The 128,588-nt window shown below is 54.1% G+C and overlaps 2 protein-coding genes and 2 long non-coding RNA genes across 9 annotated transcripts; 1 reads left to right on the top strand and 3 right to left on the bottom strand.

The window, feature by feature from the left end:
* Positions 1–1,444: 1,444 nt before the first annotated feature.
* Positions 1,445–20,783, top strand: FIGNL2 (fidgetin like 2). The gene is made up of 2 exons (XM_074564963.1): positions 1,445–1,532; positions 17,177–20,783. Exon 2 carries the CDS (start codon positions 17,188–17,190, stop codon positions 19,372–19,374), a length of 2,187 nt encoding a protein of 728 aa, XP_074421064.1. The 5' UTR covers positions 1,445–1,532; positions 17,177–17,187; the 3' UTR covers positions 19,375–20,783.
* Positions 20,784–38,413: 17,630 nt separating this feature from the next.
* SCN8A (sodium voltage-gated channel alpha subunit 8) lies at positions 38,414–99,582 on the bottom strand. Of its 6 annotated transcripts, none has more exons than XM_074565161.1 (27): positions 99,454–99,582; positions 88,251–88,580; positions 77,366–77,485; positions 76,110–76,198; positions 75,765–75,893; positions 73,880–73,971; positions 69,798–70,019; positions 68,996–69,059; positions 68,200–68,341; positions 67,228–67,434; positions 66,393–66,680; positions 65,649–66,008; positions 63,702–63,837; positions 61,575–61,813; positions 60,972–61,145; positions 59,673–60,029; positions 58,071–58,541; positions 57,579–57,696; positions 56,003–56,157; positions 54,931–55,104; positions 50,391–50,513; positions 46,870–47,154; positions 46,384–46,437; positions 45,267–45,404; positions 44,476–44,580; positions 43,151–43,421; positions 38,414–42,261 (listed from the first exon to the last, which is right to left on the bottom strand). In XM_074565161.1, exons 2-27 carry the CDS (start codon positions 88,524–88,526, stop codon positions 41,114–41,116), a joined length of 5,937 nt encoding a protein of 1,978 aa, XP_074421262.1. In that variant the 5' UTR covers positions 88,527–88,580; positions 99,454–99,582; the 3' UTR covers positions 38,414–41,113. The 6 variants fall into 6 exon arrangements, with proteins under 6 accessions (XP_074421262.1, XP_074421263.1, XP_074421264.1 ...); XM_074565162.1 differs by lacking the exon at positions 73,880–73,971 and adding an exon at positions 74,107–74,198; XM_074565163.1 differs by lacking the exon at positions 50,391–50,513.
* Positions 99,583–101,756: 2,174 nt separating this feature from the next.
* LOC141733910 (uncharacterized) lies at positions 101,757–106,226 on the bottom strand. Its single transcript, XR_012584411.1, has 4 exons — positions 106,063–106,226; positions 104,587–104,739; positions 103,852–104,183; positions 101,757–103,800 (listed from the first exon to the last, which is right to left on the bottom strand). It is a non-coding gene; the product is annotated as an uncharacterized LOC141733910 (long non-coding RNA).
* A 2,675-nt stretch (positions 106,227–108,901) lies between these two features.
* On the bottom strand, positions 108,902–112,808 carry LOC141733909 (uncharacterized). Its single transcript, XR_012584410.1, has 4 exons — positions 112,694–112,808; positions 111,885–111,989; positions 111,157–111,320; positions 108,902–110,308 (listed from the first exon to the last, which is right to left on the bottom strand). It is a non-coding gene; the product is annotated as an uncharacterized LOC141733909 (long non-coding RNA).
* Positions 112,809–128,588: the final 15,780 nt, after the last annotated feature.

A 128,588-nucleotide genomic window follows, 5' to 3' on the forward strand; every position in this document is an offset into this window, starting at 1 on the left:
GAAGCAGGGGTTCGGAGAGCGCAGGCGAGGTGGCTGCGGGGCTTTCTTGGTGTAAACCCACCCCAAAAAAGTGAATTTTTGAGCCCGGAGAAGGGAGCATCCCACCTCCCACCCCAGCCCCGCTGATCCCAGGCTGAGCAAAGACTATACTGGTCCAGAGAGTTTTTGGTGGTGTGGATAATGCTTTAATAAACGGGTTGTCCTGTGGACACCTCCCATCGACACAGTATCCTTGGGGCAACTGTTTTATTTTTGCATGGTAAACTAATAGTAGGAAAGTATTCCAGGTATTCAGGATTCCTCTGAGCACGGCTCAGCAGCTGAGGACCCAGCCCGCGGCTCCCCGCAGGCCGCGGTGGGGTCCCTGGGGGGTACGGCAGGGCCGGAGCTGGGGTGCAGGGGTCAGGGGGCCGGGGACCAGGGTGGCGGGATATTGGAGGCTGGTGCAGAAGTGGGGCAGGGGGACGGGAGGCACAGGGCTGGGGTGCAAGGACGCTGGATGCCGAGCACATGGCACCGGGATGCCGGGGTGGGGGAGGTCGGGGTGCAAGGGGAATGGGATGCAGGGGTGCTAGAAGCGCGGGGTCCGTGGGGGCCGGGATGCTGAGGTGCAGGAGGATGAAATGCACGGGGGCTGGGGTGCACGGGGTCTGGGATGGTGGGGTGCAGGAAGGCCAGGTGTGCGGTCGCTGAGACGCTGGGATGCAGGGGGTCGGGGTGCACAGGCACTGGGATGCCGGGGTGTAGGGGGTCGGAGTGCACAGGTGCTGGGGTGCAGGGGGTCGGGGTGCAGGGGTCGGGGTGCGCGGGGCTGGGACGCTGGGGTTGTGCGGGGGTGCGGGGGTCAGGGTGCAGGGTGCCGGGATGCCGGGGTCGTGCGGGGGTGCAGGGGTACGGGGGTCGAGGTGAGGGGGTGCGGGGGTCGAGGTGAGGGGGTGCGGGGGTCGGGGTGCACGGTGCTGGGACGCTGGGGTTCTGCGGGGGTGTGGGGGCCGGGGTGCATGGTGCCGGGATGCCGGGGTCGTGCGGGGGTGCAGGGGTACGGGGGTCGAGGTGAGGGGGTGCGGGGGTCGGGGTACGCGGTGCGGGGATGCCGGGGTCGTGCGGGGGTGCCGGGGTGCCGCGATGCCGGACTCGGCCTCCCGCTCCTCCGCTCCGCCTTTGTGCGGGGCCGTTGCCGGCCGGGCAGCGCTGCCGGCGCGGGGCCTGTGCCGGCCCCATCCCCGCTCTCGCCGCGGGGCCGCCCCCCGCCTCCTCCCGCCCCCGCCGCGGCCCAGGGGCTGCTCCGCTCCGCCGCGCTCCGCTCCGCTCCGCCCCGCCGCGCCGCGGGGGCGGGCCGTGGGCGGCTGGCGGGGGGGGGGGCCGGCCCCGGCCCCGGCCCCGGCCCCGGCCCCAACCCCAGCGCCGGCCCCAGCCCCAGCCGCCCGCGGGCCGCCGCGCCGCCCCGCATTGTCCGGGCGGCAGCGGCAGGATGCGGCGCCCCGCACGGCCGCCCGCCGCCGGGCTGCGCTAGGGCCCGCCGGCATGAGGAGGTGAGTGGGGGACGGAGCGGGGGGTGGGACGGGGGACACCGGAGCGGGGGCGGGCAGGGACGGGGCCGCCTCCTGCGCCGCCGGCCGAGCATCCCCCGCGCCGCCCGGGCTGCCCCGCTGCCGGCGGAGGCGGCGGCCGCCCGCCCCGAGATCCGCCGAGTGGGGGTTTTGGGGAGAAAACAGCCGCGGGGGGGTGGGGGGGGTGGTGCTGCCGGTAACCCAACCCCTCCCGGGGGACCGGGCATCCCCCGCCGCCTCGGCCTTTGCCTTGCCCCGAAAAGGGTACGGGGAGCCCCGGGCAAACGTGCTCATGACATGAGCCCCCCGGCGGGGGCAGCGCAGCGGGCGGACCTGGGGGGCGACCGGCCCCGGTGGCTCCAGAGGCTCCCATGGCCAGAGGGGTGTGTGCAGCAGGGGGGACTGACCGTCCATCCAACCATCCAGCCAGCCATCCCTCCATCCAGTCATCCATCCAGCCATCCACCCACGCATCTGTCCAACCGTCCGTCCGTCCATCCATCCATCCTTCCATCCAATCATCCATCCAATCATCCATCCAGCCAACCATCCTTCCATCCAGTCATCCATCCATCTATCCAACCAGCCACCTATTCATCTGCCTGTCCATCCATCCATCCAGCCACCCACCCACCCATCCATCCAACCTTCCTTCCATCCCTCCATTCATCCATCCCTCCATCCACCCACAGCCCAGGAACAATGTGCACTCCCCTCGGCCGCTGTCACACGTCAAGCGCACGCTGGAGCACTCACCTTCAAAACAGTGGTGGTGTTGAGGAGCTGATGGCAATTTTTAATTGGGGGCTTTGCCTGAAAGATAAGATCCTTTCCTTTTGCTTTTTTCTTCTTTTTTTGAAGTGTTCTTTTTCCACTTGGGGGACAAAAGGCACTTGGCAAAAAAACCAGAAGGGTTTAAGAGTGGCCTTATCCCGTGTCTTCCAGCACCGGTTCTCCTGGGTTTGGGGACACCGTGTGCTGGTTTTCATCGTTCCTAGTTTCACTCTGCGATCACAGAAATGAACGTTATCTTTAATTGGACCTGGTTTTGCAACAAACAGATTTCAGGGGTGCGAATGTGCTGAATTGAGTTCCTAAGAAGAGAACTTGGGCGCGCGCGGTGTTTCGTTGGGATGCCTGCTCTCTGCGGACGGTGCGTGAATACAATAATAACGGCTCAGAATTGATTTACGGATCCCATGCATGGGAATTGCCGGGGTTTTTCCCTGCTTTCCTTCCCATGTGCTGGCTGGGTCCCGGCTCCGGCGATGACAGGGCGCTGGGTTTGCGGTCCCTGGGTGCCGGTGCGCGGCTCCAGAGCCTGTTTGCTCTCAGAGGTGGTTCTGAATTAAACATTTCTGCGGGGGCTGAGGCCCAGGAGTTGTTTATCACATTAAACATTTGTTTTAGCTCTCTTTAGGAGAAGTGTGTTGACATTTTCTCTTGGGGGACTGCCGGGGATAATGAATGGCACGTACTGTATTGTGTTCCTCGGAAAGCCGCGGGATCCTGCAATAACATAAACACCCCTGGCTGAATTCATCCCGGATCTGAGAGGAATGGGCTCGGTGTTTACATCAGTGCCGGTGCTGAGCCGCAGCTCGTGCTTCAAGTTTATTATTGATTATGAAAACCTCCCTGTTAATACTTGTCAGATATGTTTTTGGTTTTTTTTTTTATATTTTACTGCCGACAGCTGCAGTTTTGCTCCCTGCTCCATGCGGGTGAAGCTGTCGGGGGGGAGCGGGTCGCGCCGGCTGGGTCTGGGGGTGGCGGGGCCCGGAGGGGAGCAGCCCCGTCTCTCCCCGCTCACGGTTCCTCCTCGCTGGAGCGGGGAAGGGTTTCGCCGCCGCCTTTGTTCTCCCACCGAGCCCCCGCCGCATTCTTCCCCTTTTGCCATTATCATTTTGGTTAAACAGAAAGGCAAGTTGTGTACCATATGGATCATGTTAACAATTGCTTATCTGGAGCTGGTGTTTTCTCCTCCCTCCTTTTCCCCCGGCCCTTTTCTCCTCTCGGAGATCCGGCTTGGGGCTTTAACAGCATCTTGGGCTTGGTCCCGTAGCCCAAACCTCTCCTCTTGCGTCCCTCGGAGTTGATCCCCTAAGTTAAAACACGGAATAAACGCTGCTGAGAAATCTCCCAAAGCGGTTTTCCCCGGGTGCTCTGAAACACAACAAACTGGGGGTGAAGGAACCAGCGTGTTTTCCGTCGTAGGTTCTCGCCTCTTGCCGGCAACGGGTTTCTCCCCCCGCTGCAGCGGGGGCCGCGTTTGCCTTTATTTGCAGAAGGCCAGGAGATGATCCCGGAGCCGCTTTGCTTGTTTGTGCCGTGTTTTTCCCAAATCCCCACTCCAGGCTGCTCCCAGACCTGTATCGAGCTGCCTGAGGAAGGGGACTACGAGTTTTGAGCCCTCACCCCCTTGAGCATCCGTCCTCTGCTCGGGGCACTTCAGCAGCCACTGGGGGAAAAAAAGAGGAAAAAAAGGAAAAAAAAAAAAAAAAAAAAAAGGCTGTTATTTTGGGTGCCCAAATACAGATGTGAGGGCCTAACCTTAGGCCAAGGGAGTGGCCACCGGGTCACTTCATCCTCCTCCTCCTTCCCCCGCGGAAAAAGTAAACACAAAAGCCTCCCGGAGCATTCGCCTCCAAAGCCGGTATCGCATCCCGCAGCAGCGCCGGCGGATTAGAAGGAATAAACCGATTCTGCACAGCACATCGTCACCTCCGTGACGACAGCATCTCCAGCGTCCTTAAAAAAATAATTCCTGGAAGGAGCCTGGGAGCGTGTGCCGTGTCTCGCTGGGGCGTGAAGATGCTCTGGGCTTTATTCGTATTAATTATTTTCGCATCCTCCTAGTCGAGGAGATATTCCCGAGCGTAGAAATGCCACCTCCAGATTTTTCTGCAAATGGCCAAATGTTCCCATTTCTTCCCTTCTCTCCCTGCTTTTCTAAGGGTTTGGGGTTTCACCACCTCCCTGCTTTCGTTCCTGCCGCTGGGCGGAGGTGGGTCGTGCGTAGGGCAGGAGAAATCCCTCCATCCGCAGCGAATGGCAGCAGATGCGGGAGCGCCGGATTTGAGTGAGGATTCCTAAAGGGAATTTCCGGGCAGATGACATTAATGCATCTAGAGAAGCGATAGTGACCCTTGCGTGACGCTGACCCTTGCGTTTATGCCATTGTAAACACTTTTCAGTTATGTTTTTTGAGCTCCAGTGATGATGTGGCTGGGAGCAGAGCTTTGCTGTTGGACGGGGTGCTCGGGGCGGCACGTTTTGTCATCCTGGGGCAGATCCCGTCGCGTCTGGCCAAATCTCAGCCGGAATTTTGCAGCCTGCAAAGAAAGCTCCAGGCTCGCGGCTCGGAGAGTCTCGTTCGCTCGGTGCGCTCCCTTGCTCCGCTCCGGCCGGCTGGGGCGCCCGTGAGGCCGGTCCTTCTTTTCCTGCTTTTTTTTTTTAGTAAAATAAAGATGTTTTTCTGCCTTTTGGGGCGTGCTGGGTAATGCATGCGTTTAGCGACTCTGTGGTGCTCTGGCTCCAGAAGGCTCGTCCCTGGTGCTGGGTCACCGGCGTGTGTGGCCGAGCATCCGTCACTCTCGTCCCAGGGGACACACGTGCGAGCGGTGGCACCAGCTCCCGGTTGAAGGGAGCCCTTGGGACTCCGTCAGACTTTATTAGTATCAAGCAGGAGCATTCCCATTGCTGGCTCAGCAGCCAAGCAGGGAATAAACCAGTTCTTCCCAGTGCCAGCCCAGGCAATCCATAGAGTCATAGAATCATGGAATCGTTGAGGTTGGAAGGGACCCTTCAGATCATCGAGTCCAACCATCAACCCAACACTGCCCAAACCACCCACGTCCCTCAGCTCCACGTCTACCTGGCTTTTAAACGCCTCCAGGGATGGCGACTCCACCCCTTCCCTGGGCAGCCTGTTCCAACGCTTGATAACCCTTTCGGAGAAGAAATTTTTCCTAATATCCATCCTAAACCTCCCCTGGCACAACTTGAGGCCGTTGCCTCTTATCCTATCGCCTGTCACTGGGGAGAAGAGACTGACCCCCACCTTTCCCAGTGCTGAGGAGCAGTTTGTCCCCTTGCAAGGTCCTGCCGCCGCAAGTTCGTTGCTGCGATTACTTCTGGTATATTTTCCTGTTGGTTTTTCCTTTGGACTTGGCTTGGTCTCGTGCTCTGGGCTGGCGGGATGGGCTCTCCCCCTTTTTCTCTCTCATGCTCTGAGCCCTGGGCAGGATTGCGGTGCTTTTTCTGCTGCAGGAACCCCAGTCTGGGTTTGCAGAGGATGCTGGTGCCCAGCAGACCTGCCCGGGGCCGTCAGCCTGGGCTCAGCGATCCGCTGATGGGAGCAAGAGTTGGAAGTCAGCACCGGCTCTCCACAGCAAAGTTTATTTTGCTGTGTAACGAGGGTGTTGTAAAATCTCTCTCCTGGCCTTGTGGCCTGTCATCAGCTGAAGTTAATGTTGGTTAAATTGTACAGATCACTAGCACAATTTTTCCTCCGGTGGTGCATGCCTTGGGTCGCTTATCAGCAGCCCCTGATCTTTACTGGGGCCCTAATAAACCCTGCCAAGGCCTCGCAGATGCTGCTGGCTTGGAGCTGGGAGCAGGGGAGGGCGCAAATTAAAGGTTTTCTTCCTAGCACCTTTCTCCCGAGGACAGACAACTCAAGCATGTAAAAACCAGGCATTTTATTGAATTACAGTGATGTCATTGTGGCCTGTGATGTGGTGGTGCCTGGGGCCCCTCGCCCTGGGGCAGGGTGCTGGGATGCACTCCCTGGCGGGATGCTGGGGTGTGGTCCCCAGGGAGGGATGCTGGGATGCACTCCCTGGCGGGATCCTGGGGTGCATTTCCCAGGGAGGGATGCTGGGATACACTCCCCAGTGGGATGCTGGGGTGCGTTCCCCAGGGAGGGATGCTGGGATGCACTCCCCGGTGGGACGCTGGGGTGTGTTCCCCGGTGGCATCCTGGGGTGCATTCCCCAGGGAGGGATGCTGGGGTGTACTCCCCAGTGGGATGCTGGGATGCACTCCCTGGCGGGATGCTGGGGTGCGTTCCCCAGGGAGGGATGCTGCGGTGTGGTGCCTTGGACCGGGATGCCGTGGTGCGCTCCCTGGGGTGGGGTGCTGGGGTGCGCTCCCTGGGGTGGGGTGCTGGGGTGCATTTCCAGGGCGGGATGGTGGGATACATTCCGAGGGCGGGATGCTGGGGTGCGCTCCTGGGTGAGATGCTCGGCTGGGGGAGGTGTGGTACCCAGGCGAGTGTTTTCCCTCAAAAGATGAGCGCGCCACTTTTTTTTCTCCTTTTTCCCCCAAGAAAGTGAAAACTAATGTCAAGACAAATTGCACTTTAACCCACACTTGTCTTGCCTACAAAAAAAAAAGCTGAATAATAGCTGAATAAGTACCCCTTTCCCTGCCCCAGCCGCACTCGGAAGAGGAGCCTGCTCCTCACAAAGAATTTGCTGTGTAAATAGATGAGAGGTGCGGCGGCGGCACCAAGCTGGAGGGGACTCGTGGCATCAGGGGACGCTGGAGCCCGTGTCCTCTCCCTGTGATTAATCTTTCCCGGCATTGCTTTAGGGCTCTGAAGAGCAGCGGGACTGGCTGCCGGGCGGCTTTGTCTGCTGCCTCGGCTCTGCCGCCACGCGGGGACGGTCCCGTCAGAGGCTGTTTCTTTCCTTTGGAAAGAGTCTCCGAAGCACTTGACTCTGCTCCTCACGTCCTGCTGCCTCCCGGAGCGGGATAATGTGGGTGTAATTGATGGCGAGAGGACTAATGGCTGCAGAAATGTGTAATTAAAGGCCAGGGGTGACGTGCGGCGAGGCTGTGCTGTGTGCGGGAGGTTAGAGAGGTTGAGTGTGTTTTGAAGGGCTTGTCCTGCCCGTCCCGCCTCGGGAGGGCAGGTCACCCCGCTCGGGGTGTCCCATGTGCCCTACGCCGTGTGTCACGGGGGGGAACACCGTGGGGACACTGGGGACACACACCGGGCTCCCCTGTTGGCCCAGCAGAGAGCTGTGTGTGCCGCAGCCCCCCAGCTGTGGGTGTGAGGGTTCAGGGGTGGGGGTTTTTCTTGCCCATTTTGCCATCGCTGTGACTGGATCTGGAATTGCCGAATCCCTGGGACTGGCCCCGTCCTGCCGGGATGCTCCAGCCCCGTCCCGGCTGTTTCCGGAGCATTGCATCCTCCTCCCCACCACCAACGCCGAACCGGGCCATGTGTTGCAAAGATAAATCGGCTAAAATGCCGGCGTGCCGCGACTTTGCCAGACCCGGCTGTGCTGTCGGAATGAGGCAATGACTCGGAGCCCGCGCTCTCCCCCCGGGGAGCTGGTCCCGGCGATGGGTAGGACGCCGTGCCCGGGGCGGGTTATGGCAACCCGAGAGCACGCCGCGGTGCCGGCTCCGCGTGTGCCGCTGGTGGGGACACGGTGGCACTTCCTTGTGTTACACTTTGTGGCTTCACGCTCTTAGAAGAACGGGTTTTAGCAGCTGCGATGAAGCACCAACAACATAAAAATACACTGGGGGCAGGAGATTTGGAGATTTATTGGAGAGGCCACCAAATAATGATATTTAAGAGACACCTTTTGAAGAGTTGTCCCTATTTTCCGCCGGGTCAATGAGAGGAACCTCTGTGCAGCGCGAGCCGGGTGCTCGGCCACAGACGCTGTTGGGCAGCGCTCCCAGAACGAATATCTGCGGGTATAAAGATATTTCCATTTCCGTTTCCATCGCCCCCGGCTCAAGCAGCGGGGCAGGGCCGCAGCCTGGCCGCTGCTCGGTGCGCACCAGGTACGAGCTCCAGAAATAACGTCGTGATGGATCTGACCTTGGGCTGTTCGTATCCTCCTCCAACAAGGTGATTACTTTTTAATGAGTGGCTGCTGAAAAGGGAGGCAAATGAATTATTTCTGCTGTAGGATTAGCTCTAGGAGCCTGCAGCGACGCGGCCCCGATCGATAGGCTCTCGCACGGAGCCAGCCCGGCACCAGGCTTCTCCCTGATTTCCCGGCGATGCCTTCGCCCCGACGCTGCTCCCACCTTATTATTCTTTATTCTCTTTTTTTTTTTTTTTCCTTTGGAGCAGCGGCCCTGTAGTGGCGGGTTGAGGGGTTGGCACCCTGCGCTGCGTAATTATAGGTAATGATAATTGGCTTGTAATAGCCAGGTATCTGTGCGAACTCCCAGGGCGCAGAAGGCGGGAGCCGAGCTCCGAGTGTGGCACCCGGGTCCCCGAAGTCGGGGTCCGTCCATCCGTCCATGCGGACGGCAGAGGGGAGCCGCAGCCTCGGGCGGGGATGGGGGCAGCAGTGTCAGCAAAGAAAGAAGCCAAAAAAAGGGGACTTCTGGAAAATCCATTAGTGAATGGAGTGCAGGAGGGAGCTGGGCTTTTCAGGCTGCTGGGGCGGTGTTTAAAAAAGAATCCGTGAGTCAAAAGGCTTGTGAAAACAAAAGCCACCGAGAGAGGCCTCCCCCAGCCCAGCGCCGGGGCTGCGGGTGCCGAGGGCAGGGAAGGTGGTCCCCAGGGATGGGGACGGGGTCCGTCATCCCACAGGGTGTGCGGCGGGGACGCATGGGGACCGCCAGAACGGAGATGCAGAAATGATGGAAAAGAGAAGTTTTTTTTTTTTTTTTTTTTTTTTTGGCTTAATTCCCTGTGGAGTGCGCTGCCCGGCAGGGCACCGAGGCGGAAAATACAACCGCTCTGTGCAGCGCTGGGTAGGGCTGGGAGGCTCCCCAGAATTAGAGTTAATTAAGATTGATTCGTTCTGTGGAGGGGATGAGCTGGAGCGTTGCTGCTACCGCTGCGGACAGGCTCTAGCGCATGGGGCAAATTATCTCCTCGCCGCAGCCCATCTCCCGTGGCCACCGCAGCCGCCGACACCGACCCCGGCCCAAGGCCAGGTGTTGGAGAAGACAGACCAGGGGCAGGTAGCTCCTGCCTTGGCTTTTGCGCCAAGGTTAGAGTTCGTTATTGGAGCTTTATCAGGAAAACCAGCCGGAGAGGAGAGGGCTTGGGCAGGGGTGGGGGGGTGCCCGGTCCCTGGGCCCCTTCCCTGGCTGCAGAGCATCTCCTGTGCTTCATGACCTTCATCCAGGCGCTTGTGGGAAGACGAAATGTAATGGCAATGCTTTCTTCTTGGAAAAATAAGTAATTTAAAATTGTTTTCAGCCTTCCGGGGTTTATGTGTGTATCAGGGTTCATAGCCCCCGCCCACAGGGTCTGCCCCCGGCGTGCTCAGCGCTGGGTGGGCGTCAGGCCGTGTTTTCCCCGGGGTGCAGCAGCTGGGCTCAGCATCCATCCCTGTAACGTGGTGGCTTTGCTTCTTCTCATGCTGTTGTAGAGCAGATCCCAGAGGTTGCATCCCCCGGGCATCCCCCCCGCCCCCCCGCAACATCCTCCTGCACAGCATCACGGGGCGCTGGCTGGGGCGCCCCAGGTCCTCCTCCTGCGGGGCCAGGGGGGCTGGGGCAGTCCCTCTCAGGGGGGTGGGGTGAATCCTGATGGGTCTCAACAAGTGGTTTTGAGTGAAGATCAGGACAAGGAGTTTTTCAGAGCAGCTTCCGTCTGTCTGTTGACAGCCCCGGCTAAGCGGCTTCTGTAGGAGCAGAGGTGGAGATGGTATAAAGACCCCTTTCAAACTATTTCTCTACATCCTCCAGTAGACCACGTGGATATGCGTCTGCACAGCCAAAATCTCCACAGGTGGTTTCACGTGGCATGTTTCTAGATGGCTTTCAGGAGGAGATGGCCGTGGTCACGTCTGTGCCAAGCCCAAGTGGGAGAAGCAATGTCCTCGCCTTGCCGCATCCTCCATCTCCCCATGGGTCAGGGACAGAGGCAGGAGGCGAAGTCCTGATGCCCGCGTGGGACCGGGTGGTGGGACCGGGAGCTTCAGGGCGTGCTCACCACGCTTGCTGGCCTGGCCGTTGTTAGGCAGATCGCATGCAGATTGGGTCCATTCGACCTCCTGACCTTTTTATGGGGCCACCTCTGTTTGGGGAAATGGTTCTGCTGATTAGAAATGGATTTTCCCCTCTAATGTAATCCTCCAAAAATGGGCTGGGTCCAACCCAGGCCCCGGGGAGCTCATCCTGCGTCAAGGAATGAAATTTTGGTGGAGGTCTTTGGTCCTGACAGGGATCTGAGCAGCACCCAGGGGCCATGGCGCCCTTCTCCAGGGCAAGCTGAGGTTTCTCCTGCACCTTGAACACCTGCCCTAAGAAAACCTTGAGGGCTGGTGGACTTCAGTGACCTGAGTGCCCAGTGATGCTCTTGCTAAAAACCCCCTTCCTACTTAAGATCTGTCCTTCAAGCAGTGGTCTGGTGGAGATCACAGCTGGAACGTCGCCCCAAGGAACATCCTATGGCAGACGAGGCGGTTTGGGGCAGGAGAATATCTGCTGGAGGAGCAGCAAGAGCTTGGCCGAGAGTGGGAATCCTGTCGGAGGGAGCCAGGTTTTGCACGTGCTGAAGCACCCCCGTGGCAGGGAGCGGGCAAGATGGTGATGGATTAATGTGATAATTAACCTTTTGGGTTTAATGTTGGTCTTCAAAGCACTGGAGGGAGTACAGGTGGCAGGAGCAGGGAGGGTTGGAGCAGTCCCACCTTTCCGTGGTTTGTAGACCCAGGCAAATAGTTCAGCAGTTTTCTCCGTGTTTTGGGGGAGGGTGCGAGGCTGAAGCCCAGATCTCGGCCAGGCCTGAGCGGTCTATGAGACCAGGGACAAGTGATGTTAAGAAAAATATAAATAGCAACGAAGAGGCTGGGTTGTTGTTTATTTTTTTTTGGCATTCTTTTTAGGTCCCTTTTATTGCTACTTTTTCTCCCATCCATCTTATATTGAAAGGTGGAGCAAAATCCTCAAATCCACTAAGTGCATCAGCTCGTTATTAATAATATCCAGATTTTATCGCCGTATTCCCTCATTCTGGGGGTTCCCAGGGCCACACGCCGCGTACAGTTTCCTCCCGGTGACATTTAGCTGAGAGTTCCTCCTCCCGCGGTGACAGATGGGTGATGCTCAGCTGCTGCCAGGCTGAGCGGATCCATATTAATTTTTCATTTGCTGGCGGGGTCCTAGAGCAGGACAGATGGGCGATGGCCCGTTGGTCACTCCCGGTCCGGGCTGGTGTCCAGCTGCTCTGCACTTGATATATGAGTGGACAGAGCGGATGCTGGAGCCGTCGGCCGGGGCTGAGGCCGTTTCTCCTGGGGGTGGGGAGAGGGCACGGTGGGAGTTAGCCTAAATCCTTTTAACATATGTACATTGACCCTGCTCTGATTGCAATACCATCCTGCGCTTTGTCGGCACCGATTAGGAGGGGACGGGGAATGCGGCAGACAAAGAACTGCGGCTCCCCGATGGATTTGCCAAACCACCCAAATTCGCCTTAGGAAACTTGGTGTTTGCGCTCCGGCAGCGCGCCACGGGACGGGCCGCCCAGCGCCGGGTGGCAGGGGAGGGATGGAAACCTCTCACCCTTCGCAGATGCTGCCAGGTATCGCGCCTGGGTCGTACCACGTCTAAGTGTGGCTTTGGGCTCCCCTTGGCCTGGTCCTGGCTCCGGGACCAGCTCTGCCCCCGCTGTAAATCGCTGCCTTTAGGCTGTTTTGCCTATTCTGGCCCCGCCGCATAGGGATTCCCTAGGGATGAGCGGTATCTGGCTTAAATGTGTGTATCAACATGCAGAAATGTGGCTATAACCTATAGCATTAATGCTAAAACATTTCAGAAACATTGCCACAACCCTCAAGTCCACAGCGAGTGTGAATGGAGGATCTGCACGGGTTATAATTCTGATTTATAGCTGTGAATTGACTTGCGGTAATGCCGTTGCACTTTGCCTACGCTGCTCTTCGGAGGCAGGGATGAACCCCAGCCCAGGACAAGCTCCTGGCCGCAAAAGCTGAAAAGATTGTCAGGAAATGCCTCATTAAAAAAGAAAAAGCCATTCCCCTGCCTCCCATTCACTGGGCGGACTTGGGAGAGTCTCTTCTCTCCTCCGGCATTTTTTTCCTGGCTTGCCTTTAGCCTCGAAGATGTCGCTGCTGATGCAAGACCTGCAGCATCTCCGCGCGGACGCGGGCACCTCTCGCTGCCACGGATCCAGCTGCAAAGCTGTCGGTGCAGGAGTTGCGGTGACGGGAGGCTGCGTTCCTGCTGGGGGTGCTTGGTCCAGGTCCTGGCGGGACCCACCGTCAGATGCTGGTAACAAAGTCCAGCCCAGAAGATCCATCCCACGCAACATCCCCGACAGGGGAGGTCTCTGTTAGCAGGGCTTGTCAGGGCTCTAGGCAGCGCCTGGGGAAGGCTGGGCTGTGAAACGGGACTCTCAGTATCCAGCTTTGCTGTTTCTTGGCCCAAAGTTCGCACATCAGAGAATTAAAAAGCTGGGAATTTGGGCAGAGCCAGGAACTGGGACGGCTCTCCCTGCCCGGCAAGCCGATGGCATCGGGCTGTGCTGCTGCGGCTAATTTGCAGGGATAATGCAATGGCTCAATGTCTTTTGAAAAAGGTATAAGTCCTCCAAGCTGGCAGCTCTGCAGAAAAAGGAGCCGTCGGTGTTCAAACCAGCAAGACGGCGGCGGTGCAAGCGCAGCATGGTGGGGGCGGCTCATCAGCTCCTTCCTGCCCCGGGGAGCCCAAGGGCGGCAGCACCGGCTCCCTCCCAGGCGCTGGGACGCCGAGGGGTTGTCCCAGGGGACGCCGGGGCGCATCCAGCGCCACTCGCTGCCATGCTCCGCCGTGGGGACACCTCGTGCAGGGTCCCGGGGGCTCGGCTGGGTTTAAACCCTAGAGCATCCTCAGCTGGAGCACGTTTGCTTTGGCACACTCCCCTCTCCGCCCTCGCCCTCCAAATCTATTCAGGCCCTCTCCCGATCCCCCCGGGGATGCTGGATTGCTGCGGCCATCCCACGTGCTGCCTGCAGCTCATCTCCGCGTCCGCCCGCGGGGGTTTCGCTGTGCGTTTTGCCCTGCACCGGCGCGAGCGATGGGTGCGTGGACGTGGGGCCGGGACGTACAGGATGCGTGTACACGGGTGCTCTGCGGCCGAGGTTCTGGGGACGAGATATCTGTGCTCCAACAAAGGCGGCCGGCGCCGGGATGCTGCGGGGGCCAGAGCTTTTCCCGGGGAGGGCTGGGGGGCGGCGACGGGGTTGGGGGGGGGAGAACGCACCCCATCCCCAACCCCGAGCCGTTGGACACCCTCAGCGGTGCGCCCCGCTAAAAAGCTCCCGAACAAAAGCCCAGTTCAGAGTCGCTGCTGAATAGATTAACAAGATTTCCATAATTAGGGCGGGTGGGAACAATAGGATTCTCCCCTGCCCAGCCCCCCCTGCCCGCCTTTGTCTTGCGCTGGGGGATAATGGGCAGCAGCGAGGGTGGGAACTGGCCCGGCCATTTGGTCACTGGACAGTAATTTTCTCACACTGCCAAGGGGAGCATTGAAACATCTGTCCCACTCCGCCGCCTCATTCACGTCCCATTTCAAACCCCTGACAACTTCTCCCTGCCCGCCCGCCCTCCCCCTCCGCCTGGTTTTCCAGGGTGCGACGGGGCTTTCCGGGGGTTTTGGCTTTTCTTCTCCCAAATGCATCTCGTCTTTAAAGGGGGCGGATGGAGGCGGGTTCGCTTCTCCATCCTTTTGCGCTCAGGGTTGCTTTGGAGGAGCAAACCCGTGCCCAGGCATCCCCCCCCGCCCGTCTTCTCGCAGCGGCTTCGCCCTTTTGCCATCATGGTGGGCTTCCAGCCGCACGCCACGGCCTCGGCCGCCCTCTTAGAAGAGCAGTTCCCATCCCTGTTTTTAGCCGGTGTCAGAGCAGCAGGGTTCGGGATTTGGTGTCCATCCCTGCCATGGGGAAAAGCTGGGGGCTGCTCAGAGACATGAGCGTCAGCGTGTGGGGGTTGTGTCCAGGGGTGTGAAGCTCAGGCTGCCGCGTGCCGTGTTGCAGAAGATGGACGTAGGGTTGCTTGGGCGATGGGCTGCCAGGTCACCCCTTCCCCAGGAGGGACAGTGAAGGTGTCCGTGCCTCGTCAAGGGCAGCTTCAGAAGAAACAGCCTGGAGCGGGGCCAGAGGAGGCCCCGGAGACGCTGGGAGGGCTGGAGCCCCTCTGCTGTGGGGACAGGCTGAGAGAGCTGGGGGGGTTCAGCCTGGAGAAGAGAAGGCTCCGCGGAGACCTTCCAGCCCCTTCCAGTCCCTCAAGGGGCTCCAGGAAAGCTGGGGAGGGACTCTGGAGCAGGGAGGGGAGCCATGGGACGAGGGGGAAGGGTTTTACACTGCAAGAGGGAGATTTAGGTGAGATCTGGGTAAGAAATTCTTGGCTGTGAGGGGGGTGAGCCCCTGGCCCAGGTTGCCCAGAGAAGCTGTGGCTGCCCCATCCCTGGAGGGGTTCAAGGCCAGGTTGGACGGGGCTTGGAGCAACCTGGGCTGGGGGAGGTGTCCCTGCCCAGGGCAGGGCGGGGGATGAGATGATCTTTAAGGTCCCTTCCAACCCAAACCATTCTGAGATTCTCTGAAATGCTGCCGGGCTTTGCTGGTTGTGGTGGTGGCGTCTCTTTCCTGTCGCGCTGCTCCGCACCGAGCCCCGTGCCGTGGCAGAGGCTGGGGCAACGGGCCACCTCCCAGGCGCCTCCCAAACCCCTTCCTCCTCCCCGAGCCCCTGCTTTTGGAGTCTCGGAGTCTGCTTTTGCAGACTGTATTTTTGGAGGAGCGTAAGGAGTGCCCCTGCGGTGCACTGTGCGCTGCTGCAAGGATGGAAACTCCTGGTGCTATAGTCCCTTCCCAAAAAAAAAAAAAAAAAAAAAAAAAAAAGAATCTTATTCCTCCTGGAGTCATCCAAACCCTCATTTTCCCCCCTTTCATAGCTCCTCTGTGCCTTGTGCTCGCAGGCAAAAGGCTCCGTCCCTCTGCGCCCAGCCAGGCCCCCGTACGGCGTGGGGAAGAGCTGCTGCCGGAGCGCGGGTTTATTGGGCAGCGTTCGCCTTTGTGTTCGTTAAACTGGGCCCTTTCCCGCAGGCTGCGGTGGCTGTCTCCGTCTGAGCCCTTATCTACCGGGAGCACTTTAATAATGGCCAGTAAATGCAGGGAGGATGCCGGATAAAGCCGCGCAAAGCCGCCATTTAAATCCTCTTGTGTAAGTTTGATATCCAGAGTGGAAGTACAAATGCCATATAAGTCAATTAAAGCATTAAGTAATCTAATTGTGCCGTGGTCACAAAGTGGCTTAAAGGCTGAGAGAGGCGAGTGAATGGTGCACAAGGTCCCTGCTGCAGCCGTCCCCCGGGGCTTTGGGCATAAGGGCGGGGGGACGGGGGGGACCCGCGCTGGGGGGGGTGATGGGGGTCACTGCCACCACCCCCTGCAGGCACTCGGGGGCCACCCAGTTTTTGAGGGCTGGAGGAGGAGAGGGTGACGCTGACCTCGGCATCCCCATGCTGCGGAGCCGTGGGGTGACAAGGGATGGTGACGCAGGGTCTGTGGGGTGACAAGGCCATGGGGGCATGGTGTCACAGGGTCTGTGGGGTGACAAGGGATGGTGACGCAGGGTCTGTGGGGTGACAAGGGATGGTAAGGGATTGTGACGCAGGGTCTGTGGGGTGACAAGGCCATGGGGGGCATGGTGTCACAGGGTCTGTGGGGTGACAAGGGATGGTGACACAGGGTCTGTGGAGTGACAAGGCCATGGGGGGGATGGTGTGACAGGGTCCGTGGGGTGACAAGGGATGATGATGCAGGGTCCGTTGGGTGACAAGGGATGGTGACGCAGGGTCCGTGGGGTGACAAGGCCGTGGGGGGCACGGTGTCACAGGGTCCGTTGAGTGACAAGGGATGGTGTGGCAGTGTCCGTGGGGTGAGCAGGGACCCCCGGCAGGTCCTGCAGAGCCCCCCCGGGATGCGTTTCCCACCCGCCGCCATTGCAGCCCCGGTGCAGGGGTGGGTCCAGGCACGGCCGTGGCGTTTCTGCCTTCCCCTTCGCTGAGGAAGGTGTTTCAGCGGGGCCACGTGCAGCCCGGCCATACCGGTGCCGATGCCGGGGGGTGGGCAGAGGGATGCGGCAAAGGGCAGCTTCCCACCTGCAGGCGCGCGTGTGGGCAGTGCAGCCCCTATTTCTCCGTCCACCTGGCTACGCGCTATTAATACGCTATTAATATTATACGCAATGTATTTATAATATTATGGTTATACCCTGCTCCAGGTGGAGCGTCTCAGGGCAGGGTCGTTCTCTGGCTGTGCATGCCGATACTTGGCACCACGGCGCTGCTGATGGCACTGGGGGGGGGGGGGCTGCACCCTTTGTATCGCCTTGGCTTGCCGTGGTTTGGTGACCTGAAAATTCCGGTCTGCTGGACGACGCGACCATCAAAACCCGAGCTGGCTGGGTTCTCTGCGATGCTGCTGCTTGCTGTTCCTGGCGGGTATTTGCACCGGTGGTGGCCGAGGGGATTTTGGCATGAAAGGTGCGTGACTGAGAGCACGCGTTTGCAGTCAGGAGGTGCAGCGTGGTCCAGGAGGATTGGTGGGATTTGGAGATGCTCCGTGCAGAGAGGCGCTTGTCCCTGTTTCAGTGGCCTCACCCTGCCCCGTCCTGTCCCCCCCCAGGTCTGTCGAAGATGCACTGGTCACCAGAGCATGCCCAGTCCCTGAACCAGTGGCCGGAGCAGCACCTCGACGTCTCCTCCACCACCTCCTCGCCAGCCCACAAGTCCGACCTCTACCCCAGCACCCGCCAGCGCTTCAACTACGCCTGGGCCAACGACGACATCTCGGCGCTCACCGCCTCCAACCTCCTCAAGAGGTACGCCGAGAAGTACTCGGGGGTGCTGGACGCGCCCTACGAGCGCCCGGCGCTGAGTGGCTACGGGGATGGAGCCTTCGGGCCAGTTAACGGGCAGAAGGGGGATGGGGAGCCCTGGCCGGTGGCCCACGGCTCCGATGGCGCCTACCCCCTGACCCCCATCCACGATGGCCTCCCTGGCACCAAGGGGGTGGTGCCGCCCGCCATCCCGCCCAGCGGCAGCGCCATCGGGCTCGGCGGCTCCCCTGTGGTGTCCGCCAACCTCGCCGATCCCATGTACCCCGGCAACTCCTGCGGAGGAGCCACCGCCAGCTCCGGTGGGCTTGGGTCATCTCAGGAGTACCCCTCAGGCTACGGCGGCACGTACTTGCCCTCCAGCTACTGCACCCAGCCAGCAGCAGCGCTCCCCCCCACACACCCCTCGGGGCTCCTGCAGCCCCCACACCCCTCGCCCGCCCTGGTGCCGGGCTACGGCTCCTCCGGCCCCATGTACAACTACGCCGCCGGCAGTTACCCACCGCAACCGGGCTACGGGACCATCCACCCGCCCCATCCCTCCGCGTCCTACCTGCCCTCTGGCATCGCGGCACCCACCCCCATCCCAGCCCCACCACCTGCCGCCCGCCCCCCTGGGGTCCCCGGCTATGGCTACCAGGGTGCCGGCTTGGCCCCCCTGGCTGTGCCGCCCCTGGGCACCGAGGCGGCGGGTGCCCTGAAGAGGAAGGCTTTCGACATCTCCGGCGGGGAGGACGAGGGGGAGGGCAGGTATAGGAAATACAGCTACGAGCAGCCAAAGTCTCCCTACCCCATGTCAGACAACGGTGAGTGCCGGGGCAACGGGTTCAGCGGCAGCGCCGAGTCCCCCCAGGTGGCCTTCAAGCCCGGGAAGCGGCCAGCGGGAGCCGGGAACGCCGAGGAGCACGCCGGCAAGTATGGTGGGCAGCCGATGAAGAGTATGGTCTCACCGCCCTACAGCGCTGGGGATGCTCCGCTGCGGCCGGCAGAGCCCTTTGAGAAGTTCAGCCCCCCCCTCGCCAACGGGGAGCGGGTGGCCGAGCCAGGACCCCCCTTCCCGCTGCGGCTGCCCCAAAAAGCTCCAGTCTTTGGCAGCCCACCGGTGGAGGAGCAACCCAAGAATGTCGACCCCCTGGTCTTGGAGCTGGTGAACACCAAGATCGTGGAGCGGGGGCCGCCCGTGCAGTGGACGGACATTGCTGGGCAGGTCTCTGTGAAGGCCACCATCGAGGAGGAGCTGGTGTGGCCCATCCTGCGTCCCGGCGCCTACACTGGGGCGAGCCGGCCGCCCCGAACCATCCTGCTGTTCGGTCCCCGCGGCACGGGGAAGACCCTGCTGAGCCGGTGCATCTCCACCCAGCTGGGCTCCACCTTGCTGAAGCTCAGTGGGACAGCCCTGCTCTCCACCTGGAAAGCCGAAGCCGAGAAGATCCTGCAGACCGTCTTCTTCGTGGCCAGCTGCCGGCAGCCTGCGGTCGTGCTCATCACTGAGGCCGAGTCCTTGCTGGTGGCCCGGGCTGGCGAGGACGGCAGCCAGGTGAGCAACCTCAAGTCCCAGCTCCTCTCCTACCTGGACAACGTGGCTACCTCATCCGAGCAGAACGTGGTCATCATCGGGACCACCTCCCGGCCTGGCAGCATGGACGAAGCTTCCCACCGGCGCTTCGCCAAGCGGTTCTACATCTCCCCGCCGGACAGCATCGCCCGGCGGCAGATCCTCCATCACGCCCTGGCTCAGCAGAGCTCCTGCCTGAGCGAGCGGGAGATGGCCTCCCTGGTGCAGCACACGGAGAGCTTCTCGGGCAGCGAGCTGGTCCAGCTCTGCCAGCACGCCGGGGCCACCACGCTGCACGGTTTGCCGGGCCAGATCCAGCCCACCTCCTACCAGGACTTCGAGAAGGCCTTCTGCAAGGTCCGCCCCGCTGCCTCCCAGAAGGAGCTGGACTTGTTCCTGGAGTGGGATAAAATGTACGGCACCAGGCACTGATGGCGCGGCATCGGGGGGCTGGGGGCGCGGGGACGGACCCTTCGCCCCAGCCCGGGGCTCCGAGGCCGGTCTGGGGACTTGGCCGATGCCCACGGGGTTTGGGAGGGGCCGGGTTGGGGTCTCCGGTTCTCCCCGGGAACGCGCCGGGGCCAGACTCCCCCCTCCCCAAGCGCAGGAGACCCCCCGGGCAGCCCTGACGGCAGCTCCGATATCCCTCCTCTTTTCCATTTTTCGGACTCAGCCGGGCTTTTCCTCTCCTTGGATTTTCGGCAGCCGTCGCCCACGGAACTCAGGATAACCTATTTATTATTTTCCCGCTCATCCGTCCCTGGACCAGCGAGCAGTGCCGGAGGCGCCGCAGGGTCCGGCTTTCCGGCGTCGGATGCACGAGCTCCCTCCCCCGCACCCCCCCATCTACCCAGAGGCTCGATGATTATTTTTATTGATTGCTTTTATTGTTCCTAACAGAAATACCTCGGGCGTCTTTCGAGCAAAGCAGCCCCTCGCACAGGCACGAGCAGCCCGGCAGCAATGTCCTGCGTCGGGGAGGGGGGAGCGGGGAGGGGGGGGGACACAAAACGGGGCTCGGGGCGGGGAGGGGGGTGGGTGGTTTGGAGTAAAAAAAAAATGCTGTAGATTGTTTAATATACTAGACTTGGGTTTTTATTTTTGTAAGGTATGTAGTATTTTTTGGGTTTGTTTTTTTTTGTTTTCTTTTTAACTACTCAGGAAAAGAATTACCTCAGACAAAAAAAAAAAAAAAAAAAAAAAGAATGTGTTTTTAAAAACTCTTTTTATCTTCTCAGAAAAGGAAAAAGAGATTTTTAAGAGTTTTCAGACCTGGGACAAAGCTGCCTCGTGCGTTTCCTTCCAAAATAAGGGTGGAGGAAGAAAGAAAAGAAAAAAAAACAAAACTTGAAGCTGTTACAAAGATGAAAGTTGAATGTATTTTGGGTGCTTCTCACATATGCTATGCCATAATTTTATTTTAATTTTTTTTTTTTTTTTTTTTTTTTTAAACCATTGTTATTATAGCGTTTGGTGGAGTAATGTGTCTTCAACGGAAAGAGTGTTAGTGCCGTAGTTCGGAAGCTGTCGCCAGCGCCGCTTTTGGATCAGGCTGGGTCCGTCGCCCTCCGGCGTCTCCGGCCGCATCCCGGGGCTGGGGACCCGGGGGAGGGGGGCGGGGGGGGGGGACACCCACCCGGGGCCCCTCTCGCTGACCGCCCTCGGGTGCAAAGCTGCGTTGCACAGAGCGTGGACCCCCCCCGCACGCCCACCTCACACCCCCCCCTCCCCGCCTCGCATCGCTGGGTGGGGCCGTTTTTTTTTTTTTCCCCTAATTCCAAAAAAAAAAAACCTATTTTTTTTTTTTATTATTTTTTTTTTTTTTTAGACCTGTATATTGTGCCGGGGGGAGCTCGGAGCAGCCCCCCCCCCCCCCCCCCCGCCATAACCTCAGGGTCTGTACACACACGCCGAGGGGACGCACCCCCCCCCCCGACAGGGGTCTGTCCCCAGGCCCCATCGCATTTGGGGCGTTTTTCCCCCTTTTTTTTTTGCAGTTTCCCACTGAAGCGGGGGGGGCGGGGGAGGAGGGAACAGGGGCGGGGGGGAACACACACAGACGTGTGCAGGCAGCTGCCTGCAGGCAAAGGGCATTACCTGGGCAGAACCCCCCCCCCAAAAAAGTGGTACTGGGCTCCTGAAGACTTTTTATTATTATTATTATCATATTTGACTTTGTACACTCTCTGTAACCATTTCTACCTCATTTTGCAACGTATTGTACATGAAAGTATTTAATTCATGTCTTATTAATGTCTGAAAAAGAAATGCTTTTGAGCTGTAATGGTCTACCTCAAGAAATACTGTATTTTAAAAAGAAAAGTATTACACAGTATTAAAGAGATTACACGAACGCCCGGCTGAGAGCCTGCGCTGCCCCCTCCCAGCCCTCCCTCCCCCGGATTTTTCAGCCCTGGGAGGGGGGAGGATGCAGCAGGGGACAGGAGGGACATGGGAGGGATATTACAGGGGTGGGGGTGTGGGGAGGGGGCATTAAAGGTTGGGGGTGGGGGGGATGTTGCAGCCAGGGGAAGGACAGAGCCTCAGTCGTCCCCCCCCCCCCATTAGGGGTGAAGGGGGGAGCCCATTGTGCCCCCTCCCCTCGTTAGGGGTGATGGGGGGGGGTCCCAGATGTACCCCCTCCCCTCATTAGGGGAGAAGGGGGGCTCCAGGTGAGGCCCCCTCCCCTCATTAGGGGTGATGGGGGGGGTGTCCATTGTGCTCCCTCCCCTCATTAGGGCTGTTGGGGGGTCCAGGTGTGCCCCTTTCTTCAGTAAGGGTGATGGGGGGGGGTCCAGGTGTGCCCTCCCCCGTTGGTGGTGATGGGGGGTGTGTGTGTGTGGGGGGGGTGTGTGTGTGTGTGTGTGTGTCCATTTGTGCCCCTTCCCACCTTAGGGATGATGGGGAGATCCAGGTGTGCCCCCATCTTGTTGGGGTGATGGGGGGGGTCTGGCTGTGCCCCCCCCCCCCGCCCAGCAGGGGCCACGAGGGGGGTTTTGCCAGCGCTGCCAGGCTGGGGGCTCTGCGCTCCGGTGTCTGGCCGGGGTTTGGTGCTGGGTTCGTTCCCTCTTTGCCACTTGGGTTGAATTTTTAGCTTTTTGAAGCTGCACTGCTTGCACCCGTACTGCTGCCCCCGCCCCCCCCCCCGCCCCCCCTTCTCCAAGTTGCACATAATTCGTGAATTATGGAGTGTTTATCTGTTTATCAGGAGGTTTGTGACATCCTCGTCCCGGTTTCTTTTTTGTGTGTGCGGGTGTGTGTCGTGGTTTCACTCCGGCTGGCAGCCGAGCCCCCTGCAGCCGCCCGCTCACCCCCCGGTTTGGACGGGGGAGAGAATCGGAAGGGTGGAAGCGAGCGACTCTCGCCGACGAGACCAGCTCCAGGTAAGTCCATAACCGGGGAAGAGAATCGCGGCAAAAAAGGCCGGCTGGGGGCTCGTTTTTGGGGCTCTTCGAAGCTGGGAAAAGCGGCCAGCCTGAGATGGTCCCCGGCAGCTCCGTGGGGCAGAGCCAGCAGATCTAAACGAGGTGTAAATTCCCCTCCCTGCCTCCCCCCCACAGAAGACGCCTTTCGGGAGCACCCACAAGCGGTGAGCGCCATCGGCAGTCGTCCCGCTCTCCAAGGGGCTCAGGAGCTCAGCTGTGGCTCCCACCCGGGAGAAGAAGGCTGTCCGCTCGGCCTCAGCCAGAACGGTGTGGGAACCGGGACCGAGCGCCCGCAGACACGCAGCCACCCCGGTCACCGGCTGCAGGGAGCGCTGGAGCCTTTCACCGGCAACGGGACGCGGCTGTGGGAACTGCCCCGTACGTTGCGAACAGGTAAATGACGTGCTCAGGCTGGTGGCGGAGCTGCGAGAGGAAACTGGAAGGTTAAGAAGCTTCCGGGAGGCTGAGGAAGAAATAGACTGGTGGAGCCAGGCTCTGCCCTCCTTGGAACCGAGGGTTGAGTTGGAGGCCTGTAACCAGTGGTGTCCCCCAGGGGTCAACACTTGGGCCAGTATCGTTTAACGTATTCATCAACGACCTGGACGAGGGGACGGAGTGTATGCTCAGCAAGTTCGCTGGTGACACCAAACCGGGTGGGGTGGCTGACACCCCAGAGGGCCGTGCTGCCATCCAGCATGACCTGGACAGGCTGGAGAGTTGGGCAGAGAAGAACCTCATGAGGTTCAACAAGGACAAGCGTAGGGTCCTGCATCTGGGGAGGAAGAATGTCAGGCACCAGTATAGGTTAGGGGTGGACCTGCTGGAAAGCAGCTCTGAAGAAAAGGATCTGGGGGTCTTGGTAGACAGTAAATTATCCATGAGCAAGCAATGTGCCCTTGTCGCCAAGAAGGCCAACGGAATTCTGGGCTGCGTAGGGAAGAGTGTGGCCAGCAGGTCAAGGGAAGTCATTCTCCCCCTCTGCTCTGCACTGGTGAAGCCACAACTGGAATACTGTGTCCAGTTCTGGGCTCCCCAGTTCAAGAGAGACAGGGAACTACTGGGGAGAGTCCAGCGTAGGGTAACAAAGATGATGAAGGGGTTGGAGCATCTCCCTTATGAGGAAAGGTTGAGAGAGCTGGGACTCTTCAGCCTGGAGAAGAGAAAGCCAAAAGGAGACCTTATTAACGTTGACAAGTATCTAAAGGGTGGGTGTAAGGAGGATGGAGCCAGACTCTTTTCAGTGGTTCCCAGTGACAGGACGAGGGGTGACGGGCACGAATTGGAATGTGGGAAGTTCTGATCGAATATGAGAAAAAACTTCTTTACGGCGAGGGTGACGGAGCCCCGGAACAGGCTGCCCGGGGAGGGTGTGGAGTCCCCTTCTCTGGGGGCTTTCGAGACCCGCCTGGATGCAGCCCTGAGCGACGTGCTCTGGGCCACCCTGCTCCGGCAGGGGGGTGGGACTGGGTGATCTCTAGAGGTCCCTTCCAACTGGGAAAAAAAAACTCCGTAAATTCTGTAATTCCGAAACAGAAACAGGAGCACCCAGCAGAAAGCAACTGGGATCAAGAGGCCCCTGTACCCTGCTCCTGGCAGGCAGAAGGCAGAAGCCTAAATGAAGGGAGTGAATGGAGGTGAGTTCACAGTCGGGGCAGTGGGCAAACCCTCTCCTTGCCCCCCCAGCACCTCTGAACAACAGCTATGAGGTGCTGGACGAGGAAGGCCAGTCGAACGAGGGTGTGGATGGTGGGCAATCTACACTAGAGACATCTCCGCAGTCAGAAAGGCGTACTGCCCGTTTCATCACCACACCCACAAGGAAGAAAAGAAGGGTTGTAGTCATTGGTGACTCCATCCTGAGGGGAACTGAGGGTCCAACACGCTGGGTAGACCCTCCTCACAGGGAAGTCTGCTGTCTTCCTGGAGCCCGGGATAAGGACGTTAACTAGGAAAGTCCCTACTTTGATACAGTCCTTGGACTATTACCCGTTACTGATTTTCCACGGAGGTGGAGATGCAGCTACAACTCGCCGACCAAGAACAATCAAAGGGGACTAGAGGGCCTTGGGAAGGGTGATGAGGGAGTCTGGGGCACAAGTCATTTTCTCCTCACTCCTTCTGGTTGCGGGTAGTGACACTGGAAGGAACAGACGCATCCAATCCATTAATACATGGCTCCATGGCTGGTGTTGCCACCACAATTTCGGGTTTTTTGACAACGGGGTGGCCTACACAGCACCGGGCTTATTGGCATCTGATGGGAAACACCTTTCTCAAAGAGGGAAGAGGGTCTTTGCCCAAGAGATTGCAGGGCTGACTGACAGGGCTTTAAACTAGATGTGAAGCGGGAGGGGGATGATAATATTAGGCTTGTCTGTGACAAGCGGTGGGAAAACACATCAGGGTTGGAGGGACGGGGCGCTAGGAAGGGCCTTCGACCTGTTGCCCTGAGGCATGCTGGGGATGCTCCATCACAGCCAAAGTCTTACGGAGATGAGCCAGGGGCTCCTGAGGTAGTCCAAGTCATCAGGGAAACACCCGAGAAACACCCCAAGGGGTGCTCCTCTAAGAAGGTGTCAGCCAACAGCCCGGCTGAGGTGCCTCTACAGGAATGCACGCAGCATGGGCAACAAACGGGAGGAGTTGGAAGCTACCGTGCTGCTGGAAGGCTACAACAGAGTGGCCATTACTGAAACCTTGTGGGACGAATCCTTTGACTGGAACGTGGCTATCAATGGCTACAGGCTGTTCAGAAGGGACAGGTGAGGAAGGAGGGGCAGAGGCGTTGCCCTCTATGTTAAGGACCGGATAGAGTGTGAAGACATGTCCCTAAAGAACAGCCAAGAGGAAGTCGAAAGCTTATGGGTAGGAATTAGAGGCCGAGGCAACATGGGGAACCTTGTGGTTGGTGTCTACTCCAGGCTGCCTGATGAAGGGGAACCTGCTGATGAAGCCTTCTTCCTCCAGCTACAGGAGGCATCACGCTTGAAGGCTCTTGTCCTGCTGGGGGACTTCTGCCACCCCGACATCTGCTAGAAAAGTGACACGGCGAGCTGTAGACGATCCAGGAGGTTCCTGGACTGCCTGGATGATAATTTCCAAAGACAGGAAACAGACAGCCCTGTCCGAGGGGATGCCATACTGCACCTCATAGTCACCAATGCCCGTGAGCTCATCGGGGATGTCAGGATTGGAGGTAGCCTGGGCTGCAGTGACCACGCACTGGTGGAGTTCACAGTCCGGAGGGATACGTGCCAGACGAGGAGCCTAATCAGGACCCTGAATTTTAGGAAAGCAAACCTCTGGCTCTTCAAGGAGTTAGTCAATAGGACCCCTTGGGAAACGGCCCTCAGGGACAAGGGGGCAGAACAGAGCTGGCAGATCTTCAAGGATGCTTTCCATAGAGCACAAGAGCTCCCGATCCCCAGGTGTAAGAAGTCATGTAAGAAAGGCAAGAGACAGGCATGGCTGAGCTGGGACCCACTGGTCAAACTAAAAGGCAAGAAGGAAGTGTGCAGGCAGTTCAAGCAGCATCAGGTGTCCTGGGGAGAGTATTGGGACGCTGCCCGGGTATGTAGGGACGAGGTCAGGAAGGCCAAGCCTTGCTGAACTTGGCAAGGGATGCTAAGAATAACAAGAAGGGCTTCTATAGGTACATCAACCAGAAAAGGAAGGTCAAAGAAAGCGTGCCCTCCCTGGTGACTGAGAATGGCAAACTGGTAACAACAGACGAGGAGAAGGCTGAGGTTCTGAACAATATTTTTGCCTCAGTCTTTACTGCCAGCCTCTCTCCTCACACCTCCTGGATTGAAGGACCGCAAGACGGGGACCTGCGGGACAAAGTCCCTCCCACTATGAGTGAAGACAAGGTTCGTGACCACCTGAGGAACCTGAACATACACAAGTCTATGGGACCTGATGAGATGAACCCCAGAGTCCTGAGGGAACTGGCTGATGTAGTTGCCAAGCCTCTCTCCATGATATTTGAAAAGTCGTGGCAGTCAGGTGAAGCCCCTGGCGACGGGAAATAGGGAAACATCGCACCCATTTTCAAAAGGGTAGAAAGGAGGACCCCGGGAACTACCGCCCTGTCAGCCTCACCTCTGTGCCTGGGAAGGTCGTGGAGCAGACCCTCCTAGAAGCTGTGCTAAGGCACATGGAGGACAGGGAGGTGATTCGAGACAGCCAGCATGGCTTCACCAGGGGCAAGTCCTGCCTGACCAACCTGGTGGCTTTCTACATCAGAGTGACTGCATCAGTGGACAAGGGGAGAGCTACAGACATCATCTATCTGGAGATCTGCAAGGCCTTTGACATGGTCCCCCACAACATCCATCTCTCTACGTTGGAGAGATACGGATTTGATGGGTGGGCTGTTCGGTGGATAGGGAACTGGGTGGATGGTCGCATCCAGAGGGCAGTGGTCAATGGCTCGATGTCCAGGTGGAGAGGGGTGACAAGTGGTGTCCCTCAGGGATCTGTACTGGGACTGGTGCAGTTCAATGTCTTCACCAATGATTCAGACAGTGGGATCAAGTGCACCCTCAGCAAGTTTTCTGATGACATCAAGTTGAGTGGCGCGGTCGATGTGCCAGAGGGACGGGATGTCATCCAGAGGGACCTGGACGAGCTGGAGAGGTGGGCCTGAGCAAACCTCATGGAGTTCAACAAGGCCAAGTGCAAGGTCCTACCCTTGGGTCGGGACAACCCCCGTTATCAATACAGGCTGGGGGATGGTGTGATAGAGAGCAGCCCTGCGGAAAAGGACTTGGGGGTCCTGGTGGATGAGACGCTGGACATGAGCCACCAATGTGTCCTTGCAGCCCAGAAGGCCAATGGCATCCTGGGCTGCATCAGGAGAACCGTGGCCAGCAGATCCAGAGAGGGGATTCTGCCCCTCTGCTCTGCTCGGGGGAGACCCCACCTGGAGTCCTGTGTCCAGCTCTGGAGCCCTCAGCACAAGAAGGACAAGGACCTGTTGGAGCGGGGCCAGAGGAGGCCCCGGAGATGTTCCAAGGGCTGGAGCCCCTCTGCTGTGGGGACAGGCTGAGAGAGCTGGGGGGGTTCAGCCTGGAGAAGAGAAGGCTCCGGGGAGACCTTCCAGCCCCTTCCAGTCCCTAAAGGGGCTCCAGGAAAGCTGGGGAGGGGCTGTTTGGAAGGGCATGGAGCGATAGGATGAGGGGCGATGGTTTAAACTAGAGCAGGGCAGGTTTAGATTAGACATTGGGAAGAAGTTCTTTCCAGTGAGGGTGGTGAGACACTGGCCCAGGTTGCCCAGAGAGGGGGTGGAGGCCCCATCCCTGGAGACATCCAAGGCCAGGCTGGATGAGGCTCTGAGCGACCTGATCTAGCTGAAGATGTCCCTGCTGACTGCAGGGGGGTTGGACTAGATGGCCTTGAGAGGTCCCTTCCAACCCAACACAGTCCATGATTCTATGATGATTCTATGAAAAACTGGTGGGTTGAGATAAAGACGGTTTAATAAATAAAGCAAAAGCCGCACACAAGCAAAGCGAACCAAGGGATCCATTCCTGGCTCCCCATGGCAGGCAGGGGGTTCAGTTGTCCCCAGGAATGCCAGGCTCCATCCCGTGGAACGGCGCCTTGGGAAGACAAATGCCATTGCTCCTGATGTCCCCCCTTCCTTCGCCTTCCCCAGCTTTACACCCCGAGCATGCCGCCGTGTGCTCTGGAACATGCCCGTGGCCAGCTGCGGTCGGCTGTCCCGGCCGTGTCCCCCCTGGCCCTGTCCCCCCTGGCCCCTGCTGCCCCCCACCTATCGCTGGTGGGGGGTGAGGAGAAGGAAGAGCTCAGCAAAAGCCAGACCCACCAGCGCCGCTGGGACCCCAAAGGAGGGGACACTCATCCCTGGTGCTGCCTGCAGATCCTCCCGCCTCCATCCCTGCGGGACCTGGCCATGCCACAGGGATGGATTTTTCACCCTTTGCGTCTGTTATTCATGGAAATAAGGGGAAAAGCAGCTCCCAGACTGTGGCTGCTTGTTTGTTTGTTTGTTTGTTTGTTTTCCCAAGTGCCTTGGCCAGGCCAATAAAAGTGTCCCCCCAAGGGCTCGCCCCGGTTCTGTCTCCACACCCAGTGCAGGAGTTCGTTAAGCTCATTAGTGATAGCAGGCACACAGCCCGCTGCAGAGGGGCCCTGTGGCCCGGAGCAGAAATAATTATGGCAATTAGTGCAGCGGCTTCAGGGTGTTTCAGTGGGTGGGAGGGTGAGGCACTGGGTGCCGTACCCCCATGCTGGAGGGGACGCGGTGGCATCCCTGGCTGGTGGCCGGGAGGTGCCCAGAGTCTTTGTGCTGGCGCTGGCACATCCAGAACAATGCGGCAGCTCCGGCCTTTTATCGGGACCTCTGAGGTTACGGCTCTATGAATAAATTACTTGGTGGATGGGCTGCAGAGTCACCAGCCGGGAAAGCGGGATGAAGGCTCCCTCCTCCTCCTCCTCCTCCACCTCCTCCTCCTGCTGTGGCAGAAGGAGGCTCGGCCCCTCTCCCCTGCTGCGAGGGATGCTCTGTGCATCCCTGCTCCCAGATAGCGTGGATGCCTTCGCTTTGTCCAGCCCCACGGTGCCAGGGCAAGGTTTGGGATTGGCCTTGGCCAGCCATCGCGGCCAGCACTGGACCGTCTTGGCTTTCAGAGGGGCCTCCCGGTGTTTGTTGTTGTTGCAGTCACCGGCACAGGGTCTCTGTGAGCAAAGCCCCACGGCAGCAGGACGGGGACACCCTTGCCAGGGCTGCGCTGCACCATCCCAGCTGGTTTTCCTGCCTGGGATAACTGTGTCCGGCCACGGTCTGCCGCCCCAGCCGGGAAAACACCAGGCTTGGCCCCGGGCTGGCCCCAGCTGGGATGCGCCGGCACAGGGAGGCGAGGCGGACGCTTCCTGGTGTCTCAGGTTATTGAAACGAATTTGCAGCTGGACTCTGACCTTTTGGAGACTCGCTTCCACGAAACGCATGAAACCCGCACACTCTCCCCAAATCCAAGCCAAGTTCCATGTGGGAAGTCGGGCCAACGGCACCAGCATTCCTGGCATTCCTCCCCGTCCTGGCCACGTGTGCCACTCGCCGAGATGGTGGGATACACACACAAGCATGTCCCACTGCCCCGTCGGCCTGGGGCATCTGCCCTGGCCGCATCTCACACCTGGGGAGACCCGGGGGATCGGACCCTCCCGGCACTGCCAGTGCCTCCCCGAGAGATGCTCCCCAATCCTTCGGCAGCGAGGATGGGGAGGAGCATTTCCAGTTGTGGCAGCAGCGGTGTTAGTCCCAAAATCTGCCATCCTTAGGGAGAAAACTCCCTGTCATCGGTGCAAAATTGAATATTAGAGGGATGGGGTTGGCCAAAGCCACCCGTCACCGTGGGCCCGGGTCTGCCTCTCCTGTCAGGGCGGCGGGAGAAGGGGCCCACCCTCATGTGGGGGCAGGAGTGGGGCAGCAAGGGGGTTTGCTTGGCTTAGAGTTCCCTTCTGTAGCAAGGCTCTATAAGGGTATTGAGGAAAAAGTGCTCTTGTCGGAGAAGCCTGGTGTGATGGCTGCCGTCTACAACTGGGCTTGGTGTTTTCATGCAGAATTTGTTCATTTTTGGGTTGGGCTCTGGGCTCGTAGCCAGGGGGGTTATGTGGGAAACTGGGCAGCTCTGAGCCTGTTTGATGCCACAGTTCAGCTCTCAACAAGGCAGAGACTCCTGGAAAACCCTCCCCTCCCCTACCCGGGGAGCGGGGTAGGTATTTGCTGGGCGGTTTCCCATCCTCTCCTCATTTGCACTCCCGAAGGAGCTGCACAAGCCCCTTCCCTCCATCCCCGTTAGCTGTCCCGGGGCAGGGTGGGATGTTTCGGAGCTGCGGTGCTGTGGCTTCCCACCCCCGGAGTGGGGCTGCCCATTGCAGGCATCTGCAAATCCTCGCGGCAGGATGAGACCCTCGGCACGGGCAGCTCGGGCAGCTTGGGTGCTCAGAGGACGGAGGGTGCCTGGAGGAACCAAATGCCCCACGGAGCTGGGAGAGGCAGGAGGCGACGACAGGATGGAGCCCCAAAATGCGAGTCCATGCAAACCTCCTGGCCGGGGAATTGCTCCTTCTCCTGCTCTTTAGTGTGTTTCCTCCAGCCCCGGTGTGGTCCCGGACATGGACCACGGCCCTGGCACAGCCGTGCAGCCCAAACCGCCGTGCTGGGGTTCTTTGGGGAGACACGGGGAAACCGCCGGTTTATTGGCACCCTGATAAACCCAGGGTGCGCCGGTGGAGCGTGGCCGGGGCTGCATTGCCACCTCGTGGTTATGGGGTCCTCACCTGCTCCCCGAGCAGAACCGCTTGGGCCAAACCCGACTCTGCTCCGCCGATTTAGGGTGGGAGAGGGAAACGCCGGGTCCCAGCAGGGCGTGCGGAGGCTCCGTACCCCTCCGTGGGGAAGGAAAGGGGAGCTGTTGCCTTTGCCTCGGGGCCTTTGGGAGGTGGAAGAAGGTGGTGGAGACATCCCAGGGGCCATCCCCTGTCCCCCTCTTGCAAACGTGCTGTCAGGGACACAGGGACAGACCCAACTGAGCCGGGTGCCATGGCCGCAGGCAGGATGCCCTGGGCTGAGGAGGGCACGGGAAGCAAAAGCTGTTGTGCCTGGATGGACGACGGACGGACAGACATCGCTGCCAAGGGTGAAGGTGTCCCAAAGCTCCTCATAGACAGCACTAAATTTCCAGCCCTTTGGTTTGGCTCTGCTGGGAATTGAGAGACCATTTAGTCTGTCCCCATGTCCCCATGCTGCGAGCTTTTGGTGCCCAAACGGACTGTTTGGGAGGGATGAACTGGGGAGGGATGCCAGGAGGGATGTCGGGCTGGAGGCAAGGGGTTCAGCCATCACCATTGTCGCTGGCTGTGCTGGAGATGTCCCCAGTTGTCACTGGGTGCCCTATGACAGGGAGAGAGCCAGGCAGAGCTCCCTGGGCCACATCCTTGCTGCAGCCCCACGTGCCCCAGCATGGGGTCTTCCTACCTCCCGGTGTGTCCCCCCAGGCAGGGAGGGGACAAAAGCTCTCAAACATTTTTTGTTGCCCTTGACATCCCCAGCCAGATTTAATTCCATCAGGGCTTTGCCTTTCCTAACCTCATCCCTGGCTGCTCAGATAATTTCTCTGCATTCCTCCCAGGCTACCTGCCCTTGCTTCCACCCTCCATAGGCCTCCTTTTTCAGTTTGAGTTTCTCCAGGAGCTCCTTGGTCATCCATGCAGGCATCCTAATGTTTTTGCCTGGCTTCCTCTTTGTTGGGAGGCATTGCTCCTGAGCTTGGAGGAGGTGATCCTTGAATACTAACCAGCGTGCTTGGGCCTTTCTTCCTCCAGGGCTTTATCCCATGGGAGTCTACCGAGCAGATCCCTGAAGAAGCCACGGTCTGCTCTTCTGAAGCCCAGGACAGTGAGCTTATTTGTGTGCCCTCCTCACTGCCCTAAGGATCCTGAACGCCAACAGTTCATGGTCACTGCAGCCAGCGCTGCCCTTGAGCTTCACATTCCTCACCATCCCTCCTTGTTGGTGAGAACAAGGTGCAGCATGACATCTCTCCTCATTGGCTCCTCTGTCACTTGGAGAAGGAAGCTGTCATCAACACATTCCAGGAACCTCCTGGATTCCTTATGCCCTGCTGTGTTGCCCCTCCAACAGATATTGGGGTGGTTGAAGTCCCCCATGAGGACGGGGGCTTGTGAGCTTGAAGCTACTCCTATCTGTCTATAGACGTCCTCATCTGCTCAGTCTTCCTGGTCAGGTGGTCTGGAGCAGACCCCCACTCTAATGTCCCTGTCCTCTTTTTAATTCTGACCCGTAAGCTCTTGGTTGGCTCCTCATCCATCCCCAGACGGAGCTCCGCGTGCCCCAGCTGGTCATTGATGCAGAGGGCAGCACCCCCTCCTCATTCCCGCTCCCCGTCCTTCCTGAAGAGCCTGTATCCTTCCGTCCCGATGCTCCGGTCACAGCAGCCATCCCACCACGTCTCTGTGACGCCAATGAGATCACAGCCCTGCAGGTGTGTGCGCGTCTCCAACTCCTCCTGTTTATCTCCCATGCTCCGTGTGTTTGCATAGAGGCATTTAAGCTGGTTCCCGATGAAGCTGCCTTACTGGCTGCAGTGGCTGCAATCCCTTCCTGCTCTCCTGCTGACCTGAGATCCTTCTCCAGACTCTGGGCGTCCATTGCTGACGCTGGCATCAAACTGGTAGGAGTGGGATGGATTGAGGTTCCCCTGCCCAGGCGACTCTAAAGCCTCTTCCCCAGCTTGGCAAGCCCCTGACGGAAGATGCTCTTCCCCTTCTCTGATAGATGGACCCCATCAGCCCCCAGCAGACCTGGTTTCTCAAAGCGTGTGCCATGGTCTGGGCAGCCAAACACCTGGCTGTGGCACCGGTCCTGCAGCCATTTATTGCTCTGCCAGATCCACCCGGCCCAATAAACCCCCGTCCCTTTGACTGGGAGGATTGATGGAAAAACTATTGGCGCCCCCGAGTCCCTGTCTGTCGCTCCCAGGGCTCGGTACTCCTTCTTGGTACTTCTCAGGCCATTCCTTGGAGTGTTGTTGGTGCCCACGTGAAACAACAGCAGCAGATAATAGTCAGAGGATTGCACAAGGCTTGGGAGTCTCCCGGTGAGATCCCTGATGCCCCCTGGTAGGAGGCGTACCCTGCCGGGTGGCTGGGTGCCTCCAAACCGCTCAGCAGAGTCACCCACTGCTGGCACCAGCAGCAATTCCTGGAAAAAAATTTCAGGAATGACAACATGCAAATACAACAAAGAGTGCAAAAGAAGTGCTTAAGAACAAGACTAATTCCTAATGGCGGAATCACGGACTTTGCGAGCTGGAAGGGACCTCTAGAGATCACCCAGTCCCACCCCCCTGCCGGAGCAGGGTGGCCCAGAGCACGTCGCTCAGGGCTGCATCCAGGCGGGTCTCGAAAGCCCCCAGAGAAGGGGACTCCACACCCTCCCCGGGCAGCCTGTTCCGGGGCTCCGTCACCCTCGCCGTAAAGAAGTTTTTTCTCATATTCGATCAGAACTTCCCACATTCCAATTCGTGCCCGTCACCCCTCGTCCTGTCACTGGGAACCACTGAAAAGAGTCTGGCTCCATCCTCCTTACACCCACCCTTTAGATACTTGTCAACGTTAACAAGGTCTCCCCTCGGCCTTCTCCAGGCTGAAGAGTCCCAGCTCTCTCAGCCTTTTAATGATATTCAAGTTCTAAGAATAAGCTTCTAAAGACCAATCTGAAACAATCCCAGCTGTGTATTCATTCAAACTCGTATTTTCCAGCCACTACTAACAGCAAGGCTCAACTCGAGCTGCTGCCATGCATTAAGGGATCTGCAAGGAGACACCTCCTTTCGTTACTGGTTTTCAATCCATACGTACAGGATTGAGTTTAACGCCTTCTAAAGCATTAATGGTTTTATTGCTAAAATTTCTTGGGTTAACGTTAACAATAGGTTTTTCTACTAAAGAAAGCACGTCTTGAAAGAGCTCAGGGGACTTTCAAGAACTTTAATACCTAATTCATTTCATGATTTATTTAGTCAGTTTTACTAGAATCAGGCCACAGGTTACTCATTTTGGGGATGCCCCATCCCTGGAGGGGTTCAAGGCCAGGTTGGACGGGGTTTGGAGCCACCTGGGCTGGGGGAGGTGTCCCTGCCCAGGGCAGGGGGTGGAATGAGATGAGCTTTAATGTCCTTTCCCACCCAAACCGTTCTGTGATTCTGTGACTCGCATCCCCTCAGGCTGTGTTTATTTGTCCCCCTGGATCGAAGCATGCTGCCTGCCCGGGGTTCCAGTGCCAGAACCCTCCAAGCTGTCCCTTCAGAGTTTTTCCATCAGAGAAAACCAGGAGGAGGCTGGAAATAGACCACGTCTAGGTCTCACATCTTCACACGCTCATCATTGCCTTGGTGGACACACATGGACGCAAAACCCTGTAAGACTCCCAAGTTTTCCAGCCTTGATGGAGCCTGGGAACCAGAGAAGACACGCACATAGGTGACAGAACTGCATCAGCGATGATGCAACTTCGTAACTGATTTCTCCTGATATGAGAATGTCCTGATATGAATGTTAGCTAAACACTTTCATCATCAAGGAATAACAGCATTTTATTACCTGGCCCAGCCAAGCACAGACTGAGCGTACTCCAAGGTCAAATATTTTGTTTAGCTGGGCCTTCAAATATTCATGGATCCAAAGAAACGTAAGGAATTAGCTTACACCTGATTGCAATTAAAAAATACTGCACACCGTTTGTGCTGCTATGGGTCACACCCTTCCAACCCTACTGCTGAGGACAGATGAGTGCTGAGCACCACCAGCCATCACCAAAAGGGTGAACTATTTATCTAATAATTATTTTTTTTCTAAATGAAATGGTGCCCGCTTCCCTTAGTGGGATCTTTCCCGAAGTACTGGTGAAGCTGGTTTCTGGCGCAGTGATGCTCCTCGCGGGGCGGCTCCGGCCTGTCAGTGAAGGTCAGGGCTCAGCGGCCGCCCCGGCGCAGGAACCACAGCTCCTGGGGGGAAAAGCTGCTTCACCATCTGCCGCACCGTCCTCCGGCCCCGCGGCACGTCTGCCTCGGCCGCAGGGAGCCCACGAGCTGCTCGGTGCTGGCGGGATTGGCGCTTGGAGGATGCTGCATGTCTGATGGCATTAGAGCCAAGAGGGACAGCAGCGTTCACTCTGGAGCGGAAGGAGGGCTGGGGCCTGAGAGCTGAAGAGGCTGCTCAGGGGTTGCAGGTCCCCCTGGAGCGGTGTTTGCAGGGGTAGGTTAATGGAAGGGAGCGGTTGTGGCAGAACACATCCCCTCATGGAGCTGAGCACTTGGCCTCCCGAAAGCATGACCGGCCTGAACACACGCTGCTCAGGCTGGGGCGAGCTTGGCGTTGGGACCCTGCGGGTTTCACTGATGTGACTTTTCTCCCCTGGGATGGGGAGCCCGGCTGCTCCTCTGGGGCAGGGACTGGACCACATTTCAGGTCAGCCCGACTTTGCAAAGTCCTGTCCCCCGCTGCCAGTTTCTGCTCCAGCAGCGGTGACAATGGGCTGGGGATGATGGACCCTGGGAGACACAGTGCCGATGGGTGCTGCTGCGCAAGGGGGCCGGAATGACAGGGCAGGCAGGAGAAGCCATTCAAACAAGGTGGATGTACCCTGTGATTGCAAATTCCAAAGTAAGAAGACGTACAGTACGAAGGAACACCCTGTATGAAATTCCGCCATCAAAGCCCCAGCCCACTGTTCGACCGCGTTCCTCCTCCCTCCCTCTCCCTGTCAGCCTCGACCCCCTCCCGCCTTTGTGTGACACAGACCAGAGAATCACAGAATCACAGAATGGTTTGGGTGGGAAGGGACATTAAAGCCCACCCAGTGCCACCCCCTGCCCCGGGCAGGGACACCTCCCCCAGCCCAGGTTGCTCCAAGCCCCGTCCAACCTGGCCTTGAACCCCTCCAGGGATGGGGCAGCCACAGCTTCTCTGGGCAACCTGGGCCAGGGGCTCACCCCCCTCACAGCCAAGAATTTCTTCCCCAGATCTCACCTAAATCTCCCTCTTGCAGTGTAAAACCCTTCCCCCTCGTCCCATGGCTCCCCTCCCTGCTCCAGAGTCCCTCCCCAGCTTTCCTGGAGCCCCTTGAGGGACTGGAAGGGGCTGGAAGGTCTCCGCGGAGCCTTCTCTTCTCCAGGCTGAACCCCCCCAGCTCTCTCAGCCTGTCCCCACAGCAGAGGGGCTCCAGCCCTCCCAGCATCTCCAGGGCCTCCTCTGGCCCCGCTCCAACAGCTCCATGAATAAAAACTAAATAATAAATAAACAGTAATCAGTAAACAATAAAAGTGGGGAGCAAGGGCAGCACAGGGGAAAACCCAGCGTCATGAGGAGGTGATGCCAAGGCAAAAAACAGCTCAGCCCGCCGGTGGGGACGCGATCGGATGGAGCCGGGCCGGTTTGGGACATTTGTAGCAGCGTTTTTGTCACTCCCCCCCGCGGTGCCTGGGATTCTCGGTTGCTGATTCCGCCTCACAGACCCCTCTGCGGGAGGGAATGAGACGCCCAGTTTACCAGCGGGTACGACTGGGGCAGGAGCCGGGAGCAGGAGCCGAGCTGCGCTTGCTGCAGGAGACGCCCTCACGCGCGCCTCTGATGTTACAGCACACAGCAAACTGGCAACGGGGAAATGATGTTTTAATTTTACTTGTTTAAAAAAAGAATAAAATTAAATCACACCGGCGTTGCTGTCTCGGTGTGGCACATTGCCCCGGCGATGTGCAGGACGGCACAACCATACGCCGTGTCCCGCACTCCTCGGCTGTCTGGCCTTAACTGAGCGGCAAAATTCACATTTCTTGAATAATTGGACCAAAACTCTGACAGCAAAAATAACATCGAGGCGCAACCCTCAGCCATTTGACTGGCTTTGGGCTAAATCCTGCCCTCCAAGGAGGCAGAGCCGGTGCCAGAGCCCGGCCCTGCGGGTCCGAAGCTGGAGGGACGATGGGCCGAGAGTGGGGGGCAGGTGGAGGGGTCACTTGCTGCTGGCTGCACCCCACTATTAGACCCTCCAGCACCACTGAGCCCAGGACCCCAGGCACTGGGAGCACGTGGGCTCGTGCCCCGGCTGTGGGCAGGGTCCCCACCGACGGGTCCACGTCACTGCACGGGGACCCTGCTGGTCCTGAAGAAGAGGGAGGTGACATGGGGGTCCCGCAGCGACGTGCCCGACCCGGGGTTGCAGCGGGAGGTCCCCCAGCACTGTCCATGGCCAAGAGCTCGCTGGCCACTCTACACCCGCCTGGGCTCGTCCGTAAGTGACTGTTACTGCAGGTGAGGGGGCTGCAGGGTCAGACGCGGCACAGCCAGGCCCTCCCCTGCCGGGGCTGGTCCAAGGTGGGTGGCGGCGGCAGGGCTGTCCCCTACACGGAGGGCAAGGGACGTCAGGGTCATCTCTGGGCCAAGGGCACCCATCTCCGAGACGGAAACACGGAGCTGGTGCCAGGACAGGGAGACCGAGCCGTGTCCCCGGCACCCACCGAGACCCCGCACCGAGTCACCCCCCCAAACCCCTCCAACAGCAACTTGTCCGCTCCCTTCCGCAGGCTTTGGGTAAAAAAGCCTGGAGGACATATGGGGGGGTCTGGAGGGGAAGGAGGATGCAGACAAATAACCGGGACACCGAGACAACCTTACCTTGTTCAGTGAAAAGGGTAACATTTATTTTCAGTTCTTTTGGCTTATAGTAACGCAATTGTTAATCATGTTGGGTAAGATCGTTATGAGCCACCATGCAATTTCTAATACACTAATCTTCACTATTGATCTTTTACAGCTTTAACATTTTAATTATTTTTTTTTTTTGCGGCGTAAAATTAAATAATTCAAACTCAGGTGTGGCCTCTATGTAACATCATGGTTTTATTTTAATTTGTTTCGTTCAACATTGGCTTCTATATTTTAAGAAAAGGTGAACAGGAAAAGTGAGTAAAGCAGCTTGAATTGGTATTTCTTGATCGCCCTTCCCCTCTGCTCTTTGAAGAACAGCCACAAATTAACCCAAAAGGGAGGACTTTGTAAGTGGAGGAGGGAAGAGTTGTCGTCTTGATGTTTGGCTACGACTTTTTAATTGACACCACCCCCCCTTGCTTTATTTCCACCATCCTGAACATAAATCCCCTGTAGGCACCTGAATTCAGGGGTTGGCGAATGACGCCGACGACCCCAACGCTCTTTGGCCAACGTCTCCTCCCTGCTCTTGGCCTCCCCCGGCGCCGACGTGCAGGAACCTGGCGCTGGCAGCACCTGGAGCCACGGCCGGAGGAAACCTCTGCCCGAGGGAGGGAGCTCGGGGAGAAAAACCACCCCCAAAAAACCCCCCAGGAAGTTTTTCTTGAAGCGGAAGGACTGATGGCGGCCCACCAACAGCTGAAGAACCGCTCCGCTCCCGTTCAGTCTCAGCACCGCTGGCCTCTCGCATTTAATACAGATCTGATGGTAAAAAAATGAATACATAGACATAGTTTGAAGGGACTTTTTATTTTAAAGTAATTGAGTAGCTTAATGAAATGGCCAGCACGACCGCTAAACGTACCAAGCTTCACCTACGAGCCAATAGCCCAGCTTAAGAACAATTATGAAGTTTAGCCAAATCTTGCATAGAAGTGGTCAACTTATTGCACATTGGAACCCAAAGATAGATATACTTTTGCTGTGGCAAAGATCAATTGCAATAAAGCTTTTTTTTTTAAAATCTAGTTTTTTTTGGGGGGGAGGAGGGTAGGGGTTGGTTTGTCTTTTATTTTTTTTTTCTTTGGGGGACGTTTCCTGGCTATCTAAAGTCTAAGGAAAACAGAAGAATATTAAAAAAATAAAAATAAACATGGACAATGGCATAAGCCAGAAGCCATTCTATTATTTTTGTAGTTCTTTGTATTTACAAAAAGGCATGCCGATAAAATAAAATGATATATTACAGTATTTATAATATTCTCTTAAAAAGTTCAACCACACTTTTCAGCTATTTTTTTTTTCTCTTTTGTGCTGTTTACAACGTAGCCTGTACATATGTATGTAGTTTTTCTTTGTTATGATACATCACATCCTAGGAGCGACTGGGGCAAGAGCTGACAGGGTACAAAAGGTTCCTGGCCGCGTTGCTGGGTGCAGGACGGCTCCGCCGAGCTGGCGATGGCGAGGGCGCCGGCCCCGGCGGCTGCTGGGCGGCTTCCTGCTGGGTTTAGGGGTTTTTAAGTGACTCCTGTCATTTTCCGGCTTGTGAGATGATGCCAACTGAGGTCCCTCCTGCCATCCACTTCCGTCCTCTTGGGTTTTTGCCCCGCCATTCCGGGGAATCGGCTGACACCGACCCCTCACTCTCCATCCCCGGGCGAGCGCCCGCGCTGCGGCGCTGCCGCCCCCCGCGCAGACGCCCCTGGCCCCAACGGGAAAAAACCTGCCAGCCAGAGCGGCGGCCGAGGCCGGCTTGGTGACAAGGACAGCACGGAGCAGGACGTGGGGAGGGCCGGGCCTGGGCGCTGAGGAACAGCGAGGTTGGGCCCGGGCGCCATGTCAGCCACCGCCGCAGCGGGGCTGGGAAAGGGCAGCTCCGGCCCCCACCCGCCCCGGGGGGCCAGTGCGGCCCCCCCCATGGAGGTGCCTGGGGAGACGGAGAAGGCTCCGGAGCCCGGGATGGGGCCGCTCCTTGCTCAGAACCCTCCCGGCCACCAGTCCCCACACAGCGGCCACCCCCAGTGCTGCCGCAGGGCCCGGAGAGCCGGGGGTCCCGCAGCCACCCCCCGGGCCAGGGCACGGCCCCGGCCCCCAGCGTGACGGCCTCGGGGACGCTCCCCGTGTCTCCGGTAGAGATAACACACTGATTTTTCACAGCACTTATCTCTAACCGAAAAAAAAGAAAAAAAAGAAAAAGAAAAAGAGTGTCTACGCTGCAGGATGGAGGCTGAATAACGATTGGTATTAATGATAAATATTGCAGGATACAAATGAACTTACTGACTGGTATTTAAGCCCTAGATTTTGGTTTTACAGTGACAAGAGTATAACAAGCCATTCTCAGTTTTTATCACCTCCCCTCGGACGAGGTCCAGAGCAGCATTTAGTTTTGTCATATTTCAGTGTGCAAAAAGATGGCTGTACGGAAAAAAAAAGACAAGTCGTTAAACATACACACACAAGTATTTCCTCCGCTCGTTTCTTTTTGTTGGTTCCTTTTTGTTTGTTTTTTTTTTTTTTTTCCTCCTACTGGCGGGTCTAGGACCGATCGGGAAGGACGGGCAGAGGGGCCAGTTAGTGTGAAAGTTTATCTCCAAATACAGTGTACGGTAGTCAGTGGAGTGCCTGGAATTTATGGCTTAAACACACTGCTGTGGACAGATTACTGAGTGTCTTGTGGTCTAATGGTTCCTCATGCATGGTCCCTGGTCACGGCATGCCATCATGCAAGTCGCTTCTATGCATTGAACAAGCACTTTTTTTTTTTTTGGGGGGGAATCAGCCCGAGCTGCCTCCAGGCTGAAGGTACCCGATTACCCCATCTCCCAAACCAAGTAAAGCCCATGTAGAAAGTAGAATGCAGATAATAAATACCAAATAAACTATGACAATTAAATGGCATGGGCTAAATGGGTGGTTTGTTTCCTTTTCTCTTTTTTTTTTTTTTTTACTTATTTTAACTTTTTTCTGTTTTTTCTTTTTTTTTTTTTTTTTTTTGCTGCTTAACTAAATGCAAATCTAGTTTTGCATGAACAAACCCTTTAAGACTGTGACTTCTGGGTTTTCTTTCGATAATAATCAACAAAATGGGAAAATAAAATCCATTTTTGGCTGCTTTGGAAAATATATGAATCCCAGCAGCGGGTTTTGTTTCAGTGTGTGTGTGTGTGTGTGTGTGTGTTTTATTTCGCTTGTTTGTCCTAAGTTGCATTGACTGATGTGGAACATGCAGTATCCACCTGCCCAAACAATAGAAAATCCATTTTTTTTCCTTTTTTGTGTTTAAATGTTTGTTTACAAGGGTCCTTTAAACAGGTGGTAGGTCACTGCTTTAGATGCAACGCTGTCACACAGTAAGCAGACTATGTTTGGTATAAGATCTTCAGGTAAGTGTCTCCACAGCTGTTCTGTATTGATATATTTCAGGAAGTTTGTAAACAATCTTTTCGCTTGCAAATATTTTAATTTGTACAATTTATTATTTTGTCTCAACACTTGGATTCCCTGACGTCTTTTTGTCTTTTCGCTCTTTCTCGTCTTCCTTCCTCCGCCCGTTGCTGTTTCTCCTTCTCGGGCTTGGTGACGCTGTCGTACGAGGGGAGGGACGCGGTAGATGGGGTGCCTTCCTTTTTCTCCCTGTTCGTTCCTCCATTTTCCAGTTTTGTGGAGACAGGCCTTCGGCTAATAAAGCCCCGTCGTGCTAAACGAGCCCTGTAAGCCCTCTGGATGACCACCGCCGAAACTTCTTCCTGCTTACGCCGGAGCGTCGTTGTGATAGGCTCATAAGACACTTTGGAAGGGTTGGACGCCACGAATCTTTCCTCCATCTGCTGTCTCAGGATATCCAGCTCTCCACTGTCCCCCAGGACGCGTTTGGTGAAGGCAAACAGGATGTCTAAACAGTGGATCCTGTCTCCACTTACCATAGGCAGGTCCATGGCGATGAGTTCGATGGTGTTGGGTTTGGGGACGCGGAGAGGATGTTCCAGAGCATCAGCAAAGTCTGCGAGCTTGCTGTACTCTATGAACTGGGTGGCGTCAGGGTCGAACTTTTCCCAGATCTCGTAGAAGGTCTCAAAGTCGTCCTCACTTAGTGGATCTGCGCTCTCCTCTGTCGCCACGCTGAAGTTCTCCAGGATGATGGCAATGTACATGTTGACCACGATCAGGAAGGAGATGATGATATAACTCACAAAGAAAAATATCCCCACTGAGGGGTTCCCACAATCCCCCTTAAAACCACTCCCAGGATGCTCCTTGTCCAGGTCGCAGTCTGGAGGCCGGTTTAGGATTGGCAGCAGGAGCCCATCCCAGCCAGCTGATGTGGTGATCTGGAACAAGCAGATCATGCTGTTGCCAAAGGTCTCAAAGTTGAACATATCGTCTATGCCAGCCTCATGCTTGACGTAGGCAAAGTTTGACATGCCAAAGATGGAGAAGATGAACATGACCAAGAACAGCAAGAGGCCAATGTTGAACAAGGCAGGCAAGGACATCATTAAGGCAAAAAGCAAAGTGCGGATCCCTTTGGCTCCTTTGATCAAACGCAGGATACGTCCAATGCGAGCCAGTCGGATGACTCGGAATAGAGTGGGTGACACAAAATACTTCTCAATGATTTCAGCCAGGAACATTCCTAAAGAAGAAGAGAAGGGACAAGTGTGACAATGCAGATGAGCAGTCTGCTGCTGCTTCTCAACCTAGTCAAGGCATTGGGCACGCAGAACACCTTGGTCAGATTTTCAAAGGGGGTCTGCGATTAAGTGGCCTCACCTTCAGGCAGCTAAGTCTCGGCCAGCTGCTCTGGCTCCCTAAGCAGATCTCCGAAATGGAGAGATTCGTTCCACCTGGATAAGGATGGACGAGTTGTTTCTTGGAGGCATCTAGCTCTTGGTGCCTAACTCTGACACGGGAGTCAGGCCATGGACTCTACTTTGAAGGCGCTAAAAATATGCAAGATAAACCTTATGTCAAGCAGTAGACAAGCCTGGTTCTGAGTTTCAGACCGCAGGACACTAAATACTGGTGGTTTGTCAGTCCACCTGGGCAGAGCTGGGTGCAGCCAAGCTTTTTGAGTTACCCTGTTGTACTTGTGAGGTTATGCGTGTTTTACAGATCAGCCACTAAAAACCAAAACCCTGTTGGAGGAAACTGGTTGATTCAACATTCAACCAAACTGAAGAGTGCAAATCACATGCTGATGTAGGAAGCACTGCAATGCTATTTTCAGTGCTTAATAAGCATTATAACATTCGGATGAGGTGAGTAAAACTGTTTTTAAAGACAGGGAGAGTTAATTGTCAAGTGTTTTACTCCATACAACTGGAAATGAATGCCAGAACAGAGGGAGGAGGGCGCATTAGTCAGGACTTCAAGCTGCCAAATTCTGCCACAGTCTCTTCACAAGGCTAAAAAGAGAACCTCCAAGTGCTGGCACCTCTTCAAAGACAAGAACGTGCTCTACTCTGCAAACACCAAGACAGCCTAGCGCTCACAGACCTCTATCTAATTGGTGTTGCACTTACCCACGATGGACAGAATCACAACCACGAAGTCAAAAATGTTCCACCCGATGGTGAAATAATAGTGCCGCAAGGCGAACATCTTCAGCACACACTCACAGGTGAAGAAGATGACAAACACCAGGTTGATCCAGTAAAGGATGTCCTCCATCTGCTTGCTTTGTGTGTCCGTCTCCACCATCATGGTCACCATGTTGAGGCAAATGAGCATCATGATGACTATATCAAATGCTTGCTGAGTAACAAAGTCAAAGACAGCTCCTTGGATGCGGTTCTGTGCAACAGGAGAGAGACAATGAACCAATGAAGTCTGAACAAGAATCATAGAATCATAGAATCTTCATGGTTGGAAAGGACCTTTGAGATCATCGAGTCCAACCAAACAACCTACACTCTCTGCCACTAGAGCATGCCTTCAAGTGCCACATCTAGATGTTTCTTAAACACCTCGAGGGATGGTGACTCAAACCCCTCCCTGGGCAGGCTGTCCCAGTGCCTGACCACTCTTGCAGGAAAGTAATTCTTCCTAATATCTAATCTAAACCTCCCCTGCCGCAACTTCAGACCATTAGTCAACAAGAATCTACCACTAGTCAACAAATTATTTCACTGTTGGTGGAAACAGGCATGGGGACATTGTTTTTTCAGTATTTTATGAAGTTTTCAAGGCAAGCTCTAGCCACGATTCAATCTGTTTGTGGGAAAGACAGGAAAATGCTATTATTTACACCCCAAACATGCTACCGCAGCCCTGTTACCAGCATATCTTCCTCTTTGTTGAGACCAAAGGCAGGGTGATGCCCTTCCATTCACAACTGGAGAAGGCAGACAGGTCTACCTTGCAGTAGTACCTGCAGAGTACCTGAACTAGACTCCAACCACCTCCCTTGCGTCCCAGCAGCAGTCTAGTCCCAGCAGCAGGATGCCTTATCCACTGCAGCATCTAAGGGACTCGCCTAATGTCACGCACAAAGCCTTTCTGAAAGCAGGGAAACGTGCTTAGGTCTCGATGAACGTAACCCAAACGGCTGCCTGGGTGTCCAGGACCCCGCTCGCTAATGCCAGGAGCCCTCCTACTCTCCATCTAGAGCCTCTCAGCCAGAGAGGGCTTTCAGCTTGTTTTGTCGATTCAAGTGAGCCAACTGATTAACATCAACCGCAGCCGTAGCATTTTAACCTTTCTCAGGTCATACCTGAATTACAATGACAAAAACATGGGGATGTGGAGTCCGGCATGAAGTAGAACAAAGGATGCTTTTGGAGCTGAAGCTCCTTTGAAAGTCTACTCTGCAGGTTTTTCCCTTCAGTTCCCTTTATAACATACTCACCAGAGGTCGGGGAATAGGTTTCTGAGGTTTCTTTGAACCCAGTTTTTTCATGGCATTATAGTACTTCTTTTGTTCTTCTGTCATGAAAATATCTTGACCTCCAAAGTAAAGGGGCAAAAGGAAAACTGGTTACAATCAGCTCCTACCCCAGAAGGGAAAGGAATAACATCCTAGCTAAGTCATGAGGATACCTGCCATATGGGTAGTTGGTGGCAGCTATTTTAGACAGAAATAACTTACACTAATACCCAAGCCGTACTGATATTTCTTCAAAGAAAACAGTTTTTTTCCTATGAATAACCTGTTTTACCACGCTGCCTCCTTCCCCATCCCCTCTAGCTCATTAGTGACAAACAGGCAGCAGAGGTGCCGGGCCATTTAGCAGGAATACGTGCAAATCCTCGGCTTCACTTACAGAGAAGAAAAGCAGCGTATCAGAGGGGGGGGGTGGGCAAGGAAGACATCTTACTTCCAATCTGTACATTTTAGTCAAGGCAAAAAAAAACCCAACCAGAAATGCACGAAAATGTAGTCTAGGGAGAATGTCTCATCTGGCTAGAGCTTTACACAAAGCTTGGGGCTGCCTCTTGGACTCCCTGAGCCTCTCGCGCCCGGCGCAGTGGGGCTGGGCAGGGAGTCACAGTGGTCCCGCAGCCCACGGCTCCAAGGGGGAGGCTCCTGCCCCAGCCTGAAGGTCCTTGGCCTGTATTTTGCAGGAAAACCCCATCATCCTGAAGACTCAACGTTCCTCCGACAGCTCCCCGACTAATGAGCAAACACAGAGCACTTATCTTTTTCTTTTGTTGATTGAAGTTGTCAATGATGACACCAATGAACAAGTTCAGGGTGAAAAAGGAGCCGAAGATAATGAAGATAACAAAATATATGTACATGTAAATGTTGTCCTCGTACTTGGGTTGCTCTTCTTGCTGAATGGGAGATAAGAGACACAAATGGCATTTCAAAGACATCGTACAAATACAGCCAAAATGAGATTGGGCATGTTTCAAGTATTCCCATGTAAGCAGACAGTCATGCTTTATAGAGCTGGAGTTATACACGGAAAACTGTGTTCTCACACTGTTCAAAGCAAAGCAAACGTATATCGTACGTATATACCAGGAGGATGGTGATCTAATTTTCAGAAATAAAACGTGCTACAGTTTAAACTGACTTTCACTGTAACTAAATGAGGCTAGTGCCCATAAAATAAATAGGTAATTCGCAAATCACAAAGGAAACGATCATTTTAGTGGCAAGCACTGTCCAAATGAAGACATCAGTCTTTCTTCTGAAGAGGGACATGTAAGACCATCAGCTGATCACAAAGAGAAGATCATTTTTCACACTGTCCTGACACGGTCACGCTACTTGTTTCCAACCCTGCGCTAGGCATAGGACAAGAAAATTCATTTAAAAATCTTTGTTATAAAACCCGAGAGACGAGAAGGAAAAAAAAATTAGAAAGCAAAAAGGAAGTAATGGCATTTGCATGAGTCCAGCATGCGAGAACAGGAAGAGTGCCTGGAGAAAGAGCTCCAACCCAGACAACACCTCAACACTGGATTAAACCGACACCTGGGCTCCCGTGCAGACGCAGGGCTCATGGAGCACCTTCGAGCTAATTCCTCCCCATAATTTATTCTGCTGATGAAACACACTTCACTGTACTCCCTTCTTCCCTGTATTTCTACTCCAGCAGGAGCTTCCCTGCCCCTAAAGCAACCAGGAGAACCCTGGGAATTTTCTTGAGCGGCGTTTAATTTAACACACTAACAGAGCAACTGAAACAATCACAGCATTAAATACATAACGTAAGCTTAGTTCTACAACTTTCAATCTTGATTTCACCAAAGCGAAATAGCAGAGTGAAGTATTGGGGGGTGAGACTGTGGTCACGCACTTTACCTTTCTGGAGTCCACCGCGGCATACATGATGTCCATCCAGCCCTTGAAAGTGGCCTAGCAAAGAAAACACACCTTCTCTCAGAGAGAATTCACCCAAAGCAAAAGGCCAAGTCTGATTCGTGCCAGGTAGGTCAAGGGTTCCCTGCCACTCTTGATCGCCCCGTATGCTGAATGCCAATATTACTTAAATACTTCTCTTTTCATTTAATCCAAACAAAATGAATCAAGATGAATCTAACCAGGTTTGCTGTTGTCTCACCGAAGGTTTGGGAGACTCTTTGAAGAGCAAGAGTTGGGGCCACCCGCTCTGCTGGGAGGCCCACATTAGGCAATGGGCTAACAGAAAAAATGGCGATTTCATTCCAGACCCGAACCCCAGTGGGATGAACGGGATGCTGTATCTCATGGGGAGGGGGAAGCAGTCCACGCGCACGAGAAGCGGCTTGTATCTACCATTACCGGGGAGATGGTGAAAGCAAAACTTACAACTTGCAGAAGAGCCAGATATCCTGCCCCAACGTTGTCAAAGTTAATTTTCACGTTCTTCCATCGAATCTCAGTGGAGTTGGGTGGCATCAGCGCTTCGCAGTCTGTCTTGTTGTTAACAATATCTATTTCAAAGCGCTCCTCAGCTGTTTCATTAAAGCAGTAATGATATTTCCCGGCAAACAGGTTAACCCCCATAATGCTGAAAATCAGCCAGAAGATAAGGCAGACCAACAACACATTCATAATGGAAGGGATAGCGCCAACCAAGGCGTTGACAACCACCTGTGTTGGAAGGGGTGGGAAAAAGTTTCAGTATAAAACACGAGGCAGGAAACAGCAAGCATCAATACGGCTGGTGTTGAGGGGGGAATAGGAGGTAAGGCCACGGACACGTCTGTGGCGTTGACTCCACGCAGAAGTTGGCAGTGAACTTATTCCAAGCGGTAAAATAATTCTGCTCAAAAGCCACCCGCTGAAGCTCTGTTTTTGAAACAAAACAGGCCAGGCCGTTAGATTTGCTGGGTTCGATTTTGGATTGTTATGTCTTTAGTTAAACAACAATTATTTTAAATAATTTTATTCGCCAAAAGGGAGAGGGGGACGTCACTGAGTGAGGCTCAGACTCTCTTCTTAGTAACAAACCGGCTCCTAGCTACAATTTTCTCAGAGCCAAGTCCAAGGACACTTTTGCTGATGGATTTGAGGGGTCTCAGCAGCCAGTGGCCCTTCTGGCCATTCCCCACTTGCAAACAAGGCTGTTGTCACTTGGAAGCCGCCTCCTGCTCCCACCCAGCTCGCCAGCAAACCGGGGGACACCGACGCTGTAGGGGGGGGGACGGGACCGAGCCCGGCGTCGCTCTGTTACGACTAAGCAGCGAGTCGCTGGAAACATCGAGATCATGTCGGTGACCAAGCAAGGCCAATCATGTTGTCTCAGGCAGACAGCTGAGCATGCAGCTAGGCAGGCTCAAGAAGACAGAAAAGCCATGTTCCTTCCTCCAAACTGCAGCAAACACAGCAGGAAGCGATAATGAGTTTTGTCAGAGCTCGTATCTTCCACCATCTCCTAATTTTAGCCTTTCGGAGTGCGGGAGCACCATGTCCCTTAGCATCCCTGGCCAACACATGACAAGCTGTAAGCTCTCAGGCTTTTAATAGAGTTAGGTCAGCAGGATATTAAATCTTTTATTATGATCTCCTAATTTAGATTCCTTTAATAGATGAACAGGATCTAAACTGTTTTTACCCCTTTGCCTTAGTTTTGAAAGACTCCTCAATACACAGTGACTGGGGACTCCTCAACTGGTGCTGGCCACCGCCGAGCGTCCCCTCTCCTCCGACAACATCCGTCTGCCGGATGCAGCCACCACCCCCACGCCACTCAGCGAGCTCCTGCCCTCCGTTGCAGGAAGGAAATTGAAGAAAACGGTGATCTAGACAGTGAGGAGCATTACAACTCTAAAATGACGTCATGGATCCATCACCAGTGGGGGATAAAGACACAGATTAGAGACAGGTCCTCCAGATGGGCTCTGTGCCCCAGGTGGGATGCTCCGACACCAGCACGCCTTTTTGCTTTCAGATCCTTCGGTTATTAATACGCTGCTTTATTCCAGTTTATCACGGGCAGCGAAAAAAAGGCCTCACACCCTCTTCAGGCACGGTCACCAACGCTACGTTCGTTTTATACGGTATTCGAAAAGACGCGAGAGAAGGAACATGGCTTTTGTGTGCAGACTGACAAAAACGCATGCACGTTTCACAGCATCACTGTCAAACTTCCTGAATCATTTAAGAGCAGAGCAAGCTCTTGAAAATGCAGATTACTATGGAGTAGAGAAAAGCAAAGAACTGCATGTTATGTTTCCTTTGCAAAGGCATTTCAAATCTCTATTCTCTGGCTCAGCAGAATTGTTCTGGTTGTATGGGGCAGCAACACTTGTCTTCAAGTCAAAACAAAGGAAAAATAATTGGGTTTAGGTAACTAACAGGCTGCAGTCACAAATCCCTACCAATTTAGCTCTGGTGAAAATCCCCCGCTTTAAGCGTGAGAATTTCCTGATTGTGCATTAGAAATCACAGCTTCTCTCCAGCACGGCTTAAAAATAGCTGTTAATATCTACAGGGTTAGTGCTTTTTCCTTTGTGATTGTACCCTTAGGTGGGACCTGAACCCAGCCCCGCAAAAGCTCCAGCTTTGTGCCTGTTTTCATCCTTTGTGCCTGTATTATAGAATGAAGTTCGGAATTAGGCAAAGCGACACAAAGAAATAAGAGCAGGGTAACATATTAGGGAAGAAACAACCCTCTTTGGATTTGTTACGGTATCATTTCCTCCTATCACTTCCCCCCACGGAACTGAGGGTTCCTGATCCCTTCGTTCCCTCTCTCGCGCTGGGCTTTGTGCTCAGTTACTCCACAGCAAATTCCAGGGAGATCAGAAGGATCCAAGTGGAATCACTACAGTGAAGTAAAACTCTGCGACTGCTATTCCATTCCCTTTTTTTAAAAAATACCTAGTTTTATCTCCTATACTATCTCTAGTTGTGAGCTAACTGGGATTTAGCACGGAAGACCTACATTACTGTTCTCAGAGCAACTGGGAAAGCCATTAACCCAACATACCCTCTACTTAAGAGAAACACATAATTTTTTTGCGTGTTCTTCTAAGACTACTGCAATCCCAAATGGAAAAAAAAGCACCGGCATATAGAATATTAGTGGCCGAGTAACGAGACACTGCAGGAATTTCGAGTCCCCAAGCCAGGGGTGCCCTCTAACAATTTGAGGAAAGCTTGTTAAGTTCAATGCTTTGCTTGTGCTTCGTTGCTGGTTCCGCAGTGACAGGACAGGGGACCATAAAGCATGGTAAAAGGGAGGGAGTGGAAAGGAAAAGCTTCACTCTCAGACAAGGCTTCCAGTCGCCACCAGACTGGACCGAGAACAACAAGGTGCAACAAGAGGAATTAAACCAAAGCCTTTTTTTCAAACAGCTGAGCTCCCCGCCAGTCCCTTCCTGAAGGCCTGAGAGATCCCTTCACCCCCTCGCAGGCAGATTGCATTTTTAAAAACCCCTCCGAAAGAGACTTTCAGCCCAATTCCACCAGCGGCCAAACCCCTCGGGGGGCTGGAGACACTGCGGTGGTTCCAATTCTGCTTCTTTGCACCTGGTGATTCTCCCTAGATAAGAAGAGTCACAGCTGAGAAGCCCCCTCGGATGCTCGAGGTATAAAGCCAGGCTAAATGAGAACAGCCAAGTGTTAACATCGTCTACAAACGGCATGTGGTTTGGGCCAGTAATTAATGTAATGAGGCAGCTTAATGCGTCTCCCTTTCTTAAGAGGGGAGGGTGCGGCGGTGGGCAGGGTGCGGGGACATCCACGGTAGAGGTGATCGAGTCAGCGGCTGCGTCATGATTCTCTTTGGAATTCTCTTTCCACCAGTTTTGATCAGTTCTAGCATGCTTAAAAAAAACCGCTCCACAGGCATGCAGAAGGATCAGCTGCTAATGGCATCTTACCCTCATCCCCTCAAATCGGGACAACGCTCTTAAAGGCCTCAAAGCTCTTAGTGTCCTAAGGGACTTTATGGCACCTAGTTCCGAGTAGCCCAGGGCATTAGCTATAAGGCTGACTAAAGAGACCTACACAGAAAATAGAGAAAAAAAAAAAAAAAAAGAGAAAAAAAAAGAAAGAAAGAAAGAAAGAAAAAAAGAAAGAAAGAAAGGAAAAAAAAAAAAAAAGGAAAAAAAAGGTTCCAGACTGTTAGAGCGAATCCCCTAGCACTGATTGCCCAGCCCAGACGGCCAGCCTGGACCACCCCCGTAATAAATACCGAAGACATGACACCAGCTGCCTACTTCACTTGACTGAAACGACCTGGAAGGAAATAATGCGGTTGAGAAAGGCATAAGAAAAGGACATAGGGGAAAGATAAGTGAGAGAGAGGCAGAGACACACAGACGGAGAAGGGGGCTGTCGGAAGGAAGAGCCCAAACGATGACAAAAACCTTACCCTCGCCCTTTACTGTCTGCAGGATCCCAGCGGCGCCCATTAAATTTAAGCCAGACAAATGTTAAAGGTACCTATGAGAAAGAATACAGATAAATACACACACTGCACGAACTGCGCTCGACCTGCACAGCAGCTCACCCTGCTCCCGCCAGCGCCCGCGGCCTGCAGGGACTCTCCTGCCAAAATCCTGAAAAACGGGAGTGCTGACCCCCCCCCCAGCGCTGCCACGGCCGACCCCAACTTTTACTGCCTGAAAGCCCAGGGGCGGCCGTGTTTTCTCTGCCTGTGACACCCAGCGACGGCTGGGCACTTTTTTTTGCCTGCTTGAAGCTGCCGCCCCCTCGGCGAGCGTCCGTCCCGGGGAGGATGAGGATGGACGAGCCCAGGCGCACGGCGATGGTGAGGGTTCCTCAGGCTCGGGCACCAAACGACAACACAGCTGGGGACAGCTTTCCTACATCCCCTTTTCCTGACCGCTTTATCCCTTTCTTTCCTCCCTCTATCCCTTTTTTTTTCCTATATCCCCGTTTTCTTTTTCTATATCGCCATTTCTTTTTTCCTGTATCTCCCTTTTCTTCTCCTATATCCCTGTTTCTTTTCCTATATCCCTTTCCTTTTCCTGTATCTCCATTTTTTTCCTATATCTCCATTTTTTCCCTATTTCCCCTTTTTCTTTTCCTATATCCCTGTTTTTTTCCTATATCCCCCTTTTCTTTTCCTATATTCCTGTTTTTTTCTATATACCCTTTTTTCTTATATCCCCATTTTTTTCCTATATCCCTGTTATTTTCCCTATATCCCCGTTATTTTCCCTATATCCCCTTTTTCTTTTCCTACATCCCTGGTTCTTTTCCTATATCCCCTTTTTTTCCCTGGTATCCCTTTTTCAACACCGTAACCGCACACAAGCTATCTTCTCTAGCAGCCTGGAACCAGATTTAGGCTTGATGCTCTCGAATTATCGAATATCCTCCACCGGCCGGTTTGGGGGCAGTGCCGGGTCCCGCCGGATCGAGCCCCGACAGCGCGGGGCCATCGACCTTACACCCGGCACCTGCGTTCGGGGCCGGAGTCTGCTCCCCCCGCCGACCCCCCGAAAACTCTTTGGATTAGATCAGACACGACTTGGCCATGTGTAAATAGCATCTACAGACACCATTTCATCCGCGTCGCACTATGGTCTACTTTGGGCCGGTATCACATTACAGGCATGGATAAGAAACAGATACGTCTTTTTTAAGGAAAAAGAAAAAAAAGACATCAATATACAGTAACAAGTAATGGGAAAACATGAGACCTCCTCCGATAACAGGTGGGGGGGGTTTAGCTTAATTCTCAGAATAGGACACTTCCTATTTCTCATTCTGTTTTGAAAAAGGGATATTAAGATAATAGCGTGAAATTAATTATAAGAACAATTCTTATTGCACCCATATTCCAGGGAAATTTCAGGGAGACTTCGACGCATGAACATGTGGGAAAACTTAAGAGATTTCATCTTATTCTGCTGTTTGTGCACGTGCCCCACGCTTTTTCTGTCTTCGTATCCACCCCAAAATAAGCGGTCGCAATGTATCACAACACGGTTTTTCCATGTGGTTTTCTGCTTTTAAAAATACACCGATTCAAAACACGCCAGGGGCGTCCCAAAGATTTACAGTGAAGCCTTTGTGAAGCAAAATCAGCCTCCTCGGGACGGGACCAAGCCCAGGACGTTGATGTCCTGGTCCCAAATTTCAGAACACAGATAGGATTTGGAGGTGCGGGCTGTAAAGGTCCATATACAGAGAAATTGAGCATTTTACCCCGTAAACGTAACACAGGGTAGAGGCTTCACTGAATCCTCACTTTCAGAGCTTCCTCCCCTTGGGATAACGCCTGGCTCCCCAGCAGGGCACGAACACAACGCCGTGACACGGCCAACAGCGGGGTTGGCTCTCAGGGGGCTTCCAGCGTTATTCTCTGGGGACGCTCCGAGAGAAGACACAGCAGGTGCCGATGTCGGACAAAGGGAATTCCAGATTGACTGAAAAGCAGAAGCCTTCATTATTACCCAGGAAAAGACTTTGTCTTCACAAACGCACCCAGCAAGCTTTGGGAATCAGAGCGGGAGGGTTATCTGACAATGCTATCAAACCTGAAAAATAACATTCAAGAGTGTTGTTACGATGCAAAGGCTTATTCTCTATTAGTTGCGGCTGCCATCCTGGCTTCACTCGAACCCCATCTACGTCACATTAGAAAACTTGTTGGAAAAAAAGTGATTTAACAGATACAGGACACCACGCACAGCTGAGATTTTGCCGAGTAATACCTTGGCATCTTAAATCCACATTCCAGGTTCTGTGCAGAGAAAAATGTGCAACTCTCCTGTCTACCACCCCGAGTGAAAAGCGGAATTTCTGCGAAAGCACTGGGAATTCTGGCTCCTTGTACTTGCTCACTGCCTGTAACCACGTTACCTGCCCGGGAAGTTCCTCATCTTTACCCCAGCAGAGGCAGACACTGGGGAAGCAGATGAAGCCCGTGACACCTCTGCCAAGTAACCTGCACTTCGCTCGTTCCCAGCAGCTGGAATCTAACTCACAACACGAAGCACAAGGACCGCGAGTGCTATTTTTGCGCTCAGCCGCTGGTCGAGTTTTTAATTCGGTACCCCAAAGAATTTCGTTTGCTGAGACACCCTCCTGAAGGCGGAACGGAAGAAGAGATGGTATCTGGCATGAGCTCCCGCGTTAGCACTTGTGCTTCATCTTAAGGCAGTGAGAGAGATAGAGGGTTATTTTCAGAAAAGAAGAGTTATTTCTTCAAGATGTGTGTTAAAAAGAAAGGTGTTAAGGGGACCAGAGAGGACTTTTTAAAAAAAAAAATAAATTTAAAGATTCAGTTTTCCACAGGAAACGTAGACATCTTGAGTCACTTCTGCCCCTGAGCTCCAAGCATAGTTCCTCCACCTACTCAGAAATATTTCCAGAGTGATAATGTCACTGAACAGCAACTTGGCATAACTGAATCATATTCAAAACGTTCCAAATGAGAAGCTTGGAAAAATTTTAAATTGTTTTGGTTTTTTTGTTTTTTTTTTTTTTTTTTATACTTGCTCTTGGGGCATTCACTGAGAACACCGATTCACAACTGGATGTGATGAAACGTTTTAAAAGAATCCAAACACTTGGGAGCCTAAAGTTCCTTTTTTTGCAATTCTTTAGACTTCACATCCTATTGAATTCCGTAATTTTCTGCCACTTTTGACAACGTAAATTCCATTTATTTTAAATGCTCTTGTTGTGCTTCAGAGCCAAATTTATTGCTAAGACTTCTCTCTATTGCCTTTGTTCTTTTAATTCTGGAATTTATTCTGCCTGCCAAGATGTTCTGCAGGGGAATTCCAGGGCAATGATGTGCTGAAGTGTCAGATCGAATATTCCCCCTGTTCATGCTACGATCTCTTACCAGCAAAGCTGCCTTGGTTGTTTGATACCGTCCTGACCTTCCTCTCCTGCGCGTTACATCTTTTTACCAGAAGAAGGATGACGTTGAACTTCATTTCGCATAACAAGCAAACGCACGCGCCCAAGGCCCAGAACCACAGAGCTCATTAGGTTGGGGGGGCGGGGAGATTTTGCCACCCTCATCGTCCCCCGTTGTTAATAACGCAAGCAAGGGATTACAGAAAGAGGGTGTCACCAAGGAGCAGCACGGCTGCACAAGTTCTCCCACCGTTAGCACATTCCGGTAGCTCAACATGCAGGCAGGACTCTTAGAAACAGTATTTTTAGCGGAGCAAAAGAGCCAAGGGTTGGAAAACCCTCCTTTGTCTCCGCAGGCTCATTAGGACCCACAGGGCAGAAATTCCAGAGTTGCGTAGCAACACTCAACTGGCTCAAGGGTTTCATCCTGGGTCTGGAAACTTACAGATACCTGGGACTGAATCCTCATTAAGTATATGATTCAGTTAGGACACTTCTCAGGAGAAAACATTACCCCAGCAATCTTCTAACGGTTTTTTTTTTTCCAACCAGAAATAAGGAGGAGAGGATACCTACAGCCACAATGAGGAAATCCAGCCAGCACCAGGCATTCGTGAAGAACTTGACGAATCCGTAAGCACACCATTTCAGCAACATCTCCAGGATGAAAATGTAAGTGAAGACCTTGTCCGCGTACTCCAGGATGGTCCGGATGGTTTTCCTCTGTTCTATGTAAATATCCTCGAAAGCCTGGGAAATAACCAGGTGCTCGTGTCATTATATCAGATTTATTCCACAGATCAATGTCGTTATCCAGAAGCTTACTCAAACTGCGATGAGCGATGGAATCGCATTTCTTATACAGTGCACCTGATCTGCTCTAGCAACACTGCAACGCCAAACCAAAGAAATCAACCCCCCCCAAAAAAAGAAAGTGCTGAATAACTAACACAAGAACTTCTCTGCCTTTTAGGGATCTGAGTACCAGCCTTTACATCCAAACATTCAGCGACAGCTATCGCTACGGTCACACACGGGCAGGTTTTCTCCACAGCTCAGCACAGCCAGAAGGGCTGAGTCCGCTGGCCGTCAGACTGTTCATCGCTACAAAAGCCGGGCGCGTGAAGAAAACCAGGCTGCTGCTGGGGGATCCCAGTTGTTGTGGACTTCTGTCCTAAAACCCGTGAGCAACGCCTGCTTGAAGCTGTTTGCTGTATAACGCTGGCTACTAAACAGTGCGCTGTGTGAAAACACATACAGTGATTATTTGTGTCTATGGAACGCCAGGAGGTCAAGAAGCTCTGCAGACATGGGAAAGTGAAGAAAGGGAAATATAAATGTTCTTGCTCGATAATGTCAAAATGAGACATAGATACAGCCTGACTTTGTCCAAAATCCTCACGTTTCTAGTCAAGCTGTGAGCAGAACCCAGATTTGCAGGCTTTCAGTCTCCATTTTCCATTTAAACTAAACAGAAATCATCAATACAGGCTTTTGTATGGTACCTACCACAACGGAGCCGTGCTGTTTTCCAGGCAAGAACCGTCACAGCTTGCTTTTTCACCAAATCTCCCGTACACAGCATTCCCAATTAGCTGTCACCTTGCTTAGCACTGCGGGGCTACACGTATTGCTGTATTTTACTCACCAGAGCACCGCTGCTCAGCAGGATCATAAAGATGATGAAAGTCTCAAACCAGTTGTGCTCCACAATCAGAAAACAAGTCTTCCTCAAGGTCCACCAAGACTTCCCCAGCCCTTCCTCGATATTGACCTGGCAACATTTGCAGCGCTGCATGCAACCTGCAATGGGGACAGTGCACACAGGAGGATGAGCCCAAATTCTCTTTAGTAACAGGTGATTTAATGTAAGAACGTAAAATTGTCATTGTTTAGAAGCAGTTCTGATGCCAACAATACTAAACACACTGAGTTTCAGCTAAAACTCTTGCGCTCTTGAGGAATTTATGATTACTTTTGCCACTTCTGTACCTGGGCACCCGAATTAACATCAATTTGGGAACAGATTGTTCTATTTGGTGAGGTATCCATGCACTTGACAGAAGAGGAATGGAAAACTTGCTGATAAAATAACCTTGAACCATTTAAAATATCTTTGCCATGGGAATACCCGTACTGGAACAGCTGCTGAAAGACATTGAGGCCAGCGACAGAAGGGGAAAAGAAAACCCGACCAGAAGCCAGATTCTTCTGCTTCTATGTACTCAAGGCACCAGTTGTACGAAAGATGAACCTGCCCTACCGACAGGGCACCTACATCCCTGCGATGGCCACTGCATCTCCGAGGCCTTGACTTTGCAAAGTCTTCTGAACTAGTTCACCTCTGACGCGGGGTCCAAGGAGGGTCTCAAAATAAGCCGAGAGCCATCCCTGACCCAGACTGAGACCGAACTTTAAGGTAAGCTTAGAGCAGAGAGGTCCCCAGAACAGCTTGGTGGCTTCCCATCGGCTGGGATGTACCCTGCTGGGGAGCAGCTCTACGGAAAGGGACCCGGGGGTCCTGGTGGACAATAAGCTCAACACGGGTGAACAGTGTGCTGCTGCAGCAAAGAAACCCAACGGGACGCTGGGCTGCATCACCAAGGGCATCGCCAGCAGAGAGAAAGAAGCCATTATCCCACTCTATGCAGCGCTGGTCAGGCCACACCTGGAATATTGTGTGCAGTTTTGGTCCCTGCTATACAAGACAGATGTGGCCAGGCTGGAGAGGGTCCAGAGAAGGGCCACCAAGACAATCGAAGGACTGGGAAGCTGCCATATGAGGAAAGGCTGAGAAAACTGGGTCTCTTCAGCCTTGAGAAAAGGCGGCTTAGGGGAGACCTTATCACCACGTTCCAGTATTTAAAGCCTGGCTACAAAGAAGACGGAGACTCCCTTTTTACGAGGAGTCACGTGGAGAAGACAAGGGGTAATGGGTACAAGTCACTCCTGGGGAGATTCTGATTGGACACAAGAGGAAAATTTTTCACAGAGAACAATCAGCCACTGGAATAATCTCCCCAGGGAAGTGGTGGATTCCCTAACATTGGAGACTTTCAAGGTTCGGCTGGGCAGGGTGCTGGGCCACCTTGTCTAGACCGTGCTTTTGCCAAGAAAGGTTGGACCAGACGATCGTTGAGGTCCTTTCCAACCTGGGATTCTATGATTGATTCCTTCTACAACTTAGAGTTAGAGTTAGTTAGTAACTTAGAGAGTCAGCTTACCTTCTGTGAAGCACGCGTCAGGGTCCAGATACTCCTCCGGTGCCTCCACAGGGACTTCTTCCACTTCAGGCTTTATATCAATGGTGCTACCTTCAGAGGAGCTGGTCTCGTCGAGTTTCTTGAACACAAAATAAAACACAATCCAATCTAGAATTAGTTCCCAACAAATATCAATCATGATGACTCAGCAATCTGTTCACCAGATTTACTGTAACAAAAGTTGTTTCCTCACTTCACCTCATTAAGGTCCTGACATGGGTTACATCACATGTTAACAGGACAGACAGTATTAAGTATTTATATTATATGTAAGTATTTGTGGCTCTCCACAGAGCAACTAGCACAAGAAATTTCTGTCTTGAGTGCAAAGACAATGTTGCAATATGAACAGAAGTTTTGTGCTGGAACTATCTAGTTCTCCCTTCCAACAAGCTTCCGGGCACTTGCATGAGGGTCAAATGACTCAAATGAATTTTTAGCATTTCATCCTACCTCTTTGCTGCCATCGGGATCTGTATCGCTGCTGAAATCTTCTGTGTTGAGATTTTCAAAATCCGATTCCCCTACAGCAATAGGCACCCGGACAGTGAGGTTGGGGTTATTGATGAAGGACATGTGATCTTCATCTATGATATACTTCTCCACACTGCTCCCAATTCCACTCGTCGTGCCATTGCCATTCTTCTGATAATCAATGTCTCTGTTGATATCAGCCCCCGTATGGTTAGCAATGCAGTTCACCTTCTTGTCGTACAATTCATCCAAGGGTTTGACCTCATCTGCCTCTCTCTGCTTGAAATGAGCCTGCATGAACTCCCGCACTTTCGCCTTCGTCCAGGCAATGCCCTTCTTGATGCGAATAACAGAAATCTGCAGGTTGTTCATCTCCCCGTCGTCATCTGTTGCTGCCAAGTTGTCCGCACTGAAGGAGCTCAGTAGCAAAGCTAAGAACAGGTTCAGCACCTGAAGGAGAAGAGGTGACGCTTGGCAGAGCTGATACGTAAGGGTTACGTTTCCAAAGCTGAAGATGAGTATTTAACCACCCAAGTCCTGCTGCTGTTAACAGGGAGCTCAGTCTCTAAACACCACAGCGAGAACCAGCTCTGGTGTCCCACGGACCTACTGAGGTTCCCAGGAATCAAGGAACAAGACCCTGATCCTGCAACGCGTGCCGTGAGCGGGGCAGCCCTGCGTGGCACACAGCTCTGCTGGGTCAGAGGGGCTTGGAGCAGGTCCCTCCACAGAGCCCCTTGCAGGAGCCAGACTGCGGGTGTCAGAGAGGGATTTAGGCAGCAGCCACCCAAGGGACTGAAATTCAGTGTTACTGGTTTAGTCCCATCTCTGGCTCAAAGGAAACGGGCCAAATCTAGGCATTTTCAGTGATCACTCCCAGCTGTTTCCTTGCCCACACCTAGTGATTGCCCCCGAGACTTATTTTGTTGAAATCCCTTGGCGAGACGAGTCCTCTCAGAGAGAGCTCACAACACTACTTTGAAAGCATGCAACTGCTCACAGTACTTCATTCTTGCTTACGTTTTCCTCCATAGGCTTTTCTTCATAAAATTTAAGACCAGAAGGAAACATCATGATCTAGTCTAACCTCCCACTCAACAGGCCGTGCAGTTTCACCAGCTGCCTCTTGCACACCGCCACACCTCATGATTGAGCTAGTGGGCACATTTTAGAAGAAACTTCCAACCTAATTTTAACACCTCAGGACCTTCCCTTTCATACCAAATCATCACCTCTTCTGGCATTTGAAAAGACAGGTTTTCCTTCTTTTAAGCTTCTTTTACCCCCTCAGGCAAGGTGTGGGTCTGTCCCCTTTGACTGAGGGCTTCTACCTCCAGCTTTTATTGCAAAGTGCTCAGATGCTTTACTCCTGGGCAACTGTTTAAGGCCCTAATCAAGCAAAGCACACCCTTAATACGGTGCTACCGAAGTCAACAGGACTGTTCATCTGTCAAAGGCCATGAAGGACCCCACCAGAGCTGGAACAGGCTCATAAACCGTCACTCCCTAGTGCTGTGGCCTCCCCGTGTTTTACCCCACCCAGAGGCAACCAATAAAGACCATCAGTAACCATTTACTGACCACTAAGTTTCCGATGACCATGACCATCATGAAGACAATCAAGCACATGGCCTGTCCTGCTACTTCCATACAATCCCACATGGTCTCAATCCATTCCCCACACAACACACGGAAGACAATAAGGAAGGAGTGGAAGAAATCGTGCATGTGCCAGCGGGGTAGCTCACACTCCGGATTGATCTTGCAGACACACTCCTTGTAGCTTTTGCCGAAGAGCTGCATGCCCACCACAGCAAAGATGAACACGATGATGGCTAGCACCAAGGTCAAGTTCCCCAAAGCACCCACTGAGTTACCGATGATTTTTATCAGCATGTTCAGAGTGGGCCAGGACTTGGCCAGTTTGAAGACCCTCAGCTGCAGAAAACAAAAACCAAAAAACAGAACAGACAAATGAAAATTTAATTTCATCTTAAACAAAGAGGAAAATCAGGCAGAACTTTGTAAACGGCAACCATCTTGTATTTTACATCAACATAAGCCCCTGCTTCTGCTACTGAACTCAGCGGCAGCAGGGCATGCTGAACTTCTCCTTGAACGTGGCCTCCTGTACTTTGTACTTTGTTATCCCCCACGTGGGATCCCCCATCTCCCTTTACAAAGGAAAAGCATGAAGCTTCCAGCTCGCTTTCAAAACCTGCAACATTAAGGAACTCAGGAGACTTGTTTGTAGGGTGTATCACAAAAAATTACTTTTTTCTTTCCTGAATGCTTCACATCTTCCCCGGAAAAAAAGGCCATCTCCTGGCACATCCAGAACACACTATCGAGTTTAACTTCCAGAGAATCTCATTTGGAGACAGACTTTCTGAAGCTGGATATAAGCGGGAGCTCCCGAGTACTGTGCTCCTTAGAAAATCCGACCTCAGCTGTGGTTCTCTGTGTTCAAAAATCTAACCTTGAGGTTTTCATAATGTAATTTTCAAAAGCTTAACCAGTGACAGCACAAGTTAAAGCACGTGAGGGTTGTACACATTCAGCACTTTTATCAGACTGTAACATACAACCTACCAAATTCGACTGCATGAAATAGAGGTGCTTTCTAACGCGGTCCATGTCCAGCCACATTAAGTGCTCTACACCAAGACACCTCCCAAGTCACCCCTCACCGCCTCAATGCAACGAGCTGTTGCTCAGACCTCGCCAACAGCAGTTGCGAAGTAAGAAGAGACCACAAAAATGACACTACTCCATCTCTGTCCTCCCCCCCAAAAAAGCGGGTTTTGCCTTTTCTTATGTAAAAAGCTTTCTAGTAGCTCGAAGATAGTAATGTTCAAAAAGAACTGGAATATGGAATACCAATCGGAAAGATCGCAGCACAGAAAGTCCTTCCACATCTGCCAGACCCAGTTCCATTAAACTGAGGGAGACAATAAATCCATCAAAGATGTTCCAGCCTTCTTGGAAATAATAGTAGGGATCCATGGCGATGAGCTTCAGGAACATTTCTGCTGTGAAAATTCCAGTGAAAACCTGGAGTGGTGAGGAGAGAGACAGACAAACAAAGAACGGGCAAAGATTCGCTTTTGTTCATTTTCTGATCTTCAGGCTAAATATGAAACGATGCGATCCCTTACACCAATTCCAACGTGCAGCCTATGCAATGCCACCTGCTCGTCCACAACAGGCTTTTCCCCCCCCGGCCAGCACAAACGTCATTGACCTACTCAGGCATCCCAGGAATTAATAGATGGATTTTTAAGCAGTAACAAATTCTGACCAGGGAAGCGCACCCTCAGCAAACATCTCTGAGTAGCCACAGAGAGCAGCGAGGACAAGCTCTCGCCGCTCAGTGTCTTCTAGAGCCTGAAGCAGCAGTTCTTTCAGTCTAAGTCCACACCAACCAGCAATGTATCCCAGTAGGAGCAGATCCGTAAGGAATATTTACCAATAGTATCTTACCAGATTTCCTACGGAGAGCACGTGCTCAAACTCTGGGGTCATAGGATGGTGCTCCATTGCCATGAACAAAGTGTTCAGCACAATACAGATGGTGATGGCCAAGTCAACAAAAGGATCCATGACAATTAAGTTCACGATCTCCTTCAGCTTGATCCAGTACGGGTGGCATTCCCAGATCAAGAACGTGTTGGCAAATTTGTACCAGCAAGGGGGACACTTCCTCTGGGACTCCTCCAGCTCTGCAGCCCCAAAACAAAACAGCAACAAGAGTTCAGCCTCCACCTCTACGGCTGCGTGATCCGCCTGGCCCTCGGCACGGCTAAAATACCACCCGACCTCGGCTGTCAGGAACCCCTCTCGCGTCTCCCTGCTTCCACAACAATATTCTTGGGCCAAAGACACGTTTTGCCGTACGTACACACAGCACTCGAAACCAAAGACCCGCAGGATGCTCAGCAGTGGCTTCAGACAAAGAGTTACGAAGCCACGAACTTTATGGCCACAGCCCATTACGCGCCAGGAGAGGCCGGGCAAGTTTTTGGACTGAGTTTCTCCCCCGGCCCTCGGCGAGAGCTGCACCGTGTCTGCAGGAGGTCTCCAGGAGGGGCAGTTCTGAACCCCCCCGACAGTCCGCCTGGGTCTTAGGATTCTGTCCAAATTATTTGAAATGAAGGGATATATTTAACTCGGGACCCACCAAGGTAAAACGGCGTGAATCAAAGCTACAGATTCTAAACTGTCTTTGGTGCCAGTTTTTAAATAACTTAAATGAATTCTGCTCTGAATGCAGACGTGGTCTAAAAGAGGAAATATATGACATAATGCTGCAAAGGATTTTAAACAGGAATAACCCGATTAAGACTAACCACATCCATTTACAGAAACCTAACGTGATGTTGTGTCCGTTTCTGGTTTTTTTGTTTTTTTTTTACACTGGCTTCTTTAAGTGCTTAGGGGAAAAAAAATACAAATCAGGAGTTCCCCCCTCTATTCTTTGCCTTGCAATGGTTCCATTCAGGCTCTACAGCTGTTCATGCTGAAGTTTTATTTTTTTATGGGCAGGGAAAGGACCACCGCGCTCACTTTCTCATTGGTTCTCTGGTTGCTTAGTATTTAGTTGCCTTGGAATTTCTAAAGTTAAAAAGCAGGACCGTAGCACTGTAGCCTGTAGGCGTTTGCGCAGGAGGGAAGCAGCAGCAGAACCTTGCTCTGTTTCTAAGTATATTTAGTTTTCATACAATTTTATTACAGGAGGCAGCAGGAATTTGAGATCATCAACCTCATATGGCTGCTGTTCATAAATTCTTGCTGGCTCCTGCATAACGTATTTGGAAATCTCATCTCCGCGTGCTGTCCATTTCAGAATTTCCGTCATCCCGAAGTCCCTTTCTCTTCTGACAGCTGCCACATCTCGGCTCTCAGCGCAGCTCAAACCTCCTGCTCCCAAGGACTGTGAGCAAAGGAGGGTCTCCAGTCCTCGGGAGACGGCAGAAGACACACCACCCGTGTCCAACGCTAACTCTATAATCTCCACACTGAATATTCATCACTGTAAAATTACAACTCTTTGTTGTCTTTACCTCTGTATCTGTGTAATTCAGATGGAAAACCAAGTAAAATAAAGTCTAATAAATACTTCTGTACCAATGATGACTCAAAAGAAGCAGGTTTAGGCAAAACCAGTGCATGAATCCGTACTACTTGAAAGCAGGGATAGCCGAGTTCTGTGTGTCTGAGGGGCACGCGCGTCCCCTCTCCGGTACCCAAGGCTCAAACCTCATCTCTGGGGTGCAGCCGTGCCCAGACAGAGGGGGCCTGACCCGAGCCTGTGCTCCTCACCCCGCTCCTACAGACTGGCTATCGCTCTGCTCCCACGAACCCATCTCACCAAGCTGTTACCACCGGGCATCCTCTTGGACAGACTGACCAGACGCACGCGTTCATACCCGTGTTCTGCGCCATGCAGAGGGACAGCCCGCCCAGCTCCAGCACAGGGAACCCGGGGCAGATGTAGTGTGAGGAGCTACCCGTAATGGCCAGGCGGACGGGTCTGCCTTCCTACAGCACACCACGAGAGGGCAATGGATACGTACCTACTGGAAAGGCAAACCTCCAAGCCATACCTACCCTCAACAAGGGTATTTGTCAACCCCGTCATTACACTGTTGGTTCGATCCTTTCTTCCATAGGATGCGTTCACCTGATCCATCGAGACCAGGAGAGACCCGCCAGGCTTCTTTCTGATTTCGATTTCAGTAGTACCCTGCAAAATTCATACAATGATTAATACAAACTCTTAGCCTTCCCAGTATTTCACCAACTCTTAGCCTAGAAATATGGCACACACACCCAAGAGAGAAGAACACCTTTGATCCTGCGATCCTCCTCGCCTTCCTGCATTAGGTAAGTGGTCAAGCCAACGCTCGAGCCCTCGTTTCTGCTAGCACCAGCACTTTGCAGCCTCACACAAATCACGGACTACATTTTAAAGAAACTTTCTAACGAAGACTGCTGTAGGACAAAGTAATTTACTCTCTGTACTACTACCCAATGGCACAGACGGGCAGTGACTCTCTTACCCAGCCCACCTTACGAGCCCTCTGGTGAGAGTGGGAACTCCACCCCAGCCTCCTTGGAGCCACCCACATTAACCAGGTTTAGGAACCAAGCGTCTGACAGTATTAACGTTCATTTCAAAATCTGCATCTGAAAATTAGGATAAGAGAAGCTTGGCCACATTGCTCTCCGAGAACCAGTGGGGATTTCTCCCACTCCGGCCCATTATGAAGCTGATTTTCCGACACAGCGGGGAGATGAAACCACGTCTGGATCTTGCCCTGGTGAAGGATGACCTCGCTCTCCCCAAGCCAAAGAACTTCTAAAGACACCTCACAGTTTCCCTCCCAGCATCTCTCTGGAAACGTCAGTCTCTGTTAGGCACGGATGATCTTGTGCACTAACAGATAACTGGGGTTTTTTTCCTCATGACAGGAATTTGCTGCTGTCTGCTTGTGAACTGAGGTCTCTGCGCAGCCCACGCTCTCCTACCACGACGCTTAATTGCTTGTTGAACCCTCTCTACATAAAGAGTTCGCAAAATAACTGCTAAGTAATGGATCCTCTTTTACGCATGCAGCACGCGGGTTACAGTTCCTGCCACGTTCGTGCTGTGTTAGGAAGAGAATTAAATACTGAAGCAAACCCTGTATTAACATGCTAACTAGGGAAGGAAAAAACAGGGCGCGACTGATGCTTCACGTAACTAAGGTCAAACAGGTTGCAAGAATTGAAGTAACTAAAACAAGAAAACAGCTTGGAATTTATAGCCATGGTAACCAGACTTTTCTCAGAAAAAAATCGATTTAGGTCTCTCTCAAATGACGTCGTTTCAATCTTGTTCAGACTCTTTTATGCCCCACTAACTAATATTCTATTTTTTGAGCTTTGTTTCCCTCCCGCTTTCTGGAATGCCGATCCACTAAAAAGGTGACTCGATACCACTTCAGTCAACCAATTGCAAAAAGCCAGTCAAGGAAAATTCAAAAATTAAAAAATAGTATTTAAAAAAAAAATCCTTATTTTACTAACAGCTTCCCTTGCAAACTTGAGTGAGAGCTAAAAGATTGTTTGTATTTCTTTTTGAAGCCTTAAATATTTTATCTTATTGTGGAGAACATCTGCAGCAGACTTTGTGCGGTTTCCCCACTCCCATCCTTTAAATAGCTCCTTACGAATTGCCCCGACATACACCAAGGGCTCCTACTATTATTAGCCCTTTAATTAAGGGCTCAATTCCGAGCCTTTTTTTCCCAGGAAGCTGGGGGGGAGCGGGGGGAGGAGGAGGGGGGTCACTGAGTTTGAGAAGGAAAGAGGGGACGCTGAAGCGTAGGGCGCTTGATCCGGTACGGATTCACGGCCTGAGGTGGGACAGAGGGACGCTGGTCCTGCCGGGGAGCCCGGTGCGCTCGGAGGGCAGCGTCCGGCAGAGGAGAGAGGAGGGGCGGCCATGCCTACGCTATCTACTCTCGCTGCCTTCCTCACACTGTCATCGGCAGCTGCCTGAGCTATTTTCACCTCAGGCAGAAGGCGTCCCCCGGGCATGCTGGAAGGCGGGCCGCCGATGAGGGACACCACGCCGTTGCAGTCCACCGTGCTGTTCCTCTTCACGTTTCGGCGGAGGTTGGGGAAGATCCGCGAGGAGCGGCTGCCTTGGCTGTAGCCGCTGTAGCCACTGTAGCTGCTCCGGCGGTCGCGGCCGCGGATGGGGATGAAGAGGGAATCTCTCCTGCCTTCGCTTTCCTCCACGGTGCTGTGCTCGTCATCCGCAAACTCGTTCTCCGAACCCGGGTCACGAAACCGCCCCTTGTAGCTGAAGATGCTGCTCTTGCTGTTGTGTCGGGAGAGAAAAGGGGACCCTGGGATGCTGAGGAGAGACTGGGAGGGAGAAAAGAAAGAATGACAAAGCGTGAAGAGTACGGAAACAAAGTGCTGCAGTGCTGACAAGTGCTGCTAACATGGTTTCGCTCCCTCTCCAGGTCTACACAAACCATCGCCACTTCGGCGGCGGCTGTACTTGAAGAGTTGTTCACCCTTGGCAGTTGGTGAAGAAGTTTCCTGGTGAGATTCCCCCGTCTCAGGACAACATACGCCAGGGTAGGTGTGTGTGAGGGCTGTAAACTTGGCCCGTAAGTGTCCTCCCGATCGACTGCGAGTTTACGACAGTGGGCAGATTCCCTTGACATGCAAATCAGGATCTAAACTACAGTATTATCCTGACTACAAGCAAGCATAAACATTAGCGAAGGAAATGAAAACTACCTGGTTCATGATGGAAAACTTCCTTCCTAGCCTGTTATCTGGTAGCCTGAATGCTTTCCTCCTCATGCCATCCTCAGACTCCGACTTAAACACCTTCTCATTGTCACACTTCTCATCTCCTTCTGACAGTTCCTTGTCCTTTCGCTTTTTCCTTCGGTTTCGACGCTCCTTGGCGCTCTTGGAACTGAGTTTGGAAATCTCAGAAGAGCTCCGAGACATCCTCCCCCCACCGTCGTCTTCCACAGCATCCTCAGAGACGGTCCCTGCCGAAGTGACCATGGCGGCAGCCTGAGGGCGAAGGCAAAGGAAAGGGAAAATAAATCAGATCTTACTGTGATTAATACTCCATTTTCTGCTTTAAGAGTGTGGCTGAGTGCATACAAGCACAAGTCTTTGGGACAGGACCGGGAAGCTTATTCTTTCTCTTGCAAGAAACTTGTAGCCAGGACTCCTCTAAATTTTTACTGTCGACTTTTGCAGGTGGTAAAAGCTCTCTCAGTCCCTCAGCTTTGTTTACAAACATTTGGTAAAGGACCAACAAACACGTAGGTGTCTGTCTTGCAGTGATGTTCCCACACTTAACTAGAAACGCTGGGATTGTTTAAAAATTCCTTAACAGAAGGAAGTTTTCCCATACGAAATAAGCACAGCGAGCTTCAGGAAAAACCAGCAGCAGCCAGGAACTGAGAGCAAACAACGTCACCCCAGTCAGCAGAGGACACGATGCCAGGGCACTGCTGCATTTTTCGGTTATACACCACCGCTCTGTAATAACGGGCAAGGAAATCTTAAAATATGTAAATGCATCAAAAAAATACACCATCGGAACACTCACCTGTGCTTCTTCCTGCTGCTTTTTCAGTTGCTCCAACATGGCCTTAAATTCCGCCTCTTTCTGCTCCGCCTCCTCCAGCGTGGCCTGGTTCTGCTCTTCGTAAGCCATAGCCACCACAGCCAAAATGAGATTAACCAGGTAGAACGATCCCACAAAGATCACCAAGACAAAGAAGATCATGTAGGTTTTTCCTGCTGCTCGTAAGGTCTGGGAGAAGAGCAGCGCGGTAGAGGGAAGAGAAAAGGAAAGGGGAGAGCAATTTCAGCGTGACACCTGAGAGGGGAACTGATCCCAAGTTTCTTGACCTGAATGCTTCTAAGAAAATACAGCCGTGCTGAATATTTAACTTCTCAGCACTTCGCCTGCAAAGCACTAAGCTGCTGCACATCCATTAGCCATAAACACAGAAGGTGACATCCCTCCTCCTCTCCTAAGGGAACATCCAACAGATGCAAACTGAAAGGATTCACAAGTACGCTGTGAAACTCAATGCTTGGAGTCCTTTAAAACCAAACAAAAAAGAAGAAAAGCCATCTCAGCAAGGTCCCCAAACCGTCCTCGGGCTACAAGGAAACACTCTGCCCTCCAAAGTGCCCCAGCACCTTCTGAGAGCAGAGCTGAACCACTCACAACCCCAGGATGGTTTGGGTTGGAAGGGACCTTCAAAGGTCACCTAGTCCAGCCCCCTGCCAGGAGCCACCTCCTGCAGCAGGCAGCCAGGTCCTTCCAGAGGTAATTCCCAGCTCAGCTGCCGGCACCCTGGGGACCTGCCGTCCCTCCTGGGCTTAAGAGTCCAACACCCGCTCCCCGGTGACACCCCGTCCTCCTCACCACTCGCCACCTCCTTGCGCAGCTCTACTCGCCGTTACTCTTTCAGACAGCAGCAATGCAATAAAGCTTGACACGTTTTTCTTTCCTGTGCTGTCCCCACATTCTCGTCTTGGACAACACCGAAGCAAAGCGTTTACTTACTAATTGATACAAGTTTTCCCAAAAGTCCTGAGTCATAAGGCGAAATAAAGCCAGAAAAGCCCAGCTGAAAGTGTCAAAGCTTGTGTAACCGTAGTTGGGGTTCCGTCCTGCTTTCATGCACGTGTAGCCCTCCGGACATTGGCTGTGAAGAGGACAACAGCCATTTCAGGGCACGGAGGCAGTCAAAGGGATAGAGCAAGTTGACAACACGCACATTACCCGTGCCCATGGAGATTTTTCACAACCCTCCTAACAAACGGCATGAATTTTGCTCTCCATGTCAGGTAAGACCAGCAGACACAGAGACCGACAGAGAAGATCTCAGAAAAGCCCCGTTTTCTTTGTCCTACGTAAACAAGATGCGGCAACATGCAGCTTTTCACCCAACGTCGGGCAGAAGGACGAGCTTTTGCCCTAAGTGCCTTTAGAGCTGAAGGACTGGGTGAAAAACCAGTTGGAGCCAATTAACACATGGAAATTTTCCATTTCTGAACCTCCCTCCCCTGCTCCTCTGGTGATTCCTGTGATTGGATTCAGTGGGAAGTTAATGCCACCCGTGATCACCATCAGACACACCTGCCCCATGGGAGGACACGGAAAATGTCAGCTTACATTATATTAGTCAAACGGATAGTAACAATGGATTAATAATTAGATAAGAAACACGAAACCTTTTACGTGCAAAATAACACCAGAACCAACAAAGGAAGCAACAGGAAACATTCCAAAGGTTTTGCCATCACCAGCCGACACCGACGGTAATTCGTCTCTACTCTGAATAAAGCTCAGCACTCACCCCGCATCCGAGCTGTTACCACAGAGCAAAGGATCAGGGGCGCCAGGAATTATGTAAAAGTTTGCTGAAGAAGATAAAAAAGAAAAGATTACATGCGCACGCATCTGGAGTTAGAGGATTTAACATACCATAGCGCTATAAACACCTTCCCTGAGGATCCCTCTAGATCCCCTACTGATAAACGCACTGATAAACTAACTCAGCTTTAAATAACGTTAGCCCCACTAACCACGCCTGAGTTTAAACACCTTTCTGGAAGTCAGTACAGCATCACGAATAAAAATTTAAAAGGCGCTGACTGCAGAATACAGAAGCTCAAAGTGAGAAGGAAGGAAGAAATTAAGCTATAAAAACTTGGAGGGTGGTTCCTCGATCCTCCGCAGCATCATTTCCAGCTCTGAAATGATTCTCCAGCATCCTTTCCAGCCGGCGCGGGAGGATGCTGCAAAGCAGAGACAGGTACCAACAGCTTCGCGGGCGTTCTCCGGAGAACCAGCAAACTCAGCGAAGGACCTGACACTCAGCCCAGGGGTTTAAGTGGGCAGTTACTTCCCTTTTACTGTATTTAAACAGTTTTTAATTGGAAATAAAACAGAAAAAAAAAAAAGTATTTTTGACAAAGTATTTAGCTGAAAGAGTCCAGCTAGAAACACCTTAACAAAAAAACTGAGAAGTATCTGAGCAAGGGGTTTTTAGCGCGCAAAGCTGGACGCGCCATGTTATAAGCCATGTCAGAAATCCCGGTCAGCAGCGTTAAGTCAAATAAAGTGGTTTTAGGGAGTATCACTGCAGAAATACCTACACATATTGTTGGTGTATTCCTCCCAGTCAAAACCCTTTGAGCCGTTATCCAGGAAAGTCTCATTCACATTAATCGGCCATATCACACACTTGTTCCTTAAATTGCCCATAAAGAGCTGCAACCCGATGAGAGCAAAGACACTGAGGCAAAACACTGTCAAGATCATTACATCCGACAGCTTCTTCACGGACTGAATTAGGGCACCCACAATGGTCTTCAGGCCTGCAGAGAAGAAAACAAGACTAGAAATCACTCCTGGAGAACAAAAAGACACCGAAAATTCAAATACATACAGTACCTGGCAACCGCTACAGGGTGGCAAGAGATTGTTGCCATATAACGGGAAACCCGTTCTCCTGGGGACCGCCACCGGCACTCGGGTTTGCCCCCACGGGACAGGGAAGGTGCTGGATGACCCAAGCTCACCGGTTTCGATGGTGAACTAGCAGTAGTTAGAACAAGAGAAGGCACCAGGCTTCACCATGGAACAACGGGGCCTGGCGGGGAGTCTCTGCCATGGGAGGGTTTGTCCAGACAGAGACGCTGAATTACGGTGTTCTGCTACAAACCCCCCGCTGCGGTGAAACCTGGCTCATCGGCATGAACTACAACCACTTACAAAGACCAAATACCTTTCGACCTGCCTACGTCTGAAGTTCCCACTGCTGCACCGCACCGTTTCCGTGCTTCCCTGTTCCCTGCGGGAGCCGGACCCATCATTCAGAGGAGGGGTTTGTGACGGGCAGGGCTGCGCCCCCAGCGCCGGCTCTTCGGGCCATCGGGATGGGTAAAGGGCAGGGCTCAATACAACAAGGGAGCTCAGGCACAAGCCAAGCACCCCGCTGGTTCTCCAAACCGGTCTGGTCCGTTAAGAGGAACCTCCCAGGAGCCGGGGGAAGAACGCAGCGCTCCTGCTGTCGGGAGACAGATCTCAACAAGCAAGAGCCTGGGCTGCAGAAACCGTACAGAATTCAGGCTTTCATCAGCCTCTCTGAGGTCAAGTAGGATGATCCTGCATTTGTGAGTGAGCAGTGAAGGAGGCTGAAGGGAGGAAGGAGAGAAAAAAACCCCTAAAAATCACAGCTCCAGCTGAATTTGGGGCTAATCGGATCCAAGGCTGTGGTTTATTTCTGCAATAAACCTTTGTCAGGAAACCCTTCTATACCAACAGAGGGTTGAGCCATACCAGGAACATAAAGATTCAAAACCACATAAATAGGATGGAATTCTTAGGGAGGAATAATTTTTTAAAACATCTTTTCCTTTGATCTTCAACACTTTTAATCAACGCCAAAGCCCTACTCTCACATGAAGCGGTTCTTTGCTGTTCGTTCTGGCAGACAAATGGCCGTTCCAGCGCTCGCTCGCAGGCCCCCGCGCCCGGGTCCGCGTTGCTCCCCTGGGGGTGGCACCACGAGGAGGGACCGGCAGCACTGGCATTGCCAGCGCGGCGCAGGACAAGGGGGAGGGCCATTGCCCTTGTGCTCTGCAGACCCAGAGTCCCCCGGCCCCGCTTAACACAGGTGTCACAGGCCGCCAACGCACGGGACCAACGGCATCAGGCAATTAAAAAACACCAATCACTCAAGTGCCAATAAAAAAAAAAAAAAAAATATCTTCACCACAGAGTTCCACATGGTCTGCCAAGCCATACCACGAAAGCAGTATTTTGACATTTTAGCTCATAGGTGCCACAGTCTACTCCTGCCACACAAATCCACACAGACCCTCTACCTGCCTGGCGTTTTGTCATATTCTGGTAATATTTCCCATTTTTATGGGAAAAATTAACACCAGGATGAGTTTCTCATTAGCTCAGCGCAGTATTAAAATTCCCATTCCATTCCACGTGCTGGAGCAGAAAGGCAACCAACTTCGTATTTTAATATTAAGTGTATTCTAAAAATCGTTTCTTCCCCAAGACGTGATAGCACTAAAGCCCATAAAGAGCACTCTGTGCCCAAGGTCATACTCAATAATCCAAAAGGCTAATTACACAAAGGCTGTACGTTCCTCGCTTTGCCAGTCGGAACAGGGAGAGGGGAGCAAGGTTTGTGCTGGACCCACGTGCCACAGAAACCAGCCGGGGCAACCCAGCCCCAGCACAAAACCAGTGCAAATAACCACAGTTTTGCCATTTACGGTTCCAGTCACGGTGCGTTCAGCGTGCCGGCCTCTCGGGCAGGACCCCCTTTAATAAAAGCATGCAGCAAACCAGCCCGCTAATAAAAAGCAGGGCTGCACTGAATTTAGAAGGGCTCAGATCCCCCCGCCCTTTGCTGTCTTTTGGAACAAAAGGAAAAGTCCGTTAGTTTTGGGCAGGATGGAGAGAACGACAGAACGGAACCGTTCTGCTCCTTTCCCCGGGCAGGCAAGGCATGCTGTCACACGTTTCGTAACCAGCTCATTAAAGCTGCATCATCTTCACTTTGCTACGATTATGAAAGCAAAACACATACGAAACTGAATTTAACATCGACGCTTTCCTTCGAGCAAGGCAGTTAATACCTGTAGCAGCCTGACAGAATCGCAACTGCACTTCAGATCCGTCTAGCGCACTGCTAACAGCAATTACCAAACAGCCTTTGCTCTCTGAGTGCGCACAAACGTTAGGGAAGGCTAAGAACGAACACGACTCGAGCATTCTCTCATTCGGTGCAAGGGAAGCGGGTGCCATTAAGAACATCATGCACAACAGCCATGGACAGCTGATGGGTTTAGCAGTCTGGAACGGGGACAAAAGTGACGGCCCCTACAATTCCACAGGCTCTTTTCTGGCAAACGTATGTGCAAGTGTAGCCTGAGAAAGCAAAAGAACCATTATCAGTTAATACGTTAGGAAACAAAACACAAAGATATAGAAGACCAAAACTCTTCCAGTGATTATTTCGGGTGCCCACCTTGAGACAGGTCAAGCACCTGAAAAATGGAAAGCTACAGATGCTTCAGTGCCCACGAAAACCGAGCCTTGAAATTAGGGACACTTTTGAGAAACCATCTGCACAAGACTTTCCTATACAGGATCGGGATCAGAATTCATATTCATCATATTCTCCGTCCACAATGGCTCCATGGTCTCGTGCGATAAAGGAAGGGCTATTGCTCAGCCTCTGACTCCCACACTGAGCTAGAGCAGAAGTGGCTTCCTAAGTGATGGTCCTGCAAAGCCCAGGACAGGGGCAGGTCTACGAACCAGGACTTGTGGCTCACTGAAAGCACAGCTTTGGGCCACACACTATGGCACTGGCAGCTGGCAACCACTTCCACTACAACATACGAATGCAAAAGCTGGTAGTGCCAATGCTCCATTTAGCTTATTCTATCGCAAAATGAGCACCAGCCCTTCCTGAAGACGGGAGGCGAGCTTCTTGCCCTTACCTAGAAGACAACCTGCCTAGATCCCGTCTTGACTCCAAGGAACTGAAGTAGCTTCACGCAGAAAGGTTTTAATCTTGTTTGGGTTTTGCTCACTTGCTTTACAAACTTATTCCTAAACCAGCTCTAGAAACACCGATGATAACGGGATGACTCGCTGAGCCAGAAACTGCTCAGCCTGACCTGAGGAGCCTGATCCTCTATTCATGGAGTCATGAAATGCTTTGGGTGGGAAGGGACCTTAAAGCCCACTCAGGGCCACCCCCTGCCCTGGGCAGGGACACCTCCCCCAGCCCAGGTGGCTCCAAGCCCCGTCCAACCTGGCCTTGAACCCCTCCAGGGATGGGGCAGCCACAGCTTCTCTGGGCACCCTGGGCCAGGGGCTCACCCCCCTCACAGCCAAGAATCTCCTCCTGAGATCTCACCTAAATCTACCCTCTGGAACTAACCTTTAGGCCTGGCGCTCATTTCAGAGCTCGGGTGGCCACACGCATGCGCAGGGATAGAGAAGTACGGAACAGCAGGCTGTTTGTCTCGTAATTTGATGGCCCAGAAGCCTTAATTTCAAACTGCTCTGTTTATACAGACTGCAAAGCCCATCAAAAACATCCCAGTGCCATTTCGGAGAAATAAGCAGTGCAGGATGGCAGGGGAGATATGGAGAGAGATACACGCACGACGAGCCTTTAATGCGTAATGGTTCTCACCTGGAATAACAGAGATAGTTTTCAAAGCTCGGAGAACTCTGAAAGTTCTCAATGCTGAGACATTCCCAAGGTCCACAAACTCTGTGACATATCTGCAATGAGGGAGGTCACACACAAAAACACAATGACAATACACACACCAAAATAAAACACCAACTACAGACAAAGCAGTACATCACTCACAGGGCCTGCACCCGACAGCTAACACCAACCGGAGGCCGCCTTACCTGGAATTACAGAAATAGTTTTCAAAGCTCTCAGAACCCTGAAAGTGCGCAGAGCTGAAACATTGCCTAGGTTTACAAACTCTGTTATATACCTGCAGAATTAAACCAGAGTTAATGGCACCGTTGGGGTCACCTTCCTTTTCATACAGCTGTCCGCTTGTAGGAAACAGCTTGTAATTTAAAATGCTTTAGAACTGGCATTTAAAAGAGAGACAGACACAGAAAAACTCAGAGCCAAAGCACAGTTTAAGTCTCTCCACGCCGCAATCAGCTCGTCCAAGCGCACGGTCAGATACCTGCGTCCTCGTCTGTACAGGACTGGAAAATTTAACGCTAACTCTACATGAAACGGTAATTATAAAACTGCCAAATACGCAAGGGGATTGGTGACATCACCTCAGTTCAGTGGTTTCAGGTATATTCGCCTCCCTTCGTGTTTTTAATAAAGCATGATTGTCTTTTGCTTTGATTAGGGTCCTTCATTTTAATCCTTTACGCTTTGCTACCTGTCTGTGAGCCACAGGCGGGATGATTATCCCCACTGCGCAAGGGGATAAACCTGAGATACAGGGAGGATAAAAGGCTCAGCGTGAGGTTAACCGAGTTATATTTTACCCCAACTCAGACTATTTCCTCTGTGCTGTCTGGGGAGAAACAGAGTACGAAAAAGCAAAGAAATGCACAATATTCAAGATTCCTCCGGGTGCAGAAAGGCCACCACAAGCGCTTCATAAAACAAAAAAAAAAAGTGGAATTTCAGTAACGCAGAAGCCATTCCGGAGTCAAACTGGTCTGTCAGCGCCAGCGAGATACCCCTTATTTGCCTTTTGTGTGCAACGTTCAACTCTTTGCATATAACTTAAATACACAACTAAAGGGCAAGTAGGAAAAAGAGCTGAAACTCAGGAAAATCAACAACCTTGGGTGCAGAATTCAGCCAAAAAAAGGCATTTTATACAGTTAAAGCATTTCACTAGAATTAAATTGCTCTGCCCACTTGAAATTTAGGCTCCTGAGCCGTCCTACGTGATCCCTCAGTTTTCATCGACTGTCATTGACTACGGGAGCCCAAATGTGCACATGTGCAACAATCCAAAAACAAATGTAAAAGGGGGAAAAAAAAAATAAAAAAATCATCTCTTCCAGCGGCGACTCAAGACTGTGGGTGTCATACCCTGGTATTGCCCAGCCGCACCGAGCCCAAGCAACGGCCAGCGCGGGCCAAGAAGGAAAAACCCCAGAAATCCAGCGTGTATCTCCTGGCGCAGCTCCGAACTCAGACATCCCCAGGAATTCTCACCATCGGACCAGCGCAGGCTGATCCGGCACAAGGGAAAAGAATGAGGAAGGACAATAAAGAAGCTGCCACTCTGGCACGTGAGCAACCTACAGTGCCAGGCGTTACTATAAATTCTTCTATTAATAAAGGCAGTTTTCAGAAAATCATACTTTTTGCAGCAGCTCCACTAACTCCATCGAGTTGCGGTTTAGATCCATGACTCCGTGTCAGGCTAAAGCTTTCTTTAGGAAGAAATCTCTCGGGGATTCACTTAATTTTGCCTTGAGTTACTTTTCCCTTACACACCCACCCTCTTCCTAAGGTCTCGCCCCCTCCCGCACGCCACAAATACCCCAAATAATCTGAAAACACAACTTACGCCATCATGATCACACTGAAATCTAGCCAGTTCCACGGGTCGCGTAGGAAAGTAAAGCCATCTATACAGAAACCTCTGGCAATAATTTTCACAAGTGATTCGAACGTATAGATACCAGTGAATGTATACCTGTGACGAGGGAGAGAGAGAGCCGCACTGAGAAGTTTGTAGAAATGTCATCGTAGTCATGAAAAAAGATGAATTACAAACACTTTTGTCTAAACAGAGCGGATGTAGAAGACAACCCGTATTCACGCGAACTTATACGTGAGCGGGAAGAGATTTCTCAACAGAAGAGAAACAACATTCGGTAAGATTCTTAAAAACACAAGAAGCTTTACTTACTCCACATTCTTCGACCATTCGGGCGGGTTACTAAAAGTCATGAATACACAGTTGGTCAAAATAGTGCACATAATGATCATGCTAAATACTGTAGAACAAAGTCAAGGATCAACGGGACACGAGCATGGCTCCTCACATCCCCGGTGGCTCCCCACCCCGCGCCCTTCACTCTTCTGCAGTGAAATCCAACCATTTCCAGTCTGTTCTCCGGGGACTACAAATAGGAGCCAAGGTGCTTCCAGCAGCCATGGGGAATAGGAGCGGGGGCGGCTATATATAAATAGTATTTTTGCATCACCATTCAATTGATTCCATATTTTCGGGTATGTGTTAACAATTTAAAAAATCACATGCCTAAATGAAACGTCTTCCCAAATAATTCCATTTATTCAGTAAAATCAAAAAAATATTTTCTGCTAATATATCCAACAGGAAAGCAGCATCGCAATCCACGGGCACCTAGGATTTAACTTGGAGAAAACCCTCCGGACCTTCCCAAACACCCGGGCTCCCTCTGCACATGCAGGATATGAGACACAAGCCACAGAAAACGTTCCTGGACTCAAATACCAAATCCAGTTTGAAAAGATGGAAAAGCTTTTACTGCAGATGAGATGCAGGACATAAGGATATAGAAGCCTCTACACCAACAAAGGAACGGGTTTCCCTTTTACAGTCACTTTCTAAAAATAAATAAATAAACAGGGCAAAGCAGCCCATCCGATACGCTACTTTGCCCCCCCCTCTCCTAATAACACGCGCGGATGCTGCTCCCGAAGCTGCCGGAGCCGCCCGTGGGACAGCCTTGCCAGGAGAAGGGAGTTTGGGAGATGCCAAAAGAGCAAGAAATTAGTCAGGGTCTAATCACGTCTAAGGTACCTGTGGCTCCTTCTCCAGACACTAACTCTATTTAACCACTTTAGCAGCTGGTTAAAGCTCAACTCCCCTTCACGGGAAGCACAACCCTAAACCACATCCGTCCCAAAACTTATCCGTGTCTGTGCGCTGACGGAAGAGCAGACGCAGAAAGGTGCAACAGCAGGGAAAATAAACGTAATGTTTACTTGACTGGATGTGTCCAAAGGACCGTGATTTTTCTTTCAAAAACCCCACGTTTTTGTGTCTGCTCTGAGGCCAATCCAACTTCACCAGGTGCAGAATTCACAGACACTATTTGAATCGAGCAAAAAGACAACGGGCGAGAGAGTTTTCAATCAATATACAAAGGCAAAAATAACTCGGTAATAAAAAGGATATGAATGTATCAAAATTTTAATAGCTATTCTTCTAAACAGATTAAAAGGACTTAAAATGTACAAGGCAGGTGTGGCACTAAATCGGAAGAGTGTTTTCCCTCTGTTTAGTACTACAAAGGTCTGTGGAGAGACAAAGACAGAAACAAAAGAGAAAGAGAGAGAGTTAATGCATGAAAGTCAAGGCATGAATTGTACAAGAAAAGGTGAACAACCGCTATGGTAAAAAATAGCATTTTCTGCTCTTTTACAAGAATAATCACCTTTACGAAGTTCCCATTAGGGTAAAACATACGTACCAGTACATAATGAACAATTCTACTCCAAACCGTCCATCTCCCAGATGCCTCAGAGGCAGGATGTCCCGTCTGAGAGACACCCCTTCACCGCGCCGTTACCCCTCGCCCGCAGACAAGAACCGGGGCCCATGGCAGGAGAGGGACCGGCCGCGGAGCCCCGACTCCCGCCCGTCCCTCCGTGCCCCCTCCCTGGACCTGGTCCCGGCTCTGCCAGGTGGCCCCTGGCCCACACGGAGACATCGGTGGGTCGTCGGGGTGCAACCACCCCCCCGATTTTGGCCACTCGGTGCTTGGTGCGAGTCCCCGTCCCCGGGCCGCATCCCATCCTAGGGGACATCAGGGATGAATGGCGAAAGATGAGGGTGCTGAGGCACCCCCTGACCACGCCGGCTCCTGCTCCCCCATGGCTGGGGACTGTCACCCCCGAGAGCCCCGTACATCTGCACCCGGGCCGTGGCCCACAACGGACTGACACCAGAACTTGTAGATCTGGCGAGTTCCGGACTTTAACAACTGGTGAAAACTACCAGAATATCCCATTGTCCGTGTTGGGCTGGAGTGGAAAAATACCGGACAAAAGTCAATTTTCTCAGACCCTGTAAGGAGGAATTCCAGCGAGACCCTTTGAGCTGCCCCGGATCGCAGCGGGCTGTGGCCAGCACCTCCCCTGAGTCAGTAGCCACTCGGGCCAACACCTCAGGGACTGGACGGTCGGGGCGAGTCAACGCCATCGAGTCTCAGTTATCGCCCACTGAGGAATGCGGGCGCACTGGGAGTATTTGCTCCAAACTCGGAGGAAGGGAATTTTAATTCTAGGTCTCTCCTTCCTCCACCTCCCTACATGCACATGAGCAAGTGTGGACGCGCTTGTGTTTTACTGGATCCAAATACTTGTCCGTGCTCGTGTAAAAGGGGGAGCCGTTGGCTCGCTGGAGTCACCCACTGTGACCTTTAGTCCTGACAGTCAAAACCCGGGTGCAGGGGGGCGTGCAACCCCTCAAGTGTTTTGTGCTTGTACGTTTGTGCATACACATATATATGCGTTCATTTGGGATACCTTACGTTAGTGTGAGTCTTGCCACTTTCAAACCCGTAACTAAGTCGCCGTTCAATTATTTTGTTAAACCATCTTGTAAATCCTTAAATCGGTTAATGATTAAGTGCTGCTAAAACGTAACTCCTGATCTACCTCAAATCATTAATAAATTCTGAATTGCCACTAAACCGTAACCGTGTCAAATATTTCCATCCGCGACACAGGTCGGCGGAGAGGACACGTCCCGGCGGGGTCCCCCCGCAGACAGGGGCCGGACACCCGCTGTCCCCGCGCGGGGACGATTCTGAGCACATCCCACCGCGCTGCGCCAACCAACGCCTGCTCTCCTTGCCTTTAATTAGCGAGATATTAAGGTTTGCTACTTTACACAGAAGCTGCAGAATGAATCAGGTAAAGGTGAGGCAGAATCGATCTCCACTCTCCATCGCCAGCCCTAAAACACAGAAACCACCGGGACAAACACCCAGAAAGAAGGAATTAGAGCTGGAGCTGCCGAACACCCGCGCGCTCCACGCGCCAACTGCTCAGCTGGGAGGGAAAAAAAAGCAAATTTGTGCGCAGTGAGAAGCCAGAGGCCTTTCCCGCCTGCCATTCCCTGCGGGATGCGGCAAGGCCAGGGAGGCTGACGGATGGAGCGAGGCTCCAGCCCTCCGCCCGGCAGCAGGGAACCCACCAGGGCTTTCTGCCAGCGTCGCCACCGAGCTTCCCGGGGGACTCACTCACGAAATTTGTCATTTCCCTCCTAGTAAGTGAAACAGCAGATTTTAGCTCATTTGGCTAAATTAGACCATTGAGCAGTAAATTATTTGCAAAGGAAATCAACACGAGATTGCGGTCCAGCACTGAGTGAGAAAGATTAGTTACCAGAACCACTAATGCATCTCCCAACAAAAGCACTTTAAAGACAACCCCAGACAGCTCTTAAATTGCAGCATCAAGAATTAATGAGCAGATTACCTTGGCATGTAGCAAGATTCTAAAAGGCCTTAAGTTTTTCAAAACTGTGGGCTACAGACTGGTTCCAGTGACACCCAATTTTAAGAACCAGCTGTCCCTCTGTCGCGGTTTTGGCCAAATTGGCCAATGGCCGGCAACAGATGCTCCCCCCCAGCCTCTCGCGCACAGGGAGGAGGAGGAGAGATAAAGAGATTTATGAGTTTAGAAGAAACTAAACTACTTTAATGAAATACTAATAATAAAATATAAAGGAAAATAATGAAAATTTATTTCATTATCTCAGAGCTGGAGTCAGGAACACACGGATCGGGATCAAAGGCAGACGAACAGACAGGGTCCTCCTCGGACATCGGCCACTGAAGAGAGCAGACCCTTTGATCCCTCAGCTTTTATACTGAGCGTGATGCAGATGGGATGGAACACCCTGTTGGTCAGCTTGGGGTCACCTCTCCTGTCCCCTCCTGCCCGCAGGTGGGACCCCTCTGCGCTTTTCCGCTTCCCACCCTCCAACGGGGCAAATAATAAAATTAGCTGACCTTGGGTGTTTTGGCAATAAGTATAAGCAAGAGCCTCTCTGCGTACCATTCCTTGGCACAACCTGGAAACGTTGGTCTTATCACTCTGAGAACGAACCGTTCTGGGCACAACACGCTGTTAACTTCAGAGAGTGAGAAGAGGCCTAGCTAAGAAGTAAAATTACTGAACAGAAAGTTGGTTCTGTTTTACCTCATACCAGGACACCCTCCGTCCCCGACAGCACCAACTTTTCCAGGCTCACAGACCATTTACTTTTAAATTGTCCTTCACTGTCCCCTGCAGAGCCTTCAGACCAGGGCACCCACCACAGGGGGATGCTCACAGGCTCCCGCTGTGCGCCCAGCACAACACCGAGGTCTCAGCTCTACCACAGCTTTTAAGCAATGAAGTCTCTGATGCAACTGAGCTGGACAAAGACAGACATTCCCCCAAACCCCCATGCAGTGGTTCTGCAAGGTGGCTCGGTTTCATTATGGATAAGGAACTGGCTGGGTGGCCGCACTCAAAGAGTTGTGGTCAAGGGCTCCATGTCCATGTGCAAACCAGTGACGAGTGGCGTTCCTCAGGGGTCAGTGCTGGGACCAGCGCTGTTTAACATCTTTGCCAGTGACACGGACAGTGGGATTGAGGGCACCCTCAGCAACTTTGCCGACAACACCGAGCTGTGTGGAGCAGTTGACATGCTGGAGGGAAGGGATGCCATCCAGAGGGAGCTGGACAGGCTGGAGAGGTGGGACCCTGCCAACCTCCTGAAGTTCAACCAGGCCCAGTGCAAGGTCCTGCCCCTGGGTCAGGGCAACCCCAGGCACAAACCCCAGCTGGGCGGAGGATGGCTGGAGAGCAGCCCTGAGGAGAAGGACCTGGGGGGGCTGGCGGGTGAGAAGCTCAACACGAGCATGAAACGCACACTTGCAGCCCAGAAACCCCCCCACAGACTGGGCTGCATCCCCAGCAGCGTGGGCAGGGGGGCGAGGGGGGGATTCTGCCCCTCTGCTCTGCTCGGGGGAGACCCCCCTGCAGTGCTGCCTCCAGCGCTGGGGACAGCAGAAGGACACGGATCTGTTGGAGCGGGGCCGGAGGAGGCCCCGGAGATGCTGAGGGGGCTGGAGCCCCTCTGCTGTGGGGACAGGCTGAGAGAGCTGGGGGGGTTCAGCCTGGAGAAGAGAAGGCTCCGCGGAGACCTTCCAGCCCCTTCCAGTCCCTCAAGGGGCTCCAGGAAAGCTGGGGAGGGACTCTGGAGCAGGGAGGGGAGCCATGGGACGAGGGGGAAGGGTTTTACACTGCAAGAGGGAGATTTCGGTGAGATCTGGGGAAGAAATTCTTGGCTGTGAGGGGGGTGAGCCCCTGGCCCAGGTTGCCCAGAGAAGCTGGGGCTGCCCCATCCCTGGAGGGGTTCAAGGCCAGGTTGGACGGGGCTTGGAGCAACCTGGGCTGGGGGAGGTGTCCCTGCCCAGGGCAGGGGGTGGCACTGGGTGGGCTTTAAGGTCCCTTCCCACTCAAACCGTTCTGTGATTACACCTCCATTTCTACATGGGAGAAATCACCGTGCTGGAGCCCAATGTTTGCGCAGACAGAGCCCAGCAAGCCAGCGGTAACACCATTCTTCACACAGAGACATGGGGACGTGCATGCAAGATGGAAACCAACGCAAAGGCTCCAGACCTGCACTAGAAGAGCAAGTTGGATCCAGTCAGGGAAGGTGTATGGGGGGGTCAGAAACCGCCTGTGGGGTTACACAGAAACCCACATTTTCCATAGGGATCATCCCAGAAATGTGGCATTCCCAGTTGTAATATGGTCTGTCCCATCCGGTGATCGGGGCAATCACCTACCAAACACGAACTCCACGTTCTGCTTGCCAGCTTGGTCCGTCACAGGGCAGCTCCTTGTCTTCTCTGACCACCTCTGCTCAGCTTGCTCTTTTCAGACCACGACGCTTGCTGAACTCTCTCCTCTCCATGACGCCCACCGTAGGTGGGCCTCTCGGTACGACCCTACCCAAACCAGGTGCCGTTCACTCCAGCCTGCTCACTGATTCCAAGGGTTCCCAGATCCACTGCTCCACTTCCCCTGCGTGTCCCATAAAATCGTGGGTAAATCTCCGCTTGGCCTTGTCAGTAGCAAGAGGAGCACAGAAGCCAAGAAGTGTTTGGCAATTTAAAACCTTATCTTAGTTTTTCTTTATGCTGCTGACATATTAAAACTCAATTTCAAAATGGCTGCATGCTCTTAAAATGTTTGCTGGTTCAGCTCCAAGAACATCCTTAAGCCCTTTTACAATCTGCTGAGGCAAAGCTGAAAACTGGAAGAAAGGTGATACCTGGAGAACGGCATTTTGCAGTCGTCTTCTGAGAGAGGAAAGCTGGTTGAACTTCCAGAGGTCTCAGTTTGTTGTTAAAGCGTAGTGAAAAAGTCTCTGTCCACTTTAGTCTTCCTAAGGTTGGCCGGGACTCTACGCTTTACAGAAACCTTAGCAATAGTTCTCATTTAAAAAGAAGTAAGGTCACAAAAGAGAAGTCTTCTCTAAATCAGTTTGCAAAATAACGCATTAAAGAAGCTGTGCTGGAGAGCATGACAGAATTGACCACGCGATGGCAAAAAGCTTTCCAGTCCTATGAAGATTTAAAATGCTCTTGCTTCGTGCAGGTTTTACATTAAGCATTTCTGTAATGGCTGAAAAGCGAGGAGGAGTGGGCAGAAGATTTAAGGAGAAAACAGCTTTATGAACAGCCTAAGAACATATGGAACCATGTTCCTACCGTGGAAACTGATGACTGCCACACTCACAGAGCCGAGCAGGGAGAGCGACGACTTTCTGATGATGACACCCTGAGCAAGTTACTTTAACACAGCTATTTTCAAAATTAATTCACAGGGAACTGGCACCCTGTAGGCTGAAGAAGTACATACAGAATTAAACGTCAATGCAAAATATTTTTCAAGTCTGTTTTGGCTCATAGAGGTGTACTTTCTAATACAGAAACCATGTTATTCAATATTTATTTTTACATCCCACCTAAAAGGGGACAAATTTATTCTTTCTTAATAACTTATTCTTCACCACTGAAAAGCTTATATGGGAAAAAAAAAAGTATCTGCCACAGTTTGCTCATTCTTTAATCTCTTGTTTCAAGCTCAACGTAGGAAAAACTGTTGACATTTTCTGAAATGTATCAAATAAAAAATGACTGAAAGATATACTTTTAAAAATAAAGATTGTTCCATATGCAATATTGAGAATCTGATCTGGATTTAAGTTTTAGTGACATCACAGTCTGCCTATGTAAGGAAACCCACTCTGCCGCAGAAGCAGAAATGATTCTCCTCCCGTCTGCTCACCCCAGGGGGCCACAGCCACGCAGGGGATGGCAGCAGAGACTCTGCTGGCTCCTGGTCCACGCCACGCTTGGCGCATCCCGACCATAAACCAAAGCTCCGCGTGACACGGCAACGCTTGGGACTGGACACAAGAATGGCCACACAACAGCAAATGACTCCGTGACACTTCGTGGCCACCCGCCCCCCAGGAAGGACGGGGGGACAATGCTCCCCTCTCTTCATTCTGCCGCGACAGCAGGGAGGAGAACGAGGAGGGGCAGGATCCTCTCCTGCTCCTTTGGAGCCTACCGGAGAGATCGCAGACTCATAGAGTGGTTTGGGTTGGAAGGGACCTTAAAGCTCACCCAGTGCCACCCCCTGCCCTGGGCAGGGACATCCCCCACCAGCCCAGGTTGCTCCAAGCCCCGTCCAACCTGGCCTTGAACCCCTCCAGGGATGGGGCAGCCACAGCTTCTCTGGGCAACCTGGGCCAGGGGCTCACCCCCCTCACAGCCAAGAATTTCTTCCCCAGATCTCACCGAAATCTCCCTCTTCCAGTGTAAAACCCTTCCCCCTCGTCCCATGGCTCCCCTCCCTGCTCCAGAGTCCCTCCCCAGCTTTCCTGGAGCCCCTTGAGGGACTGGAAGGGGCTGGAAGGTCTCCGCGGAGCCTTCTCTTCTCCAGGCTGAACCCCCCCAGCTCTCTCAGCCTGTCCCCACAGCAGAGGGGCTCCAGCCCCCCCAGCGTCTCCGGGGCCTCCTCTGGCCCCGCTCCAACAGTTCCGTGTCTGCTATCCTATTCAGGGAAGGGAATATAAAAGGCAGGAGATATTAGATGGACAAGTCATCCCCGTCCCCCCCGAGATGGAGCGGAAGAAAAAATAAAATGAAACATGCAAGACCTGGAAAAGGTAATTAGCTTTTGGAAATAAGGATAAAAGGCTGACTTTTGAGATGGTCCCAATTCTTCCCTCTGTTTCAGTGACTTCACCGAGATGCAAACCCCATTAACAGCATCGTGACCTTGTAGGGCCACTGCCTCGCCCTACAGAAGCTGCCAGCGAAGGCTCCTGGAGGCACATGCTGGAGCCAGACGTGCCTCCCGCCAGCTGGGCTCTCACCCCCCTGCACCTTCCCCAGTTCCACGCAGCCAAGGTGACATTCCAGGCCGGAGGGCCCCTTTCCAAACTGCGCATGTGACCTGATGAAGCTGCGAGTCACTCCATTGGCACAACTGCACTGGGAAGATCCTCAGGTGCTCATCTGCAAGCTATAGGTGACCTCGGACAGTCCCGCTCTCGCCTCGGATGTTTGCAGACATACAGTCTTCTACAGCTGCGGGGCCGATTCTTCCTTTGAAATCAATCCACCTAAGCTTATAGATGGCCTCAATTCCCAGGATATTCAGGGACCTTCTACTGCCTCGTAAATGGGGTCACTGCAGGAGCGCTAACACCTTCACCTCCTTCTGTAGCATGTGTGAGATTCACAGGAATCAAGTGAAATGGAAGTTCCTTGAGGAAAATGACCACAACCAGGCAAAAGTCACGTTCAGTGGGAAAGAAGAGGGTGAGAAGTTGTTTAGCAGGAATGATAGCCTAGGCCATAAACGGAAGAGAAGGAAAGAGAGGTCTAAAAGATGAAAAAATATTAAAAAACCAGAAATACTAATAAGGTTGTGGAAATAAGAGGACGATGCTCCTCACCTCTTGCTTAAGCAAACACCGAGGGCAGACTAGACTATGGGCAATCGGCTGCTTTGCTTTCGTTGCCAGGGATGCTCATGCAGGCAGCTTCCCGGAATTTTGTTTGCACACATAAAGAAGGAAGATCATTACCTGCCTTTTGGGTTTTTAAATCGAAACGTTTCATGTTTCCACAACAAATACCATGGGCAAGTACTGCTTCCACGATGTGTTTGAGGCCAGGAATTGGACGGTGATTACCATCCGCAAAGCAAAGAATCATGAAAAATTCTTCTCTGGTACTTATGTAAAGAGAAAAAGGAGCTAAATCAGCTCCAAAATCTGCTACCTGTGATCAAAGGGACTTTCCTGATTCTCCCAAGAGTCATTACTCCCAGTTTGCAAAATGAAACCCAGTAGAGAACAGTGAAGTAGCTCGGACAAAACCATCGCTTGCCGGACTGGGCTCCGAACCCCAGAGTTTTGACTCCCTGTGCCACAGTTCTGTTTCTAGGTCACACTGTTTCTCCTTTAAATATCAGTTATCAGGCCACTGGAAAGTTCAGCTTCTCAGTGAAATGCAGTTTCAGTTTCCTTAGATAAACTAAGATCACCGTGTCCTACTGCAAGGAAAAGCAACCAGCTGATTTGCTCCCATGCACGCTGTACGTCTAGCTTTAACAGAGAAGATCTATGATGCAAAGCCTTCTGGCAAATGCTGGAGAGGAGGGGAAAAAAAATAATCTTGGAAAACTTCCCATGATTCAAGCAGATTCGCAATTCCTGATGATTCAGAGAAGGGCCTTTTTTAATGGCCTTAAAAAAAACCCTTTGTGGGAAGTCACTGACTATTTGAAGCAGCACAGAAGGAGCACACGCCAAAGCTATGGCCACGCTGAGGTGGATGCGAAAGGAACGGAGCCAGTAAAATGTTATTCCAGTGTTTATGGGGAGAGCAAGGCTCTGCTCACGGAGCAGCAATGGAGGCTGGCAGGGCTGTCTCAGCTTGTCTCCCATCTCCAGAACCTTCCCCTCCATCTGCAGCTGCTCCAGCTCTGCCAAGAGCTCGTGTCCCCGCACAGCGAGCCAGCAGAGACGGCTCTCTCCTGGAGACACGACAGATGCCTTCAAAGTTGGGAATGTGGCTTATTTTTCTCTAAAAAGGAAAGATTTATTGATAGAATCATAGAATGGTTTAGGTTGGAAGGGACCTTAAAGCCCACCCAGGGCCACCCCCTGCCCTGGGCAGGGACACCTCCCCCAGCCCAGGTTGCTCCAAGCCCCGTCCAACCTGGCCTTGAACCCCTCCAGGGATGGGGCAGCCCCAGCTTCTCTGGGCAACCTGGGCCAGGGGCTCACCCCCCTCACAGCCAAGAATTTCTGCCTCAGATCTCACCTAAATCTCCCTCTTCCAGTGTAAAACCCTTCCCCCTCGTCCCATGGCTCCCCTCCCTGCTCCAGAGTCCCTCCCCGTCTCACCTGTTGCCCCGCGTTGGGAGGCACATGCGGACACTGATAAAGCGTGAGGGCTGACGGGGAACTCTCCCTCCGGCTTCTGGTGGGACACCAAGACAACCACAAAGCCCTTGCACAGCGCTCCGGGACGTGGCAGTGCCCACTGCCCTTTGGCACCGCTCTCCTATTTTAGCCAGGAAGAGCATGGCCCAGTTCTCCCACATCTCTTCAACCACGTGAGCTCCAAGAGGGCACCGAGTGCTCCCGCTGGGGGCTGCAGTGACATTTCCCAACACCTCCTCTGGTCGGGTGCAAGCAGCCACGCAGCCAAAGAGACCCCGGGAACCGCTCTCCAGCTGCAGGTCTCCCTTCCACAGCCCGCCCACGCCAAAACCGGCCAGTTTTGTTTAACAAAGAGAAAACCTTTGTTCGGTAAAGAGAAAATATTTCTGAGGGATAAGGTCAGCTGCCTTCTCACCAGCAACAGCAGCTGCCCCCACATCTCCTTCAGCACATCGCCATCTCAACACCAGCCTGCTCGTACTCACCACGGGCACAAATCTCTGTCCTTCGAAGCCCTGTTCTGAGCTGGCACCTCCGCTCCTGGCACCACCGACACAACAAATGAGCATTAAACTCATCGGCTATACCCAATCTAAGCAACAAATTCAGTTGGTTTCATGGGAATAATGCCCTGCCAGCCACCGAATCACTTCTGAGCTTGGCAGGCAATGTCTGCCCCAACACAAAGTCATAAAACGTGACCATTTTCCACGACGGCCGTACTACCAGGCTTGGAACAGTCACATCAAACAACTGTCACATACGTGGTCAAACTCCAGCTTCTCGAGTGGCTCTGCCAAGCCAGAGTTACAGATGGTAATCATCTCAGCTTATTAAATTTCTATCAACGCAAGCAATGAAATTAAACAGTAGAAAAGAACCTCAGATTTAAGTCGTCTGGCCTTCTGAGGAAATCACTGATCGTGCTCTTCCCTATGTCACCAGCAGAAGATCCCTCCCCTCCACCTCCAGCAGAGTCTTTGCTTACTCACCACTCCCTCACGCCACCGCTTCGCTTCTTAATACATGGCGGCACCTTAGATGCCTCCTGCCGTTTCACCTTAATTCCACAGGCAAATATTTTAAAAATAAAAATTACAAAGATGAAAGTAAGTTAATTAGTTTATCTCAGGTCTGTTTTGTCATGATTCTCTATCCGACTGCTTCATAACGACCAAATTCAGTATTATTCCATGCAAGTAATGAAACACACACTTAAAACCGTTACCGTTACCCCTCAATTAAATTCTTCTTATTGCATTCACGGTTAAAATTGGCACATTAGCACAACTTTATCTATTTTTAGTTTCCAGACCTTGTTCTCGTAACTCCATCCAAGCAGGTGCTTAAAGATTGGTCATATCACCTCTGTTAAACCTCAAAGAAAAATATATAACAAGAAAAAAACAAACAAGCCCCATCCAAAGACTCCATTCTTTGTCTTCCACTCAAACCATACCCAAACCTGCAATTTCCTAAGAAAGAGGCGGTTTAGTGACTTCTTTCTTGCAGACTCACTTTCTGTGTCATATAATAAGGGTCAAAGTCCTCCAGCGGCACAGCAACCAGGCCTTTTGGGATGTCCCCGTAGATGAAAGGCAAATTCTTCCCTGCCTCAAGGTCACTGTTTGGTTTTGGTTTGCTGTCTTCATCATCGTCCCGGTGGCTGCTGTCTTGCTTTGGACGCTGCTTCTTCTTCAGTTCCGCAATGTGTTTCTCGATGTTCGCCAGAGACTCCGGAGTGAAGGGTTTAAAACTATCAGGGCCTGGTGGTGCGAGCAGCCGTGCTGCCATCTTTTCATCCTGCAGCAGCTTCTTTAGTTATGTCGCACCCCGGACCGGTCAGCTCTGCGGGGAGCAAAGAGCAGAGGCAGAACAAGGTCAGTGTCGGCTGACAGACAACAGACAGACAGACAGACAGCACTGCAGAGCCAGCGGCAACAGGCGGACGCGCAGCGAGTGCTGGGCTCTGGGTGAACCTGCCTGTCCCGTCCCACGGCTTCACCCAACAGCCCGGGCAGAACCGGCACACACAGAGCTGATCATGGAATGGTTTGGGTGGGAAGGGACATTAAAACCCACCCAGGGCCACCCCCTGCCCTGGGTAGGGACACCTCCCCCAGCCCAGGTTGCTCCAAGCCCCGTCCAACCTGGCCTTGAACCCCTCCAGGGATGGGGCAGCCCCAGCTTCTCTGGGCAACCTGGGCCAGGGGCTCACCCCCCTCACAGCCAAGAATTTCTTCCTCACATCTCACCGAAATCTCCCTCTTCCAGTGTAAAACCCTTCCCCCTCGTCCCATGGCTCCCCTCCCTGCTCCAGAGTCCCTCCCCAGCTTTCCTGGAGCCCCTTGAGGGACTGGAAGGGGCTGGAAGGTCTCCGCGGAGCCTTCTCTTCTCCAGGCTGAACCCCCCCAGCTCTCTCAGCCTGTCCCCACAGCAGAGGGGCTCCAGCCCCCCCAGCATCTCCGGGGCCTCCTCCGGCCCCGCTCCAACAGCTCCGTGTCCTTCTGCTGTTGGTGCCCCAGCGCTGGAGGCAGCGCTGCAGGGGGGTTTCACAGAGCGGAGCAGAGGGGCAGAATCCCCCCCTTGCCCCCCTGCCCACGCTGCTGGGGAAGAGCCCAGGCTGCGAGGGGTTTCTGGGCTGCCAGCGCACATCACTGGCACATGTTGAGCTTCTCACCCCCCAAGACCCCCAGGTCCTGATCTCCAGCCACCCCACTGACGGCTCTCCTCGTTCAGGCACCTCCTGAACACAATCTCTGCTCTAGACTACAGAAACTGTTCTGCAAAGCAACTCTCAAAAACAGTATTTTCCTACAAAAATGATTCTACCAGTCACTGCTCTCTAGCAAACTAGTTAGATAAAAACTGATTATTAGATAAAAATTCCAAGTCAGCTCTATTCCCAGGGTGGGGACGAAGTGTCGGGTGGTGTCTAAAGAGGGCTGGCCCTGAGCACAGCACTCCCTCAACACGGCACGAAGGAGGAGTAACCCGGGGCTAGGTTTAGGAGGGCGCAGCAGCCACGTGCTGAGCTCGTTTGAAAAAAACGCTCCTTCCTGTCCTTTCAGATATTATCACAGTTAAGGAGATGCTTCTGTAATGACTTCGGCACGCGTTGGCATGGCTGTGCCGGGGAGCACACTCAACACTTCCTCAGGTAGGACCAAGACCTCAGCGGGCTCATCTCCACTGCGGGAAGTCCAATCTCACCCTTTCGTTACACACACACACATATATATACACGCACGTGTAATTATGAGAGTTTCTATTCATTTGAGGCCCTAAGAATGAAATAATTAAAAAGACTTTCATCAAGTACAATAGTAATTTCTGAAAGTTAAAGTTCTGCAACAGGCGGGTTAGACACAGGGTCGTCTTTGCATCAGATGCTGCAAAATGAACAAGCGCTTCTCCATGACAAAGAGAAGAAAGGGGAAGGGGACAGGGACGGGGAGGGGAACCTCCCCGAGCTGCCGACCCATCGAGGAGCAGAGACCCCCGACAGGACTTTCCCCCATCTCTCCAACAGGCACCTCACTCGGTGCCGCTCCGATGACAGAGCGGAGCCGGGGGACACTCACTCCTTCGAACCCAACCACCTACGAACCCTCTGCAGCTCCGCACCTCTTGCCAAGCTCCAGCAACAAGGCTATATCGCGTTTCTGAGCCAGCGGTACCTCCTCAGGCTTTTCACACCCTGGGAAGAGGCCAGGAGAGTAGAGGAACCCCAGGCGCTGATGGAGGAGCACTGCAGAGCTGGGGGCTGGAAGAGGACCCAGCCCCACACAGCTCAGCGCAACGGGGAGGAACCGCACCACCAAAGCGGTGACAAATTGGAGAGGAAAGGCAAAACAACCACGAGTGTACGGCACAGAAAGAATCCAAAACCTACGCAGGATAAGGTCCCTTCAGTACAGAAAAAAAGATCATCAGTGAGGTTACATCTTTTAGACTAACACGTGCGCAGCAACAGAATTTGTATTTGAGATTTGGAATCTCTGAAAGAAGAATAACTTCTTACTCTGAGGGGGGTGAGCCCCTGGCCCAGGTTGCCCAGAGAAGCTGGGGCTGCCCCATCCCTGGAGGGGTTCAAGGCCAGGTTGGACGGGGCTTGGAGCAACCTGGGCTGGTGGGAGGTGTCCCTGCCCAGGGCAGGGCAGGGGAACGAGATGATCTTTAAGGTCCCTTCCAACCCAAAGCACTCTATGATTCTATGACTTTCAAATTCCTTGAAAACCACGCTATAGGACTGAATCGCTAAGTTTCAGGTATTTTGGCACAATGCTAGGCACCAATGGTCCGTACAGCCCTTGGCTCTGAAGAACTATTTCTGTGGGAAGAGCTGACAGAGGCAGAGCTGGAGGCGGCTCTGGCCCGAAGGATGAGCTGGGACATGTCTGCCCGGCCTCGACCACAGGCACACTCTGATCTTGGGAACCACAACCTTCTACGGATCGTAGCGGAATTCATGAATAAACACAGCCCAGAAATAACGGAGTCTTTTTTTTTTTTAAGAAAACCTGGAGATCCCAGCCCTCAGCGCAGTACCTGGGGCATTTCCAGCAGCCAGAACATCTGGTGCAAAGTGCCCTTCCATGGGATTTCAGGTTATTCCTTGCAACTGCTTCGCTCTATGCCAACCTAAAGCTGCACCACATGTGGAGAACTTAATCAAACGTTGTTTCCGTCTCTGGTTTTATTTGGAGATCCAAAAGCCTTAAGCATAGATCTCCCTCCTTCTGTAACCATGCAGCGCAGGCTGGGATTCTTCTCCCATCAACTTGACCAGGTATTTCTGGCGTAATAACAATAAAGACTCAAAAAAGATGGCAAAAGGGGGAGAGAAAAGCCGCCACCTTGGTCACATTATCTCCAGAAACATCACAGAACAGCCTGCTGATATTAAGGAAAAATTAATTTATTCTATTCTTGCAGCATTTGCATGCATTTAATTACCAAATTTCCCACATACTGTGAAACTATAGAGCAGCATTGGGGATGTGGTCTAATTGAATGGCACAGATAAATACACGAGGCCTGAATTTAGAAACCAAAGTAGCTCAGGGACACAGCACAAAAAAGGGGAAAAAAAAAAATGACGGCACAAACGAATGCCTGATTGGTATGCACAATTACACAGCCGGCAACTGGAAGCAACCGACCGATCTGCTAAGTGGCCAGCTAAAAAACAAAATAAAACAACGTCCCCCCCCAAATCTGGTACGCAGCAGCCCAGCGCAGGGGGCTGCAGGGGCCCTGGTCGTCGGTGAGCGCAGACATCGGATGCTCTACTGACACCGGCCCTTCACTCCCAACCCCTGCTCCGGCAACGGGTGCTCCCTCTCTGGGCTCCCACTTGTTCCATATAAATCCATAACTGCGATTTAATTTATTGGGAAGTTCTTGCCTGTCCTGACTTTGTTTTCCCAATAAATGATCCCTCATTATGATAATGGACAAAACTAGGATGTAAACTGAAAGGATGGGACTGGAATGTTTATTTAATTCCTTAAATCACACCTGTATAGCACTTTTTATATCTTTGATAGCTCAGCATTACATATCCTTAGGACGACGAGCCGTGCCGCGCGGCTCCAACCGCCAACCCTGATCTTTACGTTAACCCGGCGCACACAGACCGGATACTTCTGAGAGCTGTTTTACTTAAAAAACCAAACCCATACAGACAAAGGGTTTGGAACACCTCTGCTCCAGCAGCTCCCCGGGTCACTGCGCGGGGCCAACACACCTGCAGCCCCAGCAGTGGGTACAGCCGGGGGCGAGGAGCAATCTGAGTGTTATGGAAGGAGAAAAATAGCGAGAGCGTCAAGGATGTCCACCGTCAAGATCTAACGTTTTTCTCAGCAGGAAGAAAAGAAAATCGCAAAACAACAACAAATTTTCACGTGAGGATACAATAATATTTTTCAGTATACACGGGAAGAACAGAGTGAGTTTAGAGTGTACAAATATCTGCTAAAAAAACCCACAAAATCCCTCCCAAACCAGCCACACCGAAGGCAGGTGTCAGCACATCTGCTTCTTGGGTGAATTTTGCCTAATTTGGCAAAACATTCAGCTGTAGGGGCCTCTGCGGGAAGCAGAGTCAAGAGGGTGAGCTGGCGTTCACTCCTGCCCCTTTGCGTGTGTTTCAGTTCGTTACCAGAGGGTATTCAGAAAACATCAGGCATCATGCAATTATTTGATTTTTAAAAATAAAACTACTCCTTAAAGACCTTTACTAAAATTAGTCCTTATCCGCATGTTGACTGAATGAAAAAATCCCAAACCATCTTCATCCTGAAGGTGTCAGGATTTAAGTAGAAAAGTTTCTCTGCGGGAAGAGACACAGAAAGGGAAAATAATTTGTCCGCGGTCACCTGGTGGTAGACCTGGCAGCTGATCACAAGCACTGGGACTCCCCCAGGCTCCAATCCTTTTAATAACGGGCCATATCTAATGAACGCCCACCATCTCCTCTCGTTTCTGGTGGCCTCCAACCCCACTGAGGTTCCTCCTGCCTCCGAAGGTCCGTGGCCGCACTCCCGGGACTTTGGGGGAGTCAGGAATTCGTCCTGGAGTTGGGTGCTCAGAGCTCCCTGGGGCCAGATCGCATCTTTACACACACATTTCTCAAAGATTTTACACTAGAAGAAATGCTGTACTGAGCTGCCCATTTGCTAAGATTTAATTATTTTTTCTAAATGTTCCCAGCAGTCCATTTACTGGTACATTATGAAATATTCTAATAAATTATTCAAGCTGATTGTCAAAATAAATTAAAAACACACTTTTGAGGCAATATCTTTGCTTTAATACATTTCCTCATTTATTAATTTGCAAGATTCAGTCATTCACGTCTCTCAGTTCCTTCGAGAGAGAGCTCTTTGATGGGAGTTTTCATGTGACCCAGGCAGACACACGTGGCTTTTGGTTTGAATGCACAGGGTTGGGGCAGAAAGGCAACAGCCCCCCAAAATTCTACTGCCCCAGAGCCTAAAAAAAGCTTCAAGCCAAACCAAAATAGCCCTGCAGGAATGAGCAATCCCGTGCCTGGAAATGGCCTTTGGGAGAACTCACTGATCTTCTCCGTCTGCAGTAAATTCTGGGCCTAGAACAAGGCAATTTTATCAATGAGCAGGCACAGCAACACAACTGCTGGGGGGCATCAAGAAGAGTGTGGCCAGCAGGTGGAGGGAGGTCATCCTCCCCCTCTGCTCTGCCTTGGGGAGGCCACACCTGGAGCACTGGGTCCAGTTCTGGGTCCCCGGATCAAGAGGGACAGGGAACTGCTGGAGAGGGGACAGCAAAGGGCTGCCGAGATGACTGTGGGACTGGAACATCTCTTTTGTGAAGAAAGGCTGAGGGATTTGGGGCTCTTCAGTCTGGAAAAAAGTCGGCTGAGGGGGGACCTTATCAACGCTTCTAAATACTGAAAGGGGGGCTGTCAGGAGGATGGGGCCAGGCTCTTCTCAGTGGTGCCTGGGGACAGGACAAGGGACAACGGGCACAAACTTGAGCGTGGGAAGTTCCACCTCAACATGAGGAGGAACTTCTTTGCTGTGAGGGTGGCAGAGCCCTGGCACAGGCTGCCCAGAGAGGTGGGGGAGTCTCCGTCTCCGGAGACATCCCAAACCCGCCTGGACGCATTCCTGTGCCACCTGCTGTGGGTGACCCTGCTCTGGCCGGGGGTTGGAGGGGGTGATATCCAGAGGGCCCTTCCAAGCCTATGATTCTATGACATTTTCACTTTCAAGCAACAGCTATCCTTTTGTTGCTGGTTGTTTTCCCTACCCCAGGTAGAAGATTGCCGAAGTTCCCGGCAAAGCAAGTGGAGTTGAAGGGCAGAGCCCAGAGAGAGGAAGAACGTTCCTGCTCTGGGCTGAACGTGAGCACACCCCTCTACGGGTACGGGAATGAACAGCAGCGCCGGGAGGAGAGAGAACCGTGAAAGCAGAAATATTAGAAAACACATTAATATTGTGTTATCGTTTGAGAAACCCACGACAATTTATTGTCATTTAGACAATTATTCTCTCACCCAATGACCCCTCCCCACCTGGGAAGGGGAATCAGGAAAAATATAGAAACATGGGGGTTGAAATATAAACAGATTTAAAAGAGTAGGACTAAATAATTAACATTAATGACACTAAAGAACCAGTATTGATCCCGATACCAGTATAAGGATCGTACCCAGACCACTCCCTCAGCAGGAAGCCGTGCGCTGCCCACAGGGACAGACAATGCGGGACCCTGCGAGCGCTGTGGCTGCAGGAGGAAGGGAAGGGCTCAGGGCTCCGGCACCGGGGCGAGGAGTTCTCTGGACCACCACCATCAAGGAAGAGAGAGAACTTCGTGGCAAACTTTCTAATTTATATCGAATGTGATGTTCATGGTATGAAATAATCCTGGTAGCAGCTTGGGTCAAGGTCTCACTCCTCCTCGTCCCCGCACCTCAAAAACACTGAGACCTTGAAACCTGCACCCCAGAGCTGGTGATAAAGTAAATATTTTCACCGATTCAGACACTAGTCTTCTAAAAGTGCAGTTTTCCCGGGCACGAGAAGAGAAGTTAGTCCTGTATTGCTCAAACCAGGACGTACCGGAAGATGCTTTCATGAAAACTAGAGGAGCTGAAGACCCAGCACTGGGGGCTCTTCCAGTCCCCGCAGCAGCAGCAGGACAGCTGGAAAGTCACCCCGGCAGCCGCAAGCGCCCACCCTGGGCTCCCCCGTCGGCCCTCGCTCAGAGCTACTCGCGTTTGTCACCAATCCCACGGGGACCTGGGGATCCGCACAGACGGAGCCAGCCCAAGGGCAGCACTTCAGTTTCCCCTTTTTAAAGCCCAACTTCTGAACAAAGAATTGTTCAAAATTGTTATCGTGCAAAGACACTAACCCAAATTCAACTCCTTGTTGGGTTCACTCAGCCTACCAGTCACCATAAAATAGGAGCGAGGTAACGGTTATTCTATACAATAAATTTGGAAGAATTCATGTAATGTTGTGGAGCACTCGGATAGCGTGATCACAAGTGGGACAAATATGAGGGAGGGGAACAAACCACCCCCCTCCCTGTTCTCCGCTCCGGCACAGGGGATCTGGGAATCCCTGCAACATGCTGGAGCACAACTCACGCAGGCTGGAGCCACACCACCATCAACCCTCGTCTTCTCCCCATGCACCTCCCGTCAGGGGGGCCTACAGGAAAGCTGGGGAGGGACTTTTTACATGGGCTTGTAGCCATCGGACGAGAGGGAACAGTTTTAAACTGGAAGAGGGAGATTGAGATGAGATCTGAGGAAGAAATCCTTGGCTGTGAGGGGGGTGAGCCCCTGGCCCAGGTTGCCCAGAGAAGCTGTGGCTGCCCCATCCCTGGAGGGGTTCAAGGCCAGGTTGGACGGGGCTTGGAGCAACCTGGGCTGGTGGGAGGTGTCCCTGCCCGGGGCAGGGGGTGGCACTGGGTGAGCTTTAAGGTCCCTTCCAACCCAAACTGTTCTGTGATTCTATGATCTGCTCAGAGATGGCCCTGCCCTGGCATCAGCCGTTCCTGGCTGTCCTAACGTGACCATCCTGCCCACCAATGTCACCAGACACTCCATACAAGTCCATCTCCTGCTGCAACAGCATTGTTTGCTGCCCAGCCTGGAGAGCTCTTTCCCGCTCAGGTGGGACGGATCCCACACCGAAGGGCCTGTGCATCACACAGGTCACCTTAAACCACTGTGGAGGATTAAACCCACAAATGGCCACAGGACGCAGTACCCAGCTCTGCACCTTCCCAGTGACAGGCTCCTGAGAGGCGCTCTGATTTTTAACGATATTGAGCACTGACACCTCTTAGATTTCTGCAGAAGTGCTGGGAATTCAACTTGCCCGGAAACAAAGACAAGTTTTCATTATTCTTGTCTTCAGAACAACACTACTCTGGCCTAGCACTAGTTATAGAAACAATTTTGTCTGTGCCTGGGCATGCCCTCAGCCGGGAAAAGCAAGTTGAAGCACCGGGGACAGATCTGTAAGTGACTTGTGATGAGCTTCCACTGCTCTGGTTTTCACAGATCCTTCCTCTAAACCCAACGCCAGAAACATCCTCTCAATGGCCAAGGAGAGCCAGATATTGCAGAGTTTGCCCCAAGAAGCTGCAGCAGTTTCCACCCCCCTCCCAGGAGTCAGGCTGGTTCCCAAACACACAGAAACAGAGAACTGCGCCCGGGGGGTTTTATCTGGTTTTAAAATTTGTATGGTAAGTTCTAGTAAAAATAAGTAACAGCGTACACATATCAAGGGAAAAAAAAAAAAAAAAAAAAAAAAGAGAGAAATGGGGATGGCTTTTAGTTATTTTCAGTATTTTCTGCTCCCTACTTCTCCAGCAATGAAGGTTTTAGTTATGGAATTTTAAGACCACCACCTGTAAAGTTCACATTCAACAATGAAAAATATTACTGCTTTTTAAAAACGAACAAACAAACAAAAGAACTCTTGGAATTCACTGCTGAGAATATTTTATTTATAAATATAAACTCCTCACATCTTTCTGCTGGCACAGGAACAGCAGGAGTAACATAGAATGGGACTTTTTAGGTCTTAGATAGCAAGATTTTTGCATTTTGAAATGGCTGGTTTCAGAAAGCAGCAATTTCCCAGTTTTGCCCTGCGCCCACTGGCTGCTCTTCCTTCCCGGGAATATCCTGTGTGCTAGTGTGCTCCCCTGGGCAGGACCCGCGCTCTGCCACGGGGCAAGAGAGAGGGGGGAGAAGGCAGAAGTTACTCTGCCTTTGGGGCAGCGTTTAAAGAGTGGAAGATGGGGCAGAGTGTGACGAGCCAGCCTGGAGTCTCAGCTAAGGTCACGGCGGGTTTTTAACGCACCTCTGCACCCACCTCCTCTGGACTCGTGCTCTCCACGACTGCCCACCCCGCACAGAAGTGGAATAATGGGACATAAGGGGAAAAGTCTGAGCATTTCATTACTCCCGAACCCCCCCAGACTGAGCCAAAAGCCCAGCAGGGACGAGCCTCCTGCCCCGCTGCCACTGTCACACGTCCCCACGTGTGGCCTCCTCTCTAGGGTTGCTTAAATTATTTTCCCCGCGCTTGTTCTCAACTCCAGCGCTTCCGTTTTGTTCTTTTTCCACACCTTCTCTACCCCAAACCCTTTCTCTGAACACAACAATCAATTATTGATTCCAGCCCATCTGTTGATGCCGATGGCAGCTGTGGCGGTCGATGGTGGATGGAAATCCTGTGACCACACGGACACGGGAGTCGCATGCGGACGCTGCTGCCAACTGCCTCCCCGGTCATTGACAAATAGTGAGGATCAATTGGCATGTGAAGCCGTATCAGCTCATTTTAAGGAGAAAGTGTGCAAAACGTGCCAAGCAGAGCCCCAGCCGAAACCACTGCTGGGAGGGAGGGGATGCCGCGGTTTAGATTTTCGAGCCCCTTCGCTTTCACTCCGCGCTGACTTTGTGCCTGTCTTATTTCACCTCCTTCAGCCGAGGGTGAGAGCACACCCGCGCCTGGTGTCCTGCGACACGCCATCGCTCGCTCTTCTCTGTACTGCAAACCCAGCTCCCCCTCCACGCACAAATACCCACATCGTGGTACTCCCCCCCCCCCCCCCAGCACGGTATCTATACCATGATCTAGATCGGAGACATACGTGTCAGCTTATATAACCGGGGAAGGGTTTGTGATGGGGCCAGGCCCCTCTGCCTGGGGTGGGTGACAACCCTGAGAGGGGGCACACATCCCAAGGGTCGCTGTCCCCCCTCCCCCCCCCCGGCCTGTCCTGGGGTCAGAGGAGCCCAAAAAAGGACATTTCCAGGCCCCCTCCTTCTAGAGGGGGCTGCCAGGCACCCCCCGGAGGTAAACCAGCGCTGTCACCCGTTTTCCTCTCTTTTCCCCTAAAGATACTAATTGGGTGGCGCGGGGGGTCGGGCTCCTACAGCCCCCCCGCCCCATTACAGCCACCGGGGTGACAGGGTCCGGGTGGGCCACAGGGGCGATGCTGCAGCCGCAAAAGGGCCAGGTGACATTTCTGCACCCCACAGCCCCTCAGCCCCCCCACAGCCCCCCCCAAACCCACCTACAGCCCGTCCCCAGACCCCCAAATTCCTCCACTGTCCCCCCCCACGTCGGGCCCGCCGCCCCCCCCCAAGCCCAGCACCCCCCCAGGGGGACATCCCCAGCGGTGTCCCCCCCCCACAACCGCCCCCTCCCCTCCAGCCCTCGCCCAGCTCGCCCGCAGCTCCCGCCCGCTCCCCTCCCCCACACCGGGCACCATTTGCACCAGGCGCGGGGGGGTCGACTGGGGTGGGGGAGGGGGACACACAGATTTTTAATGGAAAAAGGCTCGTGAGCGCGCAGCGGCCTCTCCCCAGGGAGGAAAAACCCCCAGTGAAGCCGAAGCCGCCCCCGCCACCCCCGGGCCTGCGGGGGCGAGGGGAGCCCCAGAGCCGCCCCGCGCACCTCTCCTACGGCGCCCTGCCCCCCGCCTCCCCTGGCGGGACCGGGGAGGGCCGAGGGAGACCGGGGACGGACGGGCGGAGCGGGGACAGGCCGCCCCGGGACGCAGCGGCCTCCCGCGACCCGCTCTGCGGCAAAGCGGCGGCCGGCGGGGCGGGATGAGGAAAATAACGATAACCAGGCCCGGGAAGGAAGGGCGGGGGGAGCCCGGGCCCCCCCCCCCGCGGCCGCGGGGCTGGACTCACCGCGGCGGCGGCTCTAGCGCGTCTCCGGGCCGGACTGCGGCGGGGCGGGAGCTGCGGGGGGGACTGCGGGTGTCGCCATCTTGGTGCGCCGGCGCCACGCCCCCCGCGCGCTGCCCGCCCCGCCCAGCGCCGGCTGCCGGCAGGGGGCCGAGGGGCGGGGCCGAAGTGCCGGCTCCGCGCGCGGGGGGGCGGGGCCAAAGGCCCGGCACGGGGCTGAGGGGGCGGGGCCAAAGCGCCGGCTCAGTGCTGAGGAGGCGGGAGCAACCCCCGGCACGGAGCTAAGGGGGCGGGGCCAAACACCGCCCGGTGCGGGGGCGTGGCCAAACTCCCGGTAGGTTGAGGGGGCGGGGCCAATCCCCTGGCAGGTGACTGGGGGACGTGGTCAAATTTCCGGCGGAGGGCTGAGGGGCGAGGCCGAACTGCCAGCACCGCGCGGAGGGGGCGGGGCCAACACCCCATACGGGGTGAGGGGGCGGGGCCAACTCCCCATACGGCATTGAGGGGGCGGGGCCAAACCCGGGCGGGGCGGCGGGGGCGGGGCCGCCACCCTTTAGGCTCTAAGGCAGATTCCCTTTTTTTTTTCCTTTTAATTTTTTTCCTTTCTTATATTACAAATTAAAATTTAATTTTCGTTTACGATGAGACACTGGAACACCCGCGGTGGTATCTCCGACACGCCCATCCAGCCCAGGCCCCGCCACTGCCCCCGCTCACTCGCCGCGTCCTACCCACCCCCCGCTCCGGACCCTCCCCTGCGCCCCCGGGCCCGGCCCCGCGGCTGCCGGAACCTGCGCAACATCCCGCGCCCTTGGCCGGACCCGTGGGGCGTTTGCGGTGGTGGAAACATCAGCACCGACCCCGCCGCTTGACCCACGTGGAAGCGGCTCGGTAGCAAAGGCGCCGGGCGCTTTCGGCACCTCAGCGCCAGGAGACCAGAAGAATTAAGCCGAGAAGATGCCGAGCGGAGCCCAGCAGCAGGCGCGGTGCCAGAGGAGGACTCCCGGCAGTGTGGGGCTCTGGGCTCCCCGGGGCACCGCAGAGTTCCGCAGGGAGCACCCCAACCTCCGAGCACCCACCCGGGCAGGGTGCTCACTGCTGGGGCAGAGCCAGGCTCCGTCTCGCGGGCGGCTCGGGGGGCTCTGCCCTTCCCTGGGGATGGCTGGACTCCGGGCTGGAAGATGCTCCCGACTCCCAGGCAGTTCCCTTCAGGGTTCTGTCCGTGTTGGAGGCAGGGCCGAGGCCAGGAGCTCTCCAGGTCTCCTCCCAAGGCAGCTCCAGGGGTGTTTTGGCTCCTCTGGAGACGGTTGAATTCTCAGGTAGCAGCCCTGGACTCCTTGTACCTTGCTACCCAAGGCGTTTTGTCCGTGCTGGAGGCTGGTCCCTGCTCTGTACCCTGACAGGACTCCTCCAAGCGGCTTTGGAGTGTTTTGCCCTTCCCTGGAAATGGCTGAAGTCCTGGAGAGCGGACGCATGCGACTCCCAGGGGGGTACCTGAATGGTTATGTCCATGTTGGAGGCAGGTCCATGCCCGGCATCTCCCCAGGACCATGCCCGGCATCTCCCCAGGACCTCTCCCATGGATCCCCAGGGGGTGTTTTGGCTCCTCCAGAAATGGCTGGATTCTCAGGTAGCATTCCCCAACTCCTCCAAGGTTTCTCCCCAGGGTGTTTTCTCCATGCTGGAGGCAGGTCCATGCTCTGCACCCTGCTAGGCCTCCTCCAAGGCAGCTTTGGAGTGTTTTGTCGTTCCCTGGATACGGCTGAAGTCCTGGATATAAGATGCATGTGACTCCTAGATAGTTGCCTGAAGAATATTCTTCATGTGTGAGACAGGTCCATGCCGAGGAGCTCCCCAGGTCTCCTCCCAAGGCAGCTCCAGGGGCGTTGTGGCTCCTCCGGCGATGGATGAATTCTCAGGTAGCAGCCCCGGAGTGCTAAGGTGGCCCCCCAAGGTGTTTTGTCCATGTTGAGGAAGGTCCATGCTCCGTACCGTGCCATGCCATGCTGTGCGCCGCTCGCCCTGGTCCCGGGCTGGCTCCTGCATGGGCGGCTGTGCAAACAGCCGGGGGACAAAGGCGGCTCAAGGGCAAGAATTTCTAACTATTACAGCAAAACTTCATTTAGGCCAGCATTTCACCGCCGTTTAATTCACTGTCCCTGCAGATCGGACTGCAGAAATAAGGGCAAAAGTCCTGTAAGCAACGCCCAGAGTGGGGCTGGGACAGAGGGCAGCAACGGGGCCACAGGGAAACACCGTAACAGTCAAACACTTCTTCTTCTTCTTTTTTTTTTTTTTTTTTTTTACAGTTTCAGGATAATCTAAAAGTTCAAGCGGCCATACACGTCACAGATTGCATCACCAAGAAGAGTTCCACGCTCACCCCAGAACTATCTGGAAACAGTAAGATCTTACACAAGAAATAAAAAAGTGCCAAAATGACATTGCTGTCCTACGTGCCACAATGCTCTTCGTCCAGGTGCTGCATTGGCTTCTTCCTTCTCGTTGCCACTTGGGCTAACAGATCTCTTCCCGCAGGCCTTCCCCAGCAGCTGGCAGCTCACTGAAGAGCTGGAAGTCCACTACGGAATGCTGTCCTCAGCCACAACCCCATCAGATATGCAGATTTCTGGGTTTTTCCAGTAAAATAGCAAATGAGAGCACGATAATAATTGACCCAAGTTACCCTTCTTCAGTTAAGACAGACAACTCCTCCTCCTTCATACACAGAATTTATGCCTATAACATTATGCCGATAATTTATGACTGCAATTTTAGGATCAATTTTTATTGTTACATAGTTCTTGTTCTGTGTTGCTGAAAGAACAACCCAAAACACTGTATTAGGTTTCTGTTTTAGGAAAAAAATAATAAAATCCACCTTGCATAAATGTCTTCTTCAGCGAATTTTAAATCTCTGTCCTCCAAGCGGAGCTTTGGGAGCTGGGTGCTGAGCAAAGCTCGCAGGACACAGTGCTGGGATGGAGAACTCATTCATCTCACTTTACAAGTGACACGGGAGATAAATCTGCCCTCGCTTTACATTGCTGACTTTTACAGGGCTGCCCTACAGTAATGCAAGGGCAGATGCAGCCGAAAAAATGTAGCCATACAAGCCGTAACTAATCTCAAGCCATAACTAATCAAAAGGACTTACACACATTAAATAAGCTGCACAGAAAGCTACAGATTCTGAGAAATTTTCAGTCCAAATTGGACCTTCCATTGCTTGGTTCTCACTAAAGCAAATGTGAAATAAGTGGAAATAAAAGCATTGAAATATAGGAAAAATCCTCTGATCAGAAGGGGGTTCCCTGCAGGGCCGCACACCACAACCACCCCAGGAGACCTGGGCCCTGCGGGGGTTACTGCAGTTGGTACAAGGCATCTTTGGGCAAGGCGCTTAGAGAAATAAATAGGTCAAAACCCTCTGAGGTTGTAAAACGGTAACAAAACAGAACAAAACATTCCCAAATTGCTTTCAGTGATCTGGGCACAGCCCTGGGAAGACTCTGTCCCACGACGTTCTGCACTGTCCCTGCACAGTGGCACAGTCCCGTCCACCTTCCTGTGGGAGCCAGCGAGTTCCCCATCCCTGTCCAGGGCAGAGGGAAACCTCGGAACATGTGGATACACAGAATCGGGAACTGCTTCCCAAATAATGCTGCCTTGTAAAGCTGGTAAATAGTCCAGCTCCGGGTAATGGTTTCGCTTGCCTGTCATTTTCATGGCAGGGGTTGGACTAGGTGAGCTTTAGAAGTCCCAGCCCAAACCATCCTGTGATTCCACGGTTCTATTCTCATCAAAATAAAGCTAATAAAAACAATAAACCCCTCCATGGGCTAAAAGAGAACACAACGCCCCGGCGCTTCGGCAGCAGCACTCAGCTAATTCTGCAATTCCTGCTCTGAAGCCTAACGACTGTACGCCTAAGCCTGTACCGACGCCTGCAGGGTGCTGGGGTGGCTGAGAGGCCCGCGATATCCCCCACAGCCCCCGTACAACCCCCCAGTGGGATCCCCATTGCCCTGCTCTATGCACCCCTCCTGCCCTATACATCCCCCTCGTCCTGCCCCATACAGTCCCACGGCACAGCCCCCACACCCCCTGCCCTGCACGGCCCCACAGGGTGTCTCCACCGGCCCCACAGCCCTGGGCCCCACAGGGTCCCTCACAAGCCCCAGCCCTCCTGGCCCCACACACCTCCATAGACCCCCCATAGACACCTCTATGGGGTGGCTATGGGGCAGCAGTGCCTACAGGGCCCTTCATGGGGCATCTGTGGGGCAGCTATGGGACAGCAGTGCCTATAGGTCCCTCTATGGGGTGGCTATGGGACAGTGGTGGAGCCTATAGGGCCCTCCATGGGGCATCTGTGGGGCAGCTATGGGACAGCAGTGCCTATAGGTCCCTCTATGGGGTGGCTATGGGACAGTGGTGGAGCCTATAGGGCCCTCCATGGGGCATCTGTGGGGCAGCTATGGGACAGCAGTGCCTACAGGTCCCTCTATGGGGTGGCTATGGGACAGTGGTGGAGCCTATAGGGCCCCCCATGCGGTGGCTATGGGGCGGCTATGGGACAGCAGTGCCTATAGGGCCTTCCATAGGGCGCTGCGGGGCAGCCGAGGGTCCCAGTCGCATGTCTGGGAGAGGAGCTGAGGGCAGAGCCCCAGCATGAGTACAGGGCTCAGCCATCTTCCCCATGGGACGGTGGGAGAACTTCACAGAAGGATCTGAAACACATTTTAAAGGAAACTGCTCATTTTCATAGCACTATATTTAGCAAATAACATTTGCTTCTCAGTTTGTTATTTTTTTCATTCTTTGTTACTTTTAAGTCACATAAGAATTTGAGCAGAGGGAAACATCCATGGGTTGTTACCTCATTTTTATAGTTTGATGTATTGTTTTAAAGATCAACATGAGCAATTTGAAAGGAGTTACAAAAGGATAAAATTGTGTCCCAGTAACAGAAACGATGCCTTTTAAAGCTGTTATATTTAGCAACCGGTTCTATCATACGTAGAGCGAGAGAAGCAATGATAAAATATCTGCTCTGATGAAATGGGAAACTCTCCCAGCACCTGCTGTAGGTGGATAAAGCAAAGGCCACCGTAGGGGGGCTTAAAATTTCACCTGCTGATGGTGCATCATGGTGTGTTCCTTGCAGGCGTCTCTGGGAAGTTGAGCTGCTTTGCTCAGTGAGCCTGATGTTCTCCTTCATGATGTCATTTCCGATTTTTTGGCTTGGCTTTTTCACAATTTTTTGGCTTGAATTTCCATTTTCAGCTGATGAAACCAAATTGAAAATGATGCAAGAAGTCAGTGAGAATTTAGAGATAAATAAAAAAAACCCTTACCCCTAAACAAACAAAACTCCACTCAAAAACTCCAACCTTTTGCAATGGCAGTCCTTCTTGTGCTTAATGTGTGTTGGTTTGATCTCTGATGTTATGTTCTTAAAATATTAATATGAGTATCTTTGTGACTTATGATTTATATTGTTATAAGTCATTGATTTTTGGTTTATATTTAAGAATTAGCCAGGTTATTGAAGAATTACAACATTTGGCTTTAGAGAGCTCTTTCATTTGATAATCTTTATTCAGCAGCATTTAAATAAAGGTGAAGTACTCGATTTTTCTTCCAATTTATGGAAAGGTTGGACCAGATGATCCTTGACGTAAAACGAAATCTCTGTATTTAAAGCTCTCTTTGATTCCGTTCAGATGTGCTTTGTGCCCCCAGGGAGCAGAGTCCCCCTGGTTCCCCTCCAGCAGGATCCCCCCCACACTGATGGACCACCAGGTTTTGACGAGCAGCAGAAAATTATACTTTAGTTGAATACTTTGTTGTTATGTGTCTGTTCTGAAATGACAGAGAACTTGTTTTGTAGAAGTTGTTCAAGATCTCCGAATCCCTGCCATTCTCTCCATGTCTGATTTTCCAGTCACGTTGTGATTTTTAAAAAAAGTGCTAACACAAGAAGATATGCTGTCCTTACCTGCTTTATCTGAAATGATCTTGTTTGGCACATGATACTGAAACATAAATACGCATTCCAGCCCTGTTTAATGTCTTTGGACATTTTTAAGCAAGCTTTATGCAGAGCTACACCAAACAGGTGCTGGATGCTGCAAGCTGTGCAATTTTGGTTGAGTTATAGGTGGAATTTCCTCTCTAGTGTTCTGTTTTTTTTTTTTTCTGTTCAGGTTAACGTAGTGGAATAACAGATTTAGAGCTTGAGTAACTATTATAAAAAAAATTAAAAGGCATAATCCTTGTTCGTGCGTATAAGCAAGCGAGCAGATGGGTTTGCGCTCGGGATGGCCCTGCCCCAGGTGCAGGACCTTGCACTCGGCCTGGCCCAGCCTCGGGAGGTCGCCACGGCCCCACCTCTGCAGCCCGTCGCTCTGGGGGGCATGTTTTGGTGTTGAAGGGACACCAGAGGAACTCGGCAAGCAACGGGGCACGGCAGCATCTTATAGCTGTGGGGAGAACGTTTTGTTCTTAGTTCATAGTTTTGTTCATAGTCAGGCCGTATGACAAGGAACTTGGGAAAAGACAAGCTTGAAGCCTATCACTCGCCATTGTCACATCAATGTAACTTACGTTTTCATGATTCTTCATTTTAATTAAATCTTCCCGCAGTGCACAGAACAAAATATTCAAGTAAATACCATCTTTTTTCCCTCCTAAGAGCGCAGAACGCCTCACAACCCACCTATTAACCCGCCCCCGGCGCCGCTCCGCGCCGCGCCGCACCTCCCCGCCGCAAAATGGCGGCCCCGCAGCTGCCGCGCACCGCCCTCCTGATTGGCCGTGCGTGAAAGGCTCCGCCCAGAGGCTGCGTTACGAATGGCCGGCTGCTTGCGGTCGCTAAGGCAACCGCCCCTCCCTCAGCTCCTATTGGCCGAGCGGCTGGGAGCGGCGGCGCTGATTGGCGGCGGCCCGAGGGGGGGCGGGGCGCGGCGGATCCCGGCTGCTGACAGAAATGGCAGCTTCTTGCGGCGGTGGAGCCCCGGCGGGGAGGGCAGCGCTGCCGCCCGGCCGGGGCCGCGTGTGAGCCGCTTCCCCGGGCGCTCCCCGCTGGCGGGCGGGAGGGACGGTTTGTGAGGGGAAGGGCACCCCGCTGTGGGGGCAGCCCCGGGCCTCCTCCCAAGGCGCCGAGCGGAGCTTCGAGCCCCGGGAAGCGCCGTGCGGAAGCGGCCGCCCGGCGGAACAGCGACGGGCCGGGGGTGCTGCCGCCCCGCTGATAGAGCGGGCTGAGTATAACCCTTGTCTATTTATATTGGAATCGGGATCGATAGCCGTTGTTAGTGTTATTAATCATTTAGCCCTCTCCCATTAAATCTGTTTACGCTTCAACCCTCGGGTTTCCTTGTTTTGCCCCAGCTCCCCTTCCCGGGTGGGGAGGGGCCATCGGGGGATGGCAGCATTGTCTGAACGGCAGTAAATCGTTGCGGGCTCCTCAAACCGGGCCCTCCCCATCCCCTGGGCAGTGAATGACCGCGTGCAGCCGCCAGCGACTCTGGTTAAACCGCTGCCGCGTTTACTGTCAAGCTTTGTTAAACCGTGGCTTTATGTCAATAAATCTATCGCTGCTTCTCTCCTACGAGCGACGCGCATCGCTCCCTCCGCGACAGCGGGTGCCCCCGGGGGGGCGCGGGTCCCGCGGGCTGGCGAGGGCCCGGTGGCTGCTCGGAGCCCGGCCCCGGCAGAGCAGCAGCCGCTGCCCGAGCACTCGTCCCGCCCCGGAGCCGCACACCCCCACCCGCCTCGGTCACCGCGGGACCGGGGTCCGCTCGCAGCGGGTGACGCCCAGGGCCGGCGGTGCTCCCCCCTCCTCTGGGCTCAAGCCCGGGTTTCCCGCAGCAGAGCATCAGGCGTCAAATGTTATAAGTAATTTAATTGTCAGGTAGAGCAGCAGGGTCAGCCCGGGCTGGGCGCCTCCAGAGAGCGACCAAGGATGAAGAAACCCCCGGGTGACTGTCCCCTGCCATCTCCCCCTGCCCCTCACACACCTTCACCTCTCAGCCCAGTGGCGATTTTTGGTCTGGGACCTTTAACACCTCCTGGATTGTGTCTCCCGGTCCTGGATGGTGCCTGCTCCCATCTCCTGGATTCGCTGTCGCTGCTGAGGGACAGAGCCTCCCCATCTCCTGCTCCGTGCTCCTGTGCACCTGTGCTTGCTGGCGGAACGCAGGGAACTGGAAAATCCCAGACTTAGGGAGAACCCCACCAAAACCTCAGTGCAGTATTGACTTTCCCTCTAAAATACTCAGCACTGCACGGGCTGCCAGGAAAACTGCCCTATAGGCACCACGGTCCCACAAGGGCCCTGCAGGCATGGCTGGTTGTCCTGCCAGGGGCTGGAGCAGCTGAGGTTCTGCTCAGGGAGGCTCTTGCTGGGACTCGCTGCTCTGGCAGCCAGGGGCAGCTGAGGGAGTTGATTGCCCCACAGAGAGGTGGCACCTGCAGGGAGGGACAGGAGGTGACCCCAAACTGGCCAGCAGGGTGTTCCATCCCATCTGCCACGCTCAGGGTAAAGCTGAGGGATCAGGGGACTCTTCAATGGCTCTTTCTTCAGGAGGACCCTGGATCTGCCCTTGATCCCAATCCGTGCTTCCAGAATCCAGTTCCCATCTGTCCCCAGGTCCAGTCTGGGCCTTCTCCAGTGCCTACCAGTGACATCTTCCTGGGAACTTGATACCGTTTTTTTAATATATATATATATAATTATACCCTTTTTATTTTATTATTAATATTTCATTAAAGTATTTATTTTTTTCTAAACTCTTTCTCTCTTTCCTCCTCTCCATGGAGCAAGAGGTGGGGGAGAGCATCTGTCATCTCATCATTGGCCCAAACCGCGACAGATTAATTGGCACCCAACATGGGTATCAAAGAGCTTGGGGATGGAAACCTTTTGGGCTGTTTAAAAACTGAATGCCCTTCCCCTGCTGGCACCGGCTGCTCCAGTCCTGACAAGGAGCACGGTCACTGCTCTGAACCCGAGAACAGTGACAGCAGCTCCCACGGCTCCTCCAACTCCAGCAGAACCAGCACAAGTTGCGCTCGTGACCAGGAAACAGAAGAGGACATCAGCTCCTTCCCCTGCCCCTTACAACAGCAACCAGCCCAAGCCGGACAATGTGGGAGAGGGTTCTTCTGACAAAGATGAAGGAGGGTCCCGAGAGGGTCCTTCTTAGGCAGTGTTGACCCCGAGGACAACTCATACACTGCAATAATCGTTAAGTCCTTCTCTATAAAGGATTTGCAAAAAATGAGGAATGACTTCAGTTGTCACTTATCTCCTGGCTGCTGCGAGGCTGGGACAATGGGGCTAATGTCATAGGCTCAGAAGGCAGAGGCCAAACAGCTGGGAAACCTGGACAGAGAGAGGCATCGATAACGCAACTGGGAGAAAGATAAACACTCTCAGTCTCTGGAGGCGATTCATGTCAGCTGTAAAGGTCAGGTTTGCCCAAGCAAATGGACCATCATGGAAAAGTCATAGAATCTTCATGGTTGGAAAGGACCTTTGAGATCATCGAGTCCAACCATATACACACAAAACCACCCCTACCATCTCTGTCACTAGAGCATGCCCTGAAGTACCAAATCTTAAATTGGTTTCTTAAATACCTCGAGGGATGGTGACACAACCCCCTCCCTGGGCAGGCTCTTCCAGTGACTGACCACTCTTGCAGTAAAGTAATTCTTCCTAATATCTAACCTAAACCTCCCCTGCTGCAGCTTCAGACCATTTCCTCTGGTCCTGTCATTATCCACCTGGGAGAAGAGGCCACCACCCACCTCTCTCCACCCTCCTTTCAGGTGGTTGTAGAGGGCAATGAGGTCTCCCCTCAGCCTCCTCTTCTCCAAGCTCAACGTGCCCAGCTCCCTCAGCCTCTCCCCACATGCCCTGGTCTCCAGAGCCCTCACCAGCCTGGTCACTCTCCTCTGGACACGCTCCAGCACCTCAATGTCCCTCCTGTACAGAGGTATTACAAATAGGTATTAAGTACGTAAGGGAACTGACTGTATCACAGCTAGTTTTGGTGACGGTGACTAAGTGTAGACCCCAATGAAATGCTCTGCAAAGCATCTTTGCTGAGGAGTTTGTGCAGCGCGTGCCATCAGTGTGTTCCCACATATTGTCACCAACAGTTTGGGGAGGATCTGATGCTGATGCACCAACTGTAAATGCAGTGGCCAACAGCGTACAGCATTATGAAGAGTCTCTCTTGTCCTCTCACCGTGGGTGGTCTGGGGCAATCCGGGTGCAGGACTCCAACTCCGGCCCCAGTCCCTGCCAGCAGCACAGCCACCATCCACACCCGGCGAGGGGATGTGACAGCCGGGCTCCTCCTGTGCTGGTGGGCACTTGGGTCCCCACGGGGTAGCACCTTGGGACTCACCTACTGCAAGTAACAGCCTGATTCACCTGTCCAAAGTCTCTGGGAAGCCTTGCCTGGGCAGGGGAGAGCTTGGCTCCAGTGCCATGCAGCTCTGTCTCATGCATGGCTGTTTGTGATAGCTCCTGCTGCAGCTCCTCAGGTTTCTCTTCCTGTGCGGAGCCAGATGTGTTTGTGAAGCCCCTCCGGGCTTTGCTTCCCAGGCAGGAACAGCTGGGGCTGCAGCAGGACCCTGCAATGCTCCTTCCCTGGCAAACATCATTCTCGCTGCCTGTTGTTCCAAAATTAATCTTATTTACTTGTGCCCCCCTGCTCCCTGACCATTTAGACCCCTGTGCAGCTCCTCAGGTGGTTACCGATGTGGCATTCCTCCAGCAGTGACTTGATCTCAGCAATTTTATCCAGCACCTTGTGTAGGGATGCTGCCAAAGAACCCCCTAAAATAGTAAGAATTTGGGAAAATTAGCAAAAATAGGGTGCTGGGGGAGAAAAAAGGGGGATTGTGAAGTAAAAACGGGGCTTCAGGGTCAAAACTTGGAGATCTGGGGTTAAAAAGAGGAGCTTGAAGGTAAACATGGAGATTTTTTGAGTAAGGAGGAGCCTACTTGCACCCAGCCTCTGTGTTGTCTTTGGCTGTGGTGTAGAGTGCCCACAGCTTAGTCTGGTCATGGAAGACTGAGGGGGCAGAGGTGCTTAGAGGGGATAGGAGAAGGCTGAAACCCCTGGTGCCCCCCCCTCGTCCCCTCACTCTTATTCTCCGCCTGCATCTGCTTGTGTGCTTTCTGGACGCTGACCAGGTTGTGCTCGCTGGGGGAGCAATCCTCCTGCTGGGAACGAGGGGGGAGAGTGGTGAGGGTGAACTGGAGGTGGGTCTTCGCCCGCCCCCCAGCCTCAACCCCATTAGCTGCGTCTGCTTGATGAGCTGGGGCAGTTCCCCCAGCAGCTCCGGGATGCGGGAGCCAGCCTAGACCAGCACCATGGCGGCGGGCAAGGGCCTCAGCCGCTAGCAGGGGATGTTTACAAAATGGCGGCGGCCCCGTCAGAGATACGGGACGGCCCCATCACCCCCACTGCGCATGCGCCCCCCCCCCGGCCCTGTCACACATTAACCCCTCGCCGCGCTGCCCCCTGGGCATCCTCATCGCCTCGGCTCCCTGATTGGCCCGCACTCCGCGCCATCGCTCCCGATTGGCTTAGACCGCCTGACACGTCTTTCCCATTGGCCACCGCCGCACAGGCGGTCCCCTCCTCCCCGGTAAACGATCCAGTAGCGCCATTTTCTTACCGGCCGTACATGAGTTCTGTTCTCATCCTGCCGCACCGCAAGGAGCGGCCAGCGCGACCTCAGCCCGGTTCCTCTGTGGGGTCTCTTCGGGGTAGCCCGGCCCCCGCAGCCCTTCAACCGTCCGTACAGCCGCTGGTACAGACTCGGGATTCGGTATATCTGTACTGCAATAATAAATAAAAGGAAAATGAAAACAAATGGCTTAGAGTCCCATTCCTGGGCGTTGACATCCATGCAAGCTGAATAATCTAAAGAATTAAGATGTCTAAGATGCAAACATAGTGTGTTAACAGCTTTGTGTAAACTGAAGGCTGAACCCCCACGGGGTTCTAGACCGTTGTGGGGGGGCATTTGAGGGGGTCTCCAAGGGAAAACTGAGGTGCCCCATGGATTTGGGGTGCCCTCGGGGGAGGTTATGGGGTGTCCCCATGGATTTTGGGGTGCCCAAGGGACACTTTAGGGTGCCCCGGTGAGGACTTTGATGCACGCCCATAAATTCCTCCCCCCCCCCCGCCCCAGCCCGGCGCATCTTCGGGGGTTTCAGGGTGCTGCGGACCCCAGAGCACGCCGAATCTTCTTCGCCTTCATGGAGGGACCATCCCCTCTCCCCAGGATGCCTGCGCCCTCCCCAAGATCCCCCCAAAATGTTAGGGCCCCCTCAATAATGGGGTTTCCCCGCCAGGGATAAGCCCAAAGCCGCCCCAGTCCGTGCGTATGGCGACAGTTACCTCTGCTCCTGCGGCACCCGTACGGGCTTGAATTCCATGAAAAACCTCAGGAATAAGCGTCGCATTTCTTCAAAAAGGAACCACGCTACCAAGACAGGGAAGGCTCTAGGGGGGTATAAAAGCAGAAATCAAACGTTATAAAGGTTTAAGCGCAACCCGTCTCCGTCGCGATGTGTTTCCGCTTCTCCGTGAGAGAAAAGCGAGTAAAAACACAGCATAAGAGAGACAAAAGCGACAAAAGAGAAAGATAAATCAAAAAATACACTAAATAAAGATTTAAAAAATATGTATTACTAATGTTTCTGAAGGGGCTGGAGAGGGGCCACGTGGATGGGGGGGGAGGAAGAGCAAAGCAGAGGTAAAAGAGTCCCCAAATTCACATTAAAAGGACGAAAACTAATTTAAAATAAAACAACTTGATTTTTAAAAGGTTAAAATAAACGAAAAATAAAGACATAAGCAGAAAAAACGAGGTTTATGGAGCCGGGACCGCCCACCCGCTATTTCCCGACGACGGCTCCACCCGCCGGGAGCGGGCGCCAGCGCCGGGCCCGGAGCCCGCCAGGACCCCTCCGGACTCCACTTCTGACCCCTCCCGAAGCCCCTGTATGACCCCCCAAAATCCGGCGGAGCCACGAAACGTGCCCCCCAGGCGAAGAAGGAGCCACTATCGCTGCTCTGCGACGCCGCTAAAACCCCGATCGCCCGCAGCTGGCGGCGACGGGGGGAACGCGGGTCGGGACACCCCCACGCCGCCCCGTCCCGTCCCGTCCCGTCCCGTCCCGTCGCTTGCCCCCCCACCCCGTTACCGCTGCGATCCGCTCCCTACGCCGTCCCGCCACAGAGTACTGTGCCGTGCCGTGCCGTGCCGTGCCGTGCCTCGCCCCCAGCCCTCCCATTGGTCGCTGGACCGGGCGGAGCGTGACCTCACATTCCTACCGGAAGCGCAACGACGCGCGGGAGAATACGTGGGGGCGGGATTATGCAAATGAAAGAGTTGGCGGGGCCGGAAGAGCGCGAGCGGGGCTGCGCTTGCTGAGGCCGGCTCTGAGGCGAGCGGGAAAGGGCGGTTTTGAGGCTGAGGGCGCCAGGAAAGCCCAGAGCCCTGTAAGAAAAATCTAAGCGTTTTTGCAGAGGAACAGCTTGGCCAGTCTGCCAAGGGATACTCATCCCTTAGACAAAGGAGAAACCAGTCTATGCCGTATCGGCGGCTTAAAAGGAGGATGAATGTTTAACTGAGACCAGCTACTGTGGGCAATAATACCAAAAAAGGGAAGAAATAAAGGTGAAGTAAGGGGTTTAGGAGGGGTGCTGGGGAGAAGTAAACAGAGGCGGAGCGAACGGAAGTAGTTTGAGGTGAATCGGACAGGCTGTAAACCCTGGAGTACCTAGCCAGTGGGGAAACGGGAGGGAAACTTTGGCTGGGAATAGGGAATAAAAAGAAGTTATTTCAGGAACTCGGGTGTGCCTGCTTGCTGGGACACCTGTTCTTGCAAGACCCGCTATTAGCAGTATATTTTACACATTCTACCCAAGCATTCATGTCTCCATATCCTGTTTCTATTTCAAAAGTTTGCTTCGAATCTTCAGTTTATCTAATTGTTACTACCTTTGGGTCAGTTTGTGGTTTCCATTTTTCCACTATAGTGGATCAGTGGTCCCACTTCCTTCTTTACTACAGTTTTGTTCTTGTTTCCTGTCCTGGTTGGAGGTCAAACAGAACGAAGTTTCTGATTTGTAATTTCGCTTTTTAGCTGGGCCTCTTCTAACTGACTAAACTCTGAAATTAACGGCGTGTTGTTCGGAAACCGTTCACTCTCAGAGTGATAAGACCTGATTATACCAAGGGACGGTGCGCACAGAGGCTCCTGCTTGTAGTTATTGCTGGAAGAACCAGGGTTGGCTAACTGCGCTGCTTGCCCCGTTGGAGGGTGGGAAGCGGAGAAGCGCAGAGGGGTCCCACCTGCAGGGAGGAGCCGAGGGGACAGGTGACCCCAAACTGACCAACAGGGTGTTCCATCCCATCTGCACCACGCTCAGTGTAAAAGCTGAGGGATCAAAGGGGCAAAGGGGGCTCTGGCTCGCTCTTTCTTCAATGGCCGACGGCTGAGGAGGACCCTGTCTGTCCGTCTGCCTTTGATCCCGATCCCAGCACTCCTGACTCTAGTTCCGGAACTCAGCTCCGGTCCGTCGCTGACTCCAGTCTGGGGCTTTCCCTGTGTCTGCTGGTGACTCGATCGTCATCCTGGGAGCTGGATACGGTTTTGCATATATTGTGTACTTTTTTCCTTTAATTGTTATTATTCTATTATTATCTACTATTTTCTTATATTATTATTTTCATTAAAGTCGTTTAGTTGTTTTTCTGAACTCGTAAATCTCCTTATCTCTTTGTCTCCCCTCTGAGGAGAGAGAGGGGGCGAAGGGCCATCTGTCGTTCTGATCGGCCAATCCGGCCAAAACCACGACACGGCCCCAACGCCGAACCCCGGGGAACGCCGCTCGTGACCGGCCGCCGACTGGATTTAACTCCCTTCACCAGTTTGCAGAGTTTGGCACTGAACCGGATGGGGGAATTGCCTTCTGGCGCTCAGGCGTTGCCGGCTGCCGAGGGCGGCGGGCTGCGGTGCTTCGGCACAGGCTCTGCTTCCCACGGCGCGTTGCTCCAGAGGGAATGCCGGATTAACAGCTCAGGCTAAAGCACGGACTTTCCGAGCAGGAAGGGACCTCTAGAGATCACCCAGTCCCACCCCCCTGCCGGAGCAGGGTGGCCCAGAGCACGTCGCTCAGGGCTGCATCCAGGCGGGTCTCGAAAGCCCCCAGAGAAGGGGACTCCACACCCTCCCCGGGCAGCCTGTTCCGGGGCTCCGTCACCCTCGCCGTAAAGAAGTTTTTTCTCATATTTGATGGCGGACGCTTGTTCCAGCTTTATTAAAATCAAAGAATTCTTCAAATATACCGCCCTTTGCCAGAGGCTGATTGTCACCTGGCCAGGGCTCAGCAAAGCCAGCAGCACAGCGACCGCAGGCTCCAGCCTGACGGTGGCTGTTTCCTTGGTCTTTCCAGGTTCAGCAAGGTCTGAGCTGCCAGGGACTGGACCGACGGTTCTGTGTCTTTCACCAAGGGCTTGAGGGCTGTGAGAGAAAGAAAGAGAGCAGTGGTGAAACCCCGCTGTCCGCAGAGACATCCCCCCCCGCCCCCGCCATGCCAGCCCCGTCCGTCTCTTTCTCTGGCCAGGAGGAGCAGCTGAAAGCTGATGCTGAGGAACGCCCGCTGTGCCCCAACGTGTTCCTCTACTCCTGAAGCTCCTCTTGGATAGATCGGATCCATGGGCCAACGCTAACGGGATGAGGTTCAACCAGGCCAAGTGCCGCGTCCTGCCCTTGGGCCACAACAACCCCATGGACACGACAGGCCGGGGGCAGTGTGGCTGGAGAGCTGCGAGGCAGAAACGGACCTGGGGGTTCTCATTGACAAGCGGCTGAACATGAGCCAGCAGTGTGCCCAGGTGGCCAAAAGGGCCAACGGCATCCTGGCTCGTATTTAGAAATAGTGTGACCAGCAGAAGGAGGGAGGTGATTGTCCCCCTGTACTCAGCACTGGTGAGGCCACACCTGGAGTATTGTGTCCAGTTCTGGGCACCTCAATACGAGAGAGATCATAGAACCATAGAACCATAGGGTGGGAAGGGACCTCTGGAGATCATCTCCTCCAACCCGCGGCCAGAGCAGGGTGACCCACAGCAGGTGGCACAGGAACGCGTCCAGGCGGGGTTGGAATGTCTCCGGAGACGGAGACTCCCCCACCTCTCTGGGCAGCCTGTGCCAGGGCTCTGCCACCCTCACAGCAAAGAAGTTCCTCCTCATGTTTAGCTGGAACTTCCCACGCTCAAGTTTGTGCCCGTTGTCCCTTGTCCTGTCCCCAGGCACCACTGAGAAGAGCCTGGCCCCATCCTCCTGACACCCCCCCTTTCAGTATTTAGAAGCGCTGATAAGGTCCCCCCTCAGCCGTCTTTTTTCCAGACTGAAGAGCCCCAAATCCCTCAGCCTTTCTCCATCAGAGAGATGTTCCAGCCCCTCAGCATCCCAGTAGCCCTTTGCTGTCCCCTCTCCAGCAGTTCCCTGTCCCTCTTGACCCGGGGAGCCCAGAACTGGACCCAGCGCTCCAGGTGTGGCCTCCCCAAGGCAGATTCGAGGGGGAGGAGGACCTCCCTCCACCTGCTGGCCACGCTCTTCTCGATGCCCCCCAGGATGCCATTGGCCTTCTTGGCCACCAGGGCCCATCGCTGGCTCATGGGCATCCCGTCATCCCCCAGCACTCCCAGGTCTCTTTCCACCTCCATATCGAGGTGCTGGAGCGAGGGCAGAGGAGGGCACCGAAGCTGGTGAAGGGCCTGGAGAATAAATCTGATGAGGAGCGATTGAAGGAGCTGGGACTGTTGAGTTTGAGGAAGAGGAGGCTGAGGGGAGACCTCATCGCTCTCTACAACTAACTACTCGAAAGGCCATTGTAGAGAGGTTGGGGCTGGTCTCTTCTCACAGGTCATTAGCGATAGAACAAGAGGGAATGGCTTCAAGCTGCAGCAGGGGAGGTTTAGGCTGGACATTAGGGAAAAATTCTTCGCAGAAAGAGTGGTCGGACACTGGAATAGGCTGCCCGGGGCGGTGGTGGAGTCGCCATCCCTGGATGTGTTTAAGAGCCATTTTAGGTGTGGCGTTGGGGGATGTGGTGTAGGGGAGAACTCTGGAGAGTGGGGGCCGATGGTTGGCCTCGATGATCCCAAGGGTCTTTTCCCAACCGGAGTGATTCTACGACGATTCCATGAAGCGGTTTCCTGCAGCGGGGCCAGGGATGGCAGCCCCCTGCCCAGGCTCCCTCCCCTGCCCCGCCAGCCCCGGCCAGCACAGCGCCGCCCCTCACTCACCGTTGCAGATATCCTGCAGCTTCTTCCTATCTCGGTCCCTCAGGGGCTGCGCGCCAAGCCCTAGGCACAGAGCGCCCGTCAGACCCCCTGCTCCCCGGCACGCCCCGGCAGCACGGCCCCCAGCCACCCCAGCCCGGCTGCGCGCCCCCTCCTGCCCCTCGGCAGGGCTGACCCCGGGGAAGGACGGTCCCCGAGGGGCGGTGGGACTGAGCAAGGCTCCCAGCCGGCCCGCCTGCGTGGAGGGCCCTCCTCGGGGCAGCCGGGGGCCAGGCTGCCAAAAGAGGGACCCCCGGGGGAGGCGACTCACCGATGAACCTGACGGCCGCCTCTCGCAAGGCGGACTGAGTGTTGTGCAGGTACACCAGGCTCTGAAACAGATATTCCTCCACCCTGCTCCTGCCGTACGCTAACTGGAGAGAGAGGCACAAGGGAACGGGGCTGGCACAGATCCCCCCCCAGCCATGCGGAGCCATCCCTCCTACCCGCACCCCCCCTTCCCCCCCGGCGCTTCCCGTCTCCCAGCGCTGTGGGGCTGAGGTCCAGAGGGAGCTGCAGGCAAAGGGGGCTGGGGGTGGTGAGACCCCCGCTGTCCCACCGCCAGGGCCAAGATGGGCCAGGGTCTCCTTCAGCTCGCCGGGGGGCAGGGAAGGGAGAAGGGCCTGGAGAAGAGCCCGTGGGGGCTCCGTGCTTGAGGGCAGGGAAGGAGGATGCAGCTCCGGGCTGGAGCAGGGAAGGAAAGGCAGAGCCGTACAGCCCAGCCCGCGGGCACCCGGGGCAGCCTTCGTCCCACCCGGCTTGGGGGTTGTCCTCACCAAGGACTCTGCGATCCGGTGCGTCTGCTGTGTCTTGGCCAGGTGGCCGAGCTTCTTCCACCCCAGGAACTCCGTACAGGCGAGGAGGGCGTCCCTGGAGGCCTGCAGAGAAGCAGAGGCTGGGAGATGGCACCAGAGCCCAGGAACGGAGACCTGGCATCCTCCTCCTCTTGGCCAGGCTCCGAGCCGTTCCCAGCCCCTTACAGGAAGGAGCAGCGGGGGACCTCATCCTGCCGGCCAGCAGAAGAGAGACCCTCACGAGCTGCCGAGCTGCCGCCAGGGACGGGGGTCAGAGCTGCGGGCCCTCGGCTGTAGGCAGCCAGGGCTGTAGTCCCGGAGGCGGCGGGGCAGGACCGGGCCAGCAGCACCTCCCGTGGGCAGCACCCCCCAGCGGGACGCTTGGCTGCCCAGCTGGGGCTGCCCCAGCTCCTTCACGGCCGTGCTCGGGGTGGGCAGAGCTTCGATGCCGGGACGCAGGGCCAGGCGGCCGCCGGCTGCATCTCCCCACCGCTCTCCCCGCCCCGGGCTGGGGAGCACGCTGGCTCTCCACCCCTTGCGGGCACTCCACCTCTCTGCAGAGACCAAGGTGACGGGGACCTGGGCGAGCAGAGCTTTGCTCCTGCAGCCATCCTGCTCTCGGGGAGCTGGGACGTGCCCTGGCCCAAACATCTGGGGGGCTCGTGGGCACAGCCCTGGGGGACAGGGAACGGGGCTCAAGCCCTGGCCTCCCACACTTGCAGGGACAACTGGGAAGCCTGTAGGGACCCGGGTGTTCGGTGGCCATGGGCTGCTGCCGAGCCCTGCTCGACCAGGCAGGGCTGGTTTGGCCACGCCGCCTTCTCCGTCCTTGCTCACGCTGGGTCTGCGGGGACCCTTCCGGGCTGCGCTGGAGGAGGGCTGAACGGGGGGAGCGGGGCTGGGAGGGCACCCCAGCACCCCGTCCACCTCTGCAGCACGGGGGGAAGGGGAAAGCAGTGGCGAGACCAGCGCAGGGAAGGAGGGGAGCAGTGGGACCCCGAGATGACACACGTTGCCAGGCTCTGATCTCCCGCAGCCCTTGCCCCTTATGCCCAGGCCACCCCCGCGGTGTCAGCACGCCCTTCCCCAATGACACCGGTCACCGCACCTTGGCCACGCTCTCGTTCTCGTCATTTATATGCAGGAAGAGAGGGAGCAGGACCCTCTGCACTGTCTTCTTCATCATTCTCTTCTTTCTCCCCACCACGGACTTCAGCGCATCTTTGAAGAGGTTGATGGAGAGTTCCCGCACCTGGCTGGACTCCTGGTAGGGAGGAGGACGGGGGGGACTTCATCAGCAGCCACTCCCTGCCCACAGTCAGCAAGGGCTTTAGCGTGGCTGATGTGAGGGGAGATGCTCTGGGCTCGGATCCTGAACGCAGGAGCTGTGGGCGCGTTGGGCAGCTGAGGCTGAATGGCCCCGGAGCCCTGAAACGCCAGGCGAGAGGGGCGAGGAATCAGAGAATCACAGAATCTTCATGGTTGGAAAGGACCTTTGAGATCATCGAGTCCAACCAAACGACCTACAATCTCTGCCCCTAGAGCATGCCCTGAAGTGCCACATCTAGACGTTTCTTAAACACCTCGAGGGATGGTGACACAACCCCCTCCCTGGGCAGGCTCTTCCAGTGCCTGACCACTCTTGCAGTAAAGTAATTCCTCCTAATATCTAACCTAAACCTCCCCTGCTGCAACTTCAGACCATTTCCTCTGGTCCTGTCATTATCCACCTGGGAGAAGAGGCCACCACCCACCTCTCTCCACCCTCCTTTCAGGGAGCTGGAGAGGGCAATGAGGTCTCCCCTCAGCCTCCTCTTCTCCAAGCTCAACGTGCCCAGCTCCCTCAGCCTCTCCCCACATGCCCTGGTCTCCAGACCCCTCACCAGCCTGGTCACTCTCCTCTGGACACGCTCCAGCACCTCAATGTCCCTCTTGTACAGCGGGGCCCAGACCTGAACACAGCACTTGAGGTGAGGCCTCACCAGCGCCCAGTACAGAGGCACCATCACTTCCCTGCTCCTGCTGGCCACGCTGTTCCTGATACGAGCCAGGATGCTGTTGGCCTTCTCGGCCACCTGGGCACACTGCTGGCTCACGTCACCCTGGCTGTCCACCAGCGCCCCCAGGTCCTTTTCTGCCGGGCAGCTTTCCAGCCACTCTTCCCCAAGCCTGTAGCGTTGCTTGGGGTTGTTGTGGCCGAAATGCAGGACCCGGCACTTGGCCTTATTAAACCTCCTAGAGTTGGCCTTGGCCCATGGATCCAGCCTGTCCAGGGCCCTCTGTAGAGCCTTCCTACCCTCCAGCAGATCAACACTCCCACCCAGTTTGGTGTCATCTGCGAACTTACCGAGGGTGCACTCAATCCCCTCATCCACATCATTGATAAAGATATTAAACAAAACCGGCCCCAAAACTGAGCCCTGAGGGACACCACTGGTGACCGGCCGCCAAGAGGATTTCACCCCATTAATCCCAACTCTCTGGGCATGGCCATCCAGCCCGTTTTTAACCCAGCGAAGAGTACACTTGTCTCTGCCACGATTCGCCAACTTCTCCGGGAGAATGCTGTGGGGGACAGTGTCAAAGGCCTTCCCAAAGTCCAGACAGACAACGTCCACAGCCTTCCCCGCGTCCAGAAGGCGGGTCGTAGGAAGAGATCAGGTTGAGAAACCTGCCCTGAGGAGGGCAGCCCGGCCCGAGTGCTGCCCACCGGGCTGGGCTGAGGGGTGGCTGTCTGCGCAGAGCGCCCATCGGTAGGGCTGAGGTGCCCACGGCAGCCTTACATCGTCAAAGAGGGGTGGGAGCTTCTCCACCAGCTGCAGAGCAGTGCGTCTGGCCTCCTTCTTCTTCATGCGCTCCACCGTGTTCCTGAGGAATACCAGGGCCTTCGTCTTGACGTCAGCGTTGCCACCCTGCAGGTTCTCCATGATGTCTGGCAGCAGGACCTGCATTTTTCTTGCCTGTACGAAACCCACGGTTTCCTTCTTGAGAAGCCGTGAAAGGCCACCCCGGCAAAAACGTACTGGTGGCTGAGCACCAGCCTCCCGTCCCCTTCCCGGCAGGTGGCACAGGAGTCACTGCAGCGGCCTCCTGGCCGGCACTGGCCGCTGACGGCATGCGGGGAGAGCAGGAGGACGGGAAGGGAGTTGCGGGAGAGCCGTGTTCTCTTACTCAGCCCCCCCCTTTTCTGACTGGCCAGAAGGGGCAGGTGGACTGGGAACCCTCTGTGCCTGGGGGGGCTCCCCAGGCACCCGCCAGCCCCCTCCATGGCAGGGAGGTGGTTGGAGCTGTCGCCCCACCTTCTGCCTCCCAGCGACGGCCAAGCCACCGTGTCACCCGCTGCCCCAGGCTCCGGCCGGCTGCTGACGTGGCTCCGCTCGGCTACACCCCTGCTCACCATCTTCCGTGTCTTGGACGAGAGCGTGATGAGAGCGCTGAGCACCAGCGAGAGCATCACCCAGCTCGGACGCCTCAGGTACCTCTGGGCTCCGTACAGGGCAGCAAACTCCTCGGCGTCAATGTCAGAGCGGAGCAGCAGCTAAAAGGAAGGCGGCGGTGAGAGAGCGGCAGAGCCCGCGGGGCTCCCTCCGCCGCGCCGGCACGACGGGCGCACGGCACACGGGCGGTGGCAAAGAGACCCTCTCCCCAGACTTGAAGCCCCCCCGGGCTGTGCAGAGGCCATGTCTCTGGCCCAGGGCCAGCACCTGGCCCGGCTCTGGCTTCTGCCCCTTTCTCTGCCCCAGGTTTCCGGGCTCCAGAGCAGGGTGGGGGGATGCAGGCAGGGGATGCAGGCAGGGGATGCAGGCGGGGGATGCAGGCAGGGGATGCAGGGGGGGGAAGCCGGCGGGGGGATGCAGGCAGGGGATGCAGGCAGGGGGATGCAGAGGGGGAGAAGCCGGCAGGGGATGCAGGCAGGGGATGCAGGCAGGGGATGCAGGCAGGGGGGATGCAGGCAGGGGGATGCAGGCAGGGGATGCAGGTGTGGGATGCAGGTGGGGGATGCAGGCGGGGGGAAGCGGAGTGCTGCCCGGGCCTGTGCAGGCTTTGTGTTTGTGCACCGGCTCCAAAAGGGCAGGGGGCAGCCCCACACGCCTGGCAGGGGCTCTGGCTGGTGCTGGGCAGCCCCTAAGGGGCTGTGTCCGTCTGTACGGGAGGAGGTGGCCATGTGGAAGCAGAGGTTGGTGCCCGTTTCCCTGGGGAGGCAGGCGCAGCCCCGAGGATGAGCAGGGTCACTCACAGACAAGAGATAGATGCAGGCGTCCTCGGCGGCACAGCTGAACACCTTGCGCACCCGCTGGTCCCGGAGCACGTTGAGCAGCTCCGTCAAGACAGTCCACAGAGCCCAAGGCACGGAGATCATCACCTCCCACATGGCCAGGGCAGCGCTGCAGGCCCAGAGCGCTGGGTCAGCGGGGCTGCCTTGGCCACTGCACCGTGCCTGGGGCGGCCTCGTACAGTCATAGAGTCACCCCGGTTGGAAAAGACCCTTGGGATCATCGAGGCCAACCATCGGCCCCCACTCTCCAGAGTTCTCCCCTACACCACATCGCCCAACGCCACACCTAAAATGGCTCTTAAACACATCCAGGGATGGCGACTCCACCACCGCCCCGGGCAGCCTATTCCAGTGTCCGACCACTCTTTCTGCGAAGAATTTTTCCCTAATGTCCAGCCTAAACCTCCCCTGGTGCAGCTTGAAGCCATTCCCTCTTGTTCTGTCACTAATGACCTGTGAGAAGAGACCAGCCCCAACCTCTCTACAATGGCCTTTCGAGTAGCTGTAGAGAGCGATGAGGTCTCCCCTCAGCCTCCTCTTCCTCAAACTCAACAGTCCCAGCTCCTTCAATCGCCCCTCATCAGATTTATTCTCCAGGCCCTTCACCAGCTTCGGTGCCCTCCTCTGCCCTTGCTCCAGCACCTCGAGATCTCTCTCTCGTATTGAGGTGCCCAGAACTGGACACAATACTCCAGGTGTGGCCTCACCAGTGCTGAGTACAGGGGACAATCACCTCCCTCCTTCTGCTGGTCACGCCATTTCTAAATACGAGCCAGGATGCCGTTGGCCCTCTTGGCCACCTGGGCGCACTGCTGGCTCATGTTCAGCCGCTTGTCAATGAAAACCCCCAGGTCCGTTTCTGCCAGGCAGCTCTCCAGCCACACTGCCCCAAGCCTGTAGCGCTGCATGGGGTTGTTGTGGCCCAAGGGCAGGACCCGTCACTTGGCCTGGTTGAAGCTCATCCCGTTAGCATTGGCCTATCGATCCGATCTATCCAAGTCTCTCTGTAGAGCCTCCCCATCCTCATGTAGATCAACACTCCCGCTTAACTTGGTGTCATCTGCAAACTTGCTGATGATACACTCTCTGTCCTTATCAAGGTCATCAATAAAGATGTTGAACAGAAACGGTCCCAACACCGAGCCCTGAGGGACACCACTTGTGACCGGCCGCCAGCTGGATTTAACTCCATTGACCACCACTCTTTGGGACCGTCCATCCAGCCAGTGCTTGATCCAGCAGATCGTATGCTCATCCAGGCCATGAGCCGCCAGTTTTTCCATGAGAATTCTATGAGGAATGGTGTCAAATGCTTTTTGAAAGGACCCCTCCGGAGCCCGGCTGTGCTACAGCCCTGGCCCTGCCTGCCCCCTTTCCTTGTGGGTGCCTGGGGGCCCTGACCGGGCAGGCGGGAGGGGGCTGCGGTGGTGTTCCCCGTGGGCCTGGGAGGAGCGTGGTGGTGGAGAGCCCCACCACCACGCTCCTGGCTTGGCCAGCTCTGGCTGCTGCCGGCCTGGGGACCCACCGGGTCTGGGAAGGGTGGTGGGATGGAGGGTCCTGCTCCTCGGGGATGTCCTGCAATATTCCTTGGGTCTGGCAGCCAGAGAGTCTCCGGGCCCCTCTACCCACAGGGAACAAGCCCTCAAGGCTGTCGTGGCTAGTACCTGTCACACGTTGGTGAGATCTTCAAGAGGCTCCTGACCACTTCCCCGGGGTACCAATGGGTCATTAGGAGAAGGAGTGAGTCCAGGCTGCGGCGGGCTGGCTCCGTGCGGATGCACTCCACATTTTTGTGGATGTACCTCATGAACTTCGGCACCTGGAGAGGACACGGGTGAGGATGGGGCGGCCACTGGAGTGCAGCCATCTCCCCGGTTGCCACTGAAACTGCTGCCCTTCCCGTCCCTCTCTGTTGCCTTGGAAAGGCTTCAGGTGCCCGAGAGAGCTGGCGGCGGGAAGGAGGGAAGAGCAAGGTCCGACAGGGCAGCCCAGCCACAGGGCACTTACGTCCGTCAGCCAGTAACTGGGGTCTAGCACAGCCATGGCTAGGATTTTGCTGCCCGTCTGCCTGTCACAGGTGTCGTCTGCTGTCAAGGCCTCAATGGCGACGAGGACCGTGTCCGTCACCTGAGAAGGCTGGAGGTGTCCAAACACCTACGGGAGGAAGGGAGGGAGGGAAGCCGTGTCACACTGAGCACCCCGATGGTGCTGCTGGGCCGAGCGCCCGAGGAGCTCTGCCGACAGACGCCCGGCACTGCTGTCAGCGGCGCCCGCAGGAAAGGCGGCAGCGGGGGCCGCAGCCTCCGCAGGGCAGAGGGGGAGAGCGGAGGGTCCCCAGGGTGAGGGAGGAGGCTTGGCCTCATGGACACAGCGTGCTGGCCCGGCAGAGAGCCAGGGCTCGCTGGTGGCCAGGAGGGCTGGAGCTGCTGTTGGGGCACCGCAGTGGCCGCCCTCGCACAGCTCCCTGCATGGGGACAGCAGGAACCCTCTCACCGGGGACAGGGAGGCCACGCGAGAGCCGCCGATTCTGGGTCCCTTGGCTCACACAAGCCTCCTGCCGACGCCACGGACAAGAGTGCCAGGAAGAAGACAGCCCGTTACCGTGGTCATGTTGCTGAAGTCAAGTGAAGAAAGCAAGAAGCTGCTCTCGGAATCCCATCCCGGTTCAGGCTCTGGATGCTCTGGATTCTGCTCCGGCAGCATCTCGTCTACAAGGAGGGGAAACACAGGAGAGTCGGTAGGACGCAGCATCTTCGCCAACGAGCTTCCCAGAGGGCGAAAAGAGCTTTCAGCTCGGCACGGCTGAGGAGGAGGAGGAGGCTGTGCTGGGGAGGGCTCCCAGCCCCGAGCACCCCTGGCATTCGAGCACCGCTTTGCCCCCTGCCCGTGGGACCCCTGCCGCCGGTGTGCCGCGGAAACGGGATTCCGGCATCGAGGCGGTGGCGCTTGCTGGCCCTGCCAGTCCCGGAGGGGCTCCTCACTCACCCATCTGCAGCGGCTGGACCGCGGTCACCTCGTAGGGCTCCGCTGGAGAGCTGGTCTCCCGGGGAGCCGCCACCTCCTCCCAGGCCAGCCTGGGGCTGCTGGGGAGTGTCTCCGCCATCCTGCCAGGTGGAGGAAAGTGGGGGAGAGCGGGGAGGGCAACTTTAAGGGAAACGCCTCGGGGCTGCGGGGCTGCCGGGGCGGCAGAAAAGACGTGGGCTGTGCTTGGGGGCTTCTCGCCAGCTCCGTCCTCCTGCCCTGTCCCTTCGCCGTCCTGCCGGACACTGCAGGGTCGCGGCCACCCTGGCTTTATGTGGTGCCGGGGGTGTGTGATGTCACAGAGGGTCCCACTGAGACCCAGTGCCCGGGCCAGGAGGGGCAGGGCGTCCACTGCAGGGGCCAGGGAGCCAGCTCGCCAATGGCCACTGGGTCCTCTCGCGTGGCCCCCGGCCCCCATCTGCCCTTATGTCCCCTCAGGACTTTCCTGTACCCTCCGGTTCATCCCAAAGCCGTGTGCTCGCACACCCCGGCGTGGCCCCAGGACCTCCCCGGGAGAATCCCGCTTCTCCCCGTCCGTGTGGTGCTCTCTTGGCATCTCTACAGTTTCTGGCATCTCACAGTTACGTCCTTTCCCTGGCTCTGAAAATCTCCTTCAGTACCAGGAAGCAAAAGCTGTTTGCACCCGCTCCTCTCCCAGAATCACAGAATGGCAGGGGCTGGAAGGGACCTTTGGAGACCATCCCGTCCAACCCCCTGCCAAAGCAGGGTCACCCACAGACGGAGGTGGGAGAGGATCGTGTCCAGGAAGGTTTGGAATCTCTCCAGAGCAGGAGACTCCGCACCCTCTCTGGGCAGCCCGTGCCAGGGCTCTGCCACCCTCACGGGGAAGATGTTGTTCCTCATGTTGAGATGGAATTTCCCCTGTTCCAGTTTGTGCCCGTTGCCCCTTGTCCTGTCCCCGGGCACCACTGAGAAGAGTCTGGCCCCATCCTCTCACCCCCCGCCCTTTAGCCATTGCTGAGCGTTGATGAGATCCCCCCTCAGCCTGCTCTTCTCCGGGCGGAACAGCCCCGGGGCTCCCAGCCTTTCCCCAGCACAGAGATGGATGCTCCAGCCCCTCAGCATCTCCGTAGCCTCCGCTGGACTCTCTCCAGCACTTCCCCGTCCTTCTGGAACTGGGGAGCCCAGAACTGGACCCAGTGCTCCAGCTGTGGCCTCCCCAGGGCAGAGCGGAGGGGGAGGATGAACCTCCCTCGCCCTGCTGGCCACCCCAGGAGAACATTGGCCTTCTTGGCCACCGGAGCCCATCGCTGGCTCATGGGCATCCCGTTGTCCCCCAGGACTCCCTGGTCTCTCTCCACAGAGCTGCTCTCCAGCAGGTCACCCCCCAACCTGCCCCTAATACTGACAAAACTCCTACCTCGCAGGAGCCTGGGGACCTGCAAAATCCACCCATCTCCTGAGGAGGCCAACACACTCCTGGAGATGCGGCGGAGGAGTCCTGGGGAGCCACCAGGCATGGACTTTCCCCCAACATACACAATGCTCTCCAAGCAATTACTCCTGAAGAGTCTGGGGAACTGGGAGCCTGGGAATTCCAGCTCCGGAAGAAACCCAAACGCTCCTGAAGATAGAAGCCTGGGAGTTTTGGGGTGCTACCAGGCACGGACCTGCTTCCAACATGAACAAGTCTTGTCAGGTAACTACTGGGGGCTGCTACCCGGGAATTTGCCTTTCTCTGGGCAGAAGAAACCCAAATGCTCCTGGAGATGCCTGGGAGGAGTCCTGGGAAGTTACCAGGCACGGACCTGCCTCCAACGTGAACAAAACTCTCCAACTAACTACTTTGGAGAAATTTGGTGCTGCTACCCAGGACTTCATCTGTCTCCAAGGGAAGCCAAAATGTTCTTCCGAGATACCTGGCAGAAGTCCCTGGGAGCTACGGAAAACGGACCTGCCTCACACATGAAGAAAACTTTTCAGGTAACTCCATAGGAGGAGTCGTACGCAGCTGTTTATCCAGGACTTCAGCGGTCTCCAGGCAAGCTCAAAACACTCCAGGGCTGCCTGGGAGAAGCACCCACCAGATTGCTACAGGGCATGGACCTACCTCCTCCGACGTTGACTAAAAGTCCAGTGTCACCCCCGTGTCACCCGCAAAGTGCCTGAGGGTGCGCTCGATCCCCTCGTCCGGATCATTGATACAGGTATTAAAGACACCCGGCCTGTCCCGCTTGGAGGTCAAACAGAACGAAGTTTCTGATTTGTAATTTCGCTTTTTAGCTGGGCCTCTTCTAACTGACTAAACTCTGAAATTAACGGCGTGTTGTTCGGAAACCGTTCACTCTCAGAGTGATAAGACCTGATTATACCAAGGGACGGTGCGCACAGAGGCTCCTGCTTGTAGTTATTGCTGGAAGAACCAGGGTTGGCTAACTGCGCTGCTTGCCCCGTTGGAGGGTGGGAAGCGGAGAAGCGCAGAGGGGTCCCACCTGCAGGGAGGAGCCGAGGGGACAGGTGACCCCAAACTGACCAACAGGGTGTTCCATCCCATCTGCACCACGCTCAGTGTAAAAGCTGAGGGATCAAAGGGGCAAAGGGGGCTCTGGCTCGCTCTTTCTTCAATGGCCGACGGCTGAGGAGGACCCTGTCTGTCCGTCTGCCTTTGATCCCGATCCCAGCACTCCTGACTCTAGTTCCGGAACTCAGCTCCGGTCCGTCGCTGACTCCAGTCTGGGGCTTTCCCTGTGTCTGCTGGTGACTCGATCGTCATCCTGGGAGCTGGATACGGTTTTGCATATATTGTGTACTTTTTTCCTTTAATTGTTATTATTCTATTATTATCTACTATTTTCTTATATTATTATTTTCATTAAAGTCGTTTAGTTGTTTTTCTGAACTCGTAAATCTCCTTATCTCTTTGTCTCCCCTCTGAGGAGAGAGAGGGGGCGAAGGGCCATCTGTCGTTCTGATCGGCCAATCCGGCCAAAACCACGACACGGCCCCAACGCCGAACCCCGGGGAACGCCGCTCGTGACCGGCCGCCGACTGGATTTAACTCCCTTCACCAGTTTGCAGAGTTTGGCACTGAACCGGATGGGGGAATTGCCTTCTGGCGCTCAGGCGTTGCCGGCTGCCGAGGGTGGCGGGCTGCGGTGCTTCGGCACAGGCTCTGCTTCCCACGGCGCGTTGCTCCAGAGGGAATGCCGGATTAACAGCTCAGGCTAAAGCACGGACTTTGCGAGCTGGAAGGGACCTCTAGAGATCACCCAGTCCCACCCCCCTGCCGGAGCAGGGTGGCCCAGAGCACGTCGCTCAGGGCTGCATCCAGGCGGGTCTCGAAAGCCCCCAGAGAAGGGGACTCCACACCCTCCCCGGGCAGCCTGTTCCGGGGCTCCGTCACCCTCGCCGTAAAGAAGTTTTTTCTCATATTTGATGGCGGACGCTTGTTCCAGCTTTATTAAAATCAAAGAATTCTTCAAATATACCGCCCTTTGCCAGAAGCTGATTGTCACCTGGCCAGGCCTCAGCAAAGCCAGCAGCACAGCGACCGCAGGCTCCAGCCTGACGGTGGCTGTTTCCTTGGTCTTTCCAGGTTCAGCAAGGTCTGAGCTGCCAGGGACTGGACCGACGGTTCTGTGTCTTTCACCAAGGGCTTGAGGGCTGTGAGAGAAAGAAAGAGAGCAGTGGTG

The sequence above is a fragment of the Larus michahellis genome, chromosome 22, assembly GCF_964199755.1.
Source record: "Larus michahellis chromosome 22, bLarMic1.1, whole genome shotgun sequence".
NCBI classification, from domain to species: Eukaryota; Metazoa; Chordata; class Aves; order Charadriiformes; family Laridae; genus Larus; species Larus michahellis.

Coding starts and splice junctions, on each gene's coding strand:
- FIGNL2 (XM_074564963.1), top strand. CDS start 17,188: ATGCACTGGTCACCAGAGCATGCCCAGTCCCTGAACCAGTGGCCGGAG.
- SCN8A (XM_074565161.1), bottom strand. CDS start 88,526: ATGGCAGCACGGCTGCTCGCACCACCAGGCCCTGATAGTTTTAAACCC. Junction 70,020..73,879: donor AACTATCTCTGTTATTCCAG/GTGAGAACCATT, acceptor TCTTCTCTGCAG/GCCTGAAGACCATTGTGGGT. Junction 66,009..66,392: donor AGTTTTCCATCATGAACCAG/GTAGTTTTCATT, acceptor TCTCCCTCCCAG/TCTCTCCTCAGCATCCCAGG.